Source organism: Desmodus rotundus, chromosome 1 (genome assembly GCF_022682495.2).
Source record: "Desmodus rotundus isolate HL8 chromosome 1, HLdesRot8A.1, whole genome shotgun sequence".
NCBI classification, from domain to species: Eukaryota; Metazoa; Chordata; class Mammalia; order Chiroptera; family Phyllostomidae; genus Desmodus; species Desmodus rotundus.
Window position 1 is genome coordinate 118,342,335 of NC_071387.1, and position 130,255 is coordinate 118,472,589.

A 130,255-nucleotide genomic window follows, 5' to 3' on the forward strand; every position below is an offset into this window, starting at 1 on the left:
GGAGGAGGAAGAGGAGGAGGAGGGGGAGGAGGGGGAGGAGGGGGAGGAGGGGGAGGAGGGGGAGGAGAAGAAAATGTACTTAAAATTACAAACGCTTTTGTAATGAAGTGGCAATTAGAGTAGCGTTTATGTAAAAACACTGATAGTTTTTAGAGATAAAAATATAGCCTTACACTCATGTATTAGAAAATTTAAAAAGATGAAAATAAATGAGTTACATGATAAAGAAGTTAGAAAAAAGGACAACAGAGCAAAATCTAGAGAAAGTACAAAGATGAAAATAATATAGATCAGAAAAAACAAAAAGAGCACTAGAAAGGAATTGTAAAGAACGGATAGCAGAGACTGCCCTTACCCCCCAATTTCCACTCTCTTTATTCGACAGTGAAATCGAATCTTTAGGAGGGGCGTGGCCACCCAAGAACCTTCACAGCCGGATGTGGAACGTGGAAGTGAACGCAAGTCCCGCTTGCAACCTCTGGGTCACGCCTTTAAGATGAAGTCACATATACTCTCCCTTTCCCCTTCTGTCTTCCCGCTGACTGCATGCTGGCGTGCTGGCTGGTCATGTTGCAGATGGCAGAGCAACAAGATAGAAAGAGCCTCCAGTGACCTTCATAAAAGTTTGGACTTTTCTGTGAGACAGTGTATTGGTTTGCTTGGGCACCATAACAAAATACCCCAGACTGGGGTGGCTTGAACAACAGACATTTATTCCTCACAGGCCTGGAGACTGGAAGTCGGAGACCGAGGTGACAGCAGGGTTGGTTTCTTCTGAGTCCTCTCTCCTTGGCTTATCCATGGCCCTCCTCGCCAAGTCTTCACGTGGTCTTTTCTCTGAGTGTACACACCTGGCGTCTCTCTGTGTGTCCAAATGTCCTTTTCACATTAGAACACCTTTCAGGTTGGAGTAGGGCCCATCCATTATAATGGTGCCTCCCTTTAACTTAATTATCTTTTTAAGCTGCTGTCTCCAAATATAGGCACATTCTAAGGCAGGGGTGTTAAACCCATTTTCACCAGGGGCTACGTCAGCCTCACGGTTGCCTTCATAGGGCCGAAATAATTTTAGGACTGTATAAATGTAACCACTCCTTACCTGTTAAGGAGTTGAAATTACATTCGGCCCTTTGAAGGCAACTGCGAGGCTGATGTGGCCCCCGGTGAAAATGAGTTTGACACCCCTGTTCTAAGGGCTTCATCATGGGAATTTTGAGAGTAAGGAGGACATAATTGAGCTCATAACAGATAATAATACATGCATGACTTGCTTTAATCTTTAATAACTTTAGGGTTCCTTTGTAGCAGTCAAATTTGTATAGTATCTAAAGCTGGTTTGGTTGGGGTAGGGGACAGTAAATAACAAGACTACTAGTTAGCCTAGACAAGGAAAAAGAGGACACAAACAAGCAACATAAGGAATAAAAAGGGGGATATCCATTTAAACAATAACTACCACTAGTAAATACATTTAATCAATTCAGAAGTTGGTCTCCATCAAAAGATCAAACAAATTTAGAGGTAAATTTTCCCAAAATGCTAAGGACCAGAAAATACATACTTTTTACAAAAAATGTTTCAGAGGATAGAAAAAGAGTGAAAGCTACCTATTTCATGATGCCAGTATAACCTTAATGGCAATACCAGGCAAAAATAATTTCTAAAGCAAATTATAGATCCATTACATACTTATAAAGATGTCTAAAAATATTAAATAAAATACCATTTAATTTAGCAGTGAAAAAATACATAATAATAGTTGCTGATGATGTGGGGTTTATCTCATTAGTAATAAATAAATCTATTCATATAATATGCCACATTATAGGAATAAAGAGGGAAAAGAGCGCACAATCATCTCAGTAGCTGCAGGAAAAGCACTTGATAAAGTTCTGTACTCATTTATACTATTAAAAAGTAAGAAAAGGGATAGCAGTCTAGAGATGGAATATGATGTCCTTACTGTGATGAAGGCTATTTGCTCAAAGCTTACGCAAACATTACGGTGAAGGGCAAAACTGCAGTGGCACCTCGATTAAACCCAAAACATAAAGAGTGTCCTCTAACACTGCTTCCTTTTAGCATTACACTACGGTACCTAGCCAATAAAGAAGGAAAGTAAAAAAAACAAGAATTATATGCCACACTTATGGATAGAAAGATTCGATATCATAAAGGTGTCAGTTCTACCCAAATTTATCTATAAATTAAATAGAATTTCAAAAAAATTCAAAAGACTCTTTCGGGAACTTACAAGATGTTTCTAAAACATATATACAAGAGCAAAAGGCCAAGAATAGCCCTAGACAGAGTTATTAGATAGAAATATTTATTATATAATTAAGGTGGTGTTGTTCAAGGACAGACAGGTAGACTAATAAAATGGAACAGAGAGCCCCATAGCGTATATAAATCAATGAGTAAAGAGTGGACTCTTCAAAAAATGGTGTAGGATTATGCATATGATAACTAAAATTAGATTACATCACACAAAAATATCAATTCCAAATGAACTAAAGACTTAGATATGAAAAGCAAAACTTTTAAAAGTTTGCAGGAAAATATCCTTTATGACCTTGAGATAGAGAATAATTTCTTAGAAAGGACATAAAAAGCATGAAATATAAAGAAAAAACTAATGAATTCAATCACATTAAAATTATAACTTTCTATCAACAGAAGATACTATTTAAATTGTTAAAAGACAATCCACAGACTAAGAAGATATTTGCTACCATACAAGGAATTATAATCCAGAAGAGGTGGCAAAAAAAAAACCCTCAAAACAAGAAAAATACCGATAACGCAACAGAAAGAAAAAAACAGACAAAAGAATATGAAGACACAAGTCACAGAAGAAAAAACCAAATGACCAACAAACAAGAATTAAACTCAGTGGTGATTAGGGACATTGTAAAATAAAACAGCAAGATACCATTTTACATTCACCAGCTAAACAGAAGTTAGAGTCTGATAATATCAATTATTGATGGAGCGGTAGAGAAATGAAATTCTCACACACTTTTGGTTGTGTCAGTTGGTGTAAGGCTTGGAGAGCAAAGTGAAGATGTGCATATCTTTGCCCAGGTATTCCGTTTAGTATTCGAGGTAAACATCTTAGAGAGAAATCTCAGCACCTGTGCTGCAGAACAGCCTTACAAGAGTGAGTTGTTGCAACATTGTTTAAAACAGAAGAAAAAACAGAGCACATGTTCTCAAACAGGAGAATGAATAACTAAATTAGGGTATAAAAATGAATGAACAAAAGTTACATGTGTCATTATTATACACATTGTGTCAACTTGTACAGATCTCAAAAGTCGTTAATGGTGAGCCGGAAAAAAAGCAAGTCGCAGAAGGATACATATAGTATGATCCCACTTATAGAAAATATTTTGGGTTTGATTTTTTAGTCTATTTTATTGAGATATAATTTGCATCTAGTATAATTTACTTGGTGTATAGTTCTATGAGCTGTGGCAAATGCATACAGTTTTGTGGTCACCATCAGAATTAAGATATAAAATAGTCCCCTCACCCCCCAAAATGCCCTGGCACGCCTTTGTACACCAAATCCTTCCTCCCACTCCCACCCCCGTAATCACTCAGTGTGCAGCATCCTGAGTCTGGCTTCACCCACTCAGCATAATGCATTTGAGATTCATCCATGTTATTGAAAATATCACAGTTTTTATTGCTGAATGTTATTCCATTGTATGGATGGACCAATTTATTTATCCATTCACTAGTTACAGTGTATTTGGGTTGTTTCTAGTTTACGGCAATTATGAACAAACCTGCTATAAATATTTATGAACTGGTTGTTGTATAAGTTTTCATTTCTTCTGGGTAAACACCTAACAGTGGGATTGCTGGGTCATATGGTAAGTGTATGTTTACTTTTATAAGAAACTGCCAAACTGTTTTCCAAATTTTCTTTTTTTTTTTTTTGGTATGAGAGTTCTAGTTGCTCTGTATTCTTATCAGCACTTAGTGTTGTCGTTTGTTTGTTTGCTCATTTTTTTAATCATTGTAATAGTTATCTAGTGTATCTCACTGTGGTTTTAATTTACATTTCTCTAATAGCTAACAATGATTAGTGTCCTGTCGTGGCTTATTTGTCATCCATATGGCTTCTTGGCTACAGGGTTTGTTCAAATCTTTTGACTACTTTTAATTGGGTATTTTGTTTTCTTATTATTGAGAGGATTTTTTGCATTTTTTTATTTTTATTTTTTTATTGTTGTTCAAGGTCAGTTGTCTCCTTTTCTCCTCCACCCCGCCCCCGCCACCATGCTTCCCTGGCCCACCCATCCCTATTATAAAGTTTGAGGATTCTTTATATTATGGATACAAATACTTTATCACATATGTTTTGCAAGTACTTTCTCCCAGTTTGTGGTTTGTCTTTCCACTTTCAAGTGTCTTTTCAAAATCTGATTTTGATAAAGGCTAATTTAGCATATTTTTCTTTTATAGTTCCTGGATATAGAAGCTATATCTAAGAAAATTTTACTTAACTTAAATTCACAGAGATTTTCTCCTCTTTTCCTCTGGTACTATTTTAATGTTCAGTTTTACATTTAGGTTTGTGATCCATTTTGAGTTAATTTTTGTGCAAATTGTGAAGTATAGGTGGTCAAGCTTCTTTTTTATTCTTTTTTTTTAATTTCTTGTCTTAATATAGGTGTTCAGTTGTTCCAGCACCATTTGTTGAGATGACCACCCTTTCTCTGCTTCTGTGCCTTTATCAAAAAATTAACTGACCATATATGTGTGGGTCTATTTCCAGTTTATAAAGTTTCAAAATGTAAAAAACAAGTTAGGGCTTTGCCTGTTAGGAAGGAAACAAGAGGACTTTAGACAGATAAACATATGTAATTTTAAAAAAATACTTTAGCCATCCTACAGGGTGTATAGTTGTTAGCAGTGAAGTTCCCAGGAAACAGACTCAGAGATGGAGTTTAGCATGATGGATGTTTACTAGGAAGTGCTCTTGAGGTAAACACCTGTGATCAGAAAGGAAGCAGAAGCAAGCAGAGGGAGAGGTTATGCTTCCCCTGGCTTGGCCCCAGAGGGAGCACTAGAGGTGGAGTGGCTCTTCATAGTTGTCAGAGTTGGCCAAAATGGCTGGTGGGAGGTGGCTCCAGGCCAGGCACGGGCAGTGACTGACCTGTACCTACACCTGAGGACCTCCCAAGAGGTCCCAGAACCAACACACCTGGTAGCTGGCTTCAGATCACATGAGAGCACCACCCAACCACCTCCACAAATGACGCACCCAAAGGGTGGACTCAGCAGGCACCAGAGCCCCACTAAAGTAAATCCTGTTCCATAAGTTCAGCCCCCACACAACAGCTTATCGGCTGTAGTCATGGCCAGCACTCACAGCCAGTCAGCAGGAGGGTCGATCCCACCCAGGGACGTGCCAACAGCAACAAGGCTCAACTATAACGGGAAGCACACACAACCCACACAAGGGACACCTCTGGAGCATCTGGCTCAGATGACTAGGGAGACTGTGCTACTGGGCCCACAGGATACCTACCACATACGGCCACTCTGCCAAGAGTGGGAGACATAGCAGATCTACTTAATACCTAGAAATGAACACAGGGAGGCAGCCAAAATGAGGAAACAAAGAAACATGTTCCAAATAAAACAGGAGAAAACCCCAGGAACTGAACTAAATTAAATGGAGGAAAGCAAGCTCCCAGATGCAGACTTCAAAACATCAGAAGTTTAATACACTTAGGGCAAGAATAGATTAACTCAGTGAGAACCTACACAAAGAGATAGAAACCATAAAAAAGAACCAGTTAGAAATTTTAAAAATACAGTAACTAAAATAAAGAATACATTAGATAGACTCGACAGCAGATTAAATGAAGCAGAGGATTGAATAAGTGATTTGGAAGGCAAAGTAGTAGGAAACACCCAATTGGAACAGAAAAAATAATCCAAAAAAAATTGAAGATAGTTTAAAGAACCTCTAGGACAACATCAAGCATAACATCATTCGCATCATAGGAGGTACCAGAGGAGAGATGAGAGCAAGAGATTGAAAACCTGTTTGAATAAATAATGACTGAAAGAAAAAGAAAAAAAAGAGAGATGGCTGAAAACTTCCCTAACCTGACAAAGGAAATATACATACAAGTCCAGGAAGTGCAGAGAGTCCCAAACAAGATGAAACCAAAGAGGCCCACACCAAGACACATCATAATAAAAATGCCAAAGTTTAAAGACAAAGAGAGAATCTTAAAAGCAGCATGAGAGAAGCAGTTAGTTATCTATAAGACTGACAGCTGTTCTCACAATAGAAACTTTGCTGATCAGGTGGGACTGGCACAAAATACTCAAAGTGATGAAAAGCAAGGACCTGCAACCAAGTTTACTCTACACAACAAGGTTATCATATAGAATCAAAGAAGATATAAAGAGCTTCCCAGACAAGAAAAAGCTAAAGGAGTTCATCACCACCAAACCAATTTTACAAGAAATGTTAAAGGGACTTCTTTAAAAAGAAGAAGAAAGATTAAAATATGAATAAGACAATCTCTCTCACTGACAAAGGCAAACACCTAATAAAAGCAGTGGATCAACCAATTATAAAGCTAGTAAAAATGTTAAAAGGCAAAACTAGAAATATCATGTGTAATTACAACAGTAAATTAAGCAATACACACAAATATATACAAAAAAGAAGTAAAAAATAGTGACAAAAACATAAACATGGAGAGGGTGATTAAAAAAGGTAGTGATTTTAGAATGTGTTCAAACTTAAGTGATCAACTTAAAATACACTGCTATAAGCATAGCTTGGAATATAGGAAGCACATGGTAACCACAGCCAAAAATCTACTAGAGATATACAAAAAATAAATAGAAAGGAATCCAAAAACAACACTATAGAAAGTCATCTACAAACAAGAGAAGAGACCAGGAGAACAATAAAAGGGGGTTCCAGCCAAGATGGAGGCGTAGGTAGAAACCCTTCACTTCCTCACACAACCAAAAGGAGGATAACAGCGAATCTAAAATCAATAAACAACCAGAAATGCCAGAAATCAAACTGCATGGAATTCCAACAACCAAAAAATTAAAGAAACAGTCAACCAGACCAACCAGACTGGTAAGATGGGCAGACAGATGGAGGGAACCCGTGGTAAGGCAGCAGACTGTGCAGGCAGGGCTGGCTGCTGCGAGATGGTGCACCACGTGGGCAGGGCTGGCTGAACGGGAAACTGAGACTCAGAGCTGACTGTGGACTATGGCGGAGGGGAGTTGCACCAATTGGAGAAACTCCCAGTCTCATACGAGGGTTCCTTGGAAAGTGGGCTAGAGCCAAGCAGGTAAGCTGCATTGTTCTCTCTCTGGTCCCTCCTCCCACAGGCAGCCAGCAGTGAAGCAAGGAGGATTGCTCTGCCCCAGAGAATACCCAAGGCCCCGCCCCCTTACAACTTATCCTGTTGTCCGCCAAGACAAAGAAATAGGGCCCAAATGAAAGAACAGAGCAAAACTCCAGAAAGAGAGGTAAGCGAGGAGGAGATAGCCAGCCTATCTGACGGAGAGTTCAAAGCCCTGGTAATCAAAATGCTCACAGAACTGATTGAGCTTGGTCGCAAAATGAAAGAACAAATGAAGGACACCCAAAAGGAAATAAAGCAAAATGTTCAGGCAACCAACAGTGACAGGAAGGAAACCAGGACTCAAATCAATGATTTGGAACAAAAGGAAGAAATAAACATCCAAGTGGAACAGAATGAAGAAACAAGAATTCAAAAAAATGAAGAGAGGCTTAGGAACCTCTGGGACAACTTGAAATGTTCCAATATCCGAATTATAGGGGTGCCAGAAAGAGAAGAGTAAGAGCAAGAAATTAAAAACTTATTTGAACAAATAATGAAGGAAAACTTCCCCAATATGGAGAAGGAAATAGATTTCCAGGAAGTCCAGGAAGCCCAGAGAGTCCCAAAGAAGGTGGACCCAAAGAGGAACACACCAGGGCACATCATCATTAAGTTACCCAAGATTAAAGATAGAGAATCTTAAAAGCAGCAAAAGGAAAGGAGAGAGTTATCTACAAAGGAGTTCCCATAAGGCTATCCCCTGATTTCTCAAAAGAAACCTTACAGGCAAGAAGGGGCTGGAAAGAAGTATTTGAAGTCATGAAAGGCAAGGACCTACATCCAAGATTACTGTATCCAGCAAAGCTATCATTTAGAATGGAAGGGCGGATAAAGTGCTTCTCAGATAAAGCCAAGTTAAAGGAGTTCATCATCACCAAGCCCTTAACATATGACATGTAAAAGGGACTTATCTAAGAAAAAGAAGATGATCAAAAATATGAACAGTAAAATGACAACAAACTCACAAGTATCAACAAATGAACCTAAAAAAAAGAAAAACAACAAAAACTAAGCAAACAGCTAGGACAGGAACAGAATCAGAGAAATGGATATCACATGGAAGGTTTTCAGTGGGGAGGGGGAGGGGAGGAATAGGGGGAAAAGGTACAGGGAAGAAGAAGCATAATTGGTAGGCATAAAATAGATGGGGAGAGGTCAAAAATGGTATAGGAAACAGAGAACTCAAAGAACTAATAAACAGAACCCATAGACATAAACTAAGAGGGGGGATGGTGGAGGGTTCGGGGGTGCAGGGCAGAGGGGGGACAAAGGGGGAAAAATTGGGAAAACTGTAATCAATAAAATATACTTAAAAAGAGAATAATAAAAAAGAGAATTACAAAAACAATCAGAAAACAATAAAATGTCAATAATGACATACCTATCAATAATTACTTTAAATGTAAATGGATTAAATACTCCAATCAGAAGATGTAGGGTGGCTAAATGGATAAGAGAACAAGACCCTTACCGTATGCTGTTTGTAAAGACTCACTTCAGATTGAAAGGCACACACAGATTGAAAATAAAGGGATGGGAAAAGATATCTTATGCAAATGGAAGTTAAAAACAAGCTGGGTATCAATACTTACATCAGATAAAATAGACTTTAAAGTGAAAGGTATAACAACAGACAAAGAAGGACATTTCTTAATGATAAAGGTACTAGTCCAACAAGAAGATATAAACCTTGTAAAAAATTTACACACTAGGAGCACTTAAATATGTAAAGCAAATGTTGACAGACATCTCAACAGTAGTACAGTAATAGTAAAGGAATTTAACACCCCAATGACGTCAAAGGATAGGTCATTCAGACAGAAAATCAACAAAGAAATAGTGGCCTTAGTGACATATTAGACCAGATGAATTTAATTGATACTTTTAGAACATTTCATCCAAAAGCAGAAAAATATACATTGTTTTCAAGTGCACATGGAATATTTTCCAGGATAGGCCACATTCAGCCATAACACAAGTCCCAATAAAATTAAGAAAATTCAAATCATGTATAGCATCTTCTCCAATCACAATGGTATAAAACTAGAAATCAGTTACAAGAAGAAGACTGAAAATCACAGAAACGTGGAGGCTAAGTAACATGCTACTTCAGAAGGAATGGGTTTCTCATGTTGTAGAGTTGATTTTGCATTGAACACAAACAGTAAATAAAAAGAAATGACTGAAGAGCAAAAAAAACAATGAATGGGTTAATAACAAGATTAAAGAAGAAAGCAAAAGATAATTTAAGGCAAATAAAAAACAAAACACAATGACACAAAAATCTTTGGGACACAGCCAAAGCAGTCCTAAGTGGAAAATTCATAGCAATACAGACCTACCTCAAGAAACAAGAAAAATCTTAAATCAAGAATGTAGCCTTACACCTAAAGGGACTAGATAAAGAAGAACAAACAAACCCCAAAGTGAGTAGAAGAAAGGAAATAATAAAGATCAGAGTAGAAATCAATGAAATAGTCTAAAAAAATACAAAAGATCAATACAAGAGCTGATTCTTTGAAAAGATAAACAAAATTGATAATCCTTTAACCAGACTCAAGAAGAAGAGAGAGAGAACTCAAATAAATAAAAACAGAAATGAAGGAAAGTAACAACTGCCCTGACCAGTGTGGCTCAGTTGGTTGGGCATCATCCTGAAAAGCAGAAGGTCACTGGTTTGATTCCTGGTCAGGGCACATGCCTGGATTGTGGGTTTGGTCCCTGTTTGAGGGGTGTATAAGAGACAATTAATGTTTCTCTCTCACATCAATGTTTCTCTCTCTTTCTCCCTCCTTTACCCTCTCTCTAAAAAATAAAATAAATAAAATCTTTTAAAATAAGAGAAGTAACAACTGACACCCAGAAATATAAAGGATTATAAGAAAATACCACAAACAATTATATGCCAACAAATTGAATAACCTGGAAGAAATGGATAAATTCCTGTAAACATACAGTCTTCCAAGACTGAATCAAGAAGAAACAGAAAATCTGAACAGACAAATTACTACCAATGAAATCAAATCAGTCATCAAGAAACTCCCAACAAACAAAAGTCCTGGACCAGATGACTTCAGAGGTAAAATTTACAAAAGAAACATTCAAAGAGGAATAACATCTATCCTTCTCAAACTATTCCAAAAAAATTCAAGAAGAGGAAAGGTTCTGAAGCTCATTTTATGAGGCCAGTGGTGATACCCAAACCAGACTAAGACATTACAAAAAAAAAAGAAAAATATATGCTAATATCCCTAATGAACATAGATGCAAAAATCCTCAACAAAATATTAGCAAATCAAATTCAGCAATACATTAAGATCATATAACATGATCAATTTGGATTCATTCCTGGGATGTAAGGTTTGTTCAATATCCACAAGTCAATTACAGGATATACCACATAAACAGAATGAAGGATAAAAATCATATTATTGAGAGCATATAAAGTATTTGACAAAATCCAACATCTTTTTACAATTAAAAAATCTCTCGGCAATAGGGAATAGAAGAAACATACCTCAACATAATAAAGAACATATATGACAAACCCACAGATAACATCATACTCAATAGTAAAATGCTTAAACTGTTTTCCCTAATATCAGGAACAAAACAAGGATGTCCATTTTTACCACTTTTATTCAACATAGTATTGGAAGTCCTAGCCAAAGCAATCAGACAAGAAAAAGAAATAAAAGCCATCCAAACTGGAAAAGAAAAAATAAAACTGTCATTATTTGTAGTTGACATGATACTATATAGAGAAAACCCTAACAATTCCACACAAAAAATTTATAAGAACTAATAAATGAATTCAGTAAAATAGTAGGATACAAAATAAATATTCAGAAATCAGTTGTATTTTTATACACCAATAACAAACTATCAGAAAGAGAAATTAAGAAAATAATCCCACTTAAAATTGCATCAAAAAATAAAATACCTAGTAATAAATTTAACCACGGTGATAAAAGAGTTGTGCTCGAAAAACTGAAAAGATACAAATAAATAAAAGCATACATCATGCTCATAGATAAGAAAAATCAACATTATTACAATGTCCATACTACCCAAAGCAATCTATAGATTCAAAATACTTATCAAAATACAAATGACATTTTTACCAAACTAGAACAAATAATCCTAAAATCTATATGGAGCCACAAAAGACCCCAAATAGTCAAAGAAATCTTGAGGGGAAAAAAACCAAAATTGGAGGTATTATGCTACTTGATATCAATCTATACTAAAAGGCTACAGTAATCAAAACAGCATGAAACTGGCCTAAAAACAGACACATAAATCAACAGAATAGAATAGAAAGCTCAGAAATGAACCCATACCTACATGGCCAATTAATCTATGACAAAGGAGGCAAGAATATGCAATGGCATAAAGAAAATCTCTTCAATAAATGCTGTTGGGAGAATAAGACAGATACATGCAAAAAATAAAACTGTACCATTTTCTTACACCATATACAAGAATAAACTCAAAATTGATTAAAGACTTAAATTTAAGACCTGAAACCATAAAACGCCTAGAAGAAAACATAGGCAGTACACCCTTTGACATCAATCCTAGTGGCATTTTTTATATGCCTCCTCGGGCAAGGGAAACAACAGAACAAACAAGTGAGACTACATCAGACTAAAAAGTTTCGCACAGCAAAGGAAACTTTCAGCAAAACAAAAAGAAAATCCACTGAATGAGAGAAGATATTCACCCATTATACATTTGATAAGGGGTTATTATGCAAAACATATAAAGAACTAATATAATTTAACACCATCAAAAAATCTGATTTAAAAAAATGGGCAGAGGACCTGAATAGACATTTCATATGTTTATTAGATGGCTAATAAACATATGAAAAGATGTTCAAAGTCACTAATCATCAGAGAAATGCAAGTTAAAACCACAATGAGATGTCTCCTCACATCTGTCAGAATGGCCATCAATAAATGGACACACAAGAGCTGGAGAGAATTTGGAGAAAAGGGAACCCTCGTGCACTGTTGTTGGACTGCAAATTGGTGCAGCCACTATGGAAAACAGTATAGAGATTCCTCAAAAAATTTAAAACTAGAACTATGATATTACCTAGCAACCCCACTTCTAGGTATTTATCCAAAAAAATCCAAAACACTAATTTGAAAACATATGCATCCCTGTGTTAATTGCAGTATTATTTACAATAGCTAATATATGGAAGCAGCCCAAGTGTCCATCAACAGATGAATGGATAAAGACGTGATGAGTATATACAAAGGAATATTACTGGACCATAAAAAAGAATGAAATATTACCATTTGCAAGAACATGGATGGACCTAGAGGGTATTATGCTAAGTGAAATAAGTCAGACAGAGAAAAACAAATATGATATGATTTCACTTATATGTGGACTCTAAAAAGCAAAATAAACAAACAAAACAGAAACAAACTCATAATTACAAAAAAAAACCCAAACTGATGGTTGCCAGATGCAACAGGGGTTAGAGGGCTGGGTGAAAAAGGTGACGGGACTAAGACATACAAGTTGGCGGTTACGAAATAGTCACAGGGATGTAAAGTGCAGCACAGGGAATATGGTCAATAATATTGTCATAACTATGTGTGGTGTCAGGTGGGTACTAGACTTATTGAGGAAACATTTTGTAAGTTATATAAATGTCTAACCATTATGTTGTACATCTAAAACTAATGTACTATTGAGTGTCAACTGTAATTTTTTTAATTTTTAAAAATTGGTTCATGGGGTCACAAATCCATGGAAGACTGTCTGAGCAATACACCTTTGCAGGCAATCACAGTAGGGGTATGGCTTTGGGTTTTAATTTGCATCTCCCCTCTACTTAAAGAGGTTGAGTGTCTTTTTATACATTCTTATTGGCCATTTGAATGTATGTCCTTTCTTTAAGGGAGTCCGTGAAAGGGTGACAGAGTGTCTTGGGGCCTCACTGAGACCCGAGGGGACCCCTCTATAGCATTAGCCTCTATGCATATAGCACAAGGAAGCAGCCCCCAGGGCAGTGGAAAGCCAGGCAGACCTGGGTCCAAATCTCAGTCTTCCACTTCCCAACTGTATGCCCTGAGGAGTAATTCAACATCTCTGAGCTTCAGTTTCTACTTCAGAAAATAACCGGGACGGTAATTAGGGGTGGAGGAGAAGGAGAAAGGCAAGAAGATGTCTTGGCTTTAATCTAAACTCTGGTACTCTGGGATTTAAGAACACCCAGTTAATTCAGAGGACCAGTGAACTTACTTCCATGGGTCAGTTTGCAAGAGAGACCCAAGAGCTTCCCAGGAGGAGACTCATGCTGAGGAGAGAGAAATGTAAGGCCCGAATGGATGGAAGAAGATCAGTCCTTTAAGCTGACCCTGAGCTCAGCCCTGTGGATCCATGTCTGAGTCCCACGGAAGAATGCAAGAGAGAAGTGGAAAAATTCTGTATCAGAGGCCTATTGCAGTGAAATAAACCATGCCACACTTAGTGGCTTAAAAATAAACAACGAATACTTATTTTACACGTTAGCCCATAGCATGGGCAAGGCTCAGTGGGGACAACTCATCTCTGCTCCAGGCAGCATTGGCTGGCATGGCTGAGGCAAAAATGATCTCCTTTCCAAGACGGTGCACTCACACGGCTGGAAGGTACGTACAGGCTGCAGGCCAGGAACATCAGATCCTCCCCACGTGCTGACTGGGCTTCCCCATAGCATGGTGGCCGGGTTCCATGAGCAAGAAAACCAGTGGGAGCCACACTACTTTCTATAGCCCATTGTGTCGCTTCTGCTATAGTCACAGTCTATACAGACTCAAGGAGAGGAAGAATGTCAAAGTCACATTGCAGGAAGACCATGTGAGATGGGAGATATTTTTGGAAAATACAAAATTTGCTGGAAGCCCTTTCCCCCAAACCTCTGCACAATTCTGAGAGCTGATGAGGCACATTTTGTAGTTGTGTGACAGCCAGCCTAGAGACACAAGTAGGGAGAGGAAACTCTCTTTTAGGGTGCTGGGGGCAGCTCAGAGGCCTGGACTGTGGCCAAGCCAGGCTTCATGCAGGAGAGAACCTCAGCCCTCCCAGAAATCTGGGCCACAGCAGGAGAAGGAGACTCCAGCTACAGCACATCAGCTTTGGGCTCAGCAGAAAGCTTGAAAGCAGACATGCCAGCTTGGAAGTCGATCAGAGTAGGAGGGGGCTCCTGGAAACAAACAGCAGAAACTTTGAAAGGCATAGAGGTCCCATTATAGCTGAAAGGAAATAAGTCAGAGGAATACTTTGTATTGCCATTGATACAACCACATTTTTATCCCCAGCCTGGAGAAAGGTAATGTACAAGAATGAATGTAGGTCAAGTGCCCATCACATAGCTTAGCACATGGTAAGACTTCAGCAATTGCTCTTCTGAACTCTCTAATATGTTCCCCACCCACAATGAGCCTTGATTATTCTATTACAGAAGAGGAAAGCTAAGCTCGAGGTTCTCTTAGGGGTCCACCACCCAGTGGGCCCTGTGACTGATCGCCCGCAGATAACGCACATGCAGCTGATGCAAAGGTCCCCCAAATGGCCATGTTGCATGGCAGATTCCAGGACTGAAATCTGGCACTGCAGCTTCAAGTGTCCAGGCCCTATCTGAAGGGCTAGTGAGCTCCCATTGAGGCCAGGACCATGGGCACCAGAAGAGGGTCAGTCCCAAGAGCCAATAACCAGGCAAAGGATATTCCCAGAGAACACTGAATTAGTTTCCTGTGGCTGCTATAACAAATGACCAGAAATTTGGTATCTTAAAATAGAAAGTTATTCTCTCACAGGTCTAGAGGGAAGAAGTCCAAAATCAGTAAAACTGGACTGAAAACAAAGCTTCAGGGGAGAATTCTTGTGGCTACGTTCTGATGGCTGCTGACATTCCTTGACTTAGGATCCTATCACTCCAACCTATGCCTCTGTGATCCTATCACCTTCCCCTCTTCTGTCCACGTCAAGTCCTCCTCTGCCCCTCTTTTGTAAAGTTACTGTGATTACATTGGGACCGTCTGGAGAATCCAGGCCAATCCCCCCATCTCAAGAGCCTTAACTTAATCACATCTGCAAAGACCCTTTTCCATAGAAGGTAATATGAACAGGTTCCAAGGTGTAGGACTTGGGTATCTTTGGGGTCATTATCAGCCCCCACAAGCACAGACACAGGGGTAAGTTTGAATGATGATCAGGATGGAGGCTAAGGTCAGAGCAGAAGGAGGAACGTGGAGAGATATGTGTAGAGGGTGAGGGGATGGCAACAGGAACCACTCTGGGGTCAGGAATCAAGGAGACAAGAGCAGGTCAGGAAGCCAGCCTGAGATGGGGCCAACAGAACAAACTGTGGAGTAAGAGGCCCCTATAGCTATCCCTGGCTGGTATGACTCAGTAGATTGAGCATTGGCCTATGAACTGAAAGGTCACTGGTTCGATTCCCAATCAGGGCATATGCCTGGGTTGCAGGCCAGGTCCCCAATTCGGGGCAAGCAAGAGGCAGCCAATCAATGTATCTCTCGCACATCGATGTTTCTCACCTTCTCTTTCTCCCTCCCTCTTCCTCTTTCTGAAAATGAACAAATAAAATCTTTTTTCAAAATAAGAGGCCCCTATAGCTGACCATCCACACCGCTCCCCCGCCACAAGCCCCACAAGGAACAGAGCAGGAAGCAGAATCCTACCACAGGAGAGTCGGGGAAGGCCACTGGAGCAGTGGGGGAAGGCTGGGAAAGCCATTCACCCGTACTGACTTTTGGACAAATTACTTTCGTCTTCGGAAAATTATCACAATATACTGATTTTGTAACAGTGAGCGACTTTACTTCTTTGTCGGGACAGCATTGTAGGCAACACAGGTCTAGTGGTGCCCCTCAGATGCACCCGGAGCCTGCACCACCACATGTGTTACACAGTATGTGTGTCCACTAGGGGGTGAGATCCGGGGAGCGTGAGACCGAGGAGCTCCCAGGCCCAAATAGGGGGCTGGCGGAGACATGGACAAGGTCCAGAGATGGGGTCTGTTGCTGTTGTGGCTGGGTTTTGATACCCATCCACCCATCATCTATGCCAAATGGGCAGCATTCACTGAAATGATGGAGAGGCAGACGAGCAGGAGGTAAAGGGCTCATGGCTGTTTTAGTTGGTGCTGTGCTGTGATTCCAAGGCCCAGTCATGGGTGTGAATGTTCCCAGGACCAGCAGCAAGTACAATTTTCTCTGAGAACTTTGGGTCTCAGGGCTCAACTTCACTAGCCAATAACAACTGCCACTTATTAACCATCTACCACGTGCCAGGCACTGCCGTCTCAGCCAGGCCCTCCCATGCTGCTGTTACCATTCTACAGGTGATGAAACTGAGGCCTTAAGTGAGTGACTTCCTTGGGGACACACAGGAAGGAAGCCACAAGGTTGGGATGGACCCTAGGCTGCCGGAACACCATACCAGCTTCCCCCACAGGATGGGCAGTTCCACCTGAAAAGGCCATCAATACATCCGGTGTACTCGGCCCCCTGAGCTGGGTAGGTCCAGCCTTCCATCTACTCAGGCCTGGGGCGTGGACAACGCCTGGTCCTCTCAGTCTGTTTGGAATTTGAACAGTAAATTAAAGGGCTTCGTTATCTCATTGAGAGTGGAATAAAACACTTTGAAAAGGCTGGTGCATTAACTGCAATCAAGTTCTGAAAGGTTCTTCATCGCTGGAAGGAATGTCCCCTGATAAATGGCTCTTTTCACCGAGATTAGGCTAATATCTCATAAGCGATCCCAGCCATGTCCACTGCAGCTGTTTCTGCATCTTCACAGAGGATTTTAAAGAGACCAAATTGCTTCCCAAGAGAGTGAATCTTCTTTGCAGTGTCCTCCAAGAGACACCCTGGGCATAGCTCCCTCTCCTCTGACCTTCTGAGAAGGAACTCTGGGGCCGCTTCGGGCTAGGGGTCACTCAAGACCCTAAGACACCCCACCGGCCAGTTGCCAGTGACTACAGGTGCACCATGAGTCACCCCTCAACCTTGAATGAAAACCACTGCAGGGAAGGCCACACGTCATCCCAGCTCTGCTCGCCCTGGGCCTGCCATTCAGACTAGGCTGTGTGTTAGTTCCACAGGACTCAGTTACAGTCTTCCTGTCCTAGAGATTTACTGACCGACATTCACCACCCTCCTGCGAGGCAGCCATCGGAGACTTGCATTTTCAGTGATCACACCTTCAGGATCTCAGGCACTGACCCCTCCAGAATTAGCTCCCAGGGTATCGAAGAACCGCAGTAGGGCCAGCCTTAGGAACAGGCAGAATTACAACGGCAACAATTCACGTCCATCGGGCACTTCCCGTTGGTCAGGCCTGTACTCGGCGCCTACACACAACCACCCCAAGTCCTTACAACCACTTCAATTTACAGATGAGGAAACTGAGACGCAGGAGTGTGAGAGGGAGGGGTGTGGGGGCCCTCGGCCTCTTCCATCGTGGCAACCAAAATGGTTCTCACAGGCTACAAGGCTGATCCTCAGACACAGACTGTGACACACACATACAAAAAGGAAAAAGAAAAATTATATATTAAAGGGTCACAGCCCGAGAAGTATGTTGGAAGGGGGAGGAGACAGGAAAACGGTATGGAAGGAAATGATTCAAGATGGAGAGAGAGAGAACAGGAAAGATTCAGTGGCCTCTGGCCTGCCCTAGCCCTGCCCAGGGATGCCAGAAGAAAGGGGATGGGGCTCCTGCTGTCACCACGGCAATCACTCACTGACTCAACCGACGGGTGTTCCTTAAGTACCCCTGCATGCTCAGCCCTGGCGTGGGCCCTTGGGAGACCCAAGGAAAGCTGTCTACAGGCTCCTCTTCTCTTCTCCTAGTGTCCCCCTGCCTCAGTCTCCCACTCTGCAGTGTGGGCACGTGATCCCTACCTCTCCTGAGGATCAGATGCAACAGCGTACATGCGGGCACCAAGGAAAAGGCCTGGGCACACCCATGTCCTTCCTCCCCTCCTTCTGAGAGGGCAACGTGCCAGCCCAGATAGGAGGCACAGAGGGGGCCTTCCCTTAAGGCCAGACTGCCAAAGAACTGTTCATTCATTCATTCATTCATTGGACAAATATTTTCTGAGCATCCACTTTCTGTGTTCCAGGAACAACGCTGGATGCTTTCCCAAAGCCATTGTTTCACTTAATTCCACTCAAAGGTGCACACTCACATGAGCACGTGCACTACCACACGTGCACATAGGTGCACACACTCATACACACATGCGCATGTGCACATCCTACAAGAATGGCACCACTATGCCCCTTTAACATGTAAGGAAACCCAAACAGAGAAAGAAGACTTAACTTGCACAGTACAGAAGGGGATAGAGGACAAACTCAGACCGGGTCCGGCTCTCTAGGATGCAAGGTTGGTTGGTTGGTGAGTGGGTTGGTTGGTTGGTTGGTCTCCCATAACTCACACTGTGTATTGCGGTGGAGCCCAGTGATGCCTAGTGCCTGTGTCTAAGTGTGGATCTGCAGCAGAGAGGCTGGCCTCTGAGGCCTGGGGGCTCCTGACAAGGCTGGGCAGGAAAGAAGGACCCTGTTCCTGAAATCTGGAAAGCGGCTGGCGGGGATAAAGCTATGACTACTTACGTTAAGCCGGTCCACTGTACTTTGGGGACCAGCAATCCTTTCCTGTGGGGATGCAGGGAAGCACAGGGGGCAGGGGGGCATTTCTAGCAAGGAATCAGAGAAATCTCTTCCTACAGCCCCGTGGAAATGTGTGGGAGAGGCAGGTGACGGAGGCCTGGGATCCCTCAGAATAGACCAACGGGGCACCCATTTCATCAGACTTCTGCCTTGCTCAAGAACCCCATGGCCCTCACTGTTGTTTGTCAAACGTAGGAAAGGAGGTTCAAGGTCAGCTCACCTAGGACTAGATAAGGATCCAGAAAAAACCTGAGCCCCAGAACCAGACACCCTTGGCCAAACAGAGTTCTCTCGGCCCTCCCTTCTCTTTTCCTTTTTCTCCTCCCACCCTGTCCGAGCAGCCCATGCCAGCAAAGTCCACATGAGGCCTCCGCCAGGCAGAGAAGCCCTGCCTGTCTCTGGGCATTGCTTTTTTGGGTCCAGAGACTCCAGACCTAAGTGGAAAGGAGCTTCTGGAGTCCATACTCTCCCAGCCCTCCCCACCACAGCAGGGTGGTTGAAGTCTGGAGAGCCAACAAAAAAGAGGCGCAAGACAGGTTTTGGGCCTGGGTATTCTTACCAAGTGCCCCTGGTCACGCTGACACCAACCACAATCTGAGAACCGCCACTCTACCGCGATGCTGTCCAATAAAAATATAATGCAAGCCATATGTCATTTTGAATTTTAAAAAGTAGAAAGAAACAGATGAACTTAATTTTAATAATATATTCTACTTAACCCCATATCCAAAATATTATCATTTCAACATGCAACCAATATAAAAAAGATTAATGAGATATTAATGAGATATTTTACATTCTTTTTTACACACCAAGTCTTAAAAGCCAGGGTGTATTTGACATTTCTATCTCATTGCCATTTGGAAAGTTTTATTCTCATCCACAATATTTGATCTGTATTTAGGTTTCCCTAACCAAGTTTTTTCAAAGTAGTATGACCAACTCAACCCAGTTTACCCAAGTCCTGATTTTAAAACTTCAGCCCCATGCCCTGGCTGGTGTGGCTAAGTTGGTTGGAGCATTACTCCATAAACCTAAAGGTCGCAGGTTTGATTCCCAGTCAGGGCACATTCCTGGATTGCAGGTTCAGTCCTCAGTTGGGGCATGTTCGAGAGGTAAGATCCATAATGTTTCTCTCTCACATCATTGTTTTTCTGCTCTCTCTCCCTCCAATCCTCTCTCTCTAAAATCAATAAGCATGTCCTTGGATGACAATTAAAAAAATAAAATAAAAATAAAAAACTAATATCTCAATCCCAGGAAAACCAAACACTTGGTCACCCTATCCCTAACTTTCCAATAGCTGAATCAAGTATCAGTTTTGAAATTTAAATTAATTAAAATGAAGTAAAGGTAAAACTTGTTTCTCATGATACTAGCTACATTTCAAGCGCTTAATAGCCACATTTGGCTAATGGTTACCATATGGGAGTCAGGAAGCCTGTCCCCTTTTACATATGACCAGCCATGGAGGACCTGGTCTCGGTTTCCTTACGAGGGCTGTGGTTTCTTCATGCTCCCTAGAGGGGCACTAACCAGAGGAGTTACAGAAATAGGGCCACATCAATGAAGGGCTACCACGGCAACGTGAGCATGGATTGCACATTAGGAGGCCACCGTACCCATCTAGGACAGGAAAGTTATGTCCTGACCTGGGATCGTGATGGTCAAGATTGAAAGAGAAACTGGATTACAGAGGTGTGCAATGTGTGAAATCATTAAGACTTGGTGACTGATTAGACATTGGGGCGGGGATGAGCAGGAAGCAAGAGGTAGCAACCTGGGATGATTCACTGGTCAACCTCCCCTGTCCTCTGCCACCACCACCAAGCTGATTCCACAGTGTCCCAGCTACCTATCGCTGTTCAGCAACCCATCCCAAAATGGAGTGGCTTCAAACAGTAAGTATTTTATTATCATCTTTCATGGTTCTAGAGGGTGATTAAGCTCAGCAGAGTAGTTCCTGCACAGGGCCTCTCATGGGTTTCCGACAAAGGCTTTCGCACCACATTCCTGGTGGTGATGCTGCCTGTCAGCCAGAACCTCAGCTGAAGCTGTTGGCTGGAACACTGCTATGGGCCAAACTGTGTCCACATCCCACCCCCAAATTCATATATTAAAGCTTTAACCCCCAGGACCTAAAAATGTGACTGTATTTGGATATAGGGCCTTTAAAGAGGTAATTAAGTTAAAATGAGGTCATTAGGGTGGGCCTTAATCCAATAAGACTGGTGTCCTTCTAAGAAGAAGAGATCAGACCCTGGCTGGTGTGGCCCAGCTGGTTGGAATGTCATCCCACGGACCAAAAGGTTGTGGGTTTGATTCCCGGTCAGGGCACATACCCACGTTGTGGGTTGGATTCCCCCGTCAGGGTGCATACGAGAAGGCAACCAGTTGATGTTTCTCTCTCACATCAACGTTCCTCTCTCTCCCTTCCTCTCTCTCTAGTCTCCAGAATTGTGAGAAAATAAATTGCTGTTGTTTAAGTCCCCCAGCCTGTGGTGCTTTGTCATGCAGCCCTAGCAAACCAAAGCAAGTGTCCACCTGTGGTCATTCCATGTGGCCCAAGATTACTCATAGCATGGCAGGTGGATTCCAAGATGAGTGTCCCAAGAAGACCAGGTGGAAGCAATACACCTATGACCTAGCTTCCGAAGTCAGGTGGGGTCATTTCCTCTGTAGTCACAGACCTGCTCAGACTCAAGGGGAGGGAACATAGACCCACTTCCTAATGGGATGATTATCAATGTCACATGGTGAGAGGAGCACATAGAACAGATCTTGTTGCGGCAATCTTGGAAAATATAGTGTGCCGTACCAGGTTAGTAACCGGAGGGACTGGGAATGGTGTCGCTAACCAAGACAGAGATTACAGGAGGAAGAGTTGATGGTCTAAGGCAGGCTAGATCATGAGGTAAGATTTAAACAGGTTGGGTTAGCCAAGCCTGTGAACATTTAAGTGGATGTAGCCAACTACTAGGAAGTTAAATATGTGAATCAGAGCCACAGAAATATGTTCTAAGCTGGAACTGTCAATTTGAGGGCCATTCACATATTAGAAGCCAGAGACTGGGTACACCCATTAAGTAAGAGAAGATGAGGGTGGAAGGAATATATCAGCTATCTATTGCTGTACAATAAACCACTTCTAATCTTAGTGACTAAAAATAATGATGTATTATTTTTCAGGTCTCTATAGACTGGGTAGCTCTGGTTTTACCTGCCTCACTCATGTGGCTACATGCAGGTAAACACTGAGCTGGAGGGTCCAAGATGGTCTCACACATCTGGTAGTTGGTGCCAGCTGTCAGCGGGGGGCTGGGCTCAACTGGAACAACTGGAACACTTGGACCTCTCTCTCCATGTGGTCTTCCATCTGGTCTTCTTTATAGCATGATGGTCTCAGGGCAGCATTTAAGTGGGCAGTTCCAATTTACAGGACTTAGCAAGCACATTTGCTAATACCTCATTGGCTAAAGAAAACCACATGACCAAACTCAAAGTCAATGTGGGATGCCTTACTGGGAGGCACGATTCACTAGCAGCTATTACTGAAAAAACATACTACAGAAAGGAACACCAGAACTTCCGGTCAAGATGGAGGCATACATAGACATGCTTCGCCTCCTTGCACAATCATAGAAAGAATTATTACAAAAACAAATAACACCCAGAACCATCAGAAAATCGAGCTGTATGGAAGTCCAACAACCAAGGATTTAAAGAAGCCACATTCATCCAGATGCATAGGAGTGGCTGAGTGACAGAGACGGGGCGGAGAGGCAGTGTGGCATGGAGAGGCAGCTGCAGCAGCAGTGGAATGGACAGTCCCACATTCACACGTGGTAGATAAAAATCAGGAGGGATACCTTGGGAACCAGCAATCCCAGCCCCAGGCCAGACCACACAGCCCAGGGTTCCAGCACCAGGAAGATAATCCCCCACTACCTGAGGCTGTAAAAGCCAGTGCAAGTTGGGGTGGCAGAAGAAACTACCAGATTTTCTCTGTTTAAAGGGCCCATACGGGCTGAAAACATATACAAACCCCACAGCAGCAGCTGGAAGGGTGCCAATCGCATATGGGAGGTGGGTGAAGTGACTGGAAGGGAGGCAAATGCTGGGCAGGCCTCCAGAGGCCAGGCAGCAGCACTGTCCCCTCTCCAAGCGCCCGCCCCACAAACATACACACACACAGAGCCACAGAGTGGTGTAGCGGGTTGCCCCACCCTGGCAATTACATAAGGCTCTGCCCCACACAATTTGCAGGTTACTTTTCTACATAGGCAGCACTACTAAGACAGGGAGTAAAAGCAGCTCTACCTAATACACAGAAACAAACACAGGGGGGGCTGCCAAATTGAGGAGACAAAGAAATATGGCCAAAATGAAAAAAAAGAACAAAACCCCAGAAAAAGAACTAAACGAAACAGAGACAGCCAACCTATCAGATGCAGAGTTCAAAACACTGGTGATCAGGATGCTCAGAGAACTCATGAGTACAACTACAAAATAAAGGAAGAAATGAAGGCTACAAGAAGTGAAATACAGAAAAATCTACAGGGAACCAACAGTGAAGGGAAGGAAGCTGGGATTCAAACCAACAATTTGGAACAAAAGGAAGAAATAAACATTCAACCAGACCAGAAAGAAGAAACAAGAATTCAAAAAATGAGGAGAGGCTTAGGAACCTCTGGAACAACAACTTCAAACGTACCAATGTCTGAATCACAGGGGTGCCAGAAGGAGAAGAGGAAGAGCAAGAAAACTTCCTTGAAAAAATAATGAGAAAAACCTTCCCCAATCTGGCAAAGGAAATAGACTTCCAGGAAGTCCAGGAAGCTCAGACAGTCCCAAATAAGTTGGACCCAAAGAGGACCACAACAAGACAAATCATAATTAAAATGCCAAAGGTTAAAAATAAAGAGAGAATGTTAAAAGCAGCAAGGGAAAAGAAGAGAGTACCTACAAAGAAGTTCCCATAAGACTGTCAGCTGATTTCTCAAAAGAAATTTTGCAGTCAAGAAGGGACTGGCAAGAAGTATTCAAAGTGATGAAAAGCAAGGACCTACAACCTAGATTACTCTATCCAGCAATGCCAGCTATCATTTAGAATGGAAGGGCAGATAAGGTGCTTCCCAGCAAGGTAAAGCTAAAGGAATTCATCATCACCAAGCTATTATTACATGAAATGTCAAAGGGACTTATTTAAGAAAAAAAAAATCAAAACTATGAACATTAAAATGACAACAAACTCACAACTATCAACAACTGAATCTAAAAAACAAAAACAAAAATGCACTAAGCAAACAAGCAGAACAAGAACAGAATCATAGATATGGAGATCATTTGGAAGATTATCAACTGGGAGGGGGAAGGGGGAAAAGGTCAAGAGATTAAGAAGCATAATTGGTAGGTACAAAATAGACAGGGGGGTGTTAAGCAAATGGAGAAGCCAAAGAATTTTATGCACGACCCATGGACATGAACTAAGGGGCAGAGGGATTGTTAGAGGGAAGGAGGGTAGGAGGTGGAGGGAAGGGGGCAAAAGGGGAAAAATTGGGACAATTATAATAGCATAATCAATAAAATATACTAAAATAAATAAATTAATAAAAGAATTGCATGGTATATACATTATATCTCAATAAAGTTATTTAAAATTTTTTTTGTTTAAAAAGAAAGGAACACCAGGTGGACCCCCATTCACTTTTTGGTTGGGCAGAGGGAAACCCAGTAGAATCAGAGAAGGACCATAAGAGCACAGTGCAAAGGAATCAAGAGGGGCGGGAACTCCACTGGGAAAGTGCCAAGCCAGAGCTCACATGACCTTGGGAGTGAACGTCTCATCCCAGTCCCAACCTGAAACTATCCTCTGGATTTGGCAACCCAAAGGCCAGTTTCTTTAACATCCCAATATTAATTTCAGTAGGTAGTTTTACAAAAATCTTAAGCACCAAACACAACTCCAAATACAAAGCCACTGTACAAATCAAATGAAAAGCCCACAGTGTTTTCAAATGTTTTTTGACCAAGACCCACAGGAAGGAATACCTTCAGGGGTGTCCAACCCACGGGCCCACGGGCCCGAGGGCCACATGAGGCCCAGGATGGCTACAAATGCGGCCCAACACAAAATCATAAATTTACTTAAAACATTATGAGATCTTTCTTGTTTTCGTTAGTGTTTGTGTATGTAATGTGTGGCCCAAGCCAATTCTTCTTCTTCCAGTGTGGCCCTGAGTCGCCAAAAGGTTGGACAGCCCTGCATGTGTGCACCGAATCAAAATCCGGTGTATACATGCAGGGGCGCACAAATGCACACGTGTACACACGCAGGCAGAAGCAAAGTTTCCTGAAACACAGAAAAGATCATAGTGACTTACCCTTACTATGTGCAAAGAGCTATACCATTCTCTATTCATTTTTTTTTAATGCTAGTCATGCCTTGCTAAATTAATTTCACCGTGCACTCATGGGTCATGGCCTACAGATTGAAAAATACCGACTTGGCCATCCAGAGCCAGTTAGAAAGCTGGCCGATTCCTGCTTTTAGCCTTGTTTGGCTTCACCGGTTGGATATTTAAAAATTGAATTTTATGCCTTCAGGCAGGCCTCCCTTCTCCTGTACCATTTCCGACTGTCTGATACCCAACTGCTTCACACATTTATGGTACTTGCCTGGCCCCGAGTGCAATTCTTTTTGGGCCTTCTAGATCTCTAGCTTCTAAAGGAATAGATGCATGCATTTATGCACTCCGTAAATATTAAGTGCATGCCTTGCACATGCCAGTCACATTGCAGGCACCGGGAATACAGCAGGAACAGACAAAAATCACTGCCTCAGTGCAGTTGAGATTCTAGAAGAGGGAGACAGAAAACCAAAGCAAAGTAAGCCTATTCTTTATTAGAGGCTAATACATTGTCTAATGACAATAAGACATAAGGGGCCCGGTATTCTCCAAGATCAGCATGCAGGCTTCACACCCTTTTGTGGAAATGAGGAAGCCTAATATGTTCCTACCTAACAGAGAAGGGGTGAGAAAGAGTGTGAAGGAGCACAGCCAGAACTTCCCTTAAAGAGAGTTCCCAGTCTGCCCATCCCATCTCCAAATTACTCTACCAAATGGCAAAGCACCAGTAACTTTAACCTAGAAAATTTCAAAACCGGTCAGCCATTAAGGAGAGCCATTGAGGGATATGGTCACTGACATAGAGGCCCTGAGGTGGGAAGCCTTGCGAATGTATTTCACACTTCTCCCTAATTCGGCCTTCCAAGTCGCCCTCACCCCCTCTCCTGCGGGATAAATGGCCCCCTCATTAGCTCTGCACACATAACCCCTCTCGACCGGATTCCTGGTGACTGCGCCTGCCTTATCTGACTTTCCTCCCTCACATTTTCCGCTCCAACAAAGCCAAACACAACACGGTGGAGGCTTTCACGCTTCTGTGCCTTTGGACACGCTGTTCCTTCTGCCTGGAAGGCACCTGGCCTCGATCCCCGCGCACCCCCACCCCGCCCCCCTCCTCGGCGAGCTCCCATTCATCCTTCAGAACCCAGCCTGGATGTCCCCTCCTCCAAGAAAACCCCTTAAGCCCTTCGGCCTCATCTCTGACCCCAGCACCCCTCTCTGTTTTGCTTCTCTGCACTGTAATTACCGGTTTCTCCACATCTCTCCCCTCCCAGACTCCGGCCTCCTCCAACGCTGGAGCTGCATTGGATACTAGCTGTGACCCCAAAGCCACCGGTTCCGAGCGCTAAGTGACAGAGCTTGCACCTAGGCTCAGGCTGGCTAGAAAGCCCCCACTTCTGCCCTCCGCCTACCCGGTGGTCCCTTGGGGGCCCGCACTCGTGCATTTCCAGAGCACCAGGCTGACCCCTAGCTCGGCTGCCCATCCCCTGACATCAGCAGCGGGCAGCGCCGGGCAGAGCGCGACTACAAGTCCCGGCACGCCCCGCCGTGGCCGCGCATGCCCATCGGGCCGGCGTTTGAGTGGCAAGTTGTTTGTTACAGCGAACACCAGCTGCTCTCCGCGCCGGGCGCCGTGCGCCGCCGCTCCGCCAGCGCTGCCGCCCTCGCCCGCCGCCCGCAGCCCGCCGCCCGTGGACCCTCGCGGCTTGGCGGGCCTCTCCTTTGTCCGCCCGGGCCCGCCCGCCGCCGAGCTCCCGGTTCCCGGGGCAACTGCCCGCGGCGCTCGGTGCCGGCTGGGCGCGCAGGGGGCGGGGGCCGCGGCTCGCCCCCCGCGGATGAGCAGCCGCGGAGCGCGGGCGGACGATGGAACTCCACATCTTAGAGCACCGGCTGCAAGTTGCCAGCGTCGCCAAGGAGAGTATCCCGCTCTTCACCTACGGCCTGATCAAACTTGCTTTCCTGTCCTCCAAGACCAGGTGAGCGCGCGGGGACGCGGCGCCGGCCGGGGAGAGACAAAGAGGCGCACCCGGGCGGTTGTCCTCGCCGCCGCGGTTCGGAAAACAACTTCCAGCCCCGGGGAGCGCCCCCGCCCCGCAGCTCGCGTTGCTTTTGACAAAGGCACCCAATCTGCCTTCAAACGGGGTCCTTCCACCCCGACCCCCCAAAATGCACCCCGGCCGCTGTCTTCCTCCATCTCGGCCCCCTCCCTCCCAGACCCTCCCCGAGATTCGGAGGGCCGGGGAGGCTGCAGTGACGAATCCGTGAATGAATGAACGAACGAATGAATGAATGAAAAACAGGTGTGGGGACGCGGCAGTGGAAAAAACAAACTACCTCCCTCCCCATCCCCCAATCCCTCGGCTGGGCCGGCCCCCATCCAGGGCCGGGAGGGTGGCGGGGCGGGGGGGTGGGGGTGGAGGAGGGATTCTGCTGAGTGCGGCGGGTAGCATGAAATCATTAGTGGGTGTTTATCTCAAGGTGCTGCGGCTGTTGCTGACGTTGTGGGGGGCTGGGTGAGGGCAGGAGAGGGGCTGTGGGTGACGGTCGCGGTGGTTCTTAATCCTTGGGGTCCGGGAAGGTGGAAGGGGGGTGTTTTGCCGAACCGTGGAAGGGGGAGGAGCAGGCGTGTTTATGGCTCTGCCTTGAGGCTGGGCTTGGATGCTGCAGGAGGAAAAATAGTTGAAGGCCTTGGGAGGTTGAAGAAAAACAAGTTGGATTTTCCTAGTGCCAGGTCAGGTCTGATTTTGTGAGCACTGGTGGGTGCTTGGATTAGGGTGTTTTGTTTTGTTTTTTAAGGAGCCCGAGCCCAGTGGAGTGTGAGTGCGAGCTGAGCTAGCCGCTGTAACTTAAATCCCTTGTTTGCCCACCATTGTGACTGTTCAAAGGGATGAAGTTGTTGTTGCTGGTTGGTTTTTCAGAGGCTGAGGTGGAGTTGGTTCTACCTCGCTGCAAAATGAATGAATAAATTACAGGTCAAGGTTAATGTTAAAATGACCACCCCTAAGTTGCCCTCTTGGGTGCAGGGCTCAGGGAGCTCTGGGATGCAGGGAAATAATTCAATCCAAGCCTCTTATCTGCCTGGTAAAGTTCTTGCCTGGAAATCTCACTTTGATGTTTGTGTCTGAGCGGGGAGCTCAGTCCCGCCATTGTTTGCAAGATGGAATGAGATCTGCCAGTGGCATCTTGTTTACTTTCTTCTCAGGCTGCCCGATGGGGTCTGGAGGGTTGAAATCCCTGTCTTTGCTGGGCCCTGGCTCCTTTGATTGCAAAGGTAATTATTAAACAGGTTATTTAAAAGGAAAAGCCCACAGCTCAGGTTCTGAATCTCTCCTTCGCTACACCCCCCCACCCCCGGACACACACATCCCCCTCTGGCTGTTGACACCCACCATCCTGCATCTACCTGCCCTCTCTCCCCCCAACACTGCCTTGAGCTCCAAGGCTGGAGTAGAGAAAGCGGCCTTGTTTTTCCAACCCTTGGCCCTCAGCCCCAGGCAGCCCCCTGGCTGCTTTCTCGGCTACCATTCAAACTGGGATGATGACTCAGGCTGCGGCTGTTCGGGCCTGGGTGCCGGGAGGAGGGGGCATTGGAGGGCTTCTTAGAAAGGCCAAAAAGGGCCAATCCCTCTGCCCCTTTCCCTTTGTGGAAGGACTGACCCTCTTCCAGCCCCACCCCAGGGGCCAGTTTGGAGGACTCATAGATAGGCATGTCCTGTGCATGAGCCCCTGACCACCTGTCTAACCGTGGAAAACCTACCCTTCAGTGGGTCCCGCTTCTCCCTCTCCTGCAGGGGTCATCTGGTCTAAGGCCCAGGTGACCAGTGCAGTCTCAAGATGACTCAGAGGTCAAAGGTCATCTCCAAGACTCTGGGGTCGGGTTCTAAAAGATGCTGAGTTCATTTGTCAAATGGCTGAAAGCTGCCTCCTGGCACCCCTGGCCAGGACACTGGCTTCAGGTGGTGACTGGCCCCCTCATTGTCTGCCTGACAGCGGCAAGGTCCCATTCCTTCTCTGGCTGTCACTTTGTCTGTGATGAAGACAGCACCACTTGAACAGCAAGTTCTCAGAGAGCTGCTGTGTGTGTAGCGTGGAGTAATTGTGGAAATGGGCTTCTTGTCGAGTGTAAAGTGGAGTGGAGTGTGCATGTACTGTTTAAGCTGTTCTGAAGGGTCGGTCACCCAGGTAGACTTTTGGTCCTCTTTGATTTTTCCATCAGTACCTACCCCCTAGCGGTGGCCCCTAGCCCTGTCATTTTCTTCACCCCACCTCCAGCCTAAGTTCAGATCAACCTAGTACAGCTTCCTCCCCCGAGGGTCTCTGTGCCACCTGTTTATAGTTTTCGGTCACTTGCTATAGGGTAGGCTCTTGCCATGGCATTTGAGGCCTTTCCAGATGTGGACCCAGAATCCTTCTCTTTAGCAACTCTCTGACAGACACTCTGGTGACTCACAGGTTTCTCCTTCCCTTCACACTTCTGTGCTTTTGCGCTTCCGTCTCAGCCTGGAACCCCTTTCCCCAGCAAATTCCTATCCAACCCTCAAGATCTGGTAATATCACTATGAAAGTTTCCTGAAACCCCCTTCCCTTCACCCCAGCAGACTTAGTCGCGTTGTCCCTCTGGTGTCTACCTGGGTGGAGGCTTGGGTAGGAATACGGCATTGGTAGATCCCCACTCTATGGGGGTGCAGCTGGGTCCAAAGGATGCCCCTCCCGCTTGGAAGCCCAGAGCCTGATAGGAGAGGACTGAGGTGATCACAATACAGTAGGTAGAATCAGGGTAGGGGGGGTGTCTACTGGGGTGGAGTGGGTATTGGGGACTGCCTGAGGGAAGCACATACACTTCCTGCAGGAGGTGGCACTGGATCTTAGGGCTTTAAAATAGGAATTAGCTAGGTGAGAAAGGGGGTCTTGGTCCCAGATCCTGCGTATACCCTGGTACATCTCTCTGATTGGGTTTACAAACACCTGTTTTGCAAAGGACTGAGACTCAAAGGTTAAGTGAGTTGCTCAAGGTCACACAGTAAGTGGTAGAGCCAGGACTTGAATCTGCATCTTTCTGACATAAGCTCAGAGTGTTGCTATTACAGGCTGTAAATGATGCCCATATGCAACAGTTACGTCCAGCCCTTCTGTTTGCAGCGTGCTATTCTAAAGGCTTTAGGAGCACAGAGCGGCACCTGCCGGTTTGCTGTATCCCTTCTGCCCTACCTTTGTGACCCTTGTCTTCCAGCAGGAGTACTTGTCCTCATCACCTCCCATCTAGACTTTCTGCTTTCTGATGGCCCAGCTCAGATGCTCCCTCTGCTTCACTTTTCATCACTTCTCAACTTTTGTCTGTAACAGGATATCGTTTGCTTGTCTTATTCTCCCACCTCAACTTTATGCTCAGGAAGCTTCTTGTGCATCTTTTTATCAACTCCCCCGCTCCCAGTACCAGAGATAACAGTGCACCATTGACTTCACCATCTCTCCCTAACAGGTAAAGACACTGGGTTTGGAGAAGTAAGGCGCCTTGCTCAAGGTCACACCACTGAGAAGAAACAAAATTGGGATTTGAACCAGGTCCTCTCTCTACTGTGCTTAGCACAGTGCTTTGTAGGCACTTAGGAACTGCCTGTTTGATGGATGTTCCATTCGGGCACAGAGTGACCCAGATTTCAGCCGGAGTCTCTTATGAGTGCCCTTGGGGGCTGGAAGAAGCATGGCAGGCAGATCACACCTGGAGAAGCACGGCCCAACACCCCTGCCCTGGCTCTTTGCCCCCACTCAGGGCAGCACCTGGGTACGACCAGAATAGGGGGGCAGAGGCCAGCTCAGTGTACTTATTCTAGGCACACAGCTGGGTGGCAAGACCCTGAGTGAGCAAAACCAAGGGTGTCCACAGAGCTTCCCCTCAACCCTTGTGATGGACTGAGATTCTTTAGCCTGGCTAAAGACCCACCACAACCCAACGCACCCTTCTCTGCCGCCTTGTCTCTCGTGGCTCCCGGCTGTACAGACCCACACTCCCACTCCCACACGCTGTGGTGTCTCCAGCCTCATGCCTGTGTTCTGTCTGCTTCAAATGTTACTCTTTGCCCTACCCCTTGTGTCCACCTGCTCATTCTTTTAGATACCATTTTAGCCCCACCACCTCCAGGAAGTCTTCCCTGAGTGCACAGCTGAGCTCACATGCACTGGTATGATGGGCTTAATCTCAAAAAGATGAAATGTGATGCAGTGCAGAATATCAGCTGGATGCCTTGGGCCATTACTTAGCTAGCCTCAACAATAAGCACTTTGAACTTTGCATGACAGATTGTAAGTCGGGCTGCTCTAGGGTTGGTCATTTAAAGGCTTGATGATATCATCAAGGACCCCAGTCTTCCTGTCTATTTGGCCATCCTCGGCTTGATGGTGTGGTGCCCTGTGGACCAGCAGGGGCAACTCCAGGCCTTATGGGCAGGAGCAAACCGAGTGGAGGGAAAGGGCTGTAGTCTCGAGGTGTCTCTGAGAAATCCTTTCCAGGAACACCCCCTGCTCCCGCACAGACTTCCTCATGTCACTGATGAGACTGCGTCACATGAGCATGCCTGCACCAATCATATGCACACGGAGTGAGACCATCACACCAGTCAGGACTCCCTGCACTGTGGCTGCCGGGAGGTGGAGACTAGTGCCACCCCCAGGGACTTGGACTTGTTCTCTGCAACCCTGTAAGGCAAAACTGGGAACACCTAGTAAGTATACAGTGAAAGCCATGATGACAACACCATGTTGGCCGGATTATCTCCCTTTCACAGATGAGGAAACCGAGGAACTTGAATGCCCCAGGACACACAGAAGTGGCAGAGCTGGGATCCAAACCCAGGGAGTCTAGTTGTAGATCCTATCTTGATGACTGCAAGGCCAGGCCCAAAAGCACACAAGTTTGGGCACACCTTCCCCAGGGCCCACTCAGCAGAGGTGTCACCAAAAGGCCATAGCACTGCTCCGTGCAGCAAGGAAGTAGAGGGTGGGGGCAAAGTCATTATCCTGAAATGTATTCCAGTGCAGGAAGCTGAAAGTCCCCAAGGTGAACGTGCAGTGAGTACATGCCCACAGATACACAGTCCTGTGGGTCTCCTGTCTGTCTCCAGGGCGATGCAGATACTTAGCACAGCCACAGCCCTCTAAGCAGCAGAAGCAAAGGCCTGGAGGCTGGAGAGAAAGGTGCATGCAGAGTGCAGACTGTGGCCCACCGTGACCGCTGCGTGGGGTTGGCACAAGTGGTGTGTTTTCTTCATGCAGAAACCGTGCATCATGCACCTGCATGAGCAGAGCCCAGTGGGAAACACTAAAGGAGCTTCTGCCCTGTGCGGAGGGAAAAGGTATGTGCTCTGCCAAAGCTGGAGGGCGAGAGGCCCGACGGCCCAGATGGAGGAGACAGCTCCGGAAGCTGACAGAGGCGATGGGGCCCAGCCTGGAGGATGTCGGGGGGCACCCTGAATCCCTGACCATAGCTTGCTCAGAGCCCTTCTCAGACTGGGCCCTGATCCGGATTTACTTGCCTTACCTGGCATTGTGAATATTCCTGGCTCTACCTTCTGTGTCCTCTCTGCTTTTGTCTTGTCCCTACACCACACATGCCCTATTTTTAGAGTAACTGGTTAGTTTTTAAATATCCCAAATTCTTTGACACTGTTCCCTTCAAAAGCTGGAACTCCCCTGCCTTTAAGTGAAGTCTGGGTTAGTGACTTTCTTCTAACTGGTAGAAGGTGTCAGAAGTGAGGCTTCGAGGCTTCCAAGGCAAGGGCGTCAAAGGATAGCTGCTGCCTGCTGTGTATCTCTCTCTCTCTCCCTCCCTCCCTCCCTCCCTCCCTCCCTCCCTCCCTCCCTCCCTCCCTCTCTCTCTCATCCCTTGCTCAGGGGAAGCCAGCTGCCATGTTGTGAGGACTCTCAGGCAGCCCCGTGGAAAGGCCCACAGCGGAGAGGCCTTCCTCCGACAGCCTGTGAGGGGGCCACCCTGACAACAGACCCTCCCTCTCGGGCAAGCCTTCCAGGGGCCACAGCCCCTGTCAGCAGCTGGACTGCAACCTCGTAAGAGAGCCTCACGCAGTTGAGCCACGCCCAGCCAAGTTCCTAACTCAAGGGAACCATGAGAGAGAGAAAAGTCGGTTGTCTCAAGCCGCTAAGTTTTCGGGTCATTTGCTATGCAGTAGGCAGCTAACACAGTGACTGTTTATCATCCTAGTGGAGACCCTTTTGAGAACAACAGGGAGCACTGCAACCAGTTGCCTTGGACAACAGGACAAAGCAGAAAGGGGGGTCACCTTAGCTGTGGTCCAGCCAGACAGCTCTCACAGTCCTTAACCTAACACAGACTCTTCTTGGAGTCGGTACCAGCATCAGCTCCTCCAGGAAGCCCCCTGGGGCTGGGTGAGCGTCTTCCTGGGATCACCATGCCTTGGAGTAGAGGTTGGAGGGCTGGTCCCCCTCTGTCTGTACCCCAGGTGCCTGTCCAGGCCTCAGGACCAGTGCCTCATGGCGCTGACCTATCTCCAATAGTCATGAAGAGGCCATGTGAAGAACTGCATTGGTGTCTCCTGAGCCTGCACACGGCTGGCAAGGTTTTTTCCTTATAACAGACCTCTTGGATGAATAAACCAGCTTGGTCCCACCAGACCCTGTGCTGTGCCTTGGCACAGGCAGGCAGGCCCACTGAGCTCTCCAGAATCTGACAGTTCACCCACACCCTTAGCCAATCAGTTTGGTGTATGTGTGTTAAGTTAAAACTTCTAGAGGGAAACGCACCTCCAGATGCCTTCCATTTGTCCTTGCCTTAAATATAATACATTGGACGTACTCTGCCCTCGGAGGTAGGTGTGTCAGAGCTTAGGTCTCTCTGTCCGTGCGCGCTCCCAGCGGCAGCACTGGCAGCACCCGAAAGGTGGAAACAGTGCGAGCGTCCATCAGCCGCTGAATGGGTGAGCAAAGCGTGGCGCACGCAGTGTGGATGCTACTCGGTCTTAAAGAGGAGGGAGATCCTGACACAGGCTGCAGTGTGGGTTGACCTTGAGAACATCGTTCTGTGTGAAATCAGCCAGTCATAAAGGGACAAACACTGTACAGTTCCACTTACACGAGGTGCCTGGAGTCGTTAAAATCATAGAAAGGCGAATGGTGAGTGACAGGAGCTGGTGGGAGGGGTGCTGGGGGCTGTTTAATGGTGGTGGAGTTTCTGATTTGCAAGATGAAAGGAGCTCGGGAGGCGGGCTGCACAGCAGTGGGCTGCACGTACTACTCAACTGTACACACTCAGAAATGGTTACGATGGCAAATTTTATATTACGTGTGTTTTTCCAAAAAAATTTTTTTGAAGAGGAGCCTAGCAGTGTGGGGAATCAAAGGGCAGTGTGCCGCGTGGAGGCCCGTGAGCCAGGGCAGCGGCCTGGTGACAGATTCAGGCCAGGAAGACCGTGGCTCTGAGCATGGTGCGTACCAACGCGTTTAATCCCCACAGCCACCTTCGCCACACAGGCGCCGCCACCAGCCCCGTTTCACAGGTGAGGAAACTGAGGCACTAAATAGTTCAGTACCTTGCCCAAGATCACAAAAACACAAAGTGAAGAGTAGGGTTTTTGTTTGTTTGTTTTTAAACAACAGCTTTACTGAGATAAGTCACCTGTCATACACCTTCTTGCAAGCGCACGGCTCAGCCCCGGCCAGGTTGCTGGGTGGGCTGGATGGCAAGTGGGGGGGGGGGGGCGGGGGCGGTGGCAGCCTCTGTCCCCACAGCGCTGCCCGTGTGCTCTGCCTCAGAGTCATCAGAAAGGTCAGTCCGGTAGTCACAGAATGGAATGACTAATTCAGATTTTTATTTGACAAGGGACGCTTTTTCAGACTTGGGGGAGCTGTGGGGACTGATGGAGGTGGGCGGTGGGGGCAGGGGAGGCGGGGTCTGCAGGTAGCCTGCTGCAAGGTCAGGCGGTCAAGGCCTGGAGCTCCGGTGACCCCCAGTTGGCCTTTCAATGGTGTGAGCTGTCTGCTCCCAGCAAGGCCTTGGGGGCCACTCTCTGCATGCCACACTGCGAAGCTCTGTCTGACTGGCACTTGTGCACCCCAGACTTGGCGTGCCCCAAATGATGCTCCCACCAGACCTGCTCCCACCCCCCTCCGTGTCCCCAGTGCAGCCTGTCTCCAAGCCCTTTCTCTAATCCCACCTCTTGGCGCCTGGCCCTGTGGCCCCCAGGGGGAGGATCGCTGCTCCCTGGGCCTTGTTCTCGGCAGGAGGGCAGCTTCAATTTGCACAGAAATCCAGTCCCATCCCACCCCTGCGTGAACACTCTGGGATGGAGTCCAGGCCCTGAGGGTGGCCCCTGAGACCCTGCCCTATGGAGTCTGCCTCCCCAGGTCCCTCCCTGCCTTCTCTTCTTACATACTTAATTCTTGCCACCCCTCTCCCCGTGCTGCGCCTTACCCTCTTCTCTGACCAGGACACCTTCTAATGTGCCCCCAGTGTCCCTGCCACCTGAGTCAGGTGCCCTGGCTGTGCCGTGCGCAAGCTGTGCAGGCTGGACTGGTCGCTCCCCGTCCTGAGCCCTGCTGTGCTGCCCGTGAGACCGGTGGGCGGCAGTGTGAGGCAGCGGTGTCTGCGCAGCCTGGAAGGTTTGGCCCGCTGAGAGTGGGTGTCTCCGAAGGCCAAGCCCGACACGGGTGGGGGCTGTGACTGCCATCTCAGTGGGCTCGAGCGTCAGGGACTCCCGCATGCTCATCCCTCCCAGGAGTCCTGCAGGGAATGGCCCTTCTCCATCGTCCTCAGGGCACCGACACGGCGTCCATTCTGTGCTTACTGTGGGACCGTTTGCACGTGGCATCAGAGGCCTCGGGACAGGCACAGAGTCGTCATCCCCGCTGTGTGGTGTGATGCAGAGAGAGCCATAGAAGTCGGAAGAAACCCGACTCCACCCCATTGTTTTAAGAGTTGGAATTGGGAGCCTGCAGTAGGATCTAGAACGCTGAAAGGGGTCGGGGGAAGCTTAGAACAGTCCTTGGACTCCACCCCCCTTACCCACATTGGGGGTGAGACTGGGGCAGGGCTCTCAGGAACAGGGGATTCCTGCGCCCCGCCCCTATCCCACCCTACCCCCAGGGGCTGGGACCTGTCTCTGATTCATTTCTCCCTTTCCCTGGAGGGATCCCCTTCCTCCCCGTTTGGCCCCGGGCAGGTGGCCTGATGTGGGGAGGACCCCTTGGTGAACTCCCTGGGAGAGCTCAGGCACCCACCCAGGCTGGACCCTCGGAGCTGAGCAGTCCTTCCAGGATGGGGCGTCCACCCAGGGTCACAGTTGGGAATGAGGGGGCTAGAGAGGCATTGGGAAGGTCGCCTGTAAATGACCAGGTGTCCCAATGGCTCCTCAAGCCAGGCTCTGCAGGCCCCAGTGGCTAGCCCAGGCGGAGGGAGTGCCGGGCTTGGGGACACCGAGACCACCTTTTTTTTTTTTCCATCTGCTCTTCTCCAAATACTCCTCAGAGATTACCCCCTCAGCTTCCCTCTAGCCATTTCCCCTCCCCCAGTGCTTCAGTCCAGACTATCCAGTTGAACTTGAATTGCCTTTAGTTGTCATTTTCCACTGAAAAACAGAGAAGGCGGTAGCACCCGCACCGGAGGGAGGGTGGCCCCAGGATTGAATGAGATCGTGTAGATGAAGTGACAAGTGCTCAGGTCTGCTCCTGGCCTGGAGTCCAGGCACGCAGGGCCTGCGGGCTGGGAGATGATGGCGATGGGGGTTCCACAGTGTCCCTTGTACTCACTTTGTACACTGGTTGGGCTGCTAAAATGTCCCTTGAAAAATCACACCATTGGAAAATTGCCCCGTGTTAATGCCCCGGGGAGTGCTGGTTCTCCAAAGCCAGGCCCCCTGAATTCTTGCACAGAATGAAGGTTCTTGCACACCTCCCACCCCACCCCACCCCGCACTGCATCTGTCCTGTGAGAGCAGGTTTTCTCCACATCTCAGTTCCCTCTCCCAGGTGCAGGTTGAGGAGGGGCCCAAGGTTCAGGTGAGTGTGTGACCCAGGAAAAGTGTGCCTCCAGCCCTCCAGGGGCTTGTCCTTCCCTCTGAGGGAGGTTGGGGGGGAAGTCAGGCCCATCCATGGTGGCTGGGGAAGGCAGAGGCTACACAGTAGAGAAGGTTCTTTCTGTCTGCTGTTTCCTTATACCCGGCGTGGGCCCTGGCCCTCACGGCTTCCTTCTCCACTGGCTCACAAGTGTGACTTGACATCCTGTGTTCAAGTTTAGAGGGGCACAGATTCAGCCCATAACACCACCTCTGGAGAGTTATTTCACTGCAGTAAGTCTCGATTTTCTTACCTGGGAAATGGGGGTGGTCCTGCTGGCCCCTGGGGTATTGTGGGACTCTGATGTGTCCAGGGCCCGGCATCCAGGAGGTACTCAGCAGACATTGGCTGTCACCAGCGAGGCTTCCCTGAGCATCTGCCAGACTCCACAACCCTCAGGCGCCCCAGGGCGGTCTGGGGCTCTGGGAGATGTGATTTGGGGCCTCTCCAACGGGGCCTGGTACTCTGGTCTTTGAGCAGAGGAGAAGTGTGGGTCAGCCCTCAGAAAGGCTTAAGCCAGCTGTTTGTCTTCCTGTTGAGTCTGGAGATCTTGGGAGCCCACCCCCATCCACTGTTTACCCACCCCTGCAGGACCCAGGCTTACTAGGGGGCACCCAGCAACTTCTCCTGGGAGCCCTGCGTGGAGAGAAGGCAGAGCGCTAGGGTCACAGTTCACCCGGCCTGTTAGGTGGGTCAGGGTCAGAGCCTCCCCACCCTCATCCCTGCCAACCCTGGCCACCAAATAGAGAGAGGGTTACAGATGGGTGGAGAGGCAGGAACCCTGTCATCCTTTGAGGCTCCTCCATTTTCCTGGCAGCAGGCTGTGGCTGGATGTCTGTGGCCCCGCCCTTCCCCCCCTACCCCGCCCAGGCCCTGCACTGGGGGAAGAGGATTGGTGACTGCCAGGCAGCCAGGCGCAGGTGAACAGCAGGGCTGGGGCTTGACTCCAGGACTGTCTAGCTCCCCGCACCGTGCCCCTAACCACTACACCCCTTCCTGCACCTTCTCAGTGCGCCCCACTCTTCCCTGCTCCCCTGCCTTTGCAGTCCACCAGCCCTGCCTCCTACAGGAAGGCCACCCTGCCTCTCTGTTTTGTTTTGTTTTCTCGTTGTAAATTTTTGGATAGCTTATAAATTCAAGATTCATTAGAATTCCAAAGATATACAAAGTTGCCCAGTAAAAGCTCCCTCCTACCTCTGTTCTTCAGCCACACAGTTCCAGCCCCCACAGGACAGGAGATTCATGGGAATTCTTGGTGATACTTCCTGTTCGTGCATTTGTATCATTTTCCCCCCCCCTTTTTTTTTTTTTAACGTGAATTGCAGTTAAACCGTGCTCACTGTTCTTGCTCTGCACCGTGGCCTTTGCAGCTGACTTAACCTCACTCCAACTGCTGCGTGGTTCTCCACGGAGCAGGAGGCATCACGTCTTCAACCCGTCTCCCGCTGGCAGCCATTTGTTCCGCCCTTTTTGTTGTTCACAGCTAATGCTGTAACACACAACCTGGTGCACAGACATCGTTTTGCGTGTGTGGAAACATGTGCACAGACATCGTTTTGCGTGTGTGGAAACATGTTTGTAGTGAAGACCCAGGAACAGGAGAGTCAGGGAAGTCCTCACCTGGAGCCTGCAGAGACGGGTGACAGTTGACACTTCCTTCGGGGTGGCCTGTGCTTCCTGCCTCCTCAACCCCCAGCAGATCATCAGACCGGCCTGGTAGGTGAAAGAACCCCCTTACGTCACCTTCTGTCTGGGTGGGTGTGTTTGTGCATATGTGTGCCGGCCCTGAGACACTTGGTGGTCTTGTTTAGGACTCTCTGTCACTCTTCATCTTCTCTCTCCAGCCAGCTTGCACGTCCTCAGTGGGCTGCAAGGGTCTTAGGAGTCTTTCTCCTCCAGAGTTCCCAGCCCCTAGTCAGCCCGCCATCATTAAGGCCCCACTTTTATTTACTCTGTCACCTGGGCATGTGCTGATCGAAAGGCCAGCCCCCATGTGCAGGCAGCCATTGGCCGGCCTTTGGGCCCAGGTAGCCAGCTCCGCACTTAACCGTGCCTGGCCCTTGAAGCTGGTCCTCCCTCACCAGGCACCGTCCTCTCCCAGGTCCCAGCACCCCAGCTCCCCTGCCTTTTCACCCTTTGCTGGGCTTACCGATTGGGAGTCTCCAGACTCTGGGGTCAGCTAGGCCTGAGCATCACCCCCCCCCAGGGCCTGCAGGCCAGGGGAGCAGGGAGCTGACAGCTGTCCCAGAGGCAGTGCGCCAGGCCCCGTAAAACACTTTCCGCTCACGGTGGGGAGAACGCAGCTCCTGCCCCTTCCACCCTCAGAGGGCTCTTGAAGAGGCTCCTCACTGTGGAGGTGATGGTTACCCCTGAGGGCGCCCAGCTCCTGTGTGGACGGGGAGGACAGTGGCGCCACTGGGCCCAGAGGTTTTCATCCCTCAACGTCACGTACATACATTCTGTCCTCTCGGCAGCTCGCAGCCTTTGGCAGGGCGCTGACCTCTCCGAGCCTCAGTTTCTTCATCTGCAAAGTGGGGTTATAGCACTGCCGCGCCAGCTTGTCTGAATTGCGCTTTTACATCGGGTTCTGATGACTCTCTTTCTTTTTTCCTAACGCCACTGTCTGCCTCACTTTCTCTGACTCAGTGACTTTGGCGGAGTGGACATGGCCCCAGGGATGTTAGCCATAGCCATGTGAGAATTTTAATAAAAGTGAGGTATTTGGCCCAATGCCCATGGAAGGCCCTCGGGCCAGGCCCTCCTCAAGCGTAGGGCAAGGCCAGTTGGCCACTGGACCGTCACCAAGCTGCTCTGGGCAGCTCAGAGAGGTGATGACAGGTGTCAACCAAGCAAAACGAAACAGTTGGTGAGAAGGTTGGGTTGTGAGGGGCTGAACCAGCCAGGGGTGTCAGTGTAGCTCTTAGGCCCCAGTCCTGACCGCAGGCAGCGAGTGCCACTGTTAGCAGGGAGTGCAGGGCCCCGCCACAGCTTGGGCTTGGAGTTTGCAGGTGTGTTGAAGTCATCGCTTGACCTGCAGGCCAGGTGCCTGAGCACTTGGGAAGGAGCAGGGTCTCCTGACCCCAGTCCAGGTGGTAAACAGGGCTCTGTGTGGACTGAGGCTGCCCTGGCATGGGGAGCTGGGGCGTGTTGGGGGGAGTAGTCAGCGGAGTTCTCTGCAGCAGGGCAGGGACATGCCGGGCTGAAGGCTGGGGACAAAGAGGTTGTTACAGCCCTGTCCTGCCCCAGCCCTGAGGTGGGGGACGGCACTGTTGGGGTAACACCCGATTCTTGGCCCCTCTGGGCTGGACCAACCCTGACAAGAGGGAGTTCAACCCTCTTGTTTCATGGATTTGTACCTGCGTCCCAGACAGAAAGGACTTGCCATGGCACGCAGCCCTCATGGCCATCCCGTGCAGACAGGCCCTGGGGAGCCCCGCAGCCAGTCAGCCAAGGCTGTTCCCAGCCCCAGCAGCAGGCCCGCAGGTGGCGTTTACTCATAGTTGTGTCAGGAAGACGGAAAACAGATCTGTGGCAGCTGAGATGGGGGAGGGGGTGGGGGCGTGGGCTCGGCTCCTTCTCTCCTTGCCTTCCCTTGTGTTCTCCCCACTGCGCACTGTCTGCGTGGGGCCCTTCCCTGAGAGGCCTGCCTTTTCTCTTTCTGTCCTCTCTGTCCCATGGACCCAGAATCGAAGCCCCATAGAGGGGCCGGGCCCCCTTTTGGGAACCTTCCAGAGCCCTCCACCTTCCCCATCTGTTGGGCTCTTAATACTTTCCTTTTCTTCAGCTTGGAGACAGCCCCTTGTAGCATTTCACGAGCTTGTATTCATTCCAGCCCTTCATCCGTCACCTCTGGTCTTTGCTTCCAGTTGCTTCACAAGTGTCTACGGTGTCTTTAAGGGTACAGTGGACTGAATGTCTGTGTGTTTCCCAAAACTGATGTGCTGAAAAGCCCTACCCCCCAGGGGGGCTGCATTAGGAGATCAGACCTTTAGGAGGTGATTGAAGTTAAGTGAGGTCATAAGGATGGGGTCCTGATGCTATAGGATTAGCTTCCTTCTGAGAAGAGACAGAAGAGGCACACCCGTCCACTCTCTGTGTGCACGGAAGGAAGGACACTGCGAGAAGGTGGCCGTCTGCAAGCCAGGAAGAGAGCCCAATCTAGAAACGCTGCCAGCACCTTGATACACTTCCACCTTCCAGAACTGTGAGAAAATCAATTTCTGTTCTTCAAGCTGCCCAGTGTCTGCTACTCTTTTTCTGGCAGCCCCGCCACCCCAGCCCTCCTGGGCCCCCAGTGCAGTGAGGACCAGTGGAAAGAGCCCAGGACCTGGTCTGTTCAGACCTCTTCCTCCCACTGATGAGACTCTGTCCCAAGCCTCAGTGTGCCCATCTTGGTAACGGGACAGTGAAGAGAGAGGCGCAAAGGTCGCTGCTCGTAGGCACGATAGCAGTTTTCCTGCCCTTTCTTCCAGCCCAAGGTTGAGCTCATTAAATGTGCTCAGTGTCAGTGCTAAACGTTTCCTCCCGTGAGCTAAGCAAACAGGAGGACTGTCCTGGGAAAAGGAGGATAATGTGGACATCAAACTCAAGACGCCCCTCGTGCCTGCAGCTGTTCATTCACTCTTGAGGACCTCGTTGAAGTTTCTAATCTCATGGAGCCGGAGATGCAACTCGAGCCTGAAACAGTCTCAGGGCCAATGGCTAGGGGTGAACCACAATCGAATGGCCAGGCCGGGTGGGTCCTGGAGCTGCAGGCCCGGAATGGGACATGGGCTCTGTTTCGGGTTGCGATTGCTTACACTTAAGTGAGTGATGGATTGGAAAGTTCTAGAACCTCACTGTCCAAATTGGTAGGCTCTTGCCACATGTCGTTATTTAAATTTAAATAAAATTTTCAGCTCTTCAGGCTTGTGAGCCACATGCTCAGTAGCTGCATGGGGCTAGTGGCTCTCCAGCTGGGCAATGTGAGTGTGCCAGGGGTGCCGAACTCATGTTCACTGGGGGCCACATCAGCCTCGCTGTAGCCCTCAAAGGGCCGAAATAATTTTAGGACTGTATAAATGTAACTTCTCCTTAACAGTTAAGGACTTGAAATTACTTTTGGCCCTTTGAAGGCAACCGCGAGGCTGATGTGGCCCCCGGTGAACATGAGTTTGGCACCCCTGGTGTAGACCATTTCCGTCGTTCTGGGAAGCTCCACCTAACAGCACGGGTTTAGAAGGTGGTTTGGACTCAGTGAGAGAGAATGCCAGGTGCGTTTTGGCAGTGGCTGCCCTGACTCAGAGTTGGGCAGAGTGGAGTCACACCTGGCTGTATTTGCCATTTGAGGGCAGGCAGGTGCTGGGGATACCCGCTGTGGGCCAGGCAGCCGTGTGTGGTGTAGTGGGATGAGGTTGAGCCACGCTGGCAGGAGTTGGCCCCATTTTGCAATCCCAGCCACACACAGGCTTAGTTCTTCAATGTTCTACTCAGGCACTGCCACCTCCAGGATGCCTTCCCTGAACCCCTGACCCCCGACACTCCCCGGCTGCCCTTCTTTGCTCATTTCCTGTGTCACACACCACCACCCCCCCCCATGTAAACATATCCTCACGTCTGCCTCACCAGCCAGCACAGTGCTGGGCCCACGGAACCGTAGTGGACAGGGCACCCACTTGACAGAGCTGGAGCCACAATGCTTCCATCCCAGGCCATGTCTTCTGACATGGGCGTGACAAGGTGCTGGCCCAACGCAGAGGGAGGCACGGGATGTGCCCAGGATTACCCGGCTTGCTAAGAGTCCAGACTCACCCTCCTTCCTGACTCACAGTGATAGGCTCTTCCAGGAGAGTGACGGGGAGGCCTGACATGTGTGCCAGAGCTGACCAGGCCAGGCCTTCATGCTCTGGGCTTGGGCATCGCGGAAATTCCAGGAGTCAGGCTGCAGCCCTGTTGGAGCTGCCAGTTGCTAGGACTCCCAGGTGAGTGTCCAAAGCTGGCAGGTGTCACAGGTCACTTCTATTTTAACAGGCTTACATTGGCTTAACCTGCTCCTGACCTCATAGGCAGGTCAGGGAGCTCTGGGAGTCCCACAGGCCCTTATCTGCCTGCCCCCCACCCACCGGTGTTCCAGGTACTGACCGCACACACAGAGACTTCTCACCATTCGGGAAATGGACTGCCCCTAAAACCCAAGATGCTTGAGAACTTTGGGGGGTCTGGGAAAGGAAAACAGGGCATTCATGGACCAGAAGTGTTTTCTTAGGCCCACCAGTGTGTTTTTTTAAAAATTACACCAACATTTCAACATTAAAATGGATCACAAAAATCTGGGTTTCCATTGTTCCTTGAAAAATTGGAAGCTCTTACAATCCAGGGCCCACGTGGTTATAGCATCTCAGAGCCGAGTGGCAGCTGCCCCCATTTCACCAGGAAGGGGGACCCCACACTGAGACCAGGTACCTGGCCCATTTGTCATCACACTTCTACCTGCCGGTCTCCCTGCTCTTTGTTCCCAAGCGTGCGGGGAAGAGAAACAGACGGAGAGGCCACGCGTTTCCTGGTACGAATGAAGAACGTTCCTGGGTGTCTGATGCGGAGAGCATGTCTCACTCCTGGGCCTCTTCACCCGGGTGTTTTGCAGGCCTTCAAGCTACAATCCCTGTTCGAGACATTGCCAGACTCTTGATTGAATCCTCTTCCCATCCTCCCTCCCACCCCGTTTTGTTTCCTGTCCTGGGACCCCTACAGAAACAACTGTCTGTCCTTGGGGGCGCTCGGGCAGATTCTCGGTAGAGACAGTGGCGCTGGGCACGCTGCCCTTGGCACTCCTGACCATCATTCGGGCTCCCAGCTGGAGCGGCACGGGGGCTGGAGGCTGTGTCGGTGCCGACATGGCCACAGACACGGCTTTGGTTTCTGGGTCCTGCATCCCAGCTTCCACCACCTGAGAGAAGATGGGGCCCCCAAACAGGAGCGGAGAGGTGTATGCAGAGTAGGGCATGCGAAGATCCAACAGCAGGGTCCTCTGAGAGGTGCAGGGCTAGCCCTCCTGTACTCAGCCAACGTGAGCTGCTTAGGACAGATACCCGATCTGTCGCTCAAACATTTCATAGCCTTTGTTGTTGTTAATGCATCTCGGGTGCACAGAATTTGGCTACTCTTCATCCTCGGTTTGTGGCATCCTTACTGATGCTGCTTTTACTTTCCTTTTGTTTTTTCTCTGAGTAACAGTGCCCCCACTGCAACCACGACATCGACGGTAACTGCCGTCCACCCACACTTACCTCTTCCTTGGTTTTATGAATGGTTCTGCCCTGTGTGTATACCCGAAAAGGGTATCTGGCTGTGTGTCCTCCGGGCTTGAGTTTCCCCTCACCAGTGCATTGCAAAGTGTAGAAGATACTCAGTGTTTCCATGGCTGCAGGCGATTGATCCACACTGCCGTGGAATAGTTCTCTTGGTTGAGTTAGGGGTCCCCTACCTGGATCTCTTCCTCCAGCCTTCAGCTTACACAGCCCTCCTGAGACCTTCCCAGGCATCCCATCCAAGGGAGGCCAAACCTTTCCTTGGTCCACAGCCTTCACCATAATAGACTGCAGTAATGTTTTTGCCAGCGCCCCATGCTAGCAGGTTCCCTTCCCGTCTCAGCGGGGGCTCGGCCTCGGCACAGGGTGTTGAAAGGCCTGGCTACAGGACCCGCCCCCTGGAGAGGGTGAGGCCTGGGCGGGCTTGGATGGCCTGAGGTGTGCAGAGCAGTTCTGTGGGGCGAGCTCCAGCTGCTTTTGTGGAATTACAGGAATTGGGGGCACAGGCAGCCAGCCAGGAGATTTTCTGAAGAAGGATGTTCATAGCAGCTTTATTCATAATAGCCAAAAACTAAAAACAACCAAATGTCATCAACGAGAGAAAGGATAAATAAGAATATATTATAATACATAATGAATGCATAGAAACATACACGTATATTCATCCACAAAAACAACTACAGTACAAAAAATAAACCAGATTCATCTCAAAAGCAGTACGTGGAACACGTGAGCAGGGAAGCCAGGCACGTAACAGCACGCGCCCCGTGGGGTGGAAGCCCCGAAACTAGCACACCGGGGTGGTGACAGTGGCAGTCGGCTGTGGGGACCACGGGACAGGAACGGAGAAGACTCTGCCCTGAGGGGGTGTTCTCTGTCTGGACTGCAGGGTGATTAAATGGGGGTGTACGGTGGTCAGAACTCATCAGACTGTGCACTTAAAACCTGTATGTTCTTTCATTGCGGTAAATTATGCCAGAGTTTGAAATAAAAGTTTTGGAGGAAAGAATGATCCGAGCCCAGACTTGGTCTTGTGTGAGGCATTTCTCTCTCACCTGAAACGATGCGCACCTTTCCGGGGCTGCTGAAGGCGTCCTGGTCCAGCGAGCAAAGTGTTGCCGAGGGGATGGTTGAGGATCCTTTCTCCTCATCCATCTTTGCTTCGCCAACTCTGCCCCTCAAACCCTCGTTCTGGGGACCCTTGAGGCCCGCCGTGGGGCGTGAGCCGTGAGCCGTGAGGCCACCTCCAAGCAGACCACCCAGCATATCTGCTCGACTGTGACATGGGAAAGGCCCAAGGAGGACAGGAAGAAAGGCTAGGATTTCCTTCTCTGCTAGAGAAGCAGCAGCCGCATGGGGAGTGCACAGGGGGTACAGGAGTGGCCCACTGGCAAGCCAGACCCAGGGAACCGACACCCAGGTGAGACCCAGAAGAGAAGGTTCCCGGGATTCCGGAAGCCTCCCCAACACCGTCTCCCAGCCACCACTCCCTGTCCTGCACACTATCCTGACTTCTGTTGCCTCCATGTGATTCTACCTACTTTGGAAGCATTTTGGGTGCCAAACCCAGGACAGTCCCTGGCAAACCAAGAAGATTGGTCCCCCAGTTATCTCCCAGCTGGCACTGAGGTGAACAGGCATTGCTGTGCCCAGCTTAAACACACCACCCAGGTGCTGACATTGATGGGGGTTTGTGCTGGGACTCAGGCCTCAGAGGGGCCAGCAGAGGCTCCGTACTTGAGCTCTGCCCTGCCATCAGCCACTCGCCCAGGGAAGGCCACCAGAAGGTGGTGGCTGACTCACTGCGCTAAGGCCCCTGGTTAAGCAGCTTGCAGGGATCCTCTCCTAGTGAGGAAGGCCCGGGCATCCGGCAGGGGAGGCTGGCCGAGCAGTGTCTCTGGTCTTCCAGCTTCAGCCAGGCACCCTCCACAGGCCCACTGGGTACTTCTAGAGTTCCCCAGGTGAGTTCAGTGTGCAGCCAAGGGGTTCTCAGTTGAGCGCCAGAGCTTCAAGCCCTAAAGAGCTGGGTTTTATGCAGTGTTTTTGCCCACAAGCCCTGTTCCCATCGGGAGAAGAGTGACAGCCCTGTTGCAGGTTCTCCCTGTCATGCTGCCCGATGCGGGAACATCCATGGCTCCCTGGAGGGTAGAGTTAAGACTAGCCAGGTATCATTTAAAAGGAGGCTACATTAATAGGGTTTCTAGAAATAAGCTACCCCAGGATGAAATAAATTGCTTTGCAAAGGAGTGAGCCCTCCTCCCTAGGGTTATGCAAATAGAGGCTGGGCCCCACCTGCCCAGGGCTCCTCACCCACGGTGGCAGCACACAGTGGTCTCCTGCCTTGACCCCAGGCCTCTCTGTTCTCCGCCTTCCTGTCTGGGCGATTCCAGGAAGTCCCCCCTTCGTGGTTTTGATGGGGAACCTGCGGTAAACTGTTCCACAAATTAAACAAACTCTTGCAGTTCTTTTCCCTCTGCTAATTTATCGGGTTCGTAAATCTGAAATCTCAGAGTGGGTGTGCTGCACAAGTTTACTTGGCAGTGGCCCTCCGGACTCCCCGTCCCCCTCCTGGTTTGAGGGCTGTTGTTGGAACAGGGCTCTGACTGGCAGGGGCTTGTCGCCCAGGGTGCCCCGAGGAGAGGCCAGTGTGAGGGCCCGGCTCTGCTGCTGGGTTAGGAATCTGAGAGTAAACAGATCAAGTTTCCAGTGTCAGCTGGCCACAGCAATTGAAAATGAGAATGTTCTCTGAGATGACTCAGCCCCAGGGTAGGGGCAGCCCCCTGGCCTTGGCTCTGCCCTGGAGGTCGGCTGCAGGCCAAGCCCACAGGGAACAGCACTGGGTTTTCAGAGTGAGTGCGTGGTCTGCCGTGATGGTCCGTCCATCCCATCAGGAAGAGGGTGCGAGCCGCAGTCTCGGTTATGTGACAGGTTGCCATCCTCGGTTTCCTTGTCTGTGAAGTGGGGGCAGCCGCTCCTCTCTCAGAGGGCAGATGTGAGAAATGAGTCCAAGACCATTCCAGCCAGTGTAGCCGGAGAAGTGCAGGTCGGAAGCTCGGGGAGAAGGCCGGGGTCGTGGTGGCTGGAACGCAGGAGACTGGGGGGGGGGGGGGGGGTTATGTGAGACTCCCTGGGGAGCCACCTACCTGCATGGGGGGGGGGGGGGAGAAGAGAAGTCACTACAGGAAACAAAAGAAGAGCGTCAGTGTCAGAAGTTGGAGGAGGCCATGTGGGAGAACCCAGTGTCCAGGGGAAGGCCTTGGCCAGCCATGCGGGGTCCAGCCAGTAGGTGAAGGACAGGAGGGCGTGGAGGAGGCCATCCAGTTTGTCTGGCGGAGGTCATTGGTGAGCTGAGCTGGATCCGCTGGAGGGTTGGTGGTGTCCAGCTGGAGGCCTGTGTGGTGGCAAAGGGAAGGGGAGAAGGCAGTGGCCTGAGGAGGAGATGGGGATGCGGGAGACTTTATTTAGGATGGAGGAAACTTGAGCCTGTTTGTCGTTTGACAGGGGAGCCAAGTGTGAGTGAGGCGCCCGTGGGAATGGAGAAAGAAAAAGAGGCTTGCCTTGGTACCGTTTCTGTGAAGCCAGAGAGAAGGGCTAAGATGGGTGAGAAAGCAGAGATGTTTGAGAGGGTGTCCCACTGCTTGGCCCAAACGTTAGGAGACTAGAGGTGCAGGTTGGAGTTCAGATGGTGCCCAACCGTGACCGACCGTGAGATGGGAGACGGTTGAGCATATCCTGTGGGCAGCGGGGGAGCAGGAGCCAGGCCCTGCGGGGATTTCTGAACTGGAGGTCATTGCTGAGGACGACGGTGCTGGACAGGGGTCATCTAAGGATTGGGGCCAGCCAAGGGGGCCACCCAGGACACCCTGCCCCAAAGCCAGTGCAGAATTGGAGTGGCCGCAGGACATGAGAGAGGAGCTCAGGTGACCCAAGAGCCAGGGGCACTCAGAGTTGCCAGGCAACAGGACAACAGCTCGGCGCAGTACCCCAGCGTGGCTCCAAAGTCCTGCAGTGGCAGCCCTCTGGGGACTGTCAGTTCCCAGTTACTAGCGTCAGGGACTTTGGGGTGGGTGGACAGGACGGAAGGTAGCTGTAGGGTCATGTGTTTTGATTATTGTTTGCGGCGTGCTGATGAGACCTGCCTGCCTCCTCGGCCGGATAGGTGGTCGTGTGCCCTCACCGGAGTGTGCAGTTCTGCCAGGAGCAAACCAGGGGAACATCAGTGCCATTTCCAAACTGAAAGGAAGGAGAGAAACTAGTGCTGTGGGGGCATCCATAGGTTCCTGGTGCTTTTATCTACAGAGAGATGCTGACCTCCCCCCTGGCCCAGCGACTGGTGGGGTTGTGCCCTCTTTGTGAGTGGGGAGACCAGTTGGGGCTGTGTAAGTGCTGAGGCCGTGGAGCTGGTAGCGTCCCTGGGACTCCCACCCCAGCCCCTGACTTCCAAGCACAGCCTTTGCCAGGGCATTAGCCATTACCACAGCACCGTCCAAGGGTCAACCAGAGGCTGAACTGTGAGGCCCAAGTTGAGGGGTGAAGACAGATCTGTGGAGCCAAAGAGAACCCCCAAATCACTGACGGGCCAAAGTCAAACTGAACGACCAGATGGCGGGGATCGGAGTCTTGGAGCCAGTCCTCGAATTCATCCTGGGACCATTGCCTGATTCCAGCACCTGGACGCCGCCTCTGGTGGCCCTTCTGCTGAGTTTCCTATACCTGTTTACAGCCCAGCAGCCTGCCCCAGCTCCAGCTCCAAGGCTGGGTCCTCCACGCCCTTCTCCTGGACCCCAGACAGCCTATCCTCTGCCCCAGGGGGCCTCAGCTCAGGTTCTTGACCCTTGCCCATCAGCATCCTTGCATGACCCGCCTTACTCATTTATCTGACTAATCAGTGTTAATAATGTAATCGGCTCCTGCTACGCCAGAGCAGAAATGGGATCTAGACAATACCTTACATTCAACCAAAGGTCTCGGGGGGGGGGGGGGGGGGGGCCACCCCCCAGTGAACCTGGTTCTTCGTTCCTTTGCTTCCTTTCCTTGTAGTTATACTGCAACTATGAGGAGTCCTAAAGGTGGTGTGTTGGTTTTTGTTTTAGCTGTTTTAACTCTAAGAAGAGCACCATGCCGTACGCAATATTTGGGGACCTTTCCATCCATTATTACGTTGCTAAGATTCTTCCATATTTTTGCAAGTCATTGTAGATTGCTCGTTTGGACTGTTGGGTAGTATTCTGCTGTCATTGTTCCCCTCGTCCAGTGGTGGGCACCCAGGTTGTGGCCAGGTTTCTGTTACTGGGAGCAGGCTATTACAAATTCTTACATGTGAAAGAAGGTGGCATCCTCACGGAGAAGAGCGGCATCATGGGGACTGTGCCTCCAGTGCCCTCACTTAGGGGTGGCACAGCTCAGTGGGCCCAAGGCAGGAACTGCCATAACCTAACAGAGCGTCAGCTTTCCTGTCTGAGAAATGGGACTCATTAGGGACACTGTACATTTCACTCAGCACTGATAGTGCCCGGCGGCGTTGAGTCCTGTGCAGGCATGGGGGACCGAGATGGGAAAGGACTTGGCCCCTCTTCCAGGAGCAGAGATCTCACTGGCAAAGACAAACCTGAAGTGAGTAACTCCGTACCACACTGGATGTTCCCCCATCGCTGGGGAGACGGACTGGTAGGCATGAGAGGGCACCAGGACGGGAGGGGCCTGGGCTCCCTGGTCCCTCCTGAGACCGGCAGTAGAGATCCTTGAACACAGAGAAGCCTAGCCTACAAGCAGAGGGTGCGCTCTTGTCTGCAAGGCCTGAGCACCCCCCAGGAAGGCCTGCGGCCGGGGGCACCTAGCTCCCCTCACTCACGGGCCAGCTGCTCCACTTGGCTGCACCGAGTGACCATACTGGGGCCTTCTCGAGCACATCCATGTATGTTCAGTTCCTCCTTAAATTCTAAACCGCAAGGGAGGTGTTTCCAAACCTCTTTCACAGGTAAGGAACCTGGGGCGAATCGAGGACCAGTACTTGTTCCAGCCTCATCTCGGGCATGTGATAAGGCCAAGATCCACCCCTGGGCCTTTCCCATCTCGGTCCCCTGAGGAAGAAAGGAAACCACCAGTCCTCACTTCACATGTGCACCAGGGTGTGTGTTTACAAAGCAAGAGGCTGCCCTTTCCCAGACTGTGTTCCCTTTGACCCTGTCCAGCTGCACCAGGCCACTGGGACAGGCAGCCATTCAGTAACCCTCCACGGGTCTGTGCTTTGGCCCTGAGGGCAGGGGCAGGGCCAGGGCATCCCCACAGCCCCAGGTTCCTTCCCTGCCCCACGTCTCCATAGAGGAAAGGGCTAAAGCAGTCGGGGCCAGGTTTAAAGGTGAGTAAGTTCTGCCAGTTCAGAGTTTACTGAATTTACCACCTCTGCCTGCTGACCTCCTTCCTGGTGCCTCCAGCCAGAGCCCCGGCCATGGGAGACTGTTGTTCCCTGCCTTGGCCTCACGTTTCTTCCCCAATTTGTTGAATATTATTTCCTGGCCACAAACAGACCAACGCCTACCACCATCAGCCTGGTCCAAACCACCAGCAGCTCTTGCCAGGTCCTTGAAGAAGAATAGTCTCCTAACTGGTTACCGGGCCTTCACCAGTCCTCACCGTGGCCACAAGGCATCGTCCCTCCCCAGTACCTCTGATGGCATTGCCTGTCGTTTCCCTGCCTCCCCCACTCAGCCAGTCTGGTCTCCGTCACTCCTGGCATTCGCCCCCTCAGGGCCCTGCACAGTCTCCTAGCTGTGGCCTCCCTGGGAGAGCAGTGTGCCCACTCCTCTCTCCTCTACCTCCTACAGGTCTTGTGGGGACCTTCCCTTCCCTGCTCAATTTTTTTTTTTTTTTTTTTACTGTGGCCAGATATACACAATACAAATTTACCATCTTAACCATTTTTAAGTGTATAGCTCAGTGGCATTAAATCCACTCACATTGTTTGCCAGACCATCACCACCGTCATCTCCAGAACTCTTCATCATCTCAAACTAAAACCCTGGATCCATTAACCATTCATTCCCCCATTTTCCCTGCCCCTGGCAACCACTTCCTGCTCTGTTTTTAAATTGTAAACCCCTATTCTGCCAGCCTCTGCCCTCCTGGGACGTTTTCTGCTCTGTAGTACACACTGTTGTCTGACCCACTGTGTGCTTTATTCATTCCCCCCAGCACGTGTAAACTCTAGTTGTCTTGTTTAAGGTGTGTCCCTAGCACCTGGCATGCTGTCTGGCTGGTTTGTTGAATGACTGAACGACGTGGCTACTGCCTTCGGCTGTTGCCTTGGTCTCAGGGGCTTTATACAGACCCTACTAATTCCTCCTGCCCTATCCATCCCCTTTCTTTGTTAATTTTTATATGTTTTTAGAGAGCAGGAAAGGGAGGGAGGGAGAAAGAGAAGGAGAGAAACGGTGATCAGTCGCCTCTTGCATGTACCCCTATTGGGGACCAGGCCTGCAACCCAGGCATGTGCCCCAACCGGAATTGAACTGGTGACTTTTTGCTTTGTGATGTGATGCCCAACCCACTGAGCCACACTGGTCAGGGCCCTACCCACCCCTTTTGCAGTCCTGCCTGTACATGACCCCCTAGCATTTGCGAGCAGTATTGCCCACACTGTCTGACTCCGGCCACCTGTGACAAAAGCAGATGCTTCTCTGTCTTAGTGGAAAAGAGCCTCCTGCTCAGGATTGCCCTTCACATCACAGAACCAGTGCAACTGCACCCTGAACCGGCCCCCGGAGTAGTTAAAGACAGTTAAAGACACACAGTGGGTCAGACAATAGTGTGTACTACAGAGCAGAAATAAAACGTGAGCAACACGAGAGACCTATGAGGACCCAGGAGAAACAGACGAAAATGCTGCTGCTGGGTAAGAGAACAAAGGCCGACGCTCACCATCCTTTGGGAGGAAAAGCCCCTGGAACCAGTGAGGCCAGCGCCCTGAGGAGGCCCCAGAGCACTTCCGTCACTCGCCACACATTTTGAAAGGCCCCTTCACTGCGCTGCAGAAAGCAGCAGCAGGGGCCACAGCTGGGGCCAGCGGGGCAGGGCCCACGGCCCCTGCATGTCCCCACTGTGACGTCCTGCAAAGGAAGATGTGGCTGGACCTCCCTCCTTCCAGACTGAATGGGCTGCACTTGGTGAGAAGGACTCCTGGCTTTCCAGGCTGGTGCTGAAGTTCAAAATAGGCTCATGGGCATTCAGAGGCTCTACCTGAACAAAAAAACAAGAATGGTTTGTAAACAGGTGCCTGGAAGGTGCTGGAAGCCTGTTTGCAGGTCCTGTGTGAAGGCTCTGGGTTCCTTTCAAAGCCCACTGGTCAGGCTGTAACTGCAAAGGTCTGGACTTGTTCTGTGAGCAGCTGGCAGGTGACCTCAGCAGGGTCTGGCTGGCACAGGACATTGACACCCTGCCGGAAGCAGGCTGCAGTCTAACAAAGCTGGCTGCTCCCACTTCCCAGGGACCTGAGTCCTCTGTGTGAGATTCTACATGCAGGCAGCCTTTGCTGAGCCCGGACTACAGAAGGGGTCCTTGTGGTGTGCAGGAACCACGAGGAAGTGAGCACAGCCAGCGGGGCAATGGAGAAGGCAGGAGGGATGCCGATGGGAGCTTCCACCCAGTGGTGATCCGTCAGGCCGCCGCCTGGTGCCCCTACCTGGATGGTCCCTGTCCTGACATGCCAGATGTCTGTGAGGATTGCTGAGGCCTCAGTGTGGTGTGTCAGGGAGCAGGGTCGGGCCCAGGGCTGCAGGGTTGGTTCCAACACAGGTTCGCTGGCAGTGACAGGCTGAGTGTGTCTCTTCCATCATAACTCGTCGTTCCTCCTCCGGCTGTGTGGTGAGAGCTGAGCTACTAGGGAGCTGAATGGACTTTGCAGCCAAAGCTTGTTGCTTGGGGAACCAGGTGTTTCCAAGGATCAGACACTCAGCTTAGTCCATCTCCCCACTGAGGCAGCATCACCACTGCAGCCTGTCTGCCTGGGGCTCAGCCACTCGGGGAATTGACAACTCACTGCCTCCCAAGCCAGCCCATTGGTCTCTGTCATCAGCTGGCTTTAGAGCTTTCCTTTACTCGGAACACACGCTGGCCTCCCTATTGCCTCCCCCTTAGCTCTCTCTGCCCACTAAGAAGAAATAGCTGACATATTTAGTGCTCATCATAGTCATACTGATTCATCATTTATTCTTCAACAACAGCCCTGTGAAGTGGATAGATACTTTTATTATCCCCATTGTACAGGTGAGGAAATGGGCACAGAGAGGGTAAGTAACTTGCCTACGGTCACACAGCCATAAACAGCAACATTGCTTCCATCCATGGTCCACAGTAACTGCAGAGATTTAAAGGTGGTGACTGGAATCTTCCTCTGGGCCAAAGGGAAACAGTCTAGGGTCCCCTCAGTTCCTCCGGGCCTGCTCCGTGTTGGCCATGAGGCTCCAGACAGACAGGGGCTCCCCAGTGTGGCCTGCGCTCGTCCAGTACCCATGCCGTGTTCACAGAGCCCAGGGGTACATTGGCACCCCCTAGATGGGGGACATGCATGATTCTTGGGGTGTCCTAGGCCGCAGTGAGGCAGGGCTGTCCCCAAGCTGCTGTTCCCCAGGCTCCCTCCCCTGTGGGTCGGAGCCGTAGTGTTGGTGTCTGTCTCCCTGAATGTTGCTGCAGGATCCGCCCAGCACCATCCCACCATGCGCGGGTTGTGTGCCACCCAACTCTACAGGCGCTCTGCGCCCGGACTGTGAAGTGAACGGGCCCTCTCCCCACAGTCGTGACGCGCCCCTCGCCCAGGTCCCTGGGCAGCAGATCTGTCTTGGGTTCTGACAGGTACTGGCTGGAAAATGTTTCCCCTTGAAAAGTATTTTCTAGATACTCGGTGGTTCTGGAATCATGTGTCCATTCCTTGTTGGCCAGAACCCTTGAGGTCCACCCTGCCGTGGAGCTGGCAGGGATCCAGGTGGCCCATGCACTGCCCAAGCTGGAACTGGATGGGAACTAGCCCACCTCATTCCTCATCCTACAGAGGAATGAAGCAGCCCAGGTTCACCATCCCCAGGTACCATGTTAAGGCTGGAACCTAGGCCCCTCAGCTCCAGGATTTTGTGTGTGTGTGTGTGTGTCTTCCTCCCCCCCTCTCTCTCTCCCCCCCTCTTCTCTCCGCCAGGCTCTCTTCTCCCGTTCTTTCATCCTGTTCCTAGTGCCGTGAGGGCACCTAGAGAACAGACAGACCTCCTCCTCCGGCTTCCTAACAAACAGGCTGGCCAGTGGCTGGGTTTTGGTCCTCCTTCAAGCCCTTTTTAGACCAAGTACGGAGAAGCCACCGACAGCAGGGGCTGGCGTCTGGGGTGCGGATTTAGCCATGGCTCATTAGAGAGCTCAGAGGTGGGACCAGAGACTGCAGGGTCTCCCAGAGGGGGTAAGTCAAGGCAGCGCCACACCAGGGCGAGCAGGCTCGTTCTGCTCAGGGCCTCTCTGTCTCTGGAGGTGGGAGTGGCTGTAGTCTACACTTCTGCCCGCCGGACAGTGAGTGTGGATTCTGTGCCCAGCCGGTGTTCATCCTAGGGGTGCGTATAGGGAACCCATCGTCCTTGCCTGTGAGAGTCCATGGTCTGCTGGGGGAAGCAAGGATTGTGCATAGTGGGTTGTGGGAAGTACTTGTCCTGCACCGTTGCTGACACTGTGCACCGCCCACTTCCCCTACACCATGAGGTAGGTAGAGCCTCCCCTGGAGTCACGGTGGACCACCGCCCCTCAGCCCACAGTGGCCTCAACATCCCCTTGTAGATGCAGTGTGAGGCTGTGAGCTGTCGAGAGGGCTCCACCCCTATGCTGGAAGGTGAATGAGAGGGGGTGGCTGGTGCCAATCACAAAAGGTTTTACTCCAAAGGAGATGCTTATACTAGGCCCTGGCTGGTGTGGCTCAGTGGGTTGAATGCTGGTCTGCGAACTGAAAGGCCGAAGGTTCGATTCCCAGTCAGGAAATGTGCCTAGGTTTCGGGCCAGACCCCCCAGTTGGGGGCGTGCAAGAGGCAACCAATCAATGTTTCTCTCGCACATCAATGTTTTTCTCCCTCTCTTTCTCCTTGCCCTCTCTCTAAAGATAAATAAATAAAAATCTTTAAGATAAAAAGATGTGCATAATGGGTCTCGAAGGGCGAGACGACCACGCCAGTGATGTGTTTATACCCCATCTCCACAGAGGCCAGTGTTGCCTTCTGCCGGTGTTTGTGCCTCCCGGATGACTTATGTGCTCTATTTCTGGAGTGTCCCTCACAGCCGAGAGGGCATTGGGAGCAAACGCCACATCTGTTTGCCTTCACAAGGCTCTCTCAGATGCAGGGTGGCCACGCCCCCACCCAGCGAGTACCTGTTCAGGCAGGCCAGTGACGGGAGGCTTCCAAGGTCTTTCTGTGTGCGCAGGAGTCCCTAGGAAGGAGCTAGGCCAGATCAGAGATTGCCACTTACTGGGGTGATGATGTGCCATTGTCCCAAGCAATTTTAGATTTCATTTGTCCAGGCGATAGTTGCAAATTGGATGTGGGACAGGCAGGGACAGAGATGTCATTTGAAAACCAAAGAGCTGGAGGGAAGTGAAGGAGTGAGTGCTGATGGTTGGGCAGAGTGTCAGAGGGGAAGAGAATAAATGACACCTTGTTTACGGCCGGCACAAGCATTGCCTTTAAGGTCAGGTTCACTGAGGTATAATTTACATGCAGTAAAATTCATCCTTTTTAGGATACAGGTCTTTGAGTTTTGACAAATGGATGTGATCCTGTAACCACCACCACAGACAGACCCTAAACACTTCCAGCACCCCAAAAGCTCCCGGGCCCCCGTCTAAAGTCCGCCCCGGGCCAGCCTCAGGCAACCACGAATTTGTCCTCCATCCTCACCACGTTTTGCTTCTTCCATATGTCATGTAATAAAATGGAATCGTGGAGTATCGGAACCTTTTGAGTCTGGCTTTAATTTAGCAAAATGCATTTGTGATTCACCCACATCATTGCATAGGTCGGTAATTCATTTCTTTTTATTGCCAGCCAGTACCCCGTGGTGCGGCTGTGCCGCAGTTCATCCAGTGCTCTCGTTGAAGGGAGGACACTTGGGTTGTCTCCAGGGTGGGGTGGTTACCAACCAAGGCTGTAAACCTTCGCATTCAGGTCTTTGTGTGCGCATATGTTTTCATTCTCTCGGGTAAACAGGGTGGGATTTACCCAGGAGTGGGGTTGCTCGTTTGGGTGGTCAGTGTGTGTTTAACTTTATGAGAAACTGTTTTCCACATGGCTGTATCATTTTGCATTCCTACCAATTCTAGTCGCTCTCATTCCTTTGGAAAAATGTAAGAATAACGCTAAAGGGTGCTGCAGTGGTTCTGTTGATCAGGCTCCGTGTTGCAGGCAGCTGACTGGAGAGGGCCCCAGGAGGGGAGAGGTCCGTGGGCCTCCCAGCCACCCGGGCCCCTGCACCACCGATCCCCTTCGAGATTCCTTTTCCACTTTAATCCTTGGAGAAGTGATATTCAGGCCCTTGCTGGGGTTCCTCATTGGGCCTCTTTCTGTTATGGCTCCCGTGAGGAATGAGTTTTAGCATTGGGCACGGAGCCCACGCTGGGCCTCACGCCTAAGAGTGGTGAGACTGGGTGAATGACCACGTTGCCTGCATCCCGCAGCCTGTGCACACCCTCTCTCCCTGTAGCTGCACCCAGAGTCTGGGGGCCAAGTTGGCTGCATGGGGGACAGAGACAGGCATTGAGGGGTGGTGACCCCGTCACCCCATGGTGGGAAGCCTGGACACACAGCTCAGTGTGTCTGCCAGGCACCAAGAGTGTGTGTAGATCCAAGCCCAGCAGGGACGACGTGAGGAGGGACGGAGCAATTGCCAGTCCCTGGCCTTGGGAAGTTGATGGTCTTTGCAGGGGAGTGAGTATCGTACACTCCAGGCTCAGCAGTATTACCAAAGGCAGCATGTGGCAATTCAGGGATCTGTACCCCAAAACTGCAGAGACAGCCACACCCCTCGCATGCTTGGCTGTCAGTTGGGTGGTGGGAATTAGTCCCTGAGTGAGAGTGGGAGCTCTCCAGTTGGTGAGGAGAGGGGCCAGGATGGTTGCGGGTGGAGGGACAGTGACAGAGGCCTAGAGGCCAGAATGGGCAGGGCAGGGCATGAGAAAGACAGTTCATTGGCATGACCCCTGCCAGAGCTGCCCCTCAGCCACCTCCTCCGTGAAAGAGTGGGATCCAAGACCCACAGGTGTACGGATCCTAGTGGCTGGCTGACTCCCAGGCCCTGAAGGTTGGGGGTGCAGAGTGGATGATCACTGTCTCTAGGGCTCTCTGAGACCTCCTGAGTCAGAGCTGGAGGGGGGTCGAGGGAGAGATAAGCAGCTTACTGGAGGTCACCAGCAGCCTGGGGACCGAGCTCTGAGTAAACCAAGTCATCTGCTGGGTTGCCACAGTGTCCTGCCGGGGCTGATGAGGAACTAACATGATATCCTGTGTCTGTCTGTCTGTCCACCCAGGTGCAAGTTCTTCAGTCTGACTGAGACACCGGAGGATTACACCATCATCGTTGATGAGGAGGGCTTCCTGGGTGAGTGCTTCTCACTTCTGGGACATGGCTGCTCTGTGCCCTCCGGTCTGCCATGGCTGCCTCCTCCTTATCTCCGCCCCCATCTGCTGGTGGGGTCGGAAGTCAGCAGACAGCTGTCTCTCCCTGTGTTCTCGCTGATCGTCCCTCCCTCTCTCTGCCCAGAAAGGCCTCAGAGCTAAGAGGGTGAATGAGACACAGAGCTTACTTAGCCAAGAACTCAAGTAGTCAAGAAGGAAGAGACATGTGGCGTTGAGTGCCTGTTGTGAGTGAGGCGCCTTAGATTGTGCTCGGTCCTCATTCCCACTGGAGAAGCTCCAGTGACCATCTTTCATGATTTCCCTTTACCTTTTTTCCATTTTTATTTTTTATTTTTTTAATGATTTTTTTGCACTTACCTAATGTTTATTCTTTTTTATTATTATTATTTTATTGTTCTTCAATTACAGTTGTCTGCATTTTCCCTCCACTACTCCGCCCCACCCCAGCCAAACCCACCTCCCTCCCTTGCTTCCACCCTCTCCTTTGGTTTTGTCCATGTGTCCTTTATAGTAGTTCCTGAAAACCCTTCTCCCCACTGTCCCTTCTCCCCTCCCCCTAGCTATTGTTAGATTGTTCTTCATTTCAATGTCTCTGGTTCTGTTTTGTTTGCTTTTTTCTTTTGTTGATTATGTTCCAGTTAAAGGTGAGATCATATGGTATTTGTCCCTCACCACCTGGCTTATTTCACTTAACATACTGCTCTCCAGTTCCATCCATGCTATCGCAAAGGGTAGGAGCTCCTTCTTTCTCTCTGCTGCATAGAATTCCATTGTGTAAATGTACCATAGTTTTTGGATCCACTCATTTGCTGATGGGCACTTAGGTTGCTTCCAGCACTTGGTTATTGTAAACTGTGCTGCCATGAACATTGGGGTGCATAGGTTGAGATACGGGGAACATGCCATAAAATCCATCACTGGAGAATACACAGCAGTTCGGCGGTTTTTCACATCCATGCAGTCGCGCAGCCAGCAGCACTGCGTCCCAGAACACTTTTGTCACCCCGAACCCCACTGCCTGTTAGCGGTCATTCTCCCCTCCCCCCACTTGCTGCAGTCTTATCATTAAAGTTTTTATGTCTGTCCTGCTCTAAAGTAGCAACGAACATTCACTCCTGAATTAACCAATACACATTAATTCTTGGGAAGGTGGTGCGCCCATGAGTGAGCAGCTGAGAACAGAACGGGGAGCCATGTGCCCCGGGAGCATGGAGTGGGACTCCCCCAGAGCTGCCGACTGAACCACATTCCTCCAAACAGACAGACTTGACATTGTGAACAAGCAGCCCCACCCCAAAGACAACTAGTAACTTTTTAGCATTTCAACCTTTTTCTGTGCACGGGATGTCTTTTTAATTTACTTACGAGCATGGTATATAAAGAAATGGTTTCACGTAACATTATGGCTTAAAATCCCCTGTGGATGTCACGGTCTTTCACAGCAGCCCCACTTCCTTGCCTGGTGCCCTAAGATTAAAATTAAGGTTGCTTTAGTTTTTCTCCAGTGATAAATTTATAAACTCTTTAAATGTGTAACATTTGTTCTCATTCAGGTCGATCCCTAAAATGGGGTCCGAGAAATGGCATACGGGTCAGAAGTTGACTGTTTTATGGTTCTTGATTCACGTTGAAACCCCCGGGGAAGCGATCTCTCCAGCTGTGTTCCATCATTCTTACCCGCAGGCGCTCCCGGGCATCAAGCTGGTGTGTGCGGTGGGCCTGGCCTGCACATCTCAAGGACACAATGTCCTCCCCTGTCTCCCAGGGGCATCTGCACGGCCGGAGCAGGGCTGGGAGGCACCCACACAGTCACTCACTCGTTTATTTATTCAGCAGACACTTTCTGAGTACAGGAGCCACAGGTACACGAAAACCACATGCTCGGGCAACCCAGACACCTTTTCATTTTCTCGTGGGCACTTACACCTCTGATGCAGAACTGTTGAGAATCGTGGCATCTCAGACACAGAAGGAACGCTCCAGAGTATCTGTTCTCTGGGAATAGATATTCTATCTAACCCTCCTCCCCAGACAGACTAAAATCTCTGTATCTGGAGGCAGCAAACGAGAGAACACCATGAGCAAGGAAAGGGGGAGGCCGTGGGACCTGATAAGCCAGTTTCACAGGCCCTGGAAGCCCTTGTGCAGGAATCGGCCCACGGAGGAGGGGCCAGTTACTGGAGCCAGCCCCCAGGGTTGCAGGAGGCAGAATTTACTGAGCACCTAGGATGTGCCAGCACCTGGCTGTCCCTGGAGATGTAGCTGGAATTGAGAGGCACCATCTCTGACCCCAGGAGCTGGCTGCTTGGATAGCTCTGTTGCCCAAGAAAAAAGTGTGTGCATTTAAAGTAATATCTCTCATACTCCTGTTGTAGAGCTACAGGGGAAAGTATCCAAACTAAGACTCACCTATACCCGGCTGCAGAGATGCATCACCTCCTGGGATCATTCCAGTGGCCTGAGGGTAAAGAGCAAAGATGCATTTTCTAAGAGGGAAGACTGCCATGAAGGTGCCCAGAGTCCTTGAGGGATGGGGGCCCATTTAAAGCAGGAAGTGTTGTGATGGTTCCCCCGCAGACCAAGGTCAGGAGCGGCCGAGCAGGAGGGTGGGCCCGCATGTGGCAGGGCTGTTTGGAAGGCCCACAGAGGACAGGATTTGGGGTGGGGGCTACCGAGTTCCAGTGTCTCGCCTCAGCTCTGGGATGGGGGTTATTTCTCTTAGGAGGCTCCTCTTCAGAAAGGGGGCTTGGTCTGTGGCCACCCCCATGGGGCGGGGTGGGGCGGGCAGGGGTGCTGGTTGTGCCGCACTGTGTGAAGGATGGTGCTCTGTCTCCCAGTTCTGCAAACACTGCTTTGCGCCCAGGGGCCTCCCTTGGCCGGGGAGCCTGGGTTATTGTTCATTGGCAGTATTGTCACCGGGAAGCTTTCCCAGTTAGGCACTCGCAGCTCTCAGCGGCTCACATGTATGTAAAGTGCTGAGCCTTCCCTGGGAGGGTGGGACAGTTGTCAGTGACATTGACCAGACAACTCTGTTTCATGTGGAATTCCAGAGGTTCTTGGCGCAAATGGATGCTGTGTGTGGGTGTAGCGAACAAGGGGTTTCTGTGTGTGTGTGTGTGTGTGTCATTTGATCCTTTACATATTTAATGAGCACTTACTAGGTGCAATGCTAGATGCTTTCAGGGACCCCAAAATAACGTGAGCGGCAGCCCCTGCCCTGACCTCTGGGCAGTGGGCAGCATCTTAGGTTTGCAGTTACGCGGGGCACAGTGCTAATCAGGACCCCTTCACTGGTCCTCACCCATCACAGTCCCCTTACCTGCGTCAGTGGTACCTGCACCACACTGGAGCAGGACATGCTCCTTGGGCCGTGACTGGCCAAAAGGTAGAAGGAGGAAGATGCTGAGAGGTAACTCCTGGTGTCAGTCACACTGGGCTACGATGGAAAGATCCAGGTCCTGACCTAGCCCTGCTGCTCACTGCTTACCGTTCTGGGCAGGCTGCTCCGCGCCCTGGGGCCTCCGTGGCCTCGTCCCAAACACAGTCACCACCCTCCTCTCAGTTCTGCAAGGCACGCTCGTGGCGTACGTGGCACTTCAGTGGACCCAGGCAGTTCAGACCCATATTGTTCAAGGGTTGGCTGTGCTCCTTTACAGTGAAGTTGAACATTTTTTAAACTCTTGATACACTTTACCCAACTGCCATCCAGAACCTGCAAGGCCACCACCAGCGGTGCAATACAGAAAGGCTCAGGCATTGGAGGAGCACTTGGACAGGTGCCAGGCGCTCCCCCAAGCTCTTGGTGGGGATTATCTCATTTAATCCTCCATGCACTTCCCCAGTCCATCCTGACTTCATCATCCCACATTTGAAAACTTAAAAACCCAGGGGTCCAAGGTCACACGGCCAGGATTCAAGCCACCTGTCCTACCCCAGGACGCTTGGCCCTGCTGCAGGCAGGGTAGGGGGAGCCCGAGAAACAGGCGCTGTGCAGAGGACGCTGCCGTGTAGCACAGGGCACTCACTGCAGGTCCTGCAGCCAGAACTGGGGGCTCCTGGGCAGGTGGGGGCTACGCCTAGCAACAGTCACCCAACTTTGTGACTGGTAGGGTGGCAAGACACTGGTACCTCATCTACCAGGAAGCGTCTTCAGCTCCAAGAAGCTATTTTTAGGGTCTTGGACAATGGGCAGTGACAGAGATAATCCGTTTCAGTCTTGGAATGGGTCCACTTTCCCTCTAGGGAAGAGCCAGCTTGCCGCCTCCTGGCGGCTCGTCCCCAGAGCCCCAAAGCAGCACCTGGGGCTCCCCAAGGCTTGACTCAGGGTGAGGAAGAAGGCCAACAGCCCTTCCCTGTCCCCCAGAATGCTGGGGCAGCATTTGGAGTCCATGGGACCGGAAACAGTAAATGCTGTGGTTTCCAGCCGCTTCTGCCGCTCTGACGAAGCTCACTCTTCTGGAAGCCTCAGGGGGTGACTGCTAGTCCGGGGCGGAACGCCTGACAGTCCAGGCCTGCCATTGGAAGAACCTCTGGGGCTTGTCTTCAGGGCTGAGAGCCAGAGGGAGAATTACGAGAATTTCAGAATTGAGGGGGCCTCCTCCGGTTGTGGGGGCACATCTGCTCTGATGGACCTGGGGTGGAGAATCTCTTCTCTGACACCTCGGATAACGAGCAGAGACTAGACACGGCTGCCTGAGACCCAGCGCCTTTTCAAATGTTTTCTCCTGCTCTCCCTCACAAACCTTTTCCCTTTTCTGGGAAGCTGCCTGCCTCTCCAGCCAGCCTGGCCAAGGACTGGCCCTTCTCAGCCCGCAAAACCAATGGGCTTGCTAGGCTGTGGTCGCCATGACGACCGGAGCTGGGCAGGTAGGAGCCTGGTGGGGCCTCGCTCTATCTCCCCTCCTTGGAAGCCATCTTGCCTGAGGCCGGCTCAGCCTTCCCTGGGGTATTACCATCATCATCAACATCATCAGTGTCTGGGCCCCTCTTCTTAGTGCCTGTTCTTCCTGGGGACCTGGCCCTTCTTCCCACTCAGTGCCCAGGGCAGAGCATGAGGGTGTCAGACCTGGGTTTGAATCCTGGCACTGTTCTTCCCTAAGCGATCTGGAGCAAATCACTGCCCTCTCAGAGCTCTGGTTTGGGGTGTCTGCAGTGGGAATAACAGTCCCTTTGTGGGGTAGGTTTGAGCAGGTGCCTGTGATGCATGGAGAGGCCCGTGCTCAGCTCTGTGGCTGCATGTTCGTGGAGACGTGTGCCCACGTCCCGTGCACAGGCTCCTCTGGGGGCTCTCTGCAGGATGGGGTGAAAGGGATGGTCTGAGCGGATGGAATCCAGGTCTTCATGAGCTGGTCAGGGAGACCCGGCAATTGCTGTCGCTCTGAACCTCCCCCACCCCGCCCCTGCCAACCCCCCAGGACTCCCAGGCCCTCAGGAGGGGCTTGGATGACAGTCACCGCCCACCTGATGGTGGCCCCAGGAGCCCTCCTGGAGCTGTGTGTTCTCCAGAGAAGCCCGACGGGCAGGTCTGATTGAAGCAGGGAGGAAATCCAGGACCCCCATCCTGTGTCCTCCCAGGCTCCTGGGAAGTTCCTGGGAACCCAGTTTGAAAACCATGCGACCCATTCCACTGGTGTGGGGTGGTGATGGCAGCAGCTGCCATCCAGAGGGTAGCGAGGTCTAAAAATAACAAAATCATTACTGGCTGCTGAGTATTTCACGGTTGAGGAAACTGAGGCCCAACACAGATAAACTATATGTCCCTGTGTTTCCCATCCTGTCGAGCCGCCCACCATGTCCAAAGTCCTCTGAGGCCGATCCCACGCCCCTCTGACACGTGAGGGCACTCAGGCCCAGAAGGTAGGTCTGGCTGAGGTCACAAGCTGGTCCCAGGTCTCAGTCCCCACCCCCGGGACCTTCTCTGCCCTGGGGACCTGGGGCCCATCAGTCACAGGCCTGCCTTCTGTGTCCCCCTCCAGAGCTGCCCTCCTCAGAGCATCTGAGTGTGGCAGATGCCACCTGGCTGGCCCTCAATGTAGTGTCAGGCGGCGGCAGCTTTTCCAGCTCCCAGCCCATCGGGGTGACCAAAATCGCCAAGTCCGTCATCGCCCCGCTGGCCGACCAGAACATCTCCGTGTTCATGCTGTCCACCTACCAGACGGACTTCATCCTGGTAACTGCCTCTCCCCGCCCCAGGGCCTCGGGCGCCATGGACAACCCCCGCAGACATTGTCTGCAAAGTTCGGTGGTCCCCATTCTTCGGTCAGCTCAGAGAGAGGTCGGGGGACCTCAGGGTCATCAGTGAAGTATAAGCATGTCCTGGGCTGGGCCCTAGGTCTCTGCCCCACTGGACCCACCACCTGCCTTGCCTTTGGTATGGACATGCTGGGCTTTCCTGGAGGCCAGGAAGTGAGGTCTGCGGGGTGCACATGTGGGTGGGATGCTCTCCCAGATGGACTTCTGTCTCCCCACTCCCCCACCCTTACCCTGGGATGGCAAGTTTTCTGGTCACGGGGCCAGCACCAGCTCCTGGCCACCGTGTCATTCATTTCCTTCTCCCTTGGGGCATGGCCACCCTCAGGAGAATGGGCCTGGAGAAGGGGGACAGGTCTGGGCACAGCATTCAGGAGGGTGGGGCGAGGGACAGACCTGCACCTCCCAGCCCTCAGTGTGGCGTCCTCTCCCCTCTGCATCGTTCCTGCCGCCCCTGGAGAGATGTGCCCCGATCCCAAGCTCCCGTCCCCCACTAGGGGGCAGGAGGCACAGACAGGGGAGGCAGGCTCTGGGGTGCAGAATGAAGGAGTCACTGCCCCCAGGCCTACTTGATCCAGGGCCACGGGATACTTACTCCCCATCCTCAACTCCCCATCCCCAGGTACGTGAGCGGGACCTGCCCTTTGTCACCCATACCTTGTCATCCGAGTTCACCATTCTGCGGGTCGTCAATGGGGAGACGGTAGCAGCTGAGAACCTTGGCATCACCAATGGCTTTGTGAAGCCCAAGATGGGTGAGTGGGGGCTCTGGTCAGGGAGACCTCAGGGAGTCACCCGGTCCTTGAAATGAGCCAGTCAGAGAAAGACAAGTACCGTGTGACTTCTCTTACGTGTGGACGCTAATGAACAAACTTTACTCACAAAACGGAGACTCGTAGATCCAGAGAGCAGACTGACAGCCGGCAGAGAGGAGTGTTGGGGGCTGAGTGAAAACGGTGACAGGATTAAGAGAGGAAACAGACACGGACAACCGTGTGGCGACTGCCAGAGGGAGAGGGAGGGGGAGGTACGAGGGTAAAGGGGAGTAAATGGTGACGGAAGGAGACTGACTTTGGGTGAACACCAGGAACAGCGCAGTGCAGAGTCCTAGTCGGACCCTGTTCCCAGGGTCTAGCACGGGTGGCGGATGTGGACCCCCGGGTCAGGGTGGGCCTCCCAGGGGCACTGACTCTCGGGCTTACTGACGCTTGGAACACAAGTGGGAGCTAAGCTCGCAGGTGACATTGGGAAGAGCGTTCCAGGCAGAGAACACTGCCTGTGCAAAGGCCCAGGGCCTGGGGGAGCCTGGGGGTGAGAGGAGCAGTAGGTGGCAGTGGAGGCTAAAGAAATGACAAAAGCAGGCCTCCCCAGAGCCTCTGCCACCCAGCCCCGCCCCTTTCCTGGGTCTCTGCCTGCCCCACACCACTGCTGGCTTACTGACCTCGGCACCCCGTCCTTGTGTTCTCACAGTCCAGAGACCTGTTATCCACCCACTGTCCAGCCCCAGCAACAGGTTCTGTGTCACCAGCCTGGACCCCGACACGCTGCCCACTGTTGCCACACTCCTCATGGACGTCATGTTCTACTCCAACGGGTAGGTGCCCCTTGGGTGTGAGGGGCCGAGGGGCAGGCTGAGAGGAGACGTGGCAGTACCCAGGAGCCCCAGTCTCGGGGGAGACAGACCTGCCCCGGGTGCTGGTCTGTAGGGGGAGACACAGGTGCACCCCAGGAGCCGGTCCTTAGGGGGAGACGCAGGTGCGCCCCAGGAGCCAGTCCTTAGGGGGAGACGCAGGTGCGCCCCAGGAGCCGGTCTGCAGGGGAGACTCGGGTGCGCCCCAGGAGCCGGTCTGCAGGGGAGACGCAGGTGCGCCCCAGGAGCCGGTCTGCAGGGGAGACTCAGGTGCGCCCCAGGAGCCGGTCTGTAGGGGAGACTCAGGTGCACCCCAGGAGCCGGTCTGCAGGGGAGACTCAGGTGCGCCCCAGGAGCCGGTCTGCAAGGGAGACTCAGGTGCGCCCCAGGAGCCGGTCTGTAGGGGAGACTCAGGTGCGCCCCGGGTGCTAGTGTAGGGGCTGGAGACACGGCTCTGCCCAAAAGCCCCATTCTGAGAAGGGAGACATTCTTCCTTGGGAATCTCAAAACCTGGGGAAGCCCAGGTGCACGTGTAGTTGTAACAGCACCCACTGCTTCCTGCTCCAAGGGCCCTCAATCATTGAGGAGCTGGAAACTCGGGTTTTTTCATTCAGAGGATGACAGGCTTTGCATTTTTTCTCAGAACAGATTTTAAATTTAGGCTGACACAAGGTCGGGTGGGTGCAGGTGCCAGTGAGCTGGCAGTGACCACAGGTTGTGCCGAGACGTGAGCCAGCACAAGGATAGAGAAACCCCGCCTGGGAGGGGGCGAGCACAGCCTGCCCGGGGGTGAACTCACCTCTGCATTGTGGAGTGCGGCACTCACCTCTGTGAACGCCATGGAGGTCTGTGCTTCTCACAGATGAGACCCAGCAGGGCAAGCGAGGGGCTGGGACCTGGCCCTGCTTTCCCAGGCAAGGGCTCTTTCCATACCTCATGCTGAGGCTAGCTGACAGGGCTGGAGAGCCAGATGGGGGTCAGGGTGCAGTGGGCCCTCCACTCTACCCCTCACCAGCACCCCTACCCGCAGCGTGAAGGACCCAATGGCTGCCAGTGATGACTGTGGCCACATCCGCTTCTTCTCCTTCTCCCTCATTGAGGGCTACATCTCCCTGGTGATGGACGTGCAGACCCAGCAGAGGTGAGTGGGTCCACAGGGTGGGGGTTGACCCAGGGTGGGCTAGGCTCCATGATGGGCGCAGCACTTCATCCCTAGCAGGTCCCCACCACAACCCCTCATTGCAGGTGAGCTGGCCCCAGGTCATCCAAGTGCTGTTTGCCCCTCAGCCCCCTGTGCTGTCCACAGCCCAGTCCCAGCCTTGCCTTCCTGTCCCCCTACCTCTCAGGCAAGGAGGGTGCAGAACGAGTGGGCCAAGGGTTCCACAGGGGTCCTTAAGCCGTGTGGCAGGTGGAGCCCCAACGGCAGGGAAGGTTCCAAGGAGAGCTGGCCAGGGAGCACCATTCACATCAGCTGTCTGGGATGGTTCTCTCCCTCCCTTTTAAGGTTCCCTAGTAACCTGTTGTTCACGAGCGCATCCGGAGAGCTCTGGAAGATGGTGCGGATTGGAGGACAGCCCCTGGGATTTGGTAAGCCCCGTGGGGTTCAACAGTCAGGGTGAGGCGGCTGGCATTGCAGAGTGCCTCCAAGTGCCGGGCACTCATGTCACCTGCAGTTGCTCCGCCTGTGCGTCGTACCCTGTGGTGCAGGTGGGGAGCCTGAGGCCCCAGGCCAGTAAGCGACAGGTGGCAGGCCCCTGACGGACAGGAGTGGCTTCAACCAAAGCACTCCTATTCACCCCACCCCAAGAAAATAAACAGCTGCTCAGTATGAGAAAACTGGGGGCATGGTAACAATTGAAGAGGGAAAGAAAGTCACTCCTTAGTCCCCCTGCTCACAAGTCTTGGCTGTCTCCTTCCCATAAAGTATTCACTGGCCTTCTCACGGTAATGTCTCAGGCATCCCAGGGCCTAACCTTGTCTGTTTTGGGGAAGAGGCACTTCTTCCTCCGAAACCAGTGACCTGATCCCACGGGAGGAGACTCAGTCTGGCGTCAGTTTCTACAATCCTCCATACAGTATCTTTGGTAGATAATTTTTTCCACAAGCATTTTCCGTGGGGCGCCGGGCCTCAGCCCCTGCGGTTCGGAGGGCCATGCGACACACACTTTGTCGGCGCTGGGTGCAGGCCTTGGGCCGCGCTGGGGGCGATGGCAAAGTGCCTGGAGTAGAGCTCTGTCTCGTTGAGAAATGACTTCCTTAGGCGAGACTGTCAGACCCGGAGCCTGAATCCAGGGGACACCTTTGGTAAATCGCAGAGTGGTCATTTCCAGGGAGCATCCTCGGCAAGCCCTGTGGGACCAGCTAACCCTGATTTCTCATAGACGGGGTGCAGGGTGCTTCCAGTAACACTCAGACTGCCCGAGGAGCCATCAGGTCTGCCCTGTGGGCTTTGCTCCTGGGGCAGGACACAGAGGTGGCAGGGCATTTTGACCTGGGGGCAGTGGGTCTATAAGGGAGCCGGGTTCTGCCACCTGCCTCCACCATCCACATTCTCAGGTGGACGGTGACCTGCAGGACACTTTTCCCTTAACTGCTCACATCAAAGCCAAAGTCAGAGCCATCCTGGGGAGGGCATTGCGCTACTCTCCAAGGACCAGGAAGTGCATACTGAAGGCTCCTGCTCTGACCCTGGAGCCCCGCCTGTCCCTCTGGCCGCCTCCTGCGCAAACCCCAGCATTTCCCACATTCGCTGCCCAGTGAAGGAAGCTGGAGATTGGGCCGCGGGGTGTGTTGCTTAACACCTGAGCCTCAGTTTCCTTATCGGTAAAATAAGGATAAAGATAGACTGCCTCATGGTGGTCCTGAGCACTGTGTGAGGTGTAGCTGCACTGTGTGCTCAGCAAGCAGCGGTTGCTGTCACTGTCACATAGGGACCAGGTGGCTTGGGGAAGGTTCAGGAAGGGAAGGCTTCTGGAAGGAGGTGGCTCTGGAGCTGACCAGTGGGCAGGTACTGGGCCAGCAGGAAGGGGTGGCTCCCCGCCAGGTCATGCCAGGCAAAGGAGCACGGTCCTGGTGCCAGACCAAGGGGTCTGCCACCACGTCTTCCTGCAGAGCTTCAGCAGGGACGGCAGCAGCCAGGGGCCACCAGGAGGAGACACAGGAAGAGGCAAGAAGACAAATAAATCTGCTTATCTTTTTATCCCAGCTTTGCTTCTGAGTTTACCAAAATACACTCAGTATAATAATATTACCCAAAAGGTCCGGATGAAGGAGAAGTGAAGGTGGGATAGTGGAGGAAACCGCTGTCTGTGCTGGCGAACATCTGCACGTTGCTGTCGGAGCGTTTGCTTGGCCTCGTGGATAGTGACAGGGAAGGGGCGTGTAGACACCAGTGCGGTGCGAGCGGGGCAGGCAGGAAGGAAGGCGACAGCTGGATCTGCCCCCCAAGGGGGTAGGGGGTTTTAGAGCCGTGCTCCTAGCTATAACGGGCCCTGCAAGAAAAATCACTTAGACTCTGACGGGCTCTAGACCGGCGGATTCCGTGTGTGTCTGACCATGGTTGGAGTAAGTGTATTTTACATCACAACCCAGCACACACACCCCCACAAGCAACTCAAACTACCATTTCACAAAACTGCATTCATCTAGCCACATGCTGTCGTCTGACCTTCCCTGTTCCGTGGTGTCGTTTTATAAAACGCTGGTCACCAGCCTTCTAAATTAATGTCACAGGTGGGTCACGACCTGCAATTGGAAATGACCCACTCTAGACCCTCCCCTCATCCCCACCCCCTTTTGTAGGAATAGTCGTGTCTGTAGCTGTAGCTACAGCTGCCTCGGGACCCAGCCAGGCTCCATTCATGGCCGCACAAGACGGCCCCCAGGAGTGAAGGCATGAGGCCCGCACAGCCACCAAAGGGGCCTCCAGCCAGCAGCCCCGGCAGACCAAGGGGAAAGCAAGAACTTATGAGACCACCAGGGGCACTGCACAGGTCCCTGGGGTGGGCCAATAAGCAGGGCCAGGGCCAGGGAGTGGAAGGTCAGAGGCGACGCTGAGTGTGGTGACAGTGGGGGTGGGACCCAAGTTAATCCCAGATTTCAGCCCCAGAATTTCATGGGAGCTGGTGACCAGATCCAGACTCCCCACCCCTGCCACCCCACCTGCAGTTGCCCGGGATAGTGTTGCAGAAATGCCTCTTCATCAAAATCAGAACAGTAGCTTTTAGGAAAACATACAATTGTGTTCAAGGAGAGTAGTCCAGGTAGTCTTCCTGTAGGAGGAAGCCTTGAGTGGTACATTTAAATCAGGGAGGAAGCTGCAGTTGAAGATAAGACCAGCCCTCAGCAACCCCAAGGTTGCCTTATCAGATGAGGTTTTGGGAGACCGGAAAGCACCATGTTACAGGGAATAGGAAGTCACATCCCAGCCCCAACCTGACACTGCCATTAGGATGGGCAGGAGCCGTAGCCCAGTGGGGACTCCAATGAGGAAACTGAGGCTCAGAGAGAAGAAGTGACTTGGCCACAGTCATCTGGCTAGCAAAGTGTCAGTGACTGAAAAGAGGGTCTGAACCCATGTGCCCGTTGCCCACCCTGCCTCCAGCTCTATCTTAGAGACCTCGGAAGGCGGGGAAGATGGAATGGGGCTACCTAGCGTGGAAACAGGCAGGGGGTGACCAAAGTTTGATGGAACTGGGTGGGGCCCTAACACTGCAGAGCTCGTTGCTGGCTGAGGGAATCAGAAGGCTCCTGGGTAGGGGAGCCTTTGCACTGGGCCTTCAGGGGGAGGGGTGAGAATTCTCTGGGAAGATTGTGGGCACAGGGCTGGGACCACTGGCAGAGGGACAGGAAAGGCTGAGAAGCAAGGAGGGCCCAGGGCGCACTGGCCAGCGCCCCAGGTGATGATGCCACATGGAGCTGAGCACGGTCCCCACCTCTGTCCCCAGATGAGTGTGGCATTGTGGCCCAGATCTCGGAGCCCTTGGCTGCTGCAGACATCCCCGCCTACTACATTAGTACTTTCAAGTTCGACCACGCACTGGTGAGTGTCCGGCCCCGGCCCCCGGCACAGGGAAGCCTGTTCCAGGGGCTTACATGTTGGCGGCCTCCTGCCCTTTACAGGTACCAGAAGAAAACATCAATGGCGTCATCGGCGCCCTGAAAGTCAGCCAAGCAGAGAAGCATTAGGAGGGCGTCTCTCCTCCCCATCCACGCCCCAGCCCTGGGCCCAGCCCCACCTGAACATTCTTGCAGTATTTCTCAACAGACTGGAAAATCGTCCCTAGGTCCCCCAAAGAAAGGGCCTGGGAGACATCCCCATTTGTTGACTTTGCCAGGCCTGGAGCGCAAGCCAGGACCTCCCCATGCCCTCCTGCCTTCCCAGAGCCCCCAGGCCCTCCGGAGAACACACCCCATCCCCTCCCCCAACCCCCACTCCAGAAAATGATGCCTGAGGCCCAGGAAGCTTATGAGCTGACCCACCTCCTCACCTGGCTTCACCCACAGCTGGGGACAGACACTGAAGTAAGCCGGCACCTCCTACAAGATGACACTGGGGTCCCAATTCACATGTTTTTGGGGGGGCAGGCCAAATGGGGCTGAGTTTGTGGAGCCTGGGCAGGCCCCCATGAGGGCAGGGAGCTGGGTCCTGTGGTTGCTGGTCTCTGGTTCCATCAGCTCAGGGCTGGTTCCCGGAGTGGAGGCCAGTGGGCGACCCTTGGGACACATGCTGGTGAGGCTCCAACAGAGCTCAGGTGGGGCGCCAAGCTGGGGGAGACCCAAGCCACCCGGAATCTCACCTGCCAACCACAGGGCCTGTGCCCCAACTCTCAGCAAGACTGCCAACAGGGCCCTGTCCAGACCCCCCCAGCACAAGCTCTCGCTCCTGGGAGACCCACCAGCGTGGGACACGAGCTCCTGTCCCCTCTGCTTTCCCTGCCCCCTACTCAGGTAGGCGGAGCCTCAGTTTCCCCCAAATGAGGGTACTGCCAGCCTTCTGGGCCTGAGGTTTCTTAGGCTACCCCTCTTCCCTGTTGACTAGGCCAGCACAGGGCTCCCCTGTCATCCTGTCCCCTCCCTTGCCCTACTTTGGGGGACATAGAAGGCCTCTGCCCCCAACTCCCCTGCCTGCCCGCCCCTCAGCCTGGGGCCTGGGGCACTCATCAGTACTTGATCTGGGAGGCAGCTTATCTGAGCCTTAATAGAGAAAACCGTACTTTGTTTAGTTTCTTATTTAACGTATTTGCGCCCAGGCTGTGGTCAGCATCCATTTCAAGAAACAGGGCCTGCCTACCGAGTTCTGTCAGGCCCAGAGGCTCGGTGTCGCTCAGCTGGTGCCCTTGGCTCCTAGGACGAGCATGAGGACAGGGGGCCTTGGCCCTCCCTTTGGAGCAGGACACTGGGAGCCGAGGTTTGTTACTAGACGGGCCCCAGGGCGCCTCACGCAGGGCTGCCCGGCCAGGCCCGATGACAGGTACCCAGGCAGCCATGGTTCTGAGTGTCAGAGGGGACCTGAGGGCCACGGGGAGATGGAAGGCCAGGTGGCAGGTCAGCTGAGGCAGTTCGTCCCCCTGGAAGCTATTCAGGGAGAATGGGGTGAGGCCCGTGTCTCCTCCCCCAACTGGGGGTACTTTTGGAGCACATAGGACCCACTGTGGCCCTGCCCTTCCTGGGCTCATTCTCAGGCGTCAGCTGACTCGCTGCCCTAGAGCAGCTTTGAGGAGAAGGGGCGTTCCGGTCTGGTGGAGGCCCGCACGAGCCCCCCGCCCCCTTGCTGAGCTGTGTGGGCCCCTGTGCTGGAACCCCTGGGTTCAGAACTGTGCATCCCGGCCCTTGCAGGTCTCGGGGCCCACACCCTGGTAGGAACCCACCTTTTTTCTTTTTAAGTTAACTCATTTTGCACAAAACTCCCTAACAACCAAAATGTGTAATCTTTGCTGGTTCCAAAATGATGGTGGCCACGTGGGTGGGGCGACACCTGAAGCCCCAAGTCCCCTTCCTGTCTGTGGAAGGCCTCGGTTCTCTAGGCCAGCCTCCCCACCTGTTGGCCCCCTGATCACGTAACTGGGCTTTCTCTCCCTTCTGAGCAAGTGTGTAGGCCCCGTGACCCCAGAAATGCGTGCTCCCCAGGCCTCTAGGGCGCATCTATTGTACACACATATAAATACCTGTGTTTTATGTTGATATAGATATATACTGTAAATAGCATATATACTTGAGCAATATATATGTTAATATATACCGTGTGGGCACGCGCACGTGTGTGTGCGGTGTGTGGACACAGACCCTGCTGTGTGCGCGCAAGTGTGGGCGTGAGGGCCTCACCCACCCTGTCTGCCGTGCACACAAGCACGTTTGGGCCACCGTGTGTTTTTAATTCAAGTATATAGGCAATACGACTTTGAGAGAAGCCGGCCGGCGGCCTCAGCCCTGCCTTGAGAGAAAAACAAAACCAGCAGCTCAGGAGCTGAGCCCCAGGTCGGGGGTGTTGAGGTCCCTCCCCCATCTCCACGGCCGAGACCCCTGACAACCTTGTATTCAGAAGATGGTAGAGCAGAGAGTGGAGGAGTTGGGACCTCTTGCTTTCCAACAAACCAGTTCCCTTTCCAGTTCTCCTGACCTGAAGGCCCAGGCCCGCGCCCCTTGCATGGCTGGTTTTATGCTGACGACTTACCTGATTATTTTCACCTGCAAGCTTAGAAACCTCGGGCTCTCTTCCCTGGTCTCCTGGGGCTGGCCCCGTCTAAGAAAAGGGTCTGTGTGAGCCCTTGATGCTGTGTCCAGGGAGGGGACGAGGCAGCTGCTGCCCAGGAAACCCTGCCCTTTACTTCCCCGCCCTGCTGTGTGAGGTGGCCCACAGAGGCCAGGTGGGCACGTCCTCTCAGGTCAGTGCGGTGTGTGCGTGCCTGTCAATGGTTTGGTCTCCACAGCATTTGGGTAGGGGAGGGCAGGGAGTGAGTGCTTTTCCCAGTGGTCAGCTGCGCCCCCATCTGCAGGTTTGCTGGGTGTGGGAATCTCCAGACCCCAGGCTGTGCTTAAAGGGAGCACATGCCCAGACCCACCAGAGGTGGCTTGAGGAATGTGCCCCATCAGGGTTGAGGATTTCTTGGCTGCGGCTTGGGGGAGGGGGGGCACCATGCAGCAGGGGGAGGAAAACTGGGTTCTCAAGCAAGGCAGCCTCAGGGTGAGCAGGTAGGCCCTGAGTCTTTGCTTCAGTGCCACTCCCTGGGAGGAAAAGCTCGAACTATCTAAACGCCACCTCCGCCCCTTGCCCACCCCACCCCCTGCATTACAGGGTGGGCAGAGGGAGGGAGGGGGTATCATGACTACCCCATTCTCCCTCACCCCCAGGTGTAAAAATCTGCCTCTGCTCCATCCTCAGCCTGGGTTCCCCTGGTTCCCAGGAAACTCCTGCCCCCTCAGCCCCCAGTCTTGACCCCACAAAGATGGGCCCATTCTGCAGCTCCTTCCTCCCTGGGGGTCTCCAGAGCCCCGCAAGAGGCGCCACCTGTGCCACTGCCCTCAGCCCAGGGCACACACCCCAGCTGGAGAGGCGTGCAGACTTCCCCTCCCCAAGATTCCAGGGGTCGGAGCCCCCAAGCACCAGCAGGCTCCCCGTCCCACCACCTCCAGGCCACAGGCCCCTGGCAGGCAGAGAGGGAGCCAGGTGGCCCAGAGCTGCCCACTGCCCCCACCCCCAGCAGGGACCCTGGCCTCGGGGACCAGTGTAGTGTCCCAGAGACAGTGTGTGGTCAGTCGAGGCCTGTCCACTCTGAGGTGACAGAATGCCATACAGGCTGGAGGAGCTGGGAGGGGCCGGACCCCTGTTTCAAGCCAAGGGTACCATCTGCCTGATAATCAAAGATGAACCCGTCTACCCACCACCAGCTCTTCCTGGCCCCGTTTCCCAGGGAGACCTTTCAGGAGACCCACGATCACCCTGGGCCACCCTTCTGAGCCTCGATCTGGATGTGGGGACAGTGAGGGCCCTTCCCAGTCCCAGCTAAGGAAGAGACCTTGGGGGTCTCCGGCCCTGAGAAATGATTAATGCCACTTCCTGAGTGAACGGTGGGCAGGAAGAAAGCACCCCCAACACACCTGTGCCGCTGTAAAACAGGGCTGGGGAGCAGCCAGCCACTGCTGTCACTGCCCCTGGGGAGTGGGGCTGCTTTTGGCGTGAGAGGAGCTAGGCCTAGAGTGGGCAGTGGCCCTTCTTTCAGAGAGGCCGCCTGGGAGGGAAGCCCACCAGGGTGGCTGACAGAGGGCAGGCTTGGAAAGAGGGGCCCTGGGTTGTCGTGAGGGAGATGAGCCCTGGTGTAGCTGGATCTCAGAGCTCACCCCAGCTTTTTATTTTTGTGTGTTTTCATTTTCAAATTAGAGGCAGCCAAAGGACAACCTTAGTTCTCTCTCACAGCCTTTGCATAGGGCGTGGGAGAACGCCACGGGCTGGGCTGTGGCCTTCAGCTTTGACGCACGCGCGCTGCTGTGAAGCCTGCTGTGCTGGGAAGGTGTGGGCGCCACCTGCAGTGCTGCGGGCCGAGGGCACCAGGAGTGGCCGGGGGGAGAGGCAGCAGAAGCCTGCAGCCCAGCCCCTGGCACCCGTGGACAGCCGGGCAGTGAGGGAGTTTGTGGCCCTCGGTTCAAGGGATTGGGAGGCAGAGAGTCAGGACACTGTTCTGTGCGTGGCCACACGTGTTCTAACACACCGTATGTGCCATGGCACACACATTCATGGGTAAGAGCACGTGTGTGCATATCTGAGCTAAGGGGCTGGCTCAGTCAGTATTTGGGGGCCTTGGTAGCATTCTAACCTGTGGGCCACGTGTCGAGGTCAGGGTGGGCGGGCGGTGGCAGGCCCGTAAGGACTGCCCCAGTGCACTTGACTTTGTCAAGACTACTCAGAGGTTGGGGCAGAGGGGTCCCCTGCAGGGCCGCATCCACACAGCCAGCCTGAAAGCCTAGACCAGCAGAGCCAACTCTCCAGAGGCTTGCGGTCCTGAGGTCGGTACTCACAGGGAGCAGTGGGGGTGCCCGTGCCCCTCACCTGCTGGGGCCCCTCTGGGAAGAGTGTGCCAGGGGAGGGGAAATAGGCAAAACTGGCCGAATTCGGGTCCCAAGATAGAGACCAAGTGGTCTAGGAAGAACTGAGGGGGGTTGGCTCCAAAATGGGGTGGGGGCACCTAACACGAGGTCCCGAAGCCCTCTTCGTACTCCATGCCAAAATCATTTCCGTTATCCCGCGATGGGGGTGAGTGGACGTCGGACGCGCAGTGGGGCTCTGAGGGGCCTCTGCCCTGCCCAGGGCCTCGTCTTGGAGAACTAGCCCTCGCCTGGCGTGCCCCAGGTCACCAGCAGTAGCAGTGGCACCTCCATCTGTCCCTGGGGGAGGGGGAGAACTGGGCAGCCCGACACCAGGGCCCCTCACACTTACTTTCTTTGTTGAGGAAACAAAACCCTCGAGATTCATGTACTGTATGATGGAGAGAAAAAAGTACCTAATGTTCCCCCCAAAAAGACAGTATATTTTGTACTTTGTAAAGTGTTCATTAAAATGGAGGAAAAAATGATGTCAGCTGAGAGCTGTGTGATTTTGTTCAGGTCCAGTGCCCCCTCTCACCTCCCCGGTCTCCGTACTGTGCTTGGGAAGCACAGGCCAGAGGCTGGCGGGCGGGGGCTGAGGGGAGGTAGAGACACAGAAAATCCTTCCAGCCCGACATCCAGAATCAGGGAAAATAGCCCCCAGAGTGAGAGGGGTCCTATTAGTTAGCAGATGCTGTGGAATGTTTTCCCAAAACGTAGTGGCTTGAAATGACTGTTCACGGGTCATGGTGGCTGTGGGTGTGGAATGCGGGAGCCATTGGGGCAGTTCTGGCCCAGAGCCCCTCACAAGGCTGCAGTCATCTGAGGTCTTGGCTGGGACTGGAGGGTCCATGTCCAAGGTGGTGCACTCACATGGCCGCTGCTGGCAGGAGGCCTCAGGCCCTCTCCACGGGGGCCTCCCCCACAGGGCTGCTCCAGTGTCCTCACAGTATGGTACCTGGCTTCCCTCAGAGCCCAGGATTCAAAGGCCAAGGTCAAAGCCAAAATTGCTCCCCTAGCCTCAGAATCTACACACCATCACCACCATGCTCCCAGCTGATCTGACACAGGAGCAGACCACACAAGGGCGGGAAAACCAAGAGGCCACAGTCATTGGGGCCATCTCGGAGACTGCAACACCCGTCATTCCTCCTCAGGCCTCTGGCAGAGGGGGGCCTGCGGGGCAGGGCAGGGCAAGGCCTTGCTGGTAATGGGGAGAATCAGCTTCCCTCCGACCTTTGGCTCTTGCCCTCTGGGCAGGTAGGCACTGTGACCGCCCAGGTGAGAGAGACAAGCCTGAGAGCAGCAGGTCCTGGAACTCAGAGGCCCGTCACCCTGCCCCTTGCTGATGTTTTCCACGGAGGGCAGGTGTGAGCAGGGTAGGGTTATGCCTGCACTTGGCCCCACCAACCCTGTCCCCACCCTGCCTCACCCCTGCCTTCAGGAGAAGCAGCACTGGAGATGGGAGTGAAACGGGGGCGAAGCACTCTCTCACCACCCTGAGCCCAAGAAAGTTCTGGCTACTGTGAAGGCTTTTCTCTCTGGTGTCTGCAGGCTAAGGTCCCCTCAGTCCTTCAGGTACCCCACTGGAGCCACAGCCTCCATGGGGACTCTTGATTGCGCCAATATTCTCAAACCAGTTGCAAAGGCCTCCTTTCCCACTGCTCACATTCACTGTCACCCAGGCAGTGCCACACCTTGTGCCAGGAGCTGGGGACCCAGATGAAGCTGTGATGTCCAGACCAGAGTTGCTATAGGAGGCAGAGAGACTGAAGCTGTTCCTGGTAGTGCAGTTCCAGGTTACACCACAAGGAAGCGCAGTGTCCTGGCACCTCCATGGCAGCAGGGGAAAGACCAGGAGGCCAGGACCCTAGAGGCGGGCTTGGTAACGTGGGGCAGGAATGGAGGGTGGGGCAACCCAAGCAGAGGAAACAGCAAAGGTGCAGAGGGCCTAGAGAAAACTAGCTGGAATGGAGGGGCGGAGGCAGAAATGCAAGGTGGGTGTTCACGCCGGCCAGGGGCCTCACACTTCCCCATAGGCCATGGGGAGCCGTTGAGGACGTCTACGCAGGAAAGCACTTAGCCCCTGAATAGTGGGTCTGGGTTATCAACTACGGCGATAGAAGTGGGATGGCAGATGGCCTCAGTTCTCCAGAGAGATGACCCTGGCTGGCTCAAGAAGGGCCTTCCCAGTGAAGAGTCAGGGTGGGGTGGTGGGGACAGTCGGGCACGTAGGGCTGGCTGACATCCAGCCAGTCCTCAGAACCGCGAATGTGCCCCTCCCCCAACCAGGGCATAATTCCTGCTGGGAGCAGCTTTGGCTGCTTCTTGGCAGGATCCCCACCCTGGAGCATATTGGAATCCTGGGGGGGGGGGGGGGGGGGGGGCGGGGGTTACCCATGGCTGGACTCCACCTGGTCTTGGTGTCAATGTAGTTTTTAAATCTCTACCTGTTCTCAAAAAGCAACAAGAACACAAGGCCGTGAAAGAAAGAGCATCATCTGTGGTCACTTTGCCTCTCCTGGTTTTATCAGGAGAAATTCATCCGGGGGTAGGGGATGGTGTCCCAATGGCAAAGAAAGCTGGGAAAAAAGCTCTCAGAGGGAATGCGTGGGGTAAGATCATGGTGATGGCTGCACCACAGACAACGTGCTCAGAAAACCACTAAACTGTACACTTTAAAGTGGTTTATTTTATGCGACTTACATCTCAATTTTTTGGAAAACAGAATGTGGTAGAAAACACAACAGGTGTGGACGCACAGCAGGAAGGATGGCCAAGAAAGAAATGTGTGTTATTCTGACAGCTGTTGGCAGTAAAGAAAGTTCCTGAAAACACAATGAGGGGGAGCACGGAGAGGGAGATGGGGGGAAGAAACGGAGGTGTGTGCCTTGCAAGGCTGGTAGTGGAGCATCTCCTCTGAGATGCTTTTCCAAGAGCTCTGCCTCAGCGGAAGCCTGGGCAGCGGTCGGCCAGACCTGCAGCCCACGCCTCCACACTGCAGAGCCCCCGGCACGGAGAGGGTCCCGAGGGGGAGGAGGCAGCGTGGATAGCCCTGCAGAGCCTGCGGGAAATGGCCCAGGTTGTAGTCAGGGAGGTAAGTATCCAGTGCCCTGGAACTCAAGATTACAGTGTGTGTTATGGATTACATGCTAGAAGTGTCCAAGTTAAAAATTAATGAATGCCTCAACAATTCCCCTCCTAGATACATACCCAAGAAAACTGAACACATTAACGCAAATGCCTGTGGGGGAATGTTCCAGAAAATACAAAACTGAGCCAACATAAAACTTGTACCTGAATGTGTTGGCAATAGTCACAGTAGCCCAAAGGGGGAACCAACTGCAATGTCCACCGACCGATGGATGAACAACCAAAATGTGGCATATCAAAAAATAACCACCCGAACACAGGACGAACTACCCAGGTGATCCTATGGTACAGCCAGAGTTGAGAAGCCCAGGGTCAAGGGGTAGAATCTGCCCAGAGGCCCCGTCACGCACTCCACCTCCTTGGCTGCTCCACGGGCAGGTGGCCTCACCTTTCCCCCTCCATTTTGAGGGGGGCCAGAGGCAGCAGCCCCAGACGCACAAGCTAGAACCAATGCATCCTTCTCAGCGCTGCTTCCCCAACGCCCGGCCGGGCCTGGAGTGTGGTGGGTGCACAGGAGTGTGGTTGGATGCATAGCCCAGTAAGCCTTCTGCCTCACGGTCAACGGTCTCCCACTGGAATGAGAATCTACAACTGCTGCTGTGCAACAGCTGGTGGCCATGAGCCGAGCCTGCTCTGCTTCTGGCTCCGAGGGTGGACTCCAAGAAGGCGTTTTTCCGATGGGCACGGTTTTGCGCTCTCTGGTCTCCTAGCACTTCAGCTGCCGTTAGGCTACCAGAGTGTCAGCAAGACGTCCCTCTGCTCCCCTGCGGGCAGCCTCTCCACCACCAGCTACAGCCCACCTGTCTGCCTCCCTAGCAACACGGTCAACTCCTGCTTTGAGGAGGTGACAACCAGTATCTGGATTTATCCTTTTAAACTTGACTGCTGAGCATGTACTTCAGGGTGGCCCCAGCTCTGAGAAAAGAACAGCTAGGACTCCAACCATGGTCTCCAACTCAAGTTTGACCTCAGCAGCTGCTGCTCCACGTTCAACAGCAAGGTCTGTGTGAAAGAAAGGCTGGGGTTTCTTGATTGGGGCAGCCTGAGTCTGAGGGCAACTGAGTAATATGAACGTGGGAGAAAGGCAAGTGTGGGGTTCTGGGGGCGGGGCGAGCTCCTGGGGCCCAATCACAGGGCAGGGCGGGTGCTGGGCGCTGCCCCCAGGCCCTCCAGCAGGCTGCAGTTAGACTGAGGCACTGGACCAGTTCTGATGCAGCAGTCGTGACAGAAGGGCCCTCCGAACAGTGTAAACAACTTCCCTTGCTGGTCAGGAGGGGCCGGGCCCCTACAGGTCCTGGGACCAGGGGATGATGTGAGAGAACGGTGTGGATGTTCCCAAATGCAGCCCGCGCTTTCACCGTGTGCAGGCAGAGTGCTGGGTACAGAGCACCGTCTTGCGGCTCCCCGCACCCACCTGGCTTGTCACACACAACAGAGTACGTATGTCCTGAACACATGAAAACAGTGGCCAACCACACTGAAAAAACAGCAACCGTCAGGCCATGATTCTGAGTGTCCAGGGTTGGCCTGTGTGGACAGCAGGTGAAGTGACTTTTAGTAGCTGACTTAAGGTTTTGAATGCCGGTAAGAGCCCTCCCTCTGGTCCTGCTTACGTGGTGGTGGCCTGCACATCTGGTAGGGGCTCAGGACAGAAGATGGAGACCCAGGCACCCAGGGAACAACTGCCCACTGGGGGAGATGGTGGTGGCCACCAGGTGACGAGAGTCCCCTCACCTCTCAGGCAGGCTCTGTGCTGCTCATGGCTGCCAACCACATACACGTGAGTGAGCAAAGTCTGAGTGTAAGAAGGGAGACCAGTCAGAGGACAAGCCAGAGCTGGCCCGTGGTCACGTCATGTGGAGTGTCATTCACACACTCCCCAAAGTGACAGGAGCCCAGAGCTGCAAAGGCTGACTCTGCACAGGAACAACATGACAAATCCTAGCAACCGAGCTAATGGCACAGGTTTCTCTGCGCTAAACGCTGGGAGGGGCTGGGAGCAAAGGACCAAGAGCTGATAAAGGACACGCATCATCCACAGCAGGCAGCTATGGAAAGGGCCTGGCGGTGGCAGAGGCACCCGGCCAGGAACTCCCATTCCCCACAAAGAACACACCACACCATCCTGCCAGGCAGATCAAGCCCAACTGGAAGACACTGAGTTTTAAGACAAACCCAAAGATGTCCCTTATTAGACCCTGGTTACTGTGTCCAAGGTGGAGGTAGTCGTTGCATCTGAATCTTAGTTGTCACCTGGTGGGAAACGTAATAACCATTCCTACGTCAATAGAGGCCCTCCACCTCCCCCACCACCTACTGCCCCCGACACTCGGGGTGCTCACCCTCCACAGATCAGCATGTGCGCATGTGTTCACCACGGACTGGTTACTGCTCTCCACCCCCGGGGCAATGTGGTGCTCAGCCCATCCGGGAGTTTCAGGAAGGAAAATGACAAATTGTTTTCAATTTCTATTTCAAGTTTATGGAAAAGCTTTGCTGTAACAAACACAAGAACTGGTCCCACACGGTGGAGCATGAGCCCAAATAAGGGGTCCTGGGGCCGCACCCCCAGACACCACAGGGCAGGCTCTCGCTGCCTCGGATCACTGCAAGGACACCTGCTCGGTGGTGATCTCACTTTAAGCTGCAACCCCCTTGACGTCACCCATCTCCTGCATTCCCCCCACAGCCCACGCATCAAACATACTTTGCATTCTGCTTGATTATTATACACTTCGCCCCCTAAAATGTAAGTCTGATGAGGCCTGCTTACAGAAATTTCGTTACCACGTGACCCAGTATTACAAACAGTCCCTGGACCGCACGGGGCACACAGTAAGCTTGCTGAGTGACTGAGGAGGAAGGGACACGGGCAGGCAGGGAGCGAGCCCCCAGTTTGCGACATGGTCACCAGTTATTTTTATACCTATTTCCTTCCAGCTGAACTGTGTGTGGGAGTAGGCTGTTCAGAAAATAGTTTTCCAGCAGGACTGTCTTTTACAGTATTTTTCACTGGCTTCTAATAGCCGCTTTATCAAAAGCCTTGTTTTTGAAAGCTAATCTCTATAAATGATGCACTAAAATAAAAAGACCTCTACAGTTCTTAAAAATAAAAAGGCAGAAAATAGACTTTAATTCCAAAACAATTTTTTAAAATTTTTTTAAAGAGTAAGACAAGTTACATTATTAACTCAAATGTTTTTCACAATTTTGACTGTCTTCTCCAAGGCCGGCACTCCGGCCAAGCTTTGCGGGATGTGTTCAGAGCCCTCAGCCCACAAGGATCTGGCCTCAACCTTCTTCCTGCAGGGGCTCCTCCACGTTTCCAGGCCAGGCCCCAAGAACGGTTACAAGGGTGGTGACAGCTGTGAGCCCATGTGGTACCAAGCTGGCGCCCACCAGGATTTTCGGGGAGAACCCCTACCCAAGGAAAGGGTTTCGGCATGTGTCCCAGCACCAAGTTGGCTGTGGGCAGCTGACTGGAAGTGGCTGGGTGGAAGGGGACCTGAATGAAAACCCAGGCCAAAGCCAACCCAGCTCCCTCAGTCAGGCTGGGCTCACCCTGGCGTGCACACCCAGCCTGCCCAAACGCCCACCGAGAGCCCCGCCCCGAGAAGATGCAGGGGCTACGGCACCCCTCCTGAGCACTGCACTCCATCAGGCCTCCTTTTAAGATCAAACAAAATGGCATGCCATGGGAGCTAAGACCAGTTTCTCAGGCCAGAAGTGACACTGGAAGCCGTTCTGTGTCCCCTGGAAAGAGCCGAGACATTCTAATTATCGTCGCCCTGCTGGGGCCACATGGCCCTGGGACTCGACTTTCTGTACATCAGCCTGATAAAGGTGGCCGTTACGTGTGAACTTAGCAGGGCTCACCTCGAGCAGGGATCACGGCCCAGGATCCGAGCATGTACCTCTTCGGGGCTGTAGGAGAGACTGCCACACTTCAGGAAGGGCTCTGATCCTCTGCACCCATCAAACCCTGCTGGCTGCCTCTGCTAAGCAGTCTGAGTGGTTCTGAGGCCAGGGCCAGGCTCAAGCGGGCCAGGTAGGAGATTCAGACGAATGACTTGGCCAGAGTCACCATGTGATCCACACCACACGCCACATCTATGGGCTCCCCAGGCATCGTCACCTGAAAAACAAGACCCAGCACAGGGTGAGGGGAAATGGCCAGCAGGGAGGCAGACAGGCTGGGAGGTAGTCTCACCAGGGCTTGATCCTGGCTCTGCCATGGCTCCCTCCCCTGGCAATGGGGACACTTGCAACCTACCCAGCAGGTCTGCTGGGAAAAGTCAATGCGATCACCACGGAAAAGGCCCTCCCGACTCCCCACCTAGTCAACAGCACACGGTACTGCTTGTGCCCATGCCCCACAGAGGCCACTCGGAACGAGCATGAAGCCTGAGTACACACCCCACAGAGACCAGACCCCTCGGAGCGTGACCCCACCAGAGGCAACACTGGTTTTCAAGCCAGGTACTCAGTGACCTTTCCTAGTGGTCACCTCCATGGCCCACGAGAACGGCTTCAGAAGCCCCTTCCCCTGCGTTCAGGGTCTACTCTGGGAACGAGGCACCCCCGGGCTCAGTGTCTTTACCCACTTTTCCCACCAGCTCCAGTTCCAGACACAGGCACACAAGTCATGTGCGCCCTCAGGGAGGGAGGTTCACTGTGTCTCAGAAGGTGCCCATGGCCTGGCCAGCGGTCCTGCTGACTGTGCCCATCGACGCCGATGACATTTCATCAAGGCAGGCCCAACTCCCACAACAGCAGCGGGCAGTCCCCTAGGGTGAGGAGGCTCCAGCCTGTTTGCCTTTAAAATGAATCACTGTTCTACAGCCTGGCCTTGGAAATGGGTGTGCCCACGCCAGTGCTCCAGAAAAGAGGCACTTTTCTTTCTCTTATTTTTTATTATTATTGTTTTGAATAGACAATACATTCACATGCCTACAATATAAAATAACACAATGAAAAGGGATAAAAAGGCATTAAAGACGTCTCACTAGCGCCCATTATCCCCGGCTTCATCCCCACCTTCCCTCTGACGTGGAAACTACTTTTAACTGGTTTCTCATTGTCCGTCCAGAGGTTCTCGGTGGAAACAGAAGCAAATGCCGTGCACACAGTTTTCTTGGACGCAAACTTTCAGACAGCGCACCTGCACCACCTACTCAGGAGGCCTCAGCCAGGACGCGATGCTGCTCTTCTGACCAGATCCCAACCCTGACCTGGTGGCAGTGCCCAACCAAGCAGTGTGACAGCTGGAAAGGGGATCTGTGACAGCCCGTGGAGTTCACTGAGCTTAAGATGGGAAAAGCCTAATCCAGATGGCGTGGCCTCCACCCAGAGCAGCAGGGCCGACCCTGGAGCTCGGCGCCTCTGGCGTGGGGAGACGAGTCCATTAAGGGCTCCTGGCCACAAACATATGAAGGCTAGAGACCAAGTGGGGCTTCCCGCCCCTCCCGCCCTAAACAAACATCTTTAGTGAAACCTGTTAGAGAAATCACTAAACAAACACGAAGCAGTGCCCCAGTTCATCGCAAAGGCTCAGGGATGCAGAAAGCGTCCAGGCTGGCCTGGGACGCGGAGGGAGACAGCTGCCTTCGTGGGGACTGGGCCCAGGCCACTGCGCACATCTCTGCCACCGCTGCCGGGGGAAAGCGCCCCTCTCCGCACTAACCTGCAGCCAAGCTGCTGCACTTACGCACCTCTGCCCTTGTTCCCAAGTGCTTTGGCCATTAGTGCCCAAAGCAGAGTAAACCGCTTGGCCTTGGTTTACTCACCAGGACAGCGGTCTTGGCCGAGGCAGGCAGGCCGCGGGGGCCTGGCCTCTGAGGCCCTCCCTCTGCGGGGCAGCGGCGGCGGCTCCCCTGAGGAGCAGGTGCTCGCAGTCTCTGCTCTGAGTGCGGAAGAGGAACCCTCAGCCACGTAGTGCTTTTGTCCTCATCAAGATTAACAGGAGTGTCTATTCTAAACCAGCTTACGCGGACATTATTGCAAAGGGAAACAGTTCTAAAAACCAAAAGCACATTTAGCCTGAGTGACTTAAAAGTTTAAGCAGACTCAGTTGAGGAACACCTCTCTCCACACTTACATGTTCCTAAAACGGGCACGCCAGGTGAAGGACAGGGGAAGGTGAGAAGCAGCGCCAACCTGGGGCTGTGACTGGGCCCAGCTGACGTGCGGGATCTTCCCTGACATGCTGGAGCTGAAATTTCCTTCCTGGCACAGAGCAGGCTGAGAAAGGCAGAGAGCTCGGCCCGCAGGGACGCAAGCCCAGCTCCCACGACGCACCTCTCTCCCAGGCCATCAGAACCCCTGAGGCCTGTGGCTACTGAGGCAGTCACATTAGAAAGAGGCCTGGAAGTCAGAGGGTTTCCCAGCTTGTGCTCCCAAACCCAACCGGGTACTGACCAGAGGGGCTCATGATGAGGTTCCCAAATTCACATCGCAGCCCCACCCAGAGTGTCTAGGAGATGGGGCCAGCCCCTTTGACTCCTAAAATCAGCGTCCACAGGTGCGCACTGTGGGGGAAGAGCCCAACCTCACAGATGGTTCTGAGGATGAGGGGACAAAGGCAAAGCATCCAGCGCACTGACAGTCTGCCCTCCCCTCAGAAAGGCTGCACTGACTGGGGAGAGCAAGGGCTTCCCAGGGCTGAAAGGTGAAGGCCATGCAAAAGCTTCCCCCAGCAGCCTGTTCCCGCGCTGCAGCGCTGCCTTTTAGGTCAGAGGGTCCTGTAAAGACCAGATGACACCTGCGCAGCTGTCTGCCTCTACACACATCCTTCTCTCTTCCACCAGGGGCCCTGAATCCCCAGCTCAGGCCCTCACAGAGGACAGGGACTACCGTGAGGAGACTGGCGTCTCACAGCCAGACACATCTGAGTCTGAACCTCAGTTCTGCTTACAAGATGTGTGACCTTGAAAAAATCATTGAATCTTTTAAGCTCTGAGAATCAACGTGTAGCAGCAAAACATCCTGAAAAGCTTCTGGAAGGAGCGGTTTAAATCGGGTGGCTCAGATGTCACTACCTGGGCCTACACACTGAGAGAAAAGCCCAGGCTCTGTGAGCCCAAGAATAACTAGTTAGTACCTTTGTAGGAGCCACAAATAAGACTTTACTCTTTTTTTTCTTTCTTGAAATACTTTTAAAATAATGCAATGCAGCCCCCACTGAAGATTAATAACAATATACAGTTTTTTAAAGATTAAAAACCTCCTGAAATGTTTTTGAGTGTAACGGAAGAGATAGGAGCAAGATACAGCTACTCAACAACGAGCCAATCACATCTTAAGGGATCCGGCCTGGCTTATCCAAGACCTGGCTCCTGCCGCCCCCTGTCCCAGAGCCCCGGCCTGGCACCGGCAAGCTGTGCAGAGTGGAAGGGCCAGGCCATCAGGTCTCAGCACCTTGCCTCCGAGTCCTCTGCTTCTCCCACCGCCAACCCCAATCAGAAGGTGACAGGGAACAACGTAGCTCCACACACAGTGAGGGCTCAACAAACGTACAAGAGGGAGGCAACGGCTTGGCAGAAAGCAGCCGAGGACCCTTCCCTGATGGCCCAGAAGCAGGGGACAACACTCCCAGAGGGAGGCTGGGTGAGCACAGAGTCAGGGAGGGGTCTGGTCTGAACGGCGAGCAGTGCCGGCCCCAGCAGCCAACTGCACCCAGCTTCACAACAGGGCCCAGAGGTGGCTCGGCCGCTCCAATAAGGAAAACGCTGTCAGATTTCAAATCTTATTTCACGCTGTCCTTGTATCTTCACTACCACTTGGAGGAAATGAAGGCAGGTGGGGAGCCCCTAGTCATAGCAGCCATTCATTCATCCAAAACCCAGGTTTTATTATTCCCTAAGCTTCCCCTCAGAAAGGCCTTTCTGGGGGGCGGTCAAGAGAGATCAGTAAGGAACTACCAAGAAAACAAGTAGGATGTCTAAATTCACGTCACTGATATTCATATTACCTGCGGTACCATCCACTGTCTACCAATTGATTCTCCATTCCTCATACGTGATGGTATTTCCAGGCAACACGCCAGTGAGCACCACCCACCTTGGGAACAGATCTGGTGCACAACCATTTTTTTCCTGACAAGTTTAAGGTCTCCATTTTGACCTGTTCTCTTAGAAACTGCATCAACTGTGCTTATAAAGGAGTCAGGGCCTGCCAAGTTCACAGGGACCCAGGAGAGTCAGCAGCCGAGGGAAGGGCCAGTGGAAACAAGCCCCTAAAATACCAAAGAGCCCCAAAACATCCTACAGCGAGTGGGTTTTGAACAGACAAATCCTTGTTTTATTTAAATTATACATATCTTTTGCATTTTTACATGTGTTTTTAAAAGATACTTCACACAATTTCAAAACACATCATTAAAATCAAACTTTAAAAAATGCTTAGGCATATGTACGCTCACACACGCACACACTTCTGCACGCAGAACCCGTCCCTGGAGGGAACGTCAGACACCAGCACTGGTGGCTGCCTCTGGGACAAGACATGGGACACTTATCTTTCATAATACACTTTGAACCAAGGCCATGTGTTCTATGTTCAAAAAAGTAGCTTTTTTTTTAGAACTTAACTTAGTAAACAACACTAAGATAAACTACAATTGAAGAAGTTCCCCTTTAATTTTGAAACGAGCTTGTTGTCTAATTGCATCTTCCCCCTAAGGAAAACCTTTGCTTTTTCACTTTGGTGGCTGTGGTTAAGGCATTCTAAATACTAAACATCCTGCTTTCTTTTAAATTCGCTGTAAACACTCCTCTGCATGGCCTCAGCAAACAGCCCCTGGCATGCCAGCTTCTTCATTTCAAACCTCTCCCCGTCAGAGCGTCTGGAGCCTCATGGCACCCAGTCTGCAGCTCACTCTCTCCGAGGCTGCCTCTGTTTCCCTGCCCCACATCCCCAAGGGCAGCCTGCGATGAGGCTGCTTCCAGGGCACCCGGGGACTGGAACCCCACACAGGCTATTCATTCCCTCCCATTGCTCATCAACAGGCCCCAGGAAGGAAAGAACCAGCTCCTCACCTGAGTGGCCTCACCTGATGCCCCAGAGCAGGAGGAGGAAGTCAGGCATGACCCAGAAGTACGGGCAGTCCCAGCGACCCAGCACTGGCCCAGCTGCACAGGGGACACTGCTGCCACATCAGGTGAATCCACCCTGTAGACCTGCCCTCCAGTCCACCCAGTCCAGTCTTACCCTCCATGGGAAATACTGGTCTTCTAGGCGGCCGATTCCCAGGCACCCTCGAATGTTCTTGCCCCATACAAATAGCTCTCCTTTGTCTGCAAAGAAAGAAAAACGGTGGCTTGGTTGGGACCGGACCAAGGGCAAGTCTCCAAGAAGAATCATGAGAATAGGCTTTCCAGTACCTGGTACAAACAGAGCCCAATGATAAACTTCAGCTTCTACCGCAGAGTAATGCTTTCTTTTGAAGGGAAAAGCATGCGGCCCCCAATCTGAAAACACAGCCAAGCCCAGACCGACACTGTGTCCATCACACGGGAGACGAATCTGTGCACGGAGCGGCGGGCCAAGGCGGCTCCTGCTCACAGCCCACTCTGCTCACCCCTGATGCACATGCCCCTCACCCACAGCTACTTCTGACCCATCTCCACCCTCCACAAATCCTGAAATGTGAGCATCCTCAGAGTAGGATGATTGGCATTCCATGCCTGGGCTTCCATTTCTCAGGAGTATTCAGTCAAGTGACACATGGTGATCGAGACCTCTTTGGGCCAGGCCTATGCCTATATGACTAAAGCGTTATGGTTCCTGTCCTCAGGGGACTAGTCGAACAGCCAGGAATAAACAAACGATCCAACCAATACATACACGCTTACAGCCTGTAGGAAGTGCCGGGAAGGAAAAGGACAGAGAGGGTGCTAGGGTGCTACGGAGGAAAGCCCAGGAGAAGGCATCGAGGCCCGAGCTCTGGGAATGCCACCTCCAGGAAGGGACCCAGACCTGGCAGGGCAGTCTCCCACAACCCAGCCTTCAGTTCCGACTTCCATCCACATCAGCTGTGGACGCTCCTTGGAGCAGAGGCCCAGTTAGCCACCCACATCTGGCGAGCAGAAGTAGAAAGGCCATGGAAAAGCCAGGACTAAAATAATCTGGGCTGATTAAATAAGGAGTCCTTTGGTCACAAGATGTCAGAGCCCCTCTGGTCTGACCATCACCCCTGGTCCTCCACCCTCAGATTTTACGTGTTTAATGGAACGATTCAGTCTGGCCCCCAAAATGTTGCAGACTTCAAGGTAAACTAACCAACTCCAACTCCCAGCTGGCCATATGCAAATGCCGGGCACAGAGATGGGAGCAACCCAAGCTCTGAGGCTCCCTCTACTGAGGGACATAACTGGCTCTCAGAGGGTGGCTGTCACATCTTGGGGGAAAGCTATAGAGCAGCAATTTTCAACCTTTTCCATCTCATGGTACACATACACTAATTACTAAAATCACATCAAAAAAATATTTTTGCCAATATGGCAAAAGAATGGGTATAATCCTTATTTACAAAAAAATAATAATAGTAGTAATTATCTACCATTTTTGTGCCAAAGTAACTTTTTAAAATATCAGGTGCCTATACTTATATATAGGGATTTCTGGTACCAAGAATTAACCAATCAGATGCAAACTTATTATGCAATGTGACCAATAAGATGCAACTCAATCATACAATCTATATATTTATGGTTCAAGACAGGCCATTCACTCCAGATGGCCATTGTTGTGTTGGCTGCTGTCATTTTTTTATTTGACAGTATAAGGGGAAGGAGGTCAATGTTCCTGACTAAATAATCAGGTATTTTTGCCCTGGCTGGTGTGGCTCAGTGGATTGAGCACTGTCCTGCAAACCAAGGGGTCTCCAGTTTGATTCCCAGTCAGGGCACATGCCTGGGTTGCGGGCCAAGTCCCTGGTGGGGGGCGTCCGAGAGACAGCCACACATTGATGTTTCTCTCCCTCTCTAAAAATAAATAAAATCTTTAAAAAAAAATCATCAGGTATTCTATGTTTTAAAAATTCCTGCGGCACACTGGTTGAAAATCGCTGCCAGGTAAGGATCTCATTTTAGTGTGACCCAAAATGGCCACGCGCATGACGGCCAACAGTCCAGTCCAATGGGAGACTTCATATGGATGGATTTGCAGGTATGTGACTTTGCATATAGTCTGAGGGGTGCCCAGCCTTTTGGTATGTCTGGGCCACACTGGAAGAAGAGTTGTCTTGGGCTACACATTAAATACACTGTGGCACATAATCACAAAAAATCTCATAATGTTTTGAGTAAATTTATGATTTTGTGTTGGGTTGCCTTCATAGCCCTCTTGGGCTGAATGCAGCCCGAGGGCCACAGGTTACACACCCGTGGTTAGAAAAGTCTGGAAAATAGATCACTGGCACCTCCAGAATTAGTCCACAGTGGTTCTTACTTACTAAGTTGAAGTAGCTTTGAAAAACTCACATGAACTAGGCTCATTTGCAAATGGAAGTGGCTGGCTCTGCTTGAGTGCGGTGAGGGATGCTCCGCCCCAGCCAGCGCTGCTGCCCTTGGTACTTTACTGCACACAGCCGAGCACGACGCCCACCCACCAGCACAGCAGTGCGCACTGCAGCCTGTGTGGAAGCCCGGACGGAGATAACACTGAATGGTGATCGTCTGGGACAGCCCTCACACTAGCATGCGGCCAGGGAGCACAAACCAGGGTGACCCGAGCTGACTGTCCCAGCCCAGATGTTTAAAAGAAAACAATTACTTACCGTGAGACAAAGAGGTTTTTTAATTGCAAGGAAATAGTGAATTTGCTTGAGAATCACAAAATGAAATTAAATTAGTACAGTCTGATGATTCAAGTCCACTGAAGAGGAACAAATTGAACCAACAGTCACTGCAGCAGAACAGGAAACGTAATCAAGAAAAACACACATTCTGGAGGTCTGCAGAGTAACTGGATATGTCACTGCTGTGTCATTTGGCAAACCTTTGAGAAAATCTCCATGTCAGCCTTCCCTTTGATCATTCTCTCCCCCAGCACTTAGGAGAAATCAGGCAAATTTACTTCCACAAAACCGCAGGATGGTCTTGCAAGTCTGCGCCTTGCCGCCCCACGTTCCTGGGTCAGATCGGGGTTTGGGCTTGGCCAGGCAGTGGGATTAAGCCCCACACATTTATTTCCTAACTACCCACTGTGGGTCTGCCAAACCTCTGCTGGTTTCCCCCAGCACCCCAACACACTTAAGGGTCCCCTCTCCTGCCACCAACTGGTATCTTCTTGAGAAAATTCACTTTCACATTAGCCTAACCACAAACCAAATGAACCAAAACAAAACTCCAGGACGAAAAAAAGAGACACACATTATACAACCTCAAGCCAAACAACTTCTGGATTAGCCGCTCTCTTTAATTATCCACATGAGGGTACCACTCCACTAAATGAATGGAACGGAGAGCTGCCCACAGTCTGGGGCTGAGCCCGAGAGAGTGAAGCTCTGTCAGTCTCGGGGGCCTCATGACTTGCTCACTTACTGGTAAGGGCAGCAAAGTGGCTGAGTCCACATCGTATGCGGGAAACCTGGACTTCTGGGTTGAACTCCGTCAAGCCAAAGAGAGTGGGTGGAATCATTTCTGGAAGAGCAGTTTCCACTAGGTTTGGTCCTTTCCCAAGAATTCCATAGCCCCAGACAAAAACATGTCCTTCTCCTACATTACAGGAAAAACAACGGTCAGTAAGTCAAAGCAAGAGCAGCCCTCCAATAGAAATTCAAACTGGCATCACCAAGATACATTGTATCCACAAGCATTTTTTTCCTCCTTGCTTGGAAAGAACATGCTGACAGATATTTAATATAATGTTTCTTTCCTCTTCTTTCAAATTCTTGCTTGTGGAGTATGTCTAGCCAGCTCGCCAACCTCAGAAATACAGACTTCCCACATCTTGAGGGAACCGGGACAGGACCGACCCCTGAATCACCCAAGCCCCCACGTGAACACAGGAGAGCCTCTGAAGGACAGTGTTTCGTAACAGCTCTATGTTTCACACTGATCCGGAGACTAAGCCAAGTACTAAACAACTTTTGGCCAGATTCTTAAAAATCTTAGAGATGATTTTTGCTTATAAAAAGTTTAAAACTCATCACTGGTACCAGATGTTTATTCCCAGAGGCATGGCTCTCAGTATCTAAGCCCTAAGGCCTTTCTCCCATCTGCCTTTTGCTTCTTGGCACCACCTCTCTGGAGAAGGCAGAGCCGTAGTCTCTGGCCCCAGCCAAGGGGCAGGGAGAAAGCAGTTGATTCTCCATTTCAGAGGTCTACTAGAGAACCACTTAGCTCTGTGCTGTCTACATATAAATCATGGCTATTATCTTTCTGTCACGAATGTCATCTTACCCTCTATTAGCTGAACTCAATCTAGCTAATCTTCCCCAGCCACATGCCCTTCCTCAGGCTGAGGTCCGCTGCCTCTGAGTCCACTGGAACCAACCCTTCCCTATCCAACCCACCTAGAGCTGCCCAGTGAGTCTGCAGGAAGGTCTTACCATTTAGCACAGCACAGCCTGTCCCACCACATGCAGCCTGCTTCACCTTGCCCACTCCTGAGAAGGGCAGGCACCGGGGAACGTTCACCTGAATCAAAGGAAGGATCCATACTGTTAGGAAGACAAACCAGTGAGAACTTGGAAATAATCTTGTCTTGTGCACAGAGTAGAAAAGTCCCAGTTCATCCATTCACACCACAAATATTCCCCAAACACTGAACATGTGCTAACCTTCTAACTGGGCATTGGGAATAAGAGGAGGAGCAAGAGACCTGGTCCCCCCCTCAGTCCAGTGGAGGAGGCCAATGACAGCCCAAAGTAACATAAAATTCATCTGTGCTGAATGCAAGCAAGGAAAGTACAGGGTCTCTGAGCATGAGTGTCAGGAAGACAGATCTAGTTTGGGGGAAAGAGCAGTCGGGGAAGGCTTCGCCTTCTCCTGCGACCTGAAGGAAGAGAAGAAGTAACTAGGCAAGGGGAGAAGAGCAGGATGTGCCAAGTAGAGATGGGATGTGCAAAGGGAACGAGGTACGCATGGCACATTCAGGGAAGTTAAACAAGGTGAGCGTGGCCCTGACTGGTGTGGCTCCATGGGTTGGGCATCATCCTGCAAACCAAAAGGTCACTGGTTCAATTCCCAGTCAGGGCACATGCCCTGGTTGAGGGCCAGGTCCCAGTTGGGGCATGCAAGAGGTAACCTATCAATGTTTCACTCGCATATCGATGTTTCTCTCCCTCTTTCTCTCTCCCCTTTCCCTCTGTCTAAAAATAAATAAATAACAATTAAAAAAAACAAACAAACAAGGTAAGACAGGCTAAAGCAGGGGGAAGAGGGGAACTTAGTATAGGACGCTGGAGGGGAGAGGGCGGCCAGATCATGCAGGACGCTGTGAAATTGTAGAGGAGAACGTGATGGACGTGGGTGACCTTGGAGAAGGGCCAGAGCGTGGGGGTGAGCATGAGCTCACTTTCAGCCATATTGAACTCGCAGTGCCTAGAGAAGACCAAGTGGAAATGCCAAGTGCTACTCAGTGATGTCTAGAACACTGATATGCAAGCTGGAGCGTCATCAGCATATGCATGGTAACTGCAGACACAGGTGTGGATAAGATCTTCCAAAGGGGGAACACGAAGAAAAGAAGAGCAAAGTCCATGCCACGTAGATCCTCAACACTTAAAGGCCTGGCACAGGAGGAGACCCAGTAAAGAAAACCAAGAAGGAACGAGAAAGACAGGAGAGCACTAGAAGGGTCTAAAAGGAAGAATGGTTTTCACAAAGATGTCAAATGCTGCTGAGAGGTCAAGAAAGACAGAGTGAAAAATGTTCTCCAGATTTTTTATTATTGTTTTTAGCAACATGGATGTCACTGGTAACTCTCTCAAGAGCTACCCAGCAAACTAATAAGGGTAGAAACTAAGTAGAATGGACCGCAAAAGGAGCAGGAGATGAGGAAACATAGTAGTAAATGCAGCTTCTGAGAAGCTCGTCCTCGAAGGGAAGCAGGAGGTAAAGTAAAGGGGTGGGAGAATGGAAGGAGATGAGGAGTCCACATAGGGCTTTTTAAGAGGGAAGGCACGAGTCAGGTATAGACTGATGGAGGGACCAGCAGAGAAGGACAGACTGAAGTTATGGGAAAGGAGGCCCAGCAAAGTGAGTGCGGCTTCTGAGAAGGTGGAAGAAAATGGGATCCACAGGAAGAGATACACCTCCTCTACTGCTAGAAAAAGGAACAGGTCCAGGTAAGTGTGTAGGAGTTATAGTAGGAAACTGAGAGCATTCTCATCTGACAGCATCTGTTTTCTCCATTAACCAGGAGGCAAGATCTGCTGAGAATGAGAGATGGGAGGGTCAGGGGTTTGGAGAGTGAAATGTGGCCAACTCAGCTTTCCAGCAAGATTTGGTCTTGGCACTTCTACTGAGGAATAACTCTGAAAAGATAGATTTTAAGTGCTTCAGTGACAGCCATGAATCTTCATAGATTCACTCTCAAATGGAGACAGATGAAAGATAACAGTCCCTAAACTGACTGAGAAGGAATAAAGGGGCTTAGCAACCCAGAAAATGCATGCCTGGATAAAGAAGGGCCGTCGGGGCTGGGGCCCGGCCTCTGCTGCTGGGTTGCAGAAGCAGGGAGCACAGAGCTTCTTTAGCCCACTGTGCTCTGGCACGAGGCCCTTGGCTCTACGCACCAAGTACTGAGAACGACGCCAGCAAAGAGCCACCGGACACATACCACTGCTGTTAGTGACAGGATGAGGCTGAGGCCAGAGTACAGAATCACAGTCGTGATGGGAGCCTTCTAAGATGATCCCCTATAACCCCCGTCCCCTCCTATTCACACCCACGTGCAATCCTGCCCTATGTGGGGGCTGGACCTAAGTGACTTGCTTATGATGAGCAGAATACCAGCAAAGTGAGGGAAAGTCAGTGCCAAGGCGAAATTACAAAGCACAGGCTTCTGTCTCATTGGCACTCTCTCCCCCTTCTCATTTGCTCACTCTGATGAAGCCAGATGCCATGTTGTGAGCTACCATGTGGAGAAGCCCACCTGGCAGGGAACCACGGAAGGCCTGGCCAACAACTATTAGCTGGCCGACTGCCAGCGAGGAACTGGGGCCCCAGGGCTACAGACCACAAGGACCTGCATCCTGCCAACCACCACCAGTGTGGTCCTGCAACCTGCCTTCCCCCGCTGAACCCTAAGACGACTGTAGTCTTGGAGACACTCAGAGCCAGAAGACCCAGCTAAGCCACCCCAAGATTACTGACCCACAGAAATGATGGGATAACAGATGTTGTCTCGCCCTGACTGATGTGGCTCAGTTGGCTGGGCATCGTACTGCAAAGCGAAGGGTCGCTGGTTGAGGGTTCAGTCCCCAGTCGGGGCGCCTACAAGAAGCAACTATAGATGTTCCTCTCTCACGTCGATGTTTCTTCCTCTCTTTCTCCCTCCCTCCCCCTCTCTCTAAAAATAAATAAATAAAATCTTTTTTAAAATGTTGTTTTAAGTCACTAAGTCTAGGGGTCATTTGTTATGCAGTGATACGACGCTGGACCTGTTCCGCAGAGGAAGGCCACAGGAGACCTTTTCTCAGGCCTTGGCATTAGGAAAAACAGTACTTCTCCTGAACACTTTATTTGCTGTTTATCTTACAGAAACAATGAATCATTTAAATAGCCATGTTTTCTTCTTTGCTTTGGCTACTAGGAAGCTCAGAACCAAATCCACAACCACTTCTAGCCACTGTGCCAGACCACAGAGAATGCATTTTTTCATCTTATTAGCTGATCTTCAGTTTCCCTTTGTGCCAGTTTCTTTATCATTAATATGGATTTAAAACCCCTTCTGTATTTTTCAGAAGTTTGATGATATTAAGGAATGTATCGCCCTGGCTGGTATGGTCCAGTGGATTGAGCGCCAGCCTGCGAACCAAAGGGTCCCAGGTTTTATTCCCAGTCAGGGCACATGCCTGGGTTGCAGGCCAGGTCCCCAGTAGGGGACACACGAGAGGCAAACACACATTGATGTTTCTCTCGCTCTCTTTCTCCCACCCTCCCCCTCTCTAAAAATAAATAAAATCTTAAAAAAAAAAAAAAAAGGAATGTATCGGGTTGGCTGAAAAGTCCATTTAGCTTTTGCTGTAAAATAAAAGACACATTTTTCATTTTCACCAATAACTTTATTGACATGGATATTTTGAGTATGTTGGCTATCTCCCACTATCGGCCTCTAGTGGGTAGAGGCCAGGGATGCTGCTGAACATCTTCCAATGCATCAGACAGCCCCACAGCAGAGAATTATTTGGCCAAAGTGTCAATAGTACCAAGAAACTTTGCAAACCACTTTTGACACATTCGATCAGTCACAGTGTCTTCCCCATACACTGCAAAATCATTTTTTGCATTTCAGTTGAATTTTTATCTTTCTTGAAATAATAAAGCATAATACACTGAAAATGTTGTCTATCTTCTTCCACCTTCAGTTTTAAAATGGCTGCACAAAAGGTTCACCAATTTTGATAAGTTTTTTTTTAATGCACGCTGATACAACAGCTGTCACAATACAATCTAACAAAATTGTTTCAAATAAAGTTAAAGACTTAGACTAAGCACAACTAAATGAACTTTCTGGCCAACCCAAAAGTGTTTTTTTTTAACTAGTCCTTATCTTTTAGAGATACATACTGAAACTTCTATAGATGAAATATGGTATGTAGGATTTGCTTCAAAATAGTCCAGGGCAGAGAAGTGGGTAAAATTATATATGCGACCAAACTGGCCATGAGGAAGTGTGGGGGTTTGGGTAAGGGGAGGTTAATGAAAATGTCTGTAATCAGACAGTGGTGATGGCTGCACATCCTGGTAACTACCAAAACCCACTAAATTATATATTTAAAAATCATGATTATATCTCTATTTTTTTTAATGGGTCATTAGTTGGTAATTATTGAATATGGGTGATGGTATACAGAGATTAATTATGTAACGAGCTTTACTTTTTGTTTATATTTACTTAATAAAACGTTGAAGGTTCTGCTGTATTGTATAAATGGAGGCTTGCTTTGATGAGAAGGCCGGGCTAGTGGTGAGGGGAGGCCACAGGCAGGGCTTCCGAAGGGCTGCTGGCGTTCTACCTGGGTGGGGTCGCACAGGTGTCTTCAGTGAGCTGCAGGCTTACGATCTGTGTGCTTTGGGCGTACAGATGCTACACTGTAACAGCACAGGAACTTAGGTAAAAAGCCTCATATCCCTACAGAACAAGACAGGGTACCCAGGCATGCCTAAAACACTGTACTAAACCAGGACTATCTCATTAAAGCATTGATAGTAGTAGCTTTGGAACGCAAGCTTTCTTTCTGAGCACCAATAAGATTGCCAAGAACTTGGAACCTTAAAGAGGCAGTCTTACAACAGGTCAGCTTTTACCATTCTAGCACTTCCCACATCACACTTGGGTGAAGACCCTCTTACAAATGTCCTTAACACGTCATGTTTCCAAGTCTCCCAGCACCATGCTACAGGGCTCATACCTGTGTGGAGTCCGTGACAGAAGCCAGCTGCAGGTACTCAGAGTTGCCCCAACCGAAGAGGTCTCCATCAGCTGACACAGCCAGGCAACAATCACCGTAGGTGGCAACCTGGACAATGTTCACGCTGGCAAGGTCTCCACCCAGCTTGGTGGGCGCGCTGGTAATATTGTAGTGACCCAGACCTAACATGATGGAAAGCACTTACTTTTAATTACTTATTCTCTTAACACTTACACAGACTCACTATATGCCAAATACATTTTAAGCACTTTACAAACATCAAAAATCCTCATCTGGTCCTCTGCATGCTATACAACTTCCGTCTCCATGTTCTCTCAAAGGAGGAAACAGACGTACTTGTAATTGGATCATGTAAAAACCCTTGGAATTTTCTAGGTCTAATTAAAATTAGAAAATTTCTCAAGATGAAATCCCACTATACAATGAACCTATTAGACATTGCATATATTACAACAAGAATTTTCTAACGTACTGTTGAGCTTGCTGGAAAATAAAGGAAATCTCTGAGCCCATCCCACCCAAACCCTCCACCCCACTCCCCTAAACACAGTAAATGGAAACAGGCAAACAGGAGTGGTACACAGTAAACAGGAAAAGACAAGGCTTGCCCGTCCAGTGTCACCGTCACCATCGGCAGTGACAGAGGGCAGTCCCTGGGCAGCACTGAGGCACAACACGAAACCACCACTGCCTCCGGCCCCCAAGGGCTCCTTTGCAGGGGCTCAGAGCAGCCAGGCTGGCAGCACGCCGGCAACAGCAAAAGCAAACCCAAAGCCTCTCTGGAGGGAAGCATCTCCAACATAGGCCCTCAGCAATCTCCACACATTGAGCTCAGTGAAAAAAGAGATCACAATAAAAAGTACTAAATCCATCAGGAAAGACGCCACTATGAGTGAGAGTCAACAGAACCAGCAAACAATGCAGCATTTATACCCTCCAGGCTTCAGACTCTGGGATTAGGATACAGACAATAAAAAATAACTGTGCAATGTTCAAGGGATAAAAGCAGGAATAAGAGACTACAGAACACGGCCAGGTAAATTTGGAAAGGAAACAATTAGAAATGAAAAACAGTTAAAATTAAAAACTCAAATGGATGGACAAAAAAAGACAAACCACAATCCAGAAGAAGACACGTGCAACACTATACCTGATAAAGACTACAGATACAGAACAACCCCTAAAAATCAGTAAGAAAAAGATGAAGAAGTCAACAAAAATGGGTAGAAACACCATGTACATTTCAGAGAGAAAAAGCAAAACTGGTCCATGAACACATGGAAAGATCCTCACGCTCAGGGGTAAGTCGGCAAATGCAAATTCGAACCTCAGCGATCCACATCCTCCCATCAGGTCCACCACCACACTTTGCCGGGCTGTGGACCCCCGCCCCGCTGCTGTGCAGGGCGGTCACCTGTTACGCCCGTTTCGGAAAACACCCACTGGAATACACAAGCACGCCCTCCAACCCAGCACTTCACTCACAGCAGCTCCACTGGAGCTGCTAGAACTCGAGCAAATGGACAAGGAGACATACTGATGATCGTGGAAATACTGATTCCTCTGTAACAAAAAGCTGTAAACCATCCAAATATCTACCAACAAAAAATGAACAGATCGAGGTGTGCTCCATAATGGAATATCATACAATTATAAAAGTGAACTGCATTTGGCAAAGAAGCAGGACACAAAATCACCACACAAAACTCAACGCATCTCTATATATCCAAAAAAGGAAATCAAGGAAACAGTTCACAGTGGCATCAAGAATAATAAAATACTTTGGAATTAACTTAAAGAGATAAAGAACTTGTACAATGAAAACTACAAAACATTGCTGAAATTAAAGAAAATACAAAGATGGAAAAACATCTTATGTTTAAGTGTACTCCCTATTAAAATCCCAACAATGTTCCTTGCAGAAATAGAAAAATACATCCAAAAACTCATCTGGAATCTCAAAGGCCTCCAAACTGCCAAATGATCTTGAAGAAAAACAAAATTGGAGATTTCAACTTATTGTGAAGCTACATTAATCAAAATAGTGTGGTACAGGCATAAAGACAGACATATAAACCAATGGACTAGAACAGAGTCAAGAAATAAACCCTTACTTACATGGTCAAATGATTTTTGAAAAGAATCCCAAGACCATTCGATAGGAAAAGGACTCTTTTCAACAAATGGTCTTGGGAAAACTGGGTATCCACATGCAAAAAAAAATAAAGTGGGACCCTTAGCTAACACCACATACAAAAATCAACTCAAAATGGATCAAAAACCTAAATGTAAAAGCTAAAACTATAAAACTCTTAGAAGAAAACCTAAGACAAAAGCTTTATGACATTGGATTTGGCAGTGATTTCTTAGATATATGACCCCCAAAGCACAAGCAACTAAAGAAAAAATAAGTTGTTAAGAGAGTAGATCATGCACTGGCTGGTGTGGGTCCGTGGACTGAGCATCGTCCTGTGAAATGAAAGGTCGCCAGTTCGATTCCCAGTCAGGGCACATGCCTGGGTTGTGGGCCAGGTCCCCAGTAGGGGCTACGTGAGGGGCAACCACACATTGATGTTTCTCTCCCTTTCTTTCTCCTTCTATTCCCCTCTCTCTAAAAAATAAATAAATAAAATCTTGTAAAAAAATTATCTTCTTCAAAAAAGATATACAACAAGCACATGAAATAAATGTTCAACATCACTAACCATTAAGGAAATGCAAATAAGATACCACTTCACACCCATTAGGATGGCCACTATTAGGAAAAAAATACCGAAAATAACAAGTGTTAGCAAGAATGTGGAGAAATTAGAACATCATACGATGCTCGTGGGAATGTAAAACGGTGCCGCTGCCGTGGAAAACAGCATGACAGTTCCTCAATATTTTAAAATATAATTACCATGTGATCAGCAATTCTACCTCTGGTTATACATGCAAAAGAAGTGAAAGCAGGGCCTCACAGAGATATCCGTACACCCATGTTCACAGCGGCTCTGTTCCAATAGCTGGAAGGTAGAAAGGACCCAGGTGTCCGTCAGTGGATGAATGGATAAACGAGATGTGGTGTTATACACGCAAGGGAGTAGTATTCAGCCTTACAGGGGAAGAAAATTCTGACAGATGCTATAAAATGGATGAATTCTGAGGACGTTATGCTAAATGAAATAAGCTAGTCACAAAAAATAATATATATGATTCTCTCATATAAGGCACCTAGAGCAGTCAAGTTTATGGAGGCAGAATGTGGAACGGGGTTGCCGGGTACAGCAGGGAAGAAAGAATGGGGAGTTACTGTTCAATGGGTGTAACGTTTCATCCTTACCGGAGGAAAGAGCTCTGGAGACGGATGGTGGGGACAGTTACACAACGATACGAACGTACTTAATACTAATGCTCTAAACATTTAAAAATGGTTCAGTGGGTAAATGTTATGTTATGTGTATTTAACCACAACTTTTAAAAGTTGAAGAAAAAACAAAAACAAGTTAAGGCTGGAATTGGCCTCTGCAGCTGTCAGGGGTGTGGGAGGATGGACAAAGTGCAAGTATCTGTAACAAGGCTGAATCTTAAGAAACATAATGTTGACTTTAAACCAAGTCACAGAAGACACATACAGTAGAACCCCTGAAATAAGCCAAACTACTCAATACATTATGGAGGAGTATGTGCGTGCACGTGTAACTTCTGTCCCCTCAGAGAGAGGAGTAACAGAAATAAGATTCAGGGTGGTGGGTCTCCCTGGGGTACGGCAGGCCTAAGAAACAGGAGTGGCACACAGGCAGCGTACAGTGCTGAAAATACTCTAGGTCTTAAATCGGGAAGTGGTTTCACTAGTGTAGTTTTATTACCGTGTTTTATTACTCCCATTTATGTTACATATTTTTAAATTAAGATGAAATTCATATAGCATAAATTCACCATTTCAGCCATTTTAATTTTTTTTTTTAAATCCTCACCCAAAGATACGTTTACTGACTTTAGAGAGAAAGGAAGGGGTAAGGGGGGAAGAAAGAGAGAGAGAGAGAGAAAAACATCAGTGTGAGAGAGAGACATCGACTGGCTGCCTCTCCACACACCCCGACCAGGGACTAAACCCACAACACTTTGGTGTACAGGACCACCAACTGAGTGACCCGGCCAGGCTCAACCGTTTTAAAGTACACGAGTAAGTAGTTTTTGGTATATTCATGATGTGAGTAAGTAGTTTTTAGTATATTCATGATGTGTAAACAATATCTCTAGTTGAAGAACATTTGCATCACCCAAAAAGAAAACTGATACCATTTATAGTCATTCCCCATTTCCCACCTCACCCCCAGCCCTGGCAACCACTAACCTACTTTGTCTCTGTGTATTTGCCTACTCTGGACGTTTCATATAAATGGAATCCCACACTAAGTGTCCTTTTGCATCTGGCTCAGATGTGAAGTGCAAAAATCCCAACCAGTGTGGCTCAGTTGTTTGGGCACTGTCCCGCAAAGCAAAAGGTGGCTGGTTCGATTCCCGGTCAGGACACATGCCTGGGTTGCTGGTTCAGTTCTCAGCTGGGGTGTGTGAAAGAGGCAACCACTCAATGTTTCTCTCTCACATCACGTTTCTCTCCCTCCCCTTCCCCCTCTCTAAAAATAAATAAGTAAAATCTTTTTTTAAAAACAGAAAGAAAGAAAGTACAAGGGAAGAGGAGAACAACCAATTTAGAAAGAATGGTCAGGCGAGCCTCGACTAAAGAGATGACAGCCATGCCGAGGCCCACGGGATAAAAAGGAGAGCAGCGAAGAGCGTTCCAGGCTGAGGAATGACCTGTGCAAAGGCCCTATGGCAGCAAAGAGGAGGGCAAGCTCCAGAAACTGACGCAGGGAGCCCGTGTAGCTGGACTCAGAGCCTGGAGAGCAAGGCATTGAGGCCAGAGGAGGTGTAGCACCTGACAGCAAGTTTCTGGAACGGCACCAGGAAATTGTCAGCCATGGCTACTTCCAGCAAGTGGGATATTTCCTCTTCACCTTATTCTTGTCTATGCTGTTAAAATGTATCAACAATTTTTAAATGGAAAGCTGCTCCTTTGAAATTACCCACACATGATTTTAAAAATACAGTGGCACCTCGGTACTCATTAATTCGTTCCAGAGCTCATGATAAGTGCCGGAAGCTACGAGTACCGAGCATGCGATGAGTAATAAAGCCTTTTCTCTTGCAGGGCGGCCACGTGACTCATACAAGTTCTACCAAGTGCAACAAGTCCTGAGCAAGCACCAAGTGCTGAAACATTTTTTTCTCGTCAAAATGCAACAAGTAGAGAGTTTGAGGAGTTCTAGAGCCTAGGAGAGAGAAGCTTCAACTTTATAGTTACCAAAGAAATGTGCATTTCAAAAACTGGCACAGTAATTAAATTAGCACACTTAAGCTGATACTTTTCATTGCTAGAGAGGTTATGATTCAGGTGGCTCCTCTGCACATTGCTGATGGCAGTATAAATTGGTAACCCTTTTGGGAAGCAATTTAATAAACCATTCTGAAAATAATGAAAATATTCTAAACCTGTCCTGGCTGGTGTGGCTCAGTGGAAAGGGTGCCAGCCTGCGAAAACCAAAGGGTTGCTGGTTCGATTCCCAATCAGGGCACATGCCTGGGTTGCACGCCAGGTCCCTGATAGAGGGCGCAGGAGAGGGAACCATACACTGATATTTCTCTTCCTCTGTTTCTCCCTCCCTTCCCCTCTAAAAATAAATAAATTTTAAAAATATTTTTTAAAAATATAAAGAAAACAATTCTAAGCCTTTGCCCCACACCAGAGAGTGTATCCTGGGACAACAATTCAAACGAAAAAAAAAGCTATCTACCTACGTGTGGCAGCACAGACATGCATCATGCTGCACATCCCGCCCCCCCAAGCGTGTCCCCTGACAACAGGGCAATGATTAACTATTAGTTCCATGCATATCGTACAAATATTAAGAACTACAACTGCGAAAACTGTACCAACATGGAAAAATGTTTTATGCAAACTTAAATGATAAAAGCAGCACATCAACCCACACCTGTGCTACCATTACAACATAAAAGTGTACACAGAGGAACAAAGACTGAGAGAATGAACAAAGACTATCTGGTCGTGGTAGGATTACTGAGGATTTACACAAGATTCAATTTTTAATTTAAAGGCCCTTCCTTCAGGCAAATATCAAAAACAAAAAAAATTAAATATACACGGTGATAAAGCTTATCCCTTATTCCTCCCTCCCTTCATGATATCCTTCTGAAATCAGGTAAAATCGAGCTCCTTTTAGGTGGCACTTGTTTCTCCTTTCCAAGGCTCAAAGCTCCTTTGTTGAGGGGCGGCTCTAATCCTCCACTCAATCCTTCATCAGTTCATAGCTACAGGAGCCAGGGGTAAAGGGAACGGGATGAGAGAAGCAGATAGGCTCCCCAAGAGTCAAATTAAGGAGGGTGGGTTCTATTCTATAAGAGCCCCACAGCCTACAACACCACACTCCATGGTCCCCAGGGGTGAAAGGTACAATACCTGTCTGCCCGTCCGCACCCCATCCACAAGAATAGACTTCTCCTTTATCCGTCAGAAACAGGCTGTGGTCCTGACCACAGGCGACCTACCAGACAGACAGAGGTGAGGATGATGAAAAGAAATCCTTAGAAGCCCAGGGTCCTAGTCAATGGACCCAAAGCCTAGTGGCATTCCCTACTGCTCCTGAGCACCTGGGTTCAGCGAGGCAGGCTGCCCGGCACTGCCTCTCACATTTTATTCATTCTCAGTGCACTGCAGCCTAGCTTTTGTCTCCCACTCCGTTGAAACTGCTCTTGCTAAAGTAAAGTGCCAGGTGTCCTAAGGAATAAACCCAAGGGTTCCTCCACCACCTCCGCACCTGAGGAACCACTCCCTCCTCCAGAACCTTTCTCTGCTAGTCCACTCTTCTGCCTCTCTAGTAACATCCGATCTTTGCCACTCGCTCCGTGCCTACTTCCTACCCTTCAGTATTGGAACCCTCCAAGATTCTGTTCCCTGCCCTCCTCTTTCCTCAGTCTTCACACTTCGCTGGGAGGCTGCATCCACTTCCAAGGCTTTCGTTGTCACCTCCACACTGTTCTCTCCGGTCCCAACAAATCTTTTGAGTTCATACCTATTTTCCTAACTATCTAATGAAAAGCATCCTTCACCAAACACTTATGTCAGACACTATGCTAAGTCAATAACCAAGGCCAGCCAGTAAGAAACTGAGTCTCAGAGAAGTTTGCAAACTTGCCCGAAGTCATCCAGTTAATATGTGGAGAAGCAAGGAGTTAATCTCGCATCCATATGACTGTGAAGCCTGTGCACAAAGCACTCCATTCTACTGCAACTTCACTCACTCGCTTCTCCTCACTTCCCCCGCCCAGCAACCCAAGCCTGCCCCTCCTCCAGTGCGCACCCACCTGGGCTGAGAACATCAGCAGCCAAGTCATTTGCCTATGGAGTCATGCTTGACTCCCTCTAGCTCACTCCCTGCCCATCTGATCAAGCCCCAAACCCAGTCAATTCTCCTTACATGTCTCTCCACCTGTCCCTTCTCCCCATGGCTTCTCAAGTGGCCTTCATCACTTCCTCCTCCAACTCCACTCCATACCATTGCCAAAGTTATCTTTCTAAACAGATCATGATTTGGCTGCCACTCCTCCTGCTTATAACCTTGGATAGGCCCCAACTCTCAAGAGGATGAAGTCTAAATTCCTTAGCAAGGCATTCAAGACCATGCATTATTCACTCCGACCCTGTCTCCCAGCCTATCCCACACCACTCTGCCATAATCATACAAAACTCCAGCCACACTGCATGTTCTCAGCAGTTAAAGTCTCCAGCTGCTCCCTCCCCTCTGACAGGAAACTCTTCCTCCCACCAGTCCACCTGGTCAATTCCTCTGCCACCTCCCCATGATGCCTTTTCTCCCTCCCATTCCACCCCAGCTAGACTCAACAATTCCCCTACTGGTACTTCCTTAGAGATTTCTGTATATATTACTTGCTTAGGTATTTATTATAAGTACTGACCATGTGCCAGGCACTGCACCAGGGGTGGGAATAAAATTAGCAAAATACAGCCGGCCGAAGACACCCACAGCGCTCTGATACAGCTAGTTTTTCAATCTGTCTCTCCCACTAGAGTGCCATCTCCCAACCCGATTTAAACTTTGGACCTTGATGATCTACTGCAAACCCTGGCCTATAGTAGGCAGGCAATAATTTTCACTAAAATAATTTATTAATTCAGAAAATCTGCCTACCAAATTTGCCACCACTCTACCCAACCTTCCCCCTTTCAAAAGTACCCCGGGAGCAGGAAGAGTGGCTTACCTGGACCACCTGTCCATCGAAGTCCTGCATTCTGTGGACTTTGTGACTTTCACTACGCCAGAAGCAATTTGGGGAGAAGCAAGAGATATGTTCACGGTAAGCTGGAGTTCTGGCCCCTCCCCTGTCATCCTTAATTGTGGCCCCCACATACATAGTGACCGTTAGGGAAACTCTCAAGGTCAAATGCAAGGCGGAATTAGGGCAAGGTGTGAAAGTAAAAGAAAACAAACAAAGTCCTTTGGTGATTTTCATATGCTGCCAGAGTTGAAACTGGTATTTAGAACCACCAGCATAATGCAATGAACTGGGGGGAAATTTTTTTAAAATACTGAATGAGTAGGACTGAAACAGAGGGGAATTTTTTAAGTTAATTTGGTTAAAAATACAAAACTAATTCAAAGAACTTCTACACATCACAATCAATGCTCAGGCGCCCCCCCCGCCCAAGCTAATGCATGGGGCTCAGTCTGAAGTGGAACAATCCTCTCCACAGCTTTCCGGGAGCTCTCACTGCCCCTCTCACACAAAGGGAACCTCACTTCTTGCTCTGTGGGCCTATCACTCAAGTAATATTTAATACTTAGTGCAACTGGGGGGAGGGGAAGTCCTTTCAGGAACTTACCTGTAAATTTCATTTTCAATCACCTTTCTTCCACATTGCCCATAAGAATTGTTTCCCATGCTGAAGACTAAAAAAAACAACACCCTCAATCAAATTCAGTTCATGGAATCCTAGAGTGTCAGGACTGGAAGCGGGTCTCAAAAGTGGTCCTAGTCCAACCACTCACCCTAGCTGCCATCTGGTTTCCTTCTCCAACATTCGCAACCCGTGCAGGCAGAGCCACAGGCGTGCTGGGGCCCACACCTGCCACACCAGCCCTCGCCACCTTTGCTGTTCCTGCTGCCCTCCCCTCCAGGCCCCAGCTCCACCTCTCAGAAATCCCACCTTACACAAGGGAAGCACCTCCTGTGCAAGGCCTCGGTGCCCCATTTCCTGAACCTGTCACTAGGTTGCCCTCGATGCAAAAATCCCTCTTGAAAAAGCTCCTAAACACTACCTTCATCTTTTCCTACAAAACACACTTAAACAGAAAATGAAACGTGAAAAATTTAGTCAAGCCGGTCTTTCCCTAGAAACCACTCTTCTGGGGACAGTTGAGGTTACCCACAAGCCTGGACTCTGAAAGCCCCCACCACTTGGAAGAAGGTTAGCAAACAATAGAGAAAGCCATCTGCACATGCAGCCCAGCTGGGTTACTTTCTGCGGAGGGCCGAGGCTTTGGTAAGGCTGCCTGGTGTGTGCTGTCACATTCACAGATACCTGAGATTTTCCAAGCACCACAGAGAGCAGAAAGCATAAAAGATTTAGCAAGGTCTGCCCCATACAGCTCTCTTGGGCATCCTACTGACTTGTTCAGGAAATACCAACAGCTTCACTCAATACACGTGGCTCAATCAAATAAGCCACTTTATACCTAACGGCAAGAAAGCAGCTCCCCTGCTCTTCCATCAGTCTTGAGCGAGTCAATTCACCTCCTTCGTTGTCTGTGAGGACAAGAGAGTGGGCTCTGCCGCAGGAGACCTGCAGCACCCGTGTCTCCTGAGGTCTGTCCAGAGGCAGTGGAATTGGCGAGGGCTCCAGAACGTACTCGTACCCCCTCACTGAAACAAAAACAATCGGTTTCATTACGCTGATTGAGAGCCCCAGCCCTCTAACATTAGGCATCATGCTGCCCAACGGCCACATTGTTACTCAGCCAGAGCTCGAAATGACTTACACAAGGCACACAGGCTAGCAGCAAAGCTAAGGCTAGAACCCTGATCCCCAACTCTCAACCGACTGCATCACACTGCCTCCGTTACACACTGGGTTCTTGGAAAGCATACTAGTTTTATTTAAAAATCTCTTTGCATGTCATTCAATAGTGTTTGAATTTTTAAGGAAAGTAAAGGCATTTTCTTCCTGCAATACCCACTAAACTTCTCAATAAAGTGAACAGCAGCAAATATTGTTATATTAAAAGGAGGCAAAAAGAATACGTAGATGCATTTACTTGCACATACACTAAATCTCTGTAGGAGGGGAACCTGGAAACTGTTAACACAGGCTGTCTTCAGGGAGAAAAACCATGTGGCTGGGAGGACAGAGAGGGAAAGCAGACTATTCATCAACTATTCTACTATGCCTTTAGGATTCTGAACTATAAAAAAAGGAAAATTTTAATATTTAAATAAACAAGTAAGGGGGAAAGTTTTTCAGACGTCACTCTAAAGAAGAACCTCATTGTTCTTTACAATCCCTCTGAAGAAGCTAGATTGGTCTATGCAAAGAATTCCTCTTGTAAGTTTTAAATGATGAGCTTTGAATATTTATAATGTAGGCTGGAGTTTAGGAAAAAATCTGCAAATGTACCAGTCCTCAATCTACTCCCCACTAAATAACCCCTCTATTTCTCCTTTGAACCCCATGTTAAAAAATAGTTTGCCTACCAAAGGGCATTATTACTATTGTAATAACATACTTGCCCATTTGTTTCTTTAGTGACTAATACAATATTCAGACAGAGCTTTTGATCAACATGGAATAACTGCCTTATCACAGTAAGATGATGTAATTCTAGGGAAAATCAAAGAAACCAGACAATGTTGTGAGCTTGTGCAGCCTTATTAGCTGAAAATGTACAGCACTTTAGGATATAGAAAAGTGACTCACGCCCCCCATTACTATCCTCATAGACCCCTAAGGGCCTGAGAAGCTGTAAATACATAATATTTAAAGGAAATCTGGCTCTAGATGCAATTACCAATTGACAGGAATATAAAAGATCATAAACAGCCCTGGCTGGTGTAGCTCAGTGGATTGAGCACAGGCCTGAGAACTGAGGGGTCACCTGTTCAATTCCCAGTCAGGGCGCATGCCTGGGTTGCGGGCCGGGTCCCCAGTAGGGGCTACGTGAGGGGCAACCACACACTGATGTTTCTCTCCCTCTCTTTCTCCTTCCCTTCCCCTCTCTAAAAATAAATAAATAAAAATCTTAAAAATAAAATGAAAATAAATAAAAGATCATAAACAGGGACACATTCAGCAAACCCCAGACTGGAAAATTCTATAGGATAAATGATGTGGTTTCTTTAATAAATAAATTTCGAGGAAAAAAGATTAAAACCTAAGAGACTTTTAAAAGTCTTACCAACCAATTGCAATGTCTGGGCCTTATCTGGATCTTGATTCAAATAAATTTTAAAAACTAAAATAAAAATTTAATGACATTTGTGAGACTAGTAATTTGCACACTGACTAGATGTTTGATGATATTAAGAGATTATACTGTTACTATGTTGTTAATTCTTTTTAGGTGTGATAATGTGGTACTTACTTTAGAACCCCTGCGTTTTTAGACATGCACTGAAATATTTATGAGTGAAATCAGTCATGTCAGGGTTTGCCTCCAGTGCATCGAGGGAAACAACTAAAACCAGACCGGCCTGAGCCGACGGCTGCCCGTCCCACTGTTCTGTCCATTTCTGCGTGTGCACAAAACTATTCCTAATAAATGGTGTAAAAAATGTGAGGTGGCATCTTACAGCTAGCTACTAAAACTTCAACACTAACCTATAAAAGAATTCCAATATAAAACTAAGTGGAAAAAAGGCAGAAAATAAAACATATGCTGTGATCAAAATAAAACAATATATTGATATATAAATGAGAAAACAGGAAAAAATGAAAAGGTGTGTCCTAGTAGGTATGTCTAGGTAATTTCTGCCTTAGTTTAGAAAATCATTTCTTATTGTTCTTAAAATATTGTTTGGCTAATGTCCACTTTTTAAAATGTCACCAGAAACCATTTCTAACATTCTTACAACCCAAGTTGCACACGGCTGGAATAAAGCCCCCGTCCTCAGGACCACACCGAACTCCCCCAGACCACGCCCCAGGTGCTGCAGAGAGTTTCAGGCTAGCTCCCAGCAGGGAAAGGAAGGTCGTCTCTTTGGGGGCAAAAAGGAACATCTTTACTTATCAGCGAATGCCTTTTGCCTAAAGGTTCAATATTATTACCAAAGAGGCTGAAAAACAATCTAATCCAAATGGTTTCAAACAGCATCCCTTTAAGACTCAATTTTGTCGTTACGCTTTGGTTTATGTAACCACACTCATGAAAATCCAAAGGGAGCTCTCAGACCAAACGCAGCAGAGAGAAGCCAACATGAGAATGCTCACTTTTATCTTTCCGGCTCCTCTGAAATCCAAGCTGAGAATCTTTGTTGAGTCCCATACCCCAAACTTTCGTAACATCCTTAGTTTTGGAGGACAGCAATGTGAACCCATAGCCACAAGCAGCTGATGAAATCTGAAAGAGAGTCCCCATAAGGCATTAATTGATTTGTGATGTCAAGTTGTTTTTGGCAATTTATGGCAGGTTATTTACCCAATCCAAGAACACATACTATTAACATAGCAAATAACATGTATTCAACATTTACTCTGTATTAGGTATTTGATATGTATTATCTCACTTAATTCTTACAATCACCCTGTAACTAGGTATCATCATCATCCCCACTCACTCAGACATAGTCTAGCACAGCTGTTAAGTTGATACCTGCCTTAGTTTGAATCTTGGCTCCATCCCTTAGCAGCTGTGTGACCCAAGACAGATTACTAAACCTTCTGTATCTGTTTTCCTCTCTGTAACATAGAGATAAGTATCTTTCCCATTGGGTTAGTGTGAGGACTAAACTAGTACAGCTAAAGTGCTTACAGTAAACAGTATCTGATTTAATGTACTTACTGTTACTACTACTAGTAGTATTTGATAGATGAGAAAATCAAGTGTGAAGGTGGGGTGAAGTCTGCCAAGTGTGAAGTCTGGGGTGGTTGGGTTGGGAGAACTCCTGGTGGCTAACTGGGATCAAATTAAAAAAAAAAACAGAGCCTACCAGCCGTTTCTGCACAGGGGCTTCTCACCCAAACTGCACTTCACAGAGAAGCCTGTGCTGAAACTGTGTTTCTTGCCATCTGAGCCAGCCATTATAAAGGATTTCTGGAATCCTATTTCAACCAAGAGGACTGAGGTTTTCCCCATCCAATCAGAGCTGCACAGCTCTGACCAATCAGAGCAGCTCCATTCTGACGAATGAGGAAAGTGCCTTTTGGGCCAATCAAAATACAGGGATTCAGAGCCCTCATTTGCATGAGGATGGACCAAACAGGGCCCAAGGGCAGGAATTCCTGGCCATATACACCAGCTCCTCTAGGGCTCACAGAGCACACTTTCCACTGAAGACTGCCTTTCCCTGGCTAGAGCTCAAACACCCAAGATGTCTCACCAGAGTATAGGGGAGCAGACCAGCACACAGTGGAACACAGCAGAGCTACCTAGCTGAAGAGAGAGACCTGGCCCAGTGGCAGCCTCACAGCTATGCTGTATCATTGTTTGCACTGAATAAAGTATCCTTCTTCACTGCATCCCAAACTGGGGATTCATGTTGGCATTGAATTTGTGCCAACAACAATCAGCTGACACAAGGTTCCTTCTGACACAAGTTAAAGATTAAGTAACTTGCCTAATATAGTCACAAAGCAGGTAAGTGGAAGCTATCTGATTCCAGAGTGCATATAATATACCATCAAAGTCTAGTTTCATTAAAAAGAGTAAGACATGCAAAGAAACAAGAGGGTATGACCTATACTAAGGAGGAAAAAGCAGAAACTGACCCTAAGTGGACAAAGATGTTGAATTTGTCAAAGATTTTAATGAACTATTATTCAAAAAAAATTTTTTTAACTGTGTTTAAAGAATGAAATGAAAATACGATGACAATGAACAAATATCGAAGCTGACTAGGGAAATAAAAACATTAAAAACCTAACTGGAAATTCTAGAGTTGTAAAGTAGAATAACCAAAAGAAAAAAATTCACCATGTAGGCTCAACAGCAGATTTCAAATGGGAGAAGAAAGAATCCATTAACTTGAAGAAATGTCAATAGAAAATATTCATTCTAAAGAACAGGAAAAAAAAGATTAAAGAAAAAGAAACAGTGCCTCAAAGACCTGTAACAAAACAAGTGTATCCACATTTATGTAATGGGAGTTCCAAAAGAGTAAGAGAGAAAGAAAGAGGCAGAAATAAAAATATTCACAGAATTAATGGCAGAGCCAAAAACATACAATGGAGAAAGGAAAGTCTAACAAACGGTGCTGAGAAAAGTGGGAAGCCACGTGCAAAGAATGAAACTAGCCTGTCACCTGACAACACCCAAAAATTAACTCAAAAATGGATTACCGATGTGAATATAAGACCTGAAACAATAAAATACATAGAAGAAAACAGTTACTATACCTACGGACGTGGGTCTCAGGGTTAGGTTTTTTGTGTGTGTATGTGAACCTGACCTCAAAGGCATAGAAAGTAAAAGAAAAAAGTAATGAATGAAACTACATCAAACTAAAGCTCCTGCACACAACAGAAACCATCAATAAAACTAAGAGGCAACCAGCTGAATGGCAGAAGATATTTGCAAATGATACCTCCAATTAGGGGCTAATATCCAAAATACATAAAGAATTCAAACTACTGCTCTGGCTGGTGTGGCTCAGTGGATTGAGTGCCGGCCTGTGAACCGAAAGGTCGCCAGTTTGATTCCCAGTCAGGGCACATGCCTGGGTTGTAGGCCAGGTCCCCAGTTTGGGGCATGTATGAGGCAACAGATCGATGTATCTCTCACACATTGGTATTTCTCTCCCTCTTTCTCCTTCTCTTCTCCTCTTTCTAAAAGTAAATAAATAAAATCTTCTTAAAAATTTTTTTAAAAAGAACTCAACTACTCAACAACAAGAAAACAATCCAATTTAAAAATGGGCAGAGGACCTAAACAGACACTTTTCCAATGAACACATGCAGATGGCCAACAGATAAATGAAAAGATGTTCAATATCATTAGTTATAAGGGAAATCAAAACCACAATGAGATACCACTTCACACCTGTTAGAATGTCTATTACCAATAAGATAAGAAATAACAATTGTTGAAAGGGGTGTGGAGAAAAGGGAACCATCACACACAGCTGGAGGGAAGGTAAACTGGTACAGCCACTGTGGAAAAGGTATGGAAGTTCCTAAAAAAAATTAAGAATAGAGCTTCTGTATACTCTAGCAATCCCTGTGCTGGTATCTACCTGAAAATTTGAAATGTCTACTATTTGTAAAGATATATGTACACCATATTCACTGCAGTATTATTCACAATAGCCAAGATATGGAAACAACCCGAGTGCCCTTCACGGAAGACTGGATGAAGAAGACATAGTACAAAAAAAAAAAAAAAAAAGAAGACATAGTATGTATGTACAATGGAATATTACTCAGTCATTAAAAAGATGAAATACTGCCCTGGCCAGTGTGGCTCAGTTGGTTGGGCATCATTCCACAAACCAAAAGGTCATGGGTTTCAGTCCTGGTCAGGCTACATAAATTGATATAATGTTATTAACCAATGTTACTCCAGTATCTCTTAATAAAAAATTTTTTAAAGAGTAAACATTAGCATTTGAAAACAAAGAAAAAAAGAATTAATGCCAGAAAATTTACCAAATTTTATGCAAACCATAAATCTACAGATCAAACTTGCTCAACAAATTACAGTTAAACTCTTGAAAAATAGAGAATATCTTGAAAGCATCAAAAAGAAAATGGATTCCTCAAGTACAAAGGAACAACAATATTAACAGCTAACTTATCAGAAACACTGGGGACCAGAAAGCAGCAGAATGACATTTTCAAAGTACTAACAGACAAAACCTGCCAACTAAGAATTCCATATCCAACAAAAGTATCTTCAGAAAATGAAGATGAAATACAGGCATTACCAAAGACTGAGAGAGTTCACTGCTGGCAGACCTGCCATCACACACCCTCAAGTGCTTCGGTCACCAGTAATGAACGATACACTTCAAAGTTGCTAAGACTAGATCTTAAATGTTCTCACCACAGAAAAGAAGTAATAGCTCTGGCCAGGTAGCTCAATTGGTTAGAGCATCATCTCAATACACCAAGGCTGCAGGTTCGATCTCTGGTCAGGGGACACATAAGAATGAACCAATGAATACATAAATACATAGAACAACACACCAATTTCTCTCTCTCTCTCTCTCTCTGCCCCCTCCCTTCCTGTCTCTAAAATCAGTAAATAAATTTTTTTCAAAAAACAACTCTGTGATATAGTAGATGTGTTAGCTAATGCATAGTTGGCAATCTTATTACAATATATAAATGTATCAAAAGTCAACACATTGTACACTTTAAAATTATACAATGGTACATGTCAATTACATCTTGATTGTTTTTAAAAAAAGAAATAGTTAGGGCTGAAAGGAAATGACAGCAGATGATAATTAACAATTACAAGAAGAAATGAACAGCACCAGTGAAAGTGATTACACAGGTAATTATAAAACATTGTATAAATATTTATTCTCTTAAATGATTTAAGACAACTGCATAAAATAATAACTACAGAATTGTATTGTAGGCTTAAAACATAAAAAGATGTAATATATATCACAGTAACCACAAAAAGGAGAGAAGGCAATAAAGCTATGTTGCAAGAAAGTTATTATAATTTTTAAGAATTAGGTCACTACTAACCTACAGTAGACTGTGATAAATTAAGACACATGTTGTAATCCCAAGAGCAACCACTAAAAAAAGAACTCAAAAAATATAGTAAAACACCCAATAAAGGAAATAAAAAGGTCTACTAGAAAAATACCTATTTAACACAAAAAAGGCAATAAAGGAATAAGAGAGGAACAAAAAAGACAGCAAAATGCAGATATAATCCACATTATCAATAATTACATTAAAAAGACATGGACTGAGTAACATCAGTGAAAACACTGGCAAATATTGTCAGGATCAACTTTTCAGAACTCTAGAAATGTACCAAAGGCTTAGAGGAATTTGAAGAGTGTTTACTCAAGAAAAGCAGCAGAATCTCAGCAAGAACAGCAGGATCTGCGTGTTTTAACTTGCCCTATTCCCTTTCACCTCCCCGCAGCTCTGCAGCAGCCCTGAAAATCAACAGCTTACAAACGCAGTGAAAATCAGAAATCCGGCAGCCACTCAAGGGGACAGAATAGGTCGGAGCCTCAAAGCCCCATCCCCAGAGAATTCTCATTTGAACTATCTGGTGGCTCCCCGGAAGGCCCCACTTGCAAGGCTGTCTTTATTTGGCCTGACCCGTTAGCAAAGATGGAGCGATTTATTGTTTATAGGCAGTTAAGGAAATCTCTGTCTAATTACTGGCTGTCCACTAAGCTAACTGAACAGAGACATCAGTGCCTACACATGACAAAGAATATAAACTTCACCAAATTAGTTCAAAGAAATCACTAAACAACAATAAACAGCAACAACAACAAACCTTGGAGTGATGGGAGTATGTATTTCCAGAGTTGCCACCTTGTATCATTTTTAATGAGCAGTTTTCAACAACAGGAAAAAACACAAGCAATGGAAACAATAAATTTTAGCCCTTACACAGGAGGGGGGGGAAAGCGGTCAACAAAAACTGTTCCTGAGGAATCCCAGATGTTGGACTTAGGACAAAGACATGAAAGTCAACTGTTTTAAATACATTCAAAGAACGAAGGGAAACCACATGTGAAAAACTAAAGAACAGTATGAGAACAATATCCCACCAAACAGTATCAATAAAGATATAGAAATTATAAAAAAAGAACCAAATAGAAATTCTGAGGTTGAAAAGTACAATAACTGAATTTAAAAATGCATTAGATAAGCTCTTATTAAATTAGAGCAAACTTGAAGATAGGTCAATTGAGATTATCCAGGCTGAGAAACAGAAAAAGAATGAAGAAAAATAAAGAGTGCCCGGAGGGGTGTGGCTCAGTTGGTTGAGTCCTTCCGCAAAGCAAAAGGTCACCAGTTCAATTCCCAGTCAGGGCATATGCCTGGGTTGCAGGTTCCATCCCCAGTTGGGGTACACCAGAGAGGCAACCAACCAATGTTTCTCTCATACATCAATGTTTCTCTGCCTCTCTTTCTCCCTCCCTTCTCCTCTCTCTAAAAATAAAAAAAATCTTTAAAAAAAAATAAGGGATAACAAGAGTGGCTGTTTAAAAATAAAATGAAAACAAGTTGTTGGCTAGGATGTAGGGAAATTGCTTCTGGGAAAGTGAAGTTCTGCAGCCACTGTGGAAAGTAGTCTGGGAGTTCTTCAAAAGGTGTACAATATAATTACCATGTGCCCCTGCAATTCCATTTCTATGTACATACACCGAAACACTGAAAACAGGGCCTGAGATGCTTGTACACCGATGCTCACTGCAGCATATTCACAACAGCTGAAAGGTGGGAACAACCCAACGTCTATCAGTAGACGAATGGGTAAGCAGAGTGTGGTCTGTACACACGGTGGGATACTATTCAGTGGTAAGAAGGAATGAATTTCTGTTACATGCTACGATATGGATGATCCCTGTAGAAATTATGCTGAGTGAAATAAGCTAGACACCAAAGGACAAATATTATGTAATCTCACTTACGTGAAATATCTATAATAGGCAAATTCACAGAGACAAAAAGTAGACTGGCAGTTACTCGGGACTGGGAGTAGGAAAAATGGGGGGTCATCACTTAACAGTCACAGAGATTCTGTTTAAGTGATGAAAGTTTTAGAAATAAGTAGTGGTGATGGTTGCACAACACTGAAGTAATTCATGTCAATGAATTACACTTAAAAATTGTTAAAATAGAAAATTCTGTTATGTATTTTTACCATCATTTTTTAGAAACTAACATGTAATATACCAAAAGCCACTGACTGCACACTTTAAATGAGTGAACTGTTTGGTGTGTGAATTATATATCAATAAAGCTATTTTTAAAAAATAATTTTAGAAAGAAGAAACAAAGCTATGACCCAACATACAACAAAGGAAAGAATTCACTGCTAGCAGACCGGACATTCGAGAGGCACCACAGGGAGTCCGAGTCGGAAATAAGAGGACACTGGACAGTAACTCAAATCCACACGAAGAAATAAAGGGCGCTGGTGAAAGTCACTGCAAGTACACACATTCTTAGTGGATAAAAATATAAAAGACAGTACAAATGTAATTTCTGTTTGTAACTTTTTCTCCTAATTTAAAAGAAAACAGCACAAAGCAGTAAGTATAAATGTAGTTTATGACAATAACAGCATGCTAGAGGAGCAGGAAGGGTTGGAGCTAGATAGAAATAAAGTTTTTGTATAGTATTGAAATTAATTTAGTATTAATCCAAATTAGGATGTTTTAAGTTAAAATGTAACTCAAGGGCAACCATTTAAAAAAAAAACTTTAAAAAACATAGCAAAAGAAATAAGGGGGAGATAAAGAAATAACAAGGGAATTCAAAGGGTACACTAAGAAATAGCTATTTAATACAAAAGAAGGGAAAAATGGAGCAGCAGAGAAATAAAAGACATGAGACAAATAACAAGATGGCAGACACATAGCCTACGTTCAGTAAATTACATTAAACGCAAATGGGTTAAGCACTCCAATTGAAAGGCAAAAGTTGGTAGAATGGACAAAAAAGAAAAAGAAAATAAATAGGATCTAACTATATGCAGCCAAAAGAGACACATTTAGACTCAGAAGTACAAACAGATAGAAAGTAAACAGTTAGCAAATAATATAAGCAAACAGCAATGATAGAGAGCTGGAACAGCTACACTAATACCAAGACAAAACAGAATTGAAAACAAAAAATGTTACTAGAAACAAAGAAGACATTTTATAATGATAAAAAAGATCAATGCATCAAGAAATACAACTATAGCCCTGGCTGGTGTGGCTCTGTGGATTGAATACCAGCTGCAAACCAAGGGGTTGCCAGTTCAATTCCCAGTCATGGCACATGCCTGGATTGTGTGCCAGGTCCCCAGTAGGGGGCGCGTGAGAGGCAGCCATACATTGATGTTTCTCTCCCTCAGTTTCTCTCTCCCTTCCCCTCTCTCTGAAAATAAATAAATAAAGTCTTTTTAAAAAAAATCTGGAAGACTTACATTTCCCACATACAAATAAAACCTTATCCCATATCATACACAAAAAAATCAACTTAAATGGCTGGATCACAGACCTAAGTATAAGAACTAAACCTAAAAATCTCCTAGAAGAAAACAGGAAAATTATCTTTGTGAGCTTGGATTAGGCAAAGATGTCTTAGATATGATACCAAAAGCATGATCCACAGGAGGAACACTGATCAACTTAATTTCCTCAAAATTAAAAACTTGCTGTTCAAAAGTCATTATTAACTTTTTTAAAAAGGCACAAACCGGCAGAAAATATCTGCATCGTCATATATGCGATTAAGGACCTACGGCCAGAATACATTAATAAATCTTACAACTCACTCCTAAGAGGTAAACAACCCAACTTTCCATCACCTTGAGCTTAAATTCCCGGTGTCTGTTGATCTCCCCTTTTCAGTTAAAATATCGTTTGTTATCCTTGACAGAAGTCAAGAGCCAAACCAGTCCAATCTGCTTCTTTTCGCTCACCCACCAAGACTTCCACAGCCGCCCGTCCCTAAGCATCTACTTTTGCTCTCCGAGTGCTGGCTCCTGAGATAAGCGCCTGGCTGAAGCTGTCCTTCGCTGTGATCTTTTCCAGTCTGAGTCAAGACGGAGGCCTCCTGGGCAAACCATCTAGTGCGTTCAGGACGCTCACCCTTCCTTTGGTTCCTGTTGGTGTTGCTGCAGCTAATCCTTCCTTTCCGAGTTGTTCTCCGACTCCAGCGGGCCCTTGTTCTCTGACCCTTTACAGTCGCCTTTCCTAGCGATGGAATTTTTGGAGTCTCCCGGGCCCGAGGGAGAATCCCACTGTACGAGCACCTCCCTACCAGCTGGGAGACCTGGGACCTGTCCTTTAACTCCTGAGCCTCTCTTTCCTTCTCTAACTGTGGTGACAACCCCGATTCCTGGGGTGATGTGCGAATGACGGGAGCTGGCACATTTCAGCCACTCGGTGAACGCCGGCAGCGCCCCTAATGCCCTCCCCTACTGGGCCTGCTGCCCGCTCCGGGGTCGTCCGCCCCGAGGTTTGACCCCCCCCAATCCGTGTCGCCTGCTTCTCAAAGAAGGCCAAGTGCCTCGTGAAGGGGAAGGAAGAGCTTGCACCTTTTGATCCAGCTCCAGGCGGTAGGGCACGGGCTGGATCCTGCGGCGCGGCCGCGAGCCGGAGCGGGGCTGGGGCCCAGAGCTGGGCAGCACGAAGGTGGGCACGCCCAGCGCCCCGGAGAAGCTGAAGCCCCACACGAAGATGCGGTCGACGCGAGCCGCGCGCTCGCCCACGTACTGGAACACGGGCGCGTCGGCCTCGGCCTCCGCCGCCTCGCGCCGGCTCCGCGAGCGCCCGGCCGCCGTCCAGTGGCCTCGCCATGGCCCCGGCCCCGGCCCGCTTAGCCAGCGCCCCAGCCGAGGCCCTGCCGCCAGCGCCGCCTGTCCCATCTTCTGCCTCACGCCTCAGCGCCTCCTGGGCGCCGCCATCTTGCTTGACCCTTGACCCCACTCCCCGGCGGAAAAGCCTGCAACCACATTTACTACTGGCTGAAGGCAAAGGTGCTGAGGGCAGTGGAGGGCTAGGCTGGCGGGAGGGCTGGGCGGAGCCAGGTACCACGGAACGTAAAAGAACGGAGCGTGGGGAGTCGGTGCTGGCCCTGCTCGCCTAGTGCGCGACCTTTGTCCGACCTCCGTCGGGTGGCCTGAACTCACTTCCCTTCCCGCACAATGCACGTTTGCTGAGCATTTGCTCCGGCGAGCACTTTTCATTTTGTTGCAAGGCCCTTCACTTCTTAGCAATGAGGTAAAACGTAAGGGGTGGCCCACTCTCTGGAACTCCAGTGTAGTGTTCTCCCCTACTCGGTTTTTCTCTCTTTGCCACTGTCCCTCGTCACTTCTTACCTGGTTGCTGCTGTTCCTGCTCCCCTGAGCTACTAAACCACTCAGCGGCCACAGAAAGATAGAATGTAGCTCTCACCATTGTCATTCGCTGCCCCAAAGCCTGCAGGGATTCCCAGCTGTCTTCAGTGCATCCTCCTCTCAAGTCACCTTGGCCCTCAGCCTGTCACTCCACGTGAGTCAGGTGATTCTACTTGTAGTTTTCGAAACCTAGGGCAGTTTCGGGCCTCCCTACTTTGCCCACTGGCTCAAATGCCCTGCCCCCTGCCTCCTCTCCCTGCAGATGTCTGGCAAACTCCTACTCATTTTCTAAGTTTCAACTCCAGCACCTCCTTTGAAGTTTCATGAAGCCAGGGACTTCAGTTTATTCAGCTCAGCCTCAACAGTTTTGTACTAGGCTTCAGCACGCTACCAGGAAGAAGGGAGAACTCCCTCATGAATAAATGACCCGAGAGTATAGGGACCTGGGTTCTAGTCCTGACTCTGCTACTGACTTGCTACATGGTATTGGGAAATTGTCTCCCTTCTCTGGATCTCACCACCAAAATAAGGAGATAAAAAAATTAATACACGAAATGGAATTTTTTTTTCCCATAAATCAGGTGTTTGGACTTACAGCCTTCAGGATCTTGCAGCCCAGTATGATCCATGACAGCCTTCCCAAATCCTGGTCCTGAATGCTGGGGCCAACTATTTCTTCCTTCCCTTGCTTCCTCTTTTCTCGTTCTCTTTATATTGCTTGATACCTACAACTAAGCCAGTTTTAATGTACTCCCAAGACCAGTTGCTTTGTTGTTCTGGAATGTGCCTTGTACTCAGTCTGTGAAACATGTTTTTACTCTTCTGTGGAGAAATGTGGTTGCTGTTTTCCCATTCCATGGAGCTGTTTTATACAGGGCGATGAGGGAAAACTGACTGATAAAATGTGGTAGCCATGAAACTGCTCCTCGAAGGCCTCCAACCACAGGGAACGTAATCAGCCAAAGCTATGAGATCAACAGTCTGATGGGCTATGAACTCTGCCCTCTGTTCGCACTGAGGTCGTGCTTTCCTGGGACTGCCCCCAGTGCCTCAGCGAGTGAAGCAGGAATGCACACGCAGGCAGACCTGGTCTTCTAATGGTCTGCTTGGGCTGGACAACTCCCCAGTGGCCCTGCCAAACCTTCCTTAGACTATTACTGCACTCCAGGACTCTTATACCCACCCGCCCCTCTCTCCCTCCCTGACTGAAGGGTCAGACTTGCTTCAAGGCCTAGTGGCTCTCCCAGCTTTCCCAGGCTCTGCCCCACCTCCATTTTCTCTTACAGAGCATTTTCCCTCATAACGTCCTTGCCCATTTAATTCTTTCTTGGCATTGTAGTTCTTAGTTCTCAGAGGCTACAACTAACATATAAGGAGCCAAGGCATGAAGAAATGAAAGTGTGAGCCATCAGATATCCTGGGAAGAGTGTTCGTAGACAAGAGGTACAGCAAGGACGAAGGCCTAGAGGTGAGAGGCTGCTTGGGTGCCTGTGCTGCAAAGGGACCCACGCAGCTAAAGCTAACCCAAAACAGGCCTGCACAACTCTTAGGTTGTTTTTGGTAGATGATGATAGCCACCAAAATCTTTGCCTTAGTCATGGTTAACTAAGCCCCACCAGTTCATTACTAGGTTATAATAAAAGCAAGTGTCGAGCCAAATCTTGTCACGCAGACATTTACTATAAAACATTCATTAGGAAGGGATCATACGATCCTTAAAATTGTAAGTTCAGGAAAGTGTCAGCTCTCTGTCCTTTTAGATGCACCTACCGGCCCTGTGCATGAAAGATTTTCTCAGAGCAGACAGAACATTACAGAAACAGAATTTTCTTTCCCTCTAAGAGCAGTTGGCGTTACAGCTGACAGACCATCTCTAACAGTGAAAGCCTCACTGGGTCCTTGTCCCCTGTTCATGTAAGGGAGGGAGTAGCTTAAAAATCTGCTTTCCAAGTCTCGTCTAGCACTAATTTCACCAATGAAAGCCCATTTTTCACATCCTCCCTTACCAGTTATGTCAAGTATCGAGTTATTGCCTGTCAGCTCCAAATCTGCTCTTCATTGTCTGCTTTGGAAAAATAAAGGTGAACCCTTTAAATATTTTTCCTGGAGCCCTGGCTGGTGTGGCTCAGTGGACTGAGTGCCAGCATGAGAACCAAAGGGTCGCTGGATCCATTCCCAGTCAGTGCACACGCCTGGGTTGTGGGCCAGGCCCCCAGTAGAGGGCGTGCAAGAGGCAACCACACATTGGTGTTTCCCTCTCTTCTCCCTCCCTTCCCCTCTCTAAAAATAAATAAAATATTTTTTAAAAAGTAAATATTTTTCCTGGAGAAACATAGTAGGGGAAAGAAGTCTTCAACACAGGCTCCAGGTGCCTGAACAGCTTCTCCAGCATGCAGCTCTGCAACAGTTGGTGGACCCCAGCACAGAGCAGGCAGCAGCTTCCCCCAGCAGCCCCTGGTGCAAAGTCATGGCAGCTCTGTACTCCTTCCTAGTAGGTGCCTCCGCGTGAAAGACCTTCCTTAGCCCACTGCAAAGTGGATCACTGCAAACTTCCCAAGCGCACAGTACTGCAGTGGGCCCAACCATCCCTGAGCGGTGGTTGTGCCTTTCTCAACCTTCCTCTGTCTTTTTCTTCCATTTGGGCCCTTGGTAGGTTGGACGAGGCCCACGCACATCGGGGAGAGAAATTTTCTTTACTCAGTCTACCAGCTTAAATGCCAATCTCTTCCAGAAACACCTTCACAGAAACACTCAGAAATAATGCTTAACCACCTATCTGGGCATCCATCCTGTGGACCAGTTGAGTTGACACACAAAATTAACCATCTCAATTATTAATACAGTTTATTATATGTATGTATACATTTATTAACGTATATATGTATAAAATGCATATACAATTTTCAACTTTTTTCACAACTATCCCTTTATTGGAGTTTATGGTCTCTCTGAATTTTTGGTTTTAATATCTGTTCCTTTACAAACTGGTAAAAGGTAGGCTTTTAAAAAAATATTTGTCAGAATTTAAAAATTTCTAATTCTATGTGGGTCTCTTGAATTTCTAAAACATTTCACTTTTAAGGGATATCCAAAACACAGAACCTCTGGTTTGAGATTTAGGGGACAAAAGGGTGCCGCGACAAACTCTGCAATGTGGACCACGGCCACTGGAGGGCGGTGCTCGCCTATCAATTTTGTGGCTCCTGTTAATCCGGAAACGGGAGAGTCTAAAAGCAGGTTTCTTCCAAAGTAGAGCTTAAGTTATAATCACAACTGCGCTTTCATATTTTACTATCAAAACCTGATTGGTTTTATACTCGTATATTGGCTGTATGCTGGCAAACACAGTACTCGCATTTTTGTCCAATTTGTTGCTTGGAAAAGATGGCCCTACAGCAGAGTACAGCTACTCAAATGTATTAAAATGCTTGCTGTTACCCAGCTAAGTTTTCCCACCACCTACAATGACATTGTCCTCAGATGTTCTAATTTTTTTGTTAATTTGGAGTAGTTGAAACCCTCTAATTTGGGAAGGAGTAAACTTAGTCTAATATGTTTTCATTTTTATTAACTTTCAATTATACAATTAATACATGATTTTTACCTTGGGGAAAAAATTAATATAACATATATGAATGTTAACTGAAAAAATACAATTAAAGATCTAAAAAACACTATATATGGATAAGGCTAAAGAGCTCCACATATATCTGGTGCCGTAGAAAAATATTATTTTATTTTTTTATGTGCGTGTGTTTAAAGGAAATTGGAATCTATCTTATTCTGCAACTTTGTCTTTTCATGCCAACACTATATTGAAGATAATTTTATAATAATTTTTAGGCATACCCCATTATTTTTCACTCTTGCATGTTAGTATGAATAAAATACTACATCTTATTTAACCGTTCTCCTCTTGGTGGACATTTGGGTGGTTTCCATTTTTTTGCCATTACAAGGAACATTCTTGAACAAGTTTCCTTTCACACCCAAGTGAGGGGATCTCCTGGGTAGACACTGACTAACAGAACTGCTGGGTCATAGAAAACGCTCATGTTCAAAAAAACATAACAGGTGTTTTTAACTTGTTCTCCAAAAGTTGTGTTTCAAGTGTATGAGTGGATTCATTTTTTCCATTTACCCAGCCCCGATATAAATTTCTTAAGTGTTGGTCAACCTGATACCTACAGCATATCTCATTTTTATCTACTTTGCATTTCTGCCATCTCTAGAAAAAGGCTGAACATCTATGGTAACTGGCATTCCATGTTTTTGCCACCGAGAATAGTTTGTCTATTCATATTCACATTTCTATGGGTTGTTTGTCTCATTAATTTATTCAAGAAATTTATATGTATATTCTGCATAGAAACCCTTATGTGCTGAAATATGTTATTCCATCTTAAGTATAGTGTCTTTTGACCTACAAAATTTTATTTTGATGTACTCAGTTTTATTAATTTTATTCACTAGAGCTTTTCCTTTAGAATGATTGTTTTTATCCAAGATATAAAGATATTCTATAATCGTTGTAAAACATTTAACCTAATACATTTTAAATTTATATTTTATTGATTATGCTATTACAGTTGTCCAGATTTTTCCTCCTTTGCCCCCCTCCATCCAGCACCCCCCACTCCCTCAGGCAATGCCCCACCATTGTTCATGTCCATGGGTCATGCATATAAGTTCTTTGGCTACTCCATTTCCTACACTGTACTTTACATCCCCATGGCTATTCTGTAACTACCTATTTGTACTTCTTAATCCCCTCACCTCTCTACCCATTCTCCCACACCCCTCCCATCTGGCAACCACCAGAATGCTCATTGTATCCATGATTCCGTCTCTGTTCTTGTTTGCTTAGTTTGTTTTTTAGATTCAGCTGTTGATAGATATGTATTTTTTTTTTTGCCATTTTATTGTTCATAGTTTTGATCTGTTTCTTTTTCTTAAATAAGTCCCTTTAACACTTCATATAATAATGGTTTGGTGATGACTAACTCCTTTAGTTTTTTCTTCTCTGGGAAGCTCTTATTCTGCCCTTCGATTCTAAATGATATCTTTACTGGGTAGAGCAATCTTGGCTGTAGGTTCCTGCTTTTCCTGACTTTGATTTTTTGCCAATCCCTTCTAGCCTGCCAAGTTTCTTTTGAGAAATCAGCTGATAGTCTTATGGGAACTCTCCTGGAGGTAACTAACTTCTTTTCTCTTGCTGCTTTTAAGATTCTCTCTTTATCTTTAACCTTTGGCATTTTAATTATGTGTCTTGGAGTGGGCCTCTTTGCATCCATCTTGCTTGGGATTCTCTGTGCTTCCTGGACTTACATGTTTATTTCCTTCACCAAATAAGGGAATTTTCTTTCACTATTTTTTTAAATAGATTTCCAATTTCTTGCTCTTTCAATTCTCTTTCTGGCACCCTATGATGCAAATGTTGGATTGCTTGAAGTTGTCCCAGAGACTGCTTATAGTATCCTCATTTTTTTTTCTTTTTTCTTCTTGTTGTTCTGATGGGTTGTTTTTTGCTTCCCTATGTTCCCAATCATGATTCGATTCTTGGTTTCATCCACTCTACTGTTGTTTCCCTGTAAATTGTTCCTTATAGTGTATTCTTCATTTCTGACTGGATCTTTTTTATGCTGTTGGTCCTCACTAAGTTCCTTGAGCATCCTTATAACCAGTGTTTTGAACTCTGCATCTGATATATTGCTTATCTCTATTTTGTTTAGTTCTATTTTTCCAGTTCTGATCTGTTCTTTCATTTGGACCGTGTTTCTTTGTCTCCTCATATTGGCAGCCTCCCTGTGCTTGTTTCTATGTATTAGGTAGAGCTGCTCTGACTCTGTGTCTTGGTAGTGTGGCCTAATGTAGTAGGTGTCCTGTAGGGACCAGTAGCACAGGCACCCTTATATCCAAGCTGGGAACTTGAGGTGCACCCTTCATGTGGGCTTAGTTCATCACCCTCCTCTTGTAGTTGATCCTTGGTTGCTGTTGGCAGATCAATGGGAGGGATTCACCCAGGCCAGTCAGCTACAAGGATTGGCTACAACCACTGACCACCACCCTCCACCCTCCATGGAAGATCAGCTGTGCAGGGGCAGGGTGGTTGTGCTCCAACATGGTCTGTAGCTGTCTACTGGGTGCGCTGGCCCTGGGGTTTCCAGGTTGGTGTAAGCCAAGGTCAGCCCCCGACTATGTTTTGCCCAGGGCACCCTGCCTGAGCTGTAAAGCAACCTGAGATGGCTGCTACTTGTGCTGAGCCTGGAGATTCCTGGACAAAGCCAAGCTGTGAATCTAAGTTGGCTGCTGCTAGTGCAGGGCCTGGGGCTCATGGAAGCCTGCTGTTGCTTGTTTGATAGGAATTAGGAAGTTGTGAAGCTTGAGCCAATTCCAGCCATTCATATGGGAAAGCAGGTTGGGTGGGCCTGTAAGTTGGGAGGGGCAGACTCTCTGGGATCTCCAAGGTAGGCCAAATAGGGTTAGTCAGGTTGATGGAGTCTCAATATGGCACCAGCTTACCCGCTCTGTGAGGGGAGAGCTTAAAAAAGGGACAATGGCCTCTTCTCGCCTTCATACTAGACACTTCAGTTTCTCCCTGTACACCACTGGTGCCTTTCAAGCTGCTACCCTGGGGCTGCAACTCAGAGGGAGTGAGTCTGAGTAGACGAGTCTGTGTTGGGTTCTTTAAGAGGAACTGCTTGGGACTTGAGAATTTTCTTCCCCCGATTCAATCCCTGCTGCTTTTTGCAGCCAGAAGTTATGGGGACACATCTTCCTGGCACTGGAACCCTGGCTGGGGGGCTTAGTGTGGGGCTGGGACTCCTTGGCCCTGAGCTATCCCTCCCGAATTTTTACCTACCACACGTGAGTGTGGGACCAGCTGGTTCCATGTTTACGCCCCTCCTACCAGTCTGGATGGACGTAGTTTCTTTAATTCCATAGTTGTCAGACTTCCATTCAACTCTATTTCATAGTTGTGAGACTTCTTTCATCTCAATTTCTGTTGGTTCTGAGTGATGGTTTTTTTATATTTTAGTTGTGAGTTTGATGTGGTTGTGCAAAAGGGCGAACCATGTCTGCCTACACTCCAGTCTTGACCAGAAGTCCTTCTACTTTTCTTTTATATTTTAAGTATATTTTATTGATTATGCTATTACAGTTGTCCCACATTTTTTCCCCTTTATCCCCCTCTGTCCTGTACCCCCCTCCCACCAGCATCCCCCCCCCTTAGTTCATTGCCATGCGTCATACATATGTTCTTTGGCTTCTCCATTTCCTATACTATTCTTAACCTCCCCCAGTCTATTTAATTTAATTTAATTTTTTAAAGATTTTATTTAATTTTTAGAGAGGGGAAGGGAGAGAGAAAGAGAGGGAAAGAAACATCAATGTGTTGTTGCTTCTTGTATGCCCCACACTGGGGACCTGGCCCACAACCCAGGCATGTGCCCTGACTCAGAATCAAACCGGCGACCCTTTGGTTGATCCACTGAGCTACACCAGCCAGGGCTCCCCCCGTCTATTTTGTACCTACCAATTATGCTTCTTATTCCCAGTATCTTTTCCCCCATCCACCCCCCACCCCCTCCCCACTGATAACCCTCCATGTGATCTCTATTTCTGTGATTCTGTTCCTGTTCTAGTTGTTTGCTTAGTTTTTGTTTTCGTTGTTTTTTTTTTTTAGGTTCATTTGTTGATAGTTCTGAGTTTATTGTCATTTTACTGTTCATAGTATTGATCTTTTTCTTAGATAAGCCCATTTAACATTTCATATAGTAAGGGCTTGGTGATGGTTAACTTCTTTAACTTTACCTTATCTGGGAAGCACTTTATCTGTCCTCCCATTCTAAATGATAGCTTTTCTGCTTTTCTGCATAGCGTAATCTTTGATGTAGGTCCTTGCCTTTCATGACTTTGAATACTTCCCAGCCCCTTCTTGCCTGCAAGGTTTCTTTTGAGAAATCAGCTGACAGTCTTATGGGAACTCCTTTGTAGGTAACTCTCTCTTTTCCTCTTACTGCTTTTAAGATTCTCTCCTTATCTTTAATCTTGGGTAACGATGATGTGCCTTGGTGTGTTCCTCTTTGGACCCAAATTCTTTGGAACTCTCTTGAGCTTCCTAGACTACCTGGAAGTCTATTTCCTTTGCCCAATTGGGGAAGTTTTCCTTCATTTTTTAAAAATACGTTTTCAATTTCTTCCTTTTCCTCTTTTCCTTATGGCACCCCTATGATTTGGATGTTGGAATATTTAAAGTTGTCCCAGAGGTTCCTAAGCTTCTTTTTTTCTTTTCTTTTTTTTTTTTTTTGAATTCTTGTTTCTTTATTCTGTTCTGGTTGAATGTTTATTTCTTCCTTCTGTTCCAAACCGTTGATTTGAGTCCCGGTTTCCTTCCCTTCACTGTTGGTTCCCTGTACATTTTCCTTTGTTTCACTTTTCATGGCTTTCACATTTTCCTCTATTTTGCAACCACACTCAACCATTTCTGTGAGCATCCTGATTCTAGTGTTTTGAACTTTCATGTGGTAGGTTGACTATCTCTTGTCACTTAGTTCCTTTTCTGGGGTTTTGATCTTTTCTAAATTGGGGCCATATTTCTTTGTCTCAGTGCACCTGTTATGTTTTAAGGGGCGGAGCCTTAGGTATTCACCAGGGCAGGGCAACCCACATCACTGCATTGTGGCCCTGTCTGTAGTGGAAGGGTCCAAGAGGGAACAATGCTGCTTGCTCAGCTCTCGGCCGGCTTTCAGTCACTTCCCCTGCTATCCACAAGTAAATTGGGCCCTTCTGGTGCTGATTACCAGGTGGGTGGGTTTGTGTACATTCTAGGACCCTGTGGGTCTCTCCAACGAACCCTACTGTGAGGCTGGGAATTTCTCCTGCTGCCACAACCTCCACAGGTTTTTATAGCCAGAGGTTTTGAGGCTTTAGTTTCCCATGCTGGAACCCTGGGTTGCTCAGTCTGTTTTGCTCCCCCGTTATTCCTCCCAGCTTATCCGCACACAAATGTGGGACCACCTCGTCCACCACCTGCCACCTTACCTGCCTGGTCCCCAGCCTTGCTGTGCATCCTCTCCACTCCTGCCCATCTCTGCTGCCCCTCCTACCAGTCTGGATGAATGTTTCTTCTTTAACTCCTTGATTGTCAGACCTTCATACAGCTCAATTTTCTGGCAGTTCTGGTTGCTTTTTGTTTTTAAATTGATTGCTGTCCTTCTTTTGCTTCTGCGAGGAAGTGAAGCATATCTACCTATGCCTCCATCTTGGCTGGAAGTCTACTTTTATTTTTTATATTTAGAGTTGGAGTTGATTTTTATGAATGGAATGAGACTGGATTTTATACTTATCAATATTTTTCAAATATATGATTGTCCAAAAATCATTTACTGGCTATTAACAGACTTTACCTGAAAGTTTGAAATAACATATAATAAATTTCCATATGCCTGGGTCAATTTCTGTAAACTATTCGTTTCTACTGCTTTATTCTTTTTTATTAATTAAAAAAATTGTTTTATCCTCACCCGAGGACATTTTTTTATTGCTTTTTTAGACAGAGAGGAGGAGGGGGAGAGAGATAGAGAGGGAAACATCGATGTGAGAGAGGAACATTGATCAGCTGCCTGCCACATGCCCCCCCCCACCAGGAATCCAACCCACAACCC

The 130,255-nt window shown here is 49.2% G+C and overlaps 2 protein-coding genes across 5 annotated transcripts; one reads left to right on the plus strand and one right to left on the minus strand.

Annotated features, from left to right (window-relative positions):
* The first annotated feature begins 27,118 nt into the window (after positions 1-27,118).
* Positions 27,119-76,981, plus strand: CASTOR2 (cytosolic arginine sensor for mTORC1 subunit 2). Of its 2 annotated transcripts, none has more exons than XM_024571533.3 (9): positions 27,119-27,503; positions 58,429-58,499; positions 64,513-64,706; positions 65,409-65,541; positions 66,257-66,380; positions 67,447-67,557; positions 67,921-68,003; positions 71,363-71,457; positions 71,538-76,981. In XM_024571533.3, the coding sequence occupies exons 1-9, from the start codon at positions 27,391-27,393 to the stop codon at positions 71,601-71,603; spliced, it is 990 nt and encodes a 329-aa protein (XP_024427301.1). In that variant the 5' UTR covers positions 27,119-27,390; the 3' UTR covers positions 71,604-76,981. The 2 variants fall into 2 exon arrangements, with proteins under 2 accessions (XP_024427301.1, XP_053785815.1); XM_053929840.2 differs by lacking the exon at positions 27,119-27,503 and adding an exon at positions 39,197-39,321.
* Positions 76,982-82,073: 5,092 nt separating this feature from the next.
* On the minus strand, positions 82,074-120,746 carry RCC1L (RCC1 like). 3 transcript variants are annotated; one of them, XM_053929851.2, is made up of 11 exons: positions 120,646-120,746; positions 110,816-110,945; positions 108,127-108,255; positions 107,216-107,282; positions 106,594-106,645; positions 104,774-104,858; positions 98,230-98,411; positions 93,199-93,286; positions 92,189-92,362; positions 88,854-88,939; positions 82,074-83,781 (listed from the first exon to the last, which is right to left on the minus strand). In XM_053929851.2, exons 1-11 carry the CDS (start codon positions 120,652-120,654, stop codon positions 83,704-83,706), a joined length of 1,080 nt encoding a protein of 359 aa, XP_053785826.1. In that variant the 5' UTR covers positions 120,655-120,746; the 3' UTR covers positions 82,074-83,703. The 3 variants fall into 3 exon arrangements, with proteins under 3 accessions (XP_053785826.1, XP_053785828.1, XP_024427456.3); XM_053929853.2 differs by having other exon boundaries at positions 120,570-120,708; XM_024571688.4 differs by lacking the exon at positions 120,646-120,746 and adding an exon at positions 119,787-120,240 and having other exon boundaries at positions 82,076-83,781.
* Between the last annotated feature and the right edge of the window lie 9,509 nt (positions 120,747-130,255).

What these genes read in the sequence shown, in the direction of transcription:
- RCC1L (XM_024571688.4), bottom strand. Translation starts at nt 120,116, where the DNA reads ATGGGACAGGCGGCGCTGGCGGCAGGGCCTCGGCTGGGGCGCTGGCTA. An exon ending in GAGGAGCCGGAAAGATAAAA is followed by an intron (nt 108,256 to 110,815) that starts GTGAGCATTCTC and finishes TTTTTGTTTCAG; the next exon opens with TGAGGGGGTACGAGTACGTT. An exon ending in CCTCACAGACAACGAAGGAG is followed by an intron (nt 107,283 to 108,126) that starts GTGAATTGACTC and finishes TGTTTTTTTTAG; the next exon opens with TCTTCAGCATGGGAAACAAT.
- CASTOR2 (XM_024571533.3), top strand. Translation starts at nt 27,391, where the DNA reads ATGGAACTCCACATCTTAGAGCACCGGCTGCAAGTTGCCAGCGTCGCC. An exon ending in TGATGAGGAGGGCTTCCTGG is followed by an intron (nt 58,500 to 64,512) that starts GTGAGTGCTTCT and finishes GTCCCCCTCCAG; the next exon opens with AGCTGCCCTCCTCAGAGCAT. An exon ending in TCAAGTTCGACCACGCACTG is followed by an intron (nt 71,458 to 71,537) that starts GTGAGTGTCCGG and finishes TGCCCTTTACAG; the next exon opens with GTACCAGAAGAAAACATCAA.